The sequence below is a fragment of the Lithobates pipiens genome, unplaced genomic scaffold (assembly GCF_037356315.1).
Source record: "Lithobates pipiens isolate NorthernLeopardFrog02 unplaced genomic scaffold, aLitPip1_a1.2 Scaffold_16, whole genome shotgun sequence".
NCBI classification, from domain to species: Eukaryota; Metazoa; Chordata; class Amphibia; order Anura; family Ranidae; genus Lithobates; species Lithobates pipiens.
In genome coordinates, this window is record NW_027507748.1 from 603,561,103 (window position 1) to 603,705,281 (window position 144,179).

General features: G+C 41.2%; 2 protein-coding genes across 2 annotated transcripts; both read right to left on the bottom strand.

Annotated features, from left to right (window-relative positions):
* Positions 1–7,742: 7,742 nt before the first annotated feature.
* On the bottom strand, positions 7,743–66,913 carry GJA3 (gap junction protein alpha 3). Its single transcript, XM_077483997.1, has 2 exons — positions 66,422–66,913; positions 7,743–14,562 (listed from the first exon to the last, which is right to left on the bottom strand). The coding sequence occupies exon 2, from the start codon at positions 14,543–14,545 to the stop codon at positions 13,289–13,291; it is 1,257 nt and encodes a 418-aa protein (XP_077340123.1). The 5' UTR covers positions 14,546–14,562; positions 66,422–66,913; the 3' UTR covers positions 7,743–13,288.
* A 15,355-nt stretch (positions 66,914–82,268) lies between these two features.
* LOC143983880 (gap junction beta-2 protein-like) lies at positions 82,269–102,210 on the bottom strand. The gene is made up of 2 exons (XM_077483998.1): positions 102,050–102,210; positions 82,269–88,386 (listed from the first exon to the last, which is right to left on the bottom strand). The coding sequence occupies exon 2, from the start codon at positions 88,366–88,368 to the stop codon at positions 87,604–87,606; it is 765 nt and encodes a 254-aa protein (XP_077340124.1). The 5' UTR covers positions 88,369–88,386; positions 102,050–102,210; the 3' UTR covers positions 82,269–87,603.
* Between the last annotated feature and the right edge of the window lie 41,969 nt (positions 102,211–144,179).

The window sequence follows — 144,179 nt, forward strand, 5'->3', positions numbered from 1 at the left end:
CTGTTTTGTTTTTTTTTTATTCATGAAAGTGTCCCTTTTCCCAAAAAGTTGCGTTTAAAACACCACTGCGCAAATACCGTGTGACATAAAATATTGCAACAATCACCGTTTTATTCTCTAGAGCCTCTGCTAAAAATATATATATAATGTTTGGGGGTTCCAAGTAATTTCCTAGCAAAAAATATGGATTTTAACTTGTAAACACCAAATTCCAAAAATAGGCTTAGTCATGAAAGGGTTAATATTGTTTAATATTGTATATACTATATTTAAAATTGAACCTAAAGTATGGTACTAAGTGCCCAACCCATAAGGATTTTATTTCTCTCAATATTAACTTTTATTTCTGTAATTGATTTTGAATATGAAACTGCTTGTTAAGATGTTAATATGCTTACAAACATTTATCTTTGTAGTATAATTACATGTTATCTGTTTTAATTCATATAAATAAAAACAGCATTTATACTTTTGGGGCTCTTTAAATGCTCAAGCAATAAAACTGTGGTGAAATGTGATTATTAACCACATCTTGCCTTTTGTTTTATGCACAGAGGGGAATGAACATCTTTGGTGTGACTATTCAGGAGTATTCTCAGGAAAGTGTTTAGTTGTAGGAAATAACATATAGTTATGGCTGTCCAGGTAATCATGGACTCATGGTCTGTTTCCATGCATGCTGTCATTTTTAATTGATAAAATGTATCTGTATATAATTTTATGGTTTAATACATTTATATTTTTATTTTTAACCACTTCAATACAGGGCATGTCCCCCCTCTTCCTGCCCAAGCCAATTTTCAGCTTTCATCGCTGTCGTTGTTTAAATGACAATTCATGCTATCCTGTGCCCAAACAAACTTTTTATAATTTTCTTCCCACAAAATAGAGCTTTCCTTTGTTGGTATTTGATCACCTCTGCTGTTTTTATTTTTTGCTAAACAGATAAAAAAAGACAGAAAATTTTGAAAAAGTAAGTTTTCTCCTTCACTGATGGGCACTGATGAGGCTGCGCTGCTGGGCACTAATAAGGTGGCACTGATGAGCATGGATAAGGTGGCACCAAGGAGTTGGCACTGATGGGCACTGATAGGTTGCACTGATAGGTGGCACTGATATGCAGCACTGATGAGCACTCATAGGGGGCACAGATGGGCACTAAATCAATAGTAATCAATGGAAATAAAGTCTTCTATATTTTTTTAAGCGACCCCCCAGACCATTAATTAAACAAAAATATTCATTTAAGATTAATATCTGCATTTACACATTTAATGTATGTTATTTGTCCATAAAAGCCTTCTACATGCTCTGAGACTGCTGCTGGATGCAGCCTTCTTGGATATGATGTTGGCAACCCCCACAGAATCAGAGCTATCAATCAAATTACACTCTATAGCAGCATTTCCCAGCTTGTCAAGCATGAAGGAGCCCTTGAAATAATGTACAGATCATGGGAACCCTTGGACAGAAATAAAACTAGATGGTTTAAATTGTTGTGTTCCTTTAAACGGTCGGCAAAAAAAAGCTCTCTTACATTGGTGGATGGTGTAAAATGTCCCTTGTCGTTGGGGGTCCACGGGAAAAGGCTCCAGTTATATTGGTGGCCAATAGAAATATTGGTGGTCATTGTGGTGTCCCCTTTTAACGATAATCACTGGTCCCAAGTCTTTGGCTCTGCCAAGCGATTTTGGCCCTGGAACTACACAAGCACTGTGAAATACTGTTCACTCCTCAAGAAACACCTAGCAACCTCTAGAGGAACCCTAGGTTTCTACAGAACCTTTGTTGAGAAAGGCTGCTTTATAGTACTCTACTGCTCTCCTCTACTGGCAGCTGCTTAAAAATGTTATGTAATATTTAATAGAACTGAAGGACCTGTCAAGGCACTCATCAAGTGCTGACTATGTTCACCCGCCCCAGTCCTCCATTCATAGAAGCTGTACTGTAGCTTCCTACAAATAAGAAGCAATCTATGATTGGAAGGCAGATAAATGAAAGCTCTGCCCCCTACATTTATAGATTGTTTTTTTGATTCATATAAGCTATAGTAGGGTGGGTATAGCCAGCACTCTTAATGAGTGACTGTGACAGGACCCTTGTCTCTATTAACACATGTAGCACTAGAAGATTACCACTGCAAGGTTAGGGGGAATCAGAGAATGAAAGATTTTAACTAAATCTGCTGCCATCAGCACAAAGGACACTCATTCTTTGTGCAGATTTAAAAAAAAGTGGATCTTCACTGTATCTGAGCAACACAAACCAAAAACACTATTTAATTCATTTTTAATATTCAAAGCAAACTCCCTATCCATCCATGTCTTCATGATTTATTTAGTGGAGAAATCGCTTTGAAAAACATCCCCTAGTGGCCATCATGAGTAAGGGAAAATGATTCATGTTGCATTTACTTCCTGGAATCCATCAGCACTTAGCTCAAGCATGCAATCAGGATAGTGTGCTGAGCTAAGAAAACCCCTCCTCCTCTCCTGAAGACTTCTGGGATGTATGATATAATTTGCCTAAGCAACCAGGAAGTTAATGAAGAAATGTAAAAGAAAGTTTAAAACAAGTAAATTTGATATAACTTTCTATCTATTAATGCTAGCAGCACGATGATTCAAAATAATCAATGTTGATTTGGAGAGCTTTAAGCAGTTTAAGCCTTAAGCAACAACGTTCAGCGTGTATAAATAAGAACTATATGCTTGCAGTAGCATAGAACAAGTGTTTGGAATAACTTTAAGTAAAAGTCTAAAGCTTTTTTGGTACAAAAAAAGTTTATTTAGTAACAGGTTTGTAAACATTTGAGGTAAATTAACATTTACATCAACTTGTCCTTACAGAATTTAATACACAAGGCACTTCTTTAAAGACAGCACTTATAACAATGTTGCTGCTTTCTTCATGATTACAAATCCCTGACTGCCCAGAAAACCATTTCCTTTTAATATGAGGTTTTGTAATGAAAAGACAAACATCTTTTAAGCAACGATAAACCTCTTTGAAAGCTTTTAGCTGCAACACAAACCTTTATTTGTGAATCAAGTTATATTCTCGAAAATACAGTCGTCTTCATAATGATGCAGATGGGCTGAAGAAAATAATATACCATAACATATTCTTAAACATAGAAAAATTAATAATATTGCAATACATTTTAAATGTGTGCTTTTTTTTCAGAGATAACAGGCCCCATTATGAGATTGCCAGAAAGAAGAGTTGTCTTTGCTACCCCATAGCTCCCGGTCAATTTCTCCCTTTCGTGGTTAGGGTAGATAAAGATATGAGATAAGGATGATCATAACTATGAGAAAATAAAGGCAACTAATCCATCACAAACCTATAACTAAGGCCACATAATCTTGACTGCAGTAGGTGGTTGGCACAGAATATAAAATGATATATTTGAAACAATTTGCAAAGAAAAATAGTCTATCTGAGGTGAGAGAAAATACAGATGTTATGATTTGGACTGTCACGCATGGATAACAAGTTGGTATCCTTCTAGTTTTATCCATCATGCAACTGAAACCCTAGTTTGAAGGGGTGATTATTTATGTCATGGGTTAGAACAGTGGTCATCAACCCTGTCCTCAGGGCCCACTAACAGGCCAGGCTTTATGTATTATCTTGGGGGGATGCAGACTAGAACACTACAATCACAGAGCAGCAAATTATATCACCTGTGATGTATTTCAGTTATCTTGCAAACCTGGCCTGTTAGTGGGCCCTGAGGACAGGGTAGATGACCACTGGGTTAGCAGACAGGACTGAAACTTCCTAAACTAAGTAAGATCACAGGTACATCCTTTTGACAAAAGCCTAATTTTGTCTACAAGGAGTTGATTTAAGAGAGATTTATGTCTTTATAAAGGAGTGAAAGACCCAGTCTGAGTAAATCCACATATACCAGTGTGGCATACCATTAAAGTTGAAAGAACAGTTCAGATGTTTTAAAATGTGTTTTTACATGCAGCATGTGGTGGCAGAGCGCAATCAAACATTCAAAGGCACACTAGTACACATGGGCCCAATCTCAGGAGACATCGGCAGTTCAATAAAAAAAAGCCCGATATTTGGCCCGTGTGTATGTCAGCAGGTCCAATTGAAGCTGGCCGTTTGGATGGCTTCTGTCAGACGAGCATGCTGAAAAACTAGCAGCTGATTGGCTCCCGATCAGCACTGGCAGCCAATGGCTGAGAGCGCTGACTGAAATTGACTGACTCTAGCGGTGGGCCGTCCCCCTGTCAGGACACAACAGCTCAGTGTGTACTAGGCTTTAGAGTGCCTTAACAGTGCAGTGACATCCTTCTAAAACAGAGCCTAGATCCAAGTTTCCAGTGCATAGCAGAACATACTCTACCTGGGTTGGTTGTAATCACCCAGTCAACTTAAGGTGGCCATACATGGATCAGTCTTTTTCCATCAGCCAGTGGACTGGTCAAAAAAGTAAATGAATTCCCCCACACAAGTGAATCCTCTCCGTTGTGTTATTGTATTCTGACAGTGGGGTCTCATCCACTCTCAGAATATACTGATCAGCTCTGCAGTCAACTGGCTGCAGTGCTACTCAAACAAAAAAATTTCAACATGCTAATTTGTGAGAAGTCAACCATTAGATAGATTTTTCACAAATGGGATTGGCCATAGATGGATCAAAATGTGGCTATTCCCTGCCGAACTGGTTGAATGCTGATCCATCTATGGCCAATTTAAAAGCTTAAGAAATAAGTAAATATTGTCTAAATACAGCAGGCATGTGTATTCTTACTTTATGCAGTTTTTATATTTCTTCCAGATCTGTGCAGTAATGCAGCAATAAAACGTTTCCTTTGTGCAGGAACCTTCTGCAATAAAGACATTTACTGCTGCCCTTTTGTACAGGGTGACTGGTCTTCTATCATCCCATGTTGTTTTTTGCAGGCAGCCTGTAGTTGGAGGACCTGCTGCATATCACCCACAACTCTACTCTCTTAGCATGCTACATACAGTACAGCATTGCTCTCCATACCCTTTTTGCAATTTAATTCTGACTTTGCAAAGACATTTGGTACACTCAAAGTGGATTTCTGTCCTTTGTGGCTTTTCAGGAATCTATTTAAAATGAAGGGTTTTGTGCCTGGAGTTCAACTTAAAGTGATACTAAAGTTATGTTTTTTTAAAGTTAAAAATAACAAACATGTTATAATTACCTACTCTGCGCAGTGGTTTTGCACAGAGCAGCCCTTATCCTCTTCTTCTCAGGTCCCTCTTTAATGCTCCTGTCGAGTGCCCCCACAGCAAGCATCTTGCTATGGGGGTAACTGAACCGAGCCACAGCTCCCTGTGTCCATTCATACATGGAGCCATGGCCTGGCCCCATCCCACCCCATTTATCTCCTCATTGGCTGACTGACTTTGATTAACAGCAGCAGGAGCCAATGGTGCCATGCTGCTTTCCGAGCCAATGAGGAGGCAGCCAAGACACTCCTACACACTCCTACAACATTTCTGGATCTAGATGGGGCTCAGGCAAGTATTAGAGGGGCTGAGGGAGGCTGTTGCTTGCACACAGAAGGCTTTTTATCTTAATGTATAAAATGCATTAAGATAAAAACCTTCTGTCTTTACAATCACTTTAAAAGCTCACCACACACATTATAATCTGACTGCTTTAAATCTACCAACAACTATGTAGTACAAAGATTTCCCTGATTAGATTCAAATTAATTGAATAGTTTAGGTGAACATTTACCAAACATTTAGAGTTTTGGTCAATTTAAAGGGTATTGTACAGTGATATTTTAAATTGTATGGTGAGCTTAAGGGCCTCTTCCCACCTATGCATTCATCACATGTCAACAGATGTACACATATTTACCATTGATTTGACTAGTGCTAGTTCAGATCTGTGCGGTCTGTTGTTTGTGGTTTCCATGTTTGGATGTATCAATAAGTAGTAGAAGGCTTATTGATGACAAGGGCAATACATGAAAATGCATGTTTGTTGATAATATCAGTATAATATCAATATCTGTCCATAACTGCAGCTATCCACTCTCTGTGTAGCTACCTGCAAACAGCGGCAACAGCTGCCAGCCTGTTATTAGTTAAAGCGGAATTCCACCCAAAAGTACAACTTCTGCTTTAAGGACTCCTGACCCCCTGACATATTACATTTGGTATGTAATGTTTTTGGGGGGGAGCGGGTACATAGTTTTGACAGGTACCCAGCTCCCACTTCCCCTCATGGTGCCGTAGTACCAAGTGGAAGTTCTCCTCTCCCCTCCCTCCCTGAAATCTTCTGGGACAGGTCACATGTCCCAGAAGATTTCTGGCAATTCAGAACGCACAGTGCGACTCGCACATGTGCAGTCTGTACCTGGCTGTGAAGCCGCAAGCTGTCACAGCCGGGTGCTCACACTTGTAATGCCGGCACTGGGGAGTGGAGAAGAAGACAAGGGAGGCTGCGGGTGGCCACATGACTGGACCGTGGGATAGGTTAGTGTCTGTTTATTAAAAGTCAGCAACTACACTTTTTGTAGCTGCTGACTTTTAATAAACACAAAAATGGGTGGAACTCTGCTTTAAAATAGGCTGAGCGGCCACTGCTATCACATACCCCAGTCATGTCAGCTGCAAGAATCTGCTGATTCTTGCCGCTGGAATCCACAGGCTGCATGTAACTGGTCATGTGAATGATGAATAAAAGGCCTGAATGTTTCAAATCTGCATGCTTGCTTCAGGTTATAGAATCAAAATTTTGGAGCTAGTGACAGTCAGGCAACTAGAATTATCAGAAAAAGGTCACAGGATTCATTTAGGGGTGGTTAAAACAGCAGAATATCACCCAAACACAATTGGGGGATTGAAGTTCTGCTGGGCCAACATAAAAATCTGTCTGTTTCCATCTGATGCAATAGGATCACCACCTGTATGTTTTTGACAGATCGGATGGCGGCGGGTGTCGGCAGACAAGTGTCCGCTGACCTCCACTGCTCCATAGAAGAGACTGGAGGGTCCAATCAGGTCCGCCTGAAAAACTGACGGGAGGATCGGATAGCCCATGCGAAAGGTGCCTTACTGTTTAGCGACCTTGAAGCAGACAATGAGAAGGTTTGCCAATACCTAATTCCTTCCATCTGTAAAAATCTAATCAAAAAGTAATAATTCACAGCTGAAACCTGGTTATTTAGTAACAGCTGAATATTTTAGTGATTGCATTTTTATAACCTGTTTATTTCTTCTAGAAATCCCTAGAGAGAGCTTTAAATTCAGTGAAACGTCTAGGTCAGTGATGGCGAACCTCGGCACCCCAGATGTTTTGGAACTATATTTCCCATGATGCTCGACTACACTGCAGAGCGTATGAGCATCATGGGAAATGCCGTTCCAAAACATCTGGGTTGCCAAGGTTCGCCATCACTGATTTACGTAATATGTTTCTTTGAAAACTATTTTAAGGTGCAATCAACATAATAAAAATACATAGAACTGAAGTGAAATACATGCAATAATATTGTTGGAGGACTATAGTTTGAGGACTTGATCTGATAAATAATTTATGGGTATAGTGCAATCTTATAGTATTTTTTTATGCTTTATAAGCTAAACATATACTGGATCAAGGGCAATGTTAATTCTATCATATCTACTAAATAGTTGTCAAGCAAAATTAGGAATATTATATTTATACTATATATATATATATATATATATATATATATATATATATATATAAAGAAACATTGCCAGTAGACACAGTCCCCAAAATATAATCCACTGAACCAATTACTACTTTGATATATATTGGGTGCATTTGATAATGTACCTAGAAAAATAAAACTACAGGAAACTAAAACATATAGCAAAAAAAAAATTTAACTTACGATGCAATAAATTTGTTTTGGTTGTTTCGTGTGCTTAAAGTACTGTCTAAATTGGAAGAGGTCTGTTTTAAGGCATTTAATTTTAGCATTGACACATTTTAAAAGAAATAATTTTCATTTATCTTACCAATGTAAACAGCAAAATCTGTACCTTTTTTCAGATGTGCAAATTTAAAATCAATTAAATATAAACTTTTAAACATATCACAATATTACTGGTGCAAATAAAGCTTAAACATTTTAAAAATGAAATCTTAAGTTCAGAAGTGAATAAACAAAAAATAGTATATTTTATTTTATACAGGACCAATATTTTTCTTTCCTCCTAATCAGGTGTCTAGTCCTGTTAGTGATTTCTTCTTAGAAAATCAAATAAAATATGTATTATGTTAATTTGTGTAAGTCTGTATGCGCACATAGTAAAAAAATATAAATTTGTTAAAAGTGATTTTAATGTTTTACTATTATTGAATATGTTTGCTTGACTGTAGTGAAGATAAGTGTTCCTTGTAAACGTACTCCTTAATTAAGGAAAATTACTGAATATTAATTACATTGGAAATTAATTATACAGGAGCACATTTTTGCAAATATATCCTTATGAAATAATTGTTTGCAAAATGTATATAACAGAACTGACCTGACCTGATTAAAAATAGTCAGGAACAAAAATATGCTTATTGGAAATAAGTTAAACATGTGCATATTTTTGGTAAATGTATATTTGCAAAATAATTTGATTTGTAGAAAAAAGTATTAAACAAAATTAAACTGACCGGAAATTTTTAAATAGTTGGGAATATAAATGTGATGTCTTTAATTTTATAAGTGCAACTCTTTCTATGATTTAATTTAATAAAAACATTTTATCATTTGGTAAGTGATTTCTGAAAGGCCTGACAGATCAGCAAATCTGTGTTTTCTTCAAATAGTTAATCTACTCAGAGGGAAATGTAGAAAAAAGCGTATTTTTATACAAACACAAGTACATAGGTCTGACAAGCCTTTAGTAAATCACCCCTTTGGTAAAATAAGGTAGATATGGTTAAACAGCCCACCTATACACACAGCCTGAAGGATATTTTTTTTAAATGTTTGAGAGTCTTATCTAAAAGTAACATCAGCCTCCATTGTGTATTAAAGACAACTGATTTAAAAAAAAAAAAAAAAACTTGCCAGTAATTTCTATCCAGGGCCAGAAATCTACCTTAAAATTGATACATTATTTGTTTCTTTATTTAGAAGACATCCATTTTCAGTATAGCAATGTATATATGAATATAAATGTTGTCTTCAGTTGCTACAAGCTCTATATATTAATACTAGCAGCATTGGAAGCTATGTCTTCTGAACAGTATTCTGCCACAAAGATCATTCAAATTCTATAAGACATCTCAATGGCACTAAGATATAATAAAAAAAAAAAAATCTGATTGATGGAGGGTGTACTGTGGCAGATTATGTAATTTCATTGTAACCAAAAGCATTGTTTAGAATTATGCCTTACACTTTCTGTATCGTACTGCTGTTACTGTATCATACCAAACTATTAACATAAAGCTGTGAGTTGTAGATCTTCCTTTTTATGATATCTATAAAAACAATGCAATAAGATGACAGACTGTTTGACAGAACACCCTGGACTCATTTAAAAACATATAACCAAGTCTGTTTTAAATCTATTCATTGAGAGTGCTTGTAGTTCTTTCCTTCTGTTACATACTTGTACTTATTAGTTCAATAAACTAATTAGCACTATGCTTAGATTTTTTTTAGAATTATTCAATTTGCTTTTTTTATATGTACTTTATTTTGTTTTGTATTTTTAAAATGTTCATTTTCAAAATTAGTCTTTTAGCCTCCCAATTTTAATACATATCAAAATGCTTATCAAGTACTTGTTGCTAGAGTACAGTTAATGAAAAAAAATTGAGTACACTTTTGAACAAAATGACACATGAAATTTACTGTTGTATACATTAAATGATATTGCAAAATTAAAAAAAAGCATTATCATAGGATGTGCATATCTTGTATGTAAACATGTTGATGTATTAGGTCAATCAATACATTCAAGTTAACAAAAATAATAAACATCCCTATAAGATTAGCTTTTTTGTGTACTCAAGAAAGTCAGGATCGATATCTATTTATCATAAGAGGATGATTTTCATACAATTCATTTTCTCAGTATCATGACACGTTTTGGTTCTTTTTAACCAGATTTACATTACCAATCTATGAACCTTATATATCCTGATTCAAATGAATAAAGTTAATAGGTGACAGCATACAAGATCTATGCCAGTTGTAATTCACAATTATGTTTTAAAGATAATAAATCTATATTGGATGAGTACATTAAAATAGTATATGATTATTGTTCTTATATGCTCCTTTTGCAAAAAAAAATTTAAATTTGTATTCAATGTAGCTTTGCAATACAAACTTAATTGCAGTATTAATTAAAATACTTAGGGCTGAATTACTAAAAGTTTACCAGGTGTCTTTAATTTTCATTTTAACCTTAGTAAAACAGCCAAGGAAAAGCTTACCTGGTAATATTTCATAAATTTACAACTGAGGAGTAACAGGAAATGTGACAAATGACTCCAAGTTTTATGTGTTTGCGGAAATTTACTGCTCATATTTCCATTTGTGCTTTAAAATACATACAGCCAACAAAGTGTTAACTTTACATCTTGGACATGGAATAAAGTGAAAAATTATGTACAGCTGTTAAACTATGTAAACTATGTTGTATTAAGAGTGGCAGAGTTTCCCTGAAATGTTGCAGATTGTCCTGCTGACTTAAAATATGTGTTAGTCCAACTCAAACAGAAAAAAAAGCAAAGTTCACATCCTATTGTTAATTCAGCAACACTAACACAAGACAACCTAATAAAACTGTTTTCTTCCTAATCTTGGTGTTTGAATAATGAAGATATGTTTATGTTCAATATTTGAAAAAAAAAAAAAACCCAACTGAATATCAGTTAAGCATATATAATTACTTTTAGTTTTGTCTGTGCCCCTTTTAAATGCCATTTAAGTGCTATGAAAGTTAAAGGAGAAAATAGTTGCCCTCAGTATTATTTTATTAATTATATTCCATGTTTAGCTGTACAGCAGAATTAATGGTAAACCTTTTTTCCCTGCTCATTTATACTTTTCACCCTGTTCCCTATTTTATAAGTTTGAAGGCATCTGCGCAATATGTCAAATATCATACCCACATTATTAGCGCTTATAGTCTAGTGTATGGAGGACACTGAACTGGGGAAAAGTTAAATCTAGTTGCTATAGGTTACTAAACATCATTACTAATGGCAGGGCTCTAAGTTTAAAAAATATTAAAATGTCTTCTTATGATTAATCATGTTTACCCTTTAATTCCACAACTATTCTGTGTTTATTAAATTGACTGTGAATTTTTAAGTATATTTAAAGTTGATGTAAACCCTGACTGAAGGGCATTTATTTTTGCTCTGTGCACTGCGAATCATAAACTATTGTCATATTGATTTAATGAAATACATTTCTTCAAAATTTTCCAGCCTCTGTTTCATCTCAATGCTGCTGAATTTTGGATTGACAGTGTTTCTTCAGGATTCACGAGCTAAGAAATTGCAGCAGAAAACTTAGCAGGATCACCTTCAGAAATAAGGAACAACCTATAATTCTGTGCCCCTGCCCATGGTCAGCAGAGTCACAAGAGCCAATAATATGAACAAATGGATAACCTTGCCCCCATTCTATAAATGGATGGACTCAAATAAGCTGTAATATAAGTATAGACCCATTCACACCCATGTGATGTGGCAATGTGCACATCTACCGGTATGTTCCCAATGGAGATACAATGCTTCCTACACCTTGTTTTTTGACATTAGCCTGCTTATTAGCCCTACAAATAGCCACTTTTGAAAACATGGTTTCCCCCACTTTGATTTTCTGAGTTCGTGAACTTTAAGCTAGCAAGCTTTGTGAAATTGTTCACTAACCAAAGTCAAGCAGATTCATTCATCCTCACTGTTTCTTTGCTGCAACTTCCTGTCTAAATACAATCCAACGATAGTTTCATATCATTTCTCAGGATGTGTTTTCTAATGGTGACAACAGTGGACCTTGCCCACATAATGTTTGTTGAAACAGACACTTGTCTCCTTTGGAAGCTCATATGGTAGGATGACAATACTTGGAAAACAGGGACAGAGCGACCCTATAACAAGATGTGGCTGAACAAAAACCTTCAAGTAGGTTCTAGTATAGTGGCCCGTGCAGAGGTGCAGAGGTAAAAATACAAAAAAAAGATTTTTGAATTTTATTAACATGTTAACCATACGATTAACATATACCTGATGTAACATGGTTTTAAGTAGTAACATTTTTATGGTAGTCTGTTAATTAAAAAAAGGGGGGCTTTTAAATCAGTCATTTTCATAATAACTTTTGTTCACAATACTCACATGGGGGCAATAAAAAAAATCAGAAGTTGATTGGTTACATGATAAAATCTACCACTAGGTTATTATTATGGGTTTAGCTAAGCTAATTTTCAAATTATGAAGAGAGCATTACCTATTCTTATGGCATTTAAAAGACGGCAAACAAGACAGCATTATCTTATACACAAACAGAAATGAGTGGGCTCGGCATGTTTTTAGATTTCATCTTATACACAGATAAATGACATTACTGTGAAGACATGTTCACAAAGCACACTATCACCTAATGAATTAAAAATCACTTTGTTATGCTGTGTGTCTTTTAAACATTAAGGTATAAGCCAACTTAGTACTGACTGTACATTGCATTTACCATGTAGCCAGTGAAAGGGCTACTTATATAGCAAAGTTGTGCCTTAACTGATGTAGAATGGAACAAAAACATAATTGTTAAGCCCTCCTATACAACACATGACTTGTTGCACTCATTTATATCCATCTCACTGTTTACTCTTCAGGTATTTTAATTTTCTCTCCTCGACCTCGAGGCCTAATATTTGCTGTTCATTTTGATTTTTTTCTGTGAATTGTTTTGCTGCAGTTAAGAAAGGCAAATGATCAGCTATCCACTTGAAAATTCTAACGCCTAATTTCTAAAACAACAAAATGCTACCTACAACTCACAGTGTGCAATAACAGCAAACTTCGGTCTAAGGATAACAAGATTAAGAACTGCCTTTGCCACCTTAATTGTTGTTGTTTCTTTAGTTCTTGTTTAATTTTCATGTGATAGTTTTTGAGACTCATTCAGTGGCAAAGGGGGCTAAAAAACCACCAGTGACACTCAAGTAGTCATCATAATATTGTTCTTGCTTCATGGTTCTCTTTCATACTTCTTTCTTATCATATATCCAGTGAATTCCTCCACTGTTAGCTTTGGTTCTCTTTTTGTTGGTAGCTCCATTGCTACACAGCTAAGTCATCTGACCTAGCTCTGCTGCTACTTGATTTGCTTGCCCTGCTGAGCCTCCTCGTGTCTATCAACACGGGAGGCTGGTGCATCTCTACAGTGGTTGTGGCTGGTATGTCATCCACTTCTGCTCTTGAATTTGTTCCACTTCCTGACACCACTGGTGCCTCGCATGCCTCTTCATTTCTTACACTGCTTGGAGTAGAAGTTGTTCCACTGCATGCACTGGCAATACTGGATCCAGGCTTTCTTTCTCTCTCCACTGCCAGGTTGGCCCAGTTCTGTTCATTAGCTAATGTATGATGATCAAGATGGCCACTGAAGTAGGATGGGTCAAGAGGCTCTTCTGTTAGTGATGTCATCTTAAAATCAGACATGGGTGACCTAGCGTATACATGTTGCATGGTCGGAGGGGCAGCAGCTGCGTCAGTATAATACGGCGGGAAAGCCATATTTGGCGGAGCAGTTCGTGGCAGTGGACTAGGAGGATCTGCTTTATTGCAAGCAGGGTCCGGAATATATCTGTTAGTCATACCTTGCTTGAGTTTCTTCCACCCCAGATGATATATCTCTAACATATTCAGCAAAAGAGACACGCAAGCCACTACAAGCATAAATATAATGAAAATGGTCTTTTCTGTCGGTCTGGAAATGAAACAGTCCACAGTGTTGGGGCAGGGCCAACGGTTACAACGGTAGAGGGGCTTCAGCTCAAAACCATACAGGAAATACTGCCCTACAATAAAGCCAATTTCAAACAGAGTTTTGAAAATAATGTTGAAGACATAAGTGCGGAGGAGTGCACCTCCTATTCTTATCTTACCCCTTTCATCTCTGATTGGGGGTTTCTCCTTCTTCTCAACACCCTTTTTGAGGAGTAGTTCCTTCTCATCATTATCTTTAATGCACTTCTTTAGCTCTTCTTCCTTCTCTTTTTTCTTTTCTTCCATCCGCACAATGTGCAGGACATGGCCCAGGTAAATGAGGGTGGGCGTAGAGACAAAAATAATTTGGAGTACCCAGAACCTAATGTGAGAAATTGGAAAGGCTTTGTCATAGCAGACATTTTCACAACCTGGTTGCTGGGTGTTGCAAGTAAAGTCAGACTGTTCATCCCCCCACACTTCTTCTGCTGCTGCTCCTAAAACCAATATTCTGAAGATAAATAAAACGGTCAACCAGACCTTTCCAATAACAGTTGAGTGTTCTTGTGCATTTTCTAATAGTCTTCCCAGAAAACTCCAGTCACCCATTGTTTCTGCTTTCTATCCTGAAAAAATCAATAGGTAGATATAGAACAAGTCAGTTATATAAATGTAAAAACAATGAAATGATTTATTTGAGGAGTGAAAAAAGTGAAGACAATATATTTGAATGTCTGTTGTAGATCTAGTATCTTGACAAAGACATCCTGCCCAGCCTCATTGCTAGGGCATTGCTAAGACACTCCCAGCCATTACTGCTCACACTTGCCATTAAAGGAGTAAGCTTTCCAACTCCCATACATGCATGGTTCACTGTCTCCTCTTTCGTACTATCGCTAAGCTCAGAGCCACTGTAGTAGGGAAGTTAAAGTGCATGCAAGGGGGTCTGAATTGGCTGGGAGTGTCTTAGGAACATCCTAGCAACAAGACAGGACAGGATTATGCCATCTCTGGGGGTTTTTTTGTCAGGCTTCAGAAGATAAGTAAATGACCTATACCTATTGCAAGAGCATTATCTAACTTTGGTCAAATCTGTACAGTTTGTTTTTATCCATATCCCTTATCTGCATAGGCAGTTTTTGGTGAACTAACCCTTTAAAAGCCTTGTGCTATTCGGATAATCATTATTGTTTTAGTGTCTATTTCGGAGGCTTAAACAAACTTTAACATTTTAACTCATGAATCTAAACCATCTGAAAGAGCAATGTTAGTGTAACCAATATTAGTGACCACAAAATTCTAACAACAAATGGGCAAGGTAAAACATAATATTTGACCACTGAACCCCCTGAAATGACAGCCTTTCTTAGATATCTGCATGAAAACGTATAGAGTTTTCTGGATAGACAATTGGAAACAGAAGCTTTTTTATGAACTACTGTTACTGCTACAGATACTTGTTGATGTTAAGGGCTTGACAATTTAATCATCAATTCAAATGAACCATGATTATTGCATCCATGGATCTGGTTGTTATGCAAAACCGTTAATCGGATGTTTTATGCAAACTGCTTTTCATAAATGTTTATATATTAAATATGACAATGCATTATGCAGGCTATCAATATTATTTAAACAAAGTAATAAGTTAATAAATACCATGTTTGCCAACTGCAAATGTAGGACATACAAATCAGAAGATGAATTATATCATGCATGACCAAACATTTCAGAACAGCACTGATGGTCTCCTATATTTTACATGATATACTTATAAATTGTGTCATTTTGGAATTAATCAATCTTTTAAAGAATAGGCATGACACAGTACAGTATAATAATGGAAGTACATTATCATGAAGAGCATATGGCAGCCAATCACTAGCTGTTTTTCTAATATGCCATCAAAGATGCACTAAAATATGAAAATATGCACCCAAACGAAATAATATAAATTTTAACAAACATACAATACCCTAAATTAATAAATTAATGTAGTATTGTTAAGAAAATTTGAGACAAACTATAAATGGTTAAATTCTAAATTCCAGAAAGTCATATGAAAATGTTATCTTCTTCAGAAGTTAGGAATTGCAGCAGCTGGGTGCAAGTAATATTCACTTTAATTACCCAATCATGTGCACAGGTAGTTACAAAATCAGGATTTCTGTTTGCACATTTGAACAGTGTATTCATAGTTGTACCTTATTTACTAAAATTAAGTTATACTGTAAAGCGTTGCGCAAACTGTTGCTGCTATTTACAGTAAATTCTGTATAATCAGATAATATTAATAAACAAAATGGAATATTTACTCTGCAAAGTAGTTGTTATTTACTCTTTGGGTAAAGCAACCCTATTAACCCCTTCCCGACCGCCGCATGCTGATATACGTTGGCAGAATGGCACGGGTGGGCAAAAGAGCATACAGGTTCATCCCATTTAAGATGCGGTATTGTGGGCACTCACGCGCCCGCCACGTGCTCCGTGATCGCAGGCCCCACGACTTGATGTCTGCCGGGTGCCCATGATCGTGTCACAGAGTGGAAGAACGGGGAGATGCTTTCCCCGTTCTGCCTAGAGACATGACAGACATCACTGCGCTCTATCATTGGGAGCAGTGATCTCTGTCATGTGAGTAGTAGCCCATCCCCCCACAGTTAGAATCACTCCCTAGGACACACTTAACCCCTTGATCGCCCCTAGTGTTTAACCCCTTCCCTGCCAGTGTCATTTACACAGTAATCAGTGCATTTTTATAGCACTGATCGCTGTATGGATGACAATGGTCCCAAAATAGTGTCAAAAGTGTCTGATGTGTCTGCCATAATGTCGCAGTCATGATAAAAATTGCAGATCACCGCCATTACTAATAAAAAAATTATAATAAAAATGCCATAAAACTATCCCCTATTTTGTAGACGCTATAACTTTTGTGCAAACCAATCAATATACACTTATTGCAATTTTTTTACCAAAAATATGTAGAGGAATAATATATATCAGCTTAAACTGAGGAAAAAATTAGTTTTTTTTAAATATTTTTAGGGGGATATTTATTATAGCAAAAAGTATTGCTTTTTTTATTTATAGCACAAAAAATAAAAATTGCAGAGGTGATCACATACCACAAAAAGAAAGCTCTATGTGTGGGGGAAAAAGGATATCAGTTTTGTTTGAGTGCAATGTCGCACGATTGCGCAATTGTCAGTTAAAGCAACGCAGTGCCGAATCGCAAAAAGTGCTCTGGTCAGGAAGGGGGTAAAATCTTCCAGGGCTGAAGCAGTTCATTTATTTATTATTTATTTATTACAGGTATTTATAAAGCGCCAACAATTTACACAATGCTTTTTATATACAGTATCTCAAAAAGGTGAGTACCCCCCTCACATTTTTGTAAATATGTTATTATATCTTTTCATGTGACAACACTGAAGAAATTACACTTTGCTACAATGTAAAGTAGTGAGTGTACAGCTTGTATAAAAGTGTAAATTTGCTGTCCCCTCATAATAACTCGACACAGAGACATTCATGTCTAAACTGCTGGCAACAAAAGTGAGTACACCACTAAGTGAAAATGTCCAAATTGGGCCCAAAATGTCAATATTTTGTGTGGCCACTATTATTTTCCAGCACTGCCTTAACCCTATTAGGCATGGAGTTCACTAGAGCTTCACAGGTTGCCACTAGAGTCCTCTTCCACTCCTCCATGACAACATCACAGAGCTGGTAGATCTTAGAGACCTTGCGCTCCTCCACCTTCTGTTTGAGGATGACCCACAGATGCTCAATAGGGTTTAGGTCTGGAGACATGCTTGGCCAGTCCATCACCTTTAACCTCCGCTTCTTTAGCAAGGCAGTGGTCGTCTTGGAGGTGTATTTGGGATCGATATCATGTTGGAATACTGCCTTTCGGCCAGGTCTCTGAAGGGAGAGGATCATGCTCTGCTTCAGTATGTCACAGTACATGTTGGCATTCATGGTTCCCTCAAAGAACTGTAGCTCCCCAGTGCCGACAGTACTCATGTAGCCCCAGACCATGACACTCCCACCACCAGGCTTGACTGTAGGCAAAACACACTTGTTTTTGCACGCCTCACCTGGTTGTCACCACACACGCTTGACACAATCTGAACCAAATAAGTTTATTATCAGACCACAGGACATGGTTCCAGTAATCAATGTCCTTTTTTTTTCAAGTTTTATTTATCGATTTTGCGATAACAAGTACAAAACAGTAGCAACAAAGGCCCGATGGCCACATACTAAATAACTATATACATTTCTTCAGCATTTGGCTCCTTGCAACGACCCCAGAACCCTTACCTAGTGATGAAGTAACAAGATATAAGACCTCCATTTACATAATATAGAAGTTGAATGAGGGAGTGAATATCTCTTTGGCTCCAGCAATATCTATCCCCTTCTTGTGATATACTTGCACCAGTGACATGCATGTAAATTAATGGGCCCCCTGATCTTCCAATGTTGAAAAACAAGCAAATTATTTATGTCTCCAGTTCAGTATCAACTCCTATAATAGGTCTTACTATATATCCATCCCAAGAAAAAACACTTAATCAGACACTGTAGTTGTGTTAGGCATCCAACTACCCCACACCTTATAACATTTCTGTGGTATGCCCCTGCTAGTGTAAGTAGCCTTGTATAAGGGGGCTGCCTTGTTAGCCAAAGCTTTCCATTCTGGAATAGATGGAGGAGTAGACTTTTTCAATGAGAGTACTATTCGTTTCCTAGCATAATAAATTAGGATTGTCAGCCAAGTATGTGTCATTCTTTTGAAGCTAGGGTGTGAACCAGTCCCAAGAGACACACCTCCACCATTGGCTGTATATCTGCAGTGGGGGAAGTACACCACCAGCAACAAGGCGACTGGGTAGGGAACATTTTAGCCAATATAGCTGGAGTAAGGTATATGCAATGAAAAAATTAAAATTGGATGAACTGATCCCTGGCTGACACCAATCTTGTAAAATTAATATCTCATATATCATCTCAGTCGTTCACATCCGTCTGGGGGAACACTGCCTCCCATGCCCCTCTACATCATGAGAGGAGCTCGCCAGCCACTGTAAACAACTGTTTGTATACAGTAGACAGGACCTTATCTAAACTGTCTTCTCAGAGTAAAGATTCCAGATCACTCATTTGCAGTCTAATACTGGTGTCTCCAAATTGGGCGGTGTACACATGTCTAAGCTGCAAATAATGAAACAAGTGAGTGTTAGGAAGACTACATTTTGTTTTCAGAGTATCAAACTGTAGGAGTTTCCCGTCACCCACTATATCTTTCAATGTCTTAATACCATATTTAATCCAAATGATTGGATCGGGGTACTCTAAGAACTGTGTCAGGTTAGGATTCTTCCATTGCGGTGTGTGAAGGGAAATTGCTGAATCACTACTCATTAGCCACTACCCATGCCCTACCAGTTGTACGCATGGATACTGTAACATTACACTGAGCCCTATTTCCATGTAGAAATAGGTGTGTCAGTGCTTCATACGAGCCGTCAATAGCCACCTGCTGTGTATTAGCGGTATAATCCTCAGGAAGACTAAATCACCTATGGACGAAGACCAGTTGACCTAGAAAGTACCTGTAGAAATCAGGGACCACTAGACCCCCTTGTTTCCACTGCAGTTGCAACACCCAGAGTTTGATCCGAGGGTGTTGCCACTGCCACAGGAAAGTCATCACAAGCTGATCAATTCTCTTGAATATATATTTCGGTATCCAGACAGGTAAGTTCAGAAATATATATAGAAATAAAGGTAAAAATTTAAACTTCAATAAATTCACCCTGCCAATGAGTGTTAAAGGTAAATTCTGCCATACCTGTAGCCTAGATTTAAGTTTTAACAAAAGTGGACTGATATTCAATGAAATAAAATCTGACACAGAACTGGAATTGTGCAGCCCCAAATATTTGATCACCTCCAACTGTTGCAAAGGGCTGTCGGCGGGAACCCGACGGTGTTAGTGTCGGTGTCTTGAGTGGGAGAATCTAGGGTTTCCCCCAAGTGACTTTCAGGCCCGAGAATTGTGTAAAGGGATTTAAGATGTCCAAAGCCACTGACAGGGAATTATCAGAGTCACGCAGAAAAATAGCCATGTCATCTGCATATAGAGCCGTTTTTTCATTCAAGCTACCTACAGTTATTCCCATGTAATTCCTGTCCTTAGTCTGCTTGTCTTCAGCAAACTGTTTGCAGGCTTTCTTGTGCATCATCTTTAGAAGAGGCTTCCTTCTGGGACGACATGCAGACCAATATGATGCAGTGTGCGGCATATGGTCTGAGCACTGACGGGCTGACCCCCCCCACCCCTTCAACCTCTGAAGCAATGCTGGAAGCACTCATATGTCTATTTCCTAAAGACAATCTCTGGATATGACTCTGAGCATGTGCACTCAACTTCTTTGGTCGACCATGGCGAGGCCTGTTCTCAGTGAAACCTGTCCCACTGTATGGTCTTGGCCACCATGCTGCAGCTCAGTTTCAGGGTTTTGGCAATCTTCTTATAGCCTAGGCCATCTTTATGTAGACCAACAATTTTTTTTTCAGATCCTTAGAGAGTTCTTTGCCATGAGGTGCCATGTTGAACTTTCAGAGACCAGTATGAGAGTGAGAGCGATAACACCAAATTTAACATACCTGTTCCCTATTTACACCTGAGATCTTGTAACACTAATGAGTCACATGACACATGACACTGGGAGGGAAAATGGTTTAGATATTAATGGCTGTGTGTTGAGTTAATTTGAGGGGACAGCAAATGTACACTTTTATACAAGCTGCAAACTCACTACTTTACATTGTAGCAAAGTGTAATATCTTCAGTGTCATCACATGAAAAGATATAATAAAATATTTTCAAAAATGTAAGGGGTATAGTCACTTTTGTGAGATACTGTAAATATTGTACATTCACAACCCTATGATTTGGCCTAATTCTCTGACAGCTTTGTTTTTGGCCATGCCACTATATCATGACAATATGAAACTTTGTATGCACATGTAGTTGTTTTTCCACAAATTGAGCAGGCCTTTGTTAAAATTAATACAATATTCAGATTATCTTCCTTTTAGTCAGTTGGGAAGGATGCCTAAAGCCTGATAAATACTATCAGTTCTTTTTTTCGTTCAATCCAGCAGGCTGAAAGAAAAAGCCTGACAGATAGCTGTACTAACACAACTGATGTTGGTACAACGTTCTCCGTCAAAATGTACTATTGTGTTCTTACAGGAGGTCGTCACAGCCCCCTGCCAGAACACACTGGTCAGTGCTGACTTGATGCTGATCAGATGCTGATTTTCCAAGATGGCCCTTTGACAGAAGCTGGTTGTGAGACCAGCTTCTGTCGGACAGGGAGCTGTAGACATGGGCTGAAAGTCGGCCAGTTCCTGCCAAACCAACCATTTATGGGCGATTTTCGATCCGTGTGTCCCCGGCATTATAGAAGAACTAGGATGTGGCAAACTCTGCCTTTAAATTATTTTTCTAAGCCAGTGACTGTGATTTTTAAGTAAACCGTGTAGTCTTTGTAAACTTTTTTAAATTAAAAGTTTTGTTTAAGAGCAGGTACTACCAGAGAAACCTGTTCTATGAACTTCTCTGATTAATTTTACTTTGTACTTAACTTTGGACATGACTTCTGAGCTAAGCTCTACTTACCTGTGTACACCCTGTCCAATAAGAGTGTCAGGTAAAGCCACTGAGGTGATCTCACTGGTCAGACAGATGAGAGGTGGTAGGGTTTAGTCGTTAAAGTAAAGTAACAAAGTAAGAAGTCCACAAAAAAAAGAATTTCTGGATATTAAAGGAGATATCAGCCACCTCGTGGTATGAGCTCTTGGATAATACTTTTAGTTTCAAATTGATTTAAATATAGTTTTTTAATAATTTATTTAAATCAATTTTAAATGGTGAGATCATTCCCCAGTGACAGCAGTATTAAAAATGAGAGAACGTAAGGTACAGAGGTTGTGGAAAGTGAACCCGCTATGGTTAGAACTGATAAAAAAAGAGACAGAAGAACGCCCTGAGAGAATTCAGTGGGAATTAAAAGAATTTCTAAAAACTAATCGGGGTACAGTAACATCAGGGATCCTGTGGGACACTCTGAAAGCTTTCCTGAGGGGTCTCCTGATCCAATCAATAGCAAAAATAAATAGAAAGTCTAGGGAACAGGAGGTACAAATAGGGAGAGAAGTGATAGAGGCTGAAAGAGATTTTATTAGCGATCCCACTCAGGGCAAAGAAAAAATCTGGCTAGATAAACAAGAAGAACTTAGGCTATTAACTCTGAAGAAAGCAGAGATTCAACATATGTTCCAACGCCAAGCCTCCTTTGTTGAAGGGGAAAGCGTGGGAAAAATGTTGGCACAACTGGTGAAGAATAACTCGGGTCCTTCCTCAATTTCGGCGATTAGGATAGGTGAGGGAAAGGTCACAACAGAAACTGGGAGTATATGCCAAGCATTTGAAGGATATTATAAAAACCTATATACTGCACAGAAAGTGGGGATGGATGAGCAAATGGAAACATTTTTAGGTCAATTAGAGGTACCATGTTTGAAACAAGAAGAAAGAGAGGAACTGGAAGCCCCAATAACTTTGAAAGAACTTCAGGAAGCAGTTGCGAGTATGCCAAACCAGAAATCGCCTGGTCCGGATGGACTACCGATTGAAGTCTATAAAAATTTTGGCGAGATACTGATTCCTGAACTCCTGGAGATGTTAAGAGGAGCATATGGGGAGGGTAAATTGCCTCCATCAATGATGGAGGCGGTTATAACCCTGTTGTACAAAGAAGGGAAGGACGCCTTAGATGTTGCAGCGTATAGGCCAATTTCTCTCCTGTGTACCGATACAAAGATACTGGCCAAGGTATTAGCGACTAGGCTTAATCGAGTTATAGCAAGATTAGTCCATATGGACCAAACAGGGTTTATAGCCAACAGATCAACGAGTATAAATATTAGAAGAGCCTTTTTGAATTTGCAGGTCCCAATGGATAACGATACTCCGGGTGCAGTAGTGGCATTGGATGTAAGGAAAGCATTTGATAGCGTAGAATGGGGATATATATGGAAAGTTCTGGAGAAATTTGGCCTGGGTCCTTCCTTCATAGGATGGATTAGGATGCTATATGACAAACCTAGTGCAAGACTAAAAATTAATAATGAGTTATCCGGGAAAATAGAACTGGGGAGAGGGACGAGGCAGGGGTGTCCATTATCACCCCTGCTCTTTGCATTGGCCATAGAGCCCTTGGCATGTGCAATTAGAGCAAACCGGGAGATAGTCGGTTTCGTAAGAAAAACTGGAGAGGAAAAAATCTCACTTTATGCAGACGATATCCTATTGTTTTTGGGGGATATGAGGTACTCATTACCAAGGGCAGTGGGACTGGTGCAAGGGTTTGGAGGCTTCACAGGGCTGGAGATAAATTGGGAAAAATCGGAATGTCTTCCTTTGGACCCAATGGGTCAGCAAACGGCCCTGGGAACCCCCCAAATGCCAATAGTGGATAAGTTGAAATATCTGGGAGTTACCTTATCAAGGGATCCTAAGCAATATATAAGTCATAACTTAGTCCCATTATTGACTAGGTTTAAACAAAAAATTGCTATATGGAAACGAATGCCTCTCTCGGTGGCTGGCAGATGCAATCTGATAAAAATGATATGGATGCCCCAACTTTTATATATATTACATAATGCCCCAATATGGATTAACAGAAGTTGGTTTAATAAAATCGAGATGTTGTTTAGGGAGTTAATATGGAGGGGAGGACAGGCCAGATTGAGATTGCGGATGCTCCAGCTACCGGGAGAGGAAGGAGGATTCGCGGTCCCTTATCCGGAGTGCTATTTTTGGGCGTCCCAATTACAACAGCTAGGGGGGATTGATGAGATGAACGGAGGAACCCCAAATGGGAGATTAGTATTAACAGGCTCCCCACATAGCACGCTGATTGAGACCTTGGAAGCGGACTCATTCCAGTGTAGATGCCCTACAGTAAAAATGATGTTAAAACTATGGGATATAGTTAAAAAAAAAATGGGATATAGTGAAATAACAAAGTATACGCCTCTCTGGAACAATAAGAAGCTACAGGAAATATGGCGGGTTGGAAAAATTGTAGAATGGGAAAAATGTGGCATTGTAAGGATCAGCCATTTATATGGCGGCAGGGGTATTAAATCTTTTGATCAACTGCAAAAAGAATTTAAGATATCACAAAACTCATTTTATGCCTATATACAAGTGAGGCATGCTTTAAAGACCCAGTTTGGAAACTTGTTATTAACATGGGAAGAACTGCCCTTGCTATACCCAGTAGCACAAGCAGGACCAACAAAAGGATTAATATCTAAATTCTATGCCCAGTTGGGTGAACAGATTTATAGTGAGAGGAAAGGAAGGGTCGAGAAGGAGAAATGGGAGCAAGACTTAGGTAATATAACTCGAGTACAGTGGAAAAATATCCTAGCGGCATGCCCAAAGGTCTCGGTCTCTCCTCCCCAGAGGATTTCCCACTTGATGCTAATTAATAGAGCATACTATACTCCCCAGAAATTATTCAAATTTGGTAAGAGAACAGATGACTGTTGCCCCAGGTGTGGGGGGTCAGGGAATTTAATGCACATGTTCTGGAAATGTCCCAAATTATTTAGATACTGGGAAGGAGTGGTAAAGATAATAAGTAGGGCCTTTGGGACGGCAATAGAATTAAATCCCATAGTGTGTATCTTAGGTTATAGAAAGGAGGAAGTAGAGAGAAAAGGAGAAACAACAGTAATCCTAAGATGTTTATTTCAAGCCAGAAGGATGATAGCTAGGAGATGGCAATCAAAGCTAGCCCCCACAGTTGAGGATTGGATAAGTGCGGTAAATGAATATCTATGTAAGGAGAGAGCAGTATATGCAAAACGAAATAACCTAAAAGAGTTTAATAGGAACTGGCGAGAGTGGATAGAAGAGATGCATACCCCAGTTTAAACCATGACAGGAAAGGGAAGAGGGGAGGGGGAGGGGGGAGTGTATATTAAAGGTATGGGAATCATCATAACACATTTATGATACACCGTGAAATAAAAGCACAAATATATATATAGGAGGGGAGGGGAGGGGGGGGTGGTGTTGATAGAAAGGGAGGGAGGGAGGGGAGGGGTTATATTAGTAGGAAAAAAGTAGGAAGTGCAAAAATAGTTGAGGAAGGATAAGGGGGGTTATGGTATGGTCTAGATACTGTTTTTTTTTCTTGTCTGTTAATTATATGTGATGTATGGATGTATTTTCATATCCCCCGTCCCTTCCTAGAACTTTAAAACTCAGACTCCGGAATGGAAGGAAGATGTATTTGAATCCTGGCAATGTAATTTTAAAATGTGGTCTGTATAATGTGAAAATTTAATAAAGATTAATAATAAAAAAAAAAATTTTTAAATGGTGGGCACATTTTAAGTAGAACAAAAGAATTATGATGGCTGCCATTACTGGTCCGCTTCTGCAAATTAGTCCTCATTATACCTGGCTTTGGTGAGTGACATACCCAAAAAAGCTGCAGCAAATGAAAGGTGGCAAAAAGTCAGAATTCTTTTTTCAAAAACATTTTTTGTGAGAAAAAAAAGACATGTTGCAAAAGTTACACCCCATAAAATCCATAAAAGTTATAAAAAGAAGATGCAACATTAAGATGACAATGGGACACATTCACATTAAACAAATACCAAACATACCGGACTTGGTCACTTTTCCCTACTTCCACCTAGACCCAAGTAATGAGGCCGACCAAGTGGTAGCTTGAGCCTGATGCATATGGATGTTCTTACTGTATTTTTGTACATGTATTTGTTTCATATCCATGATGTTTCATATCCGTGATTACCTGTGGACGATAGTTACTTTCGTCTATTGAAATGCCTTTATTGTAGTACTATGTATATTACTGTCCTTGTGACATGTTTTCAATCAAAATGTATTCTTTAAAAAGAAACAAAAACAAAAAACAAAAACAAATATTTTGCCCATTGGTAGCCAGCCAAAAACTCAAGCATTAAAAAGGACAACTCAGTATCTGTCAGGGCTGGCTTAGCCCTTCCTTCTCTGGGCTGGCTGCTCAGCTGTCGGCTAATTGCCAACTCTCATCTCTCTCCACAATAAGGCAGCTGTTCCTGATCCAGCTCGTCTGACCTGCCTACTTAAGGCTGTCCAGCTCACTTCATCTCTGCCTTCGCCTTGGTCACATCACAAGAAACCATCTCCTGCATTTCTGTTTAAAGACTGGTTGGCTGACATCCCTTCTGGCTCCTTATCCTGCTTGCTGTTGCTCCACTTGGATCCCTGACTTTTGGCCTGGCTGATTATCCAATCTGGTTATTAAACTCTGGCATGGCTGACTACTCGATCCACTTACTGGACTCTGGCTAAGCTTTGACTACGCTTACTCTATTTACCTTTTTATTTTTTATTAATAAAGAAGTGTGATTTATTTGTACTTCTGCCTCGGTCTGGTTCATGGTTTCTGACAGGATCCCCTCTAGCAGTCAAAGGCACCTGCTGGGGAGAGGAAGGATGGCAACAACAGATGGGCCATAGGAGCCTATGGGTGTAGCCACCATTCCCAGGCTTTACTGGCCTTTGTTAAGTCATCTCTCCTCTCCTGTAGCCGATGCTGGCTGACACGGGGGAGATTAAGTAACCGGACTGGAGCTGCCAGAAAATAGATAAGTATGCAGATAATTCTTACACAGGTTAGGTTTTTCCTGAAATTCCACTTTAAAGAAATATGGAAAACAACATAGAATATGTCTTAGCATCATTTTGATAATAACAAAACAATTTTGGCTTAAATTTTAAATAAGTAGTATAGTGTATTTTTTGTAAGTACATATTTTGAGTTATTTCAGTGTTTAACGCAAGGCCAAAATGTAGACTGCAAGACGAGTCACTAGAGGTCGGGTAGATTAACTACTACACATGATCTGCCTATAGGCTTAAAGTGAATGTAAAGATAAAAAAATATTTAAAAAACTAACAAACTTGTTATACTTGCCTGCTCTGTGCAGTGGTTTTGCACAGAGCAGCCCAGATCCTGCTCTTCTCTGGTCTTTTGACGGCGCACATGGCCCCTCCACCTTGCTGAGGGGCTTGCTATGGGGGCACTCGTGCATGCTCCCTCCTGAGCCGGCTCTCTGCGTCTATAAGACACACAGAGCGGGGCTCAGCCCCCCAATCCCGCCATACACTGGCTGTGATTGACAGTACATCGCTGGATTGAGATTGGGCTTAGGTAAGTATTAGAGGGAGCTACACACTGAAGGTTTTTTACCATCATGCATAGAATGCACGAAGGTAAGAAACCTTCAGCCTTTACAACCACTTTAACAGCTTTTGAGATCAGAATCAGACACAAAGGAGTACATTGTTTTCAATAAGTTAGCCGACACATAGACTTTCATTGTGAATAGTGCATCAAAGTACAACCATTGTGGAGCATTGCAAAGCAAGGGGGTAGGACCTGCATATGCATGAGCAAATATGGCTGACCCCATGTACACTATACATAAAAATAAATGTTAAACAAGAAATATTACCACAAATAGTGTAGATATGATTATATGATCATGTCGATACCTCCTAATTATATATCTAAAGAATCATTGAAAACACTATACTTTCTTTTTATTGTTTTTCTAGAAATCAAATCAAAACATCCATCATCTGCCTGTTCTTACTAGGACAAGATGATATCTAAAATGTTGTAAGATTACCAAATGCAAACGACCAAATTAAGATTACCAAATACAAGATTTTGACTGCACAACCCAACTGATTGTCATACAGTATGTTAGATTGTGTACAATACAATGCCTGATTCCAATGATATCTAATAAAAATTTCCACCTCAAGAAAACACTTCCAATAATAAAATAAAATCCCAAACTCTATATTTTGTTCTATATAAAATGAGGCTTACTAGACATATTCTTAAAACTTAACATATTATATATGACATAATTCACACGACCACTGTATGTACAGTGAATCAGTAAACTCACTTTCTGTTTACCCCCATCCAGAATTTTTGTAAAGACTAAATATGTTGACATGTGGATGGGCATAAACAAGGAGTGAGTTTACTGATTCACTGTACATACGGCAGTCGTGTGAATTATGTCATATGTGATATGCTAAGTTTCAATAATTTGTCTGCTGAGTCTCATTTTATTTGGAATAAAATATAGAGTTTTGGATTTTATTACACTTTTTTCCTTGCATGTCATAAGCCTATTATAACAATGAAAGAAGAGTTCAGAATGAGAAGTGTTTGTTGAGGAGAAGCAAAACTGGTCCGGATGCTTTTGTAAAGCACATCTGAAATATGAGCAGCAATATGATTTGGTTAGTTACACTGGATTGGATAAAATTTTATTTTATAAATGTTTTTTTCATATAAATTATTTTAGTTTATTTGTTTATGTTTTTCACAGCGCTACTAGTGTTTCAAACAATATATTGTTCGATTACTTTATGATATGTGGATATATGAAGTAATATATGAGTTATGTAGATATATGAATTTGTGTTATGTGGAACAGGAGCTGTTCCCACAAAGTTGGGAGCATGTCATTGTCCAAAATGTCTTGGTATGCTGACACCTTAAGAGTTCCCTTCACTGGAACTAAGGGGCCAGGTCCAACCCCTGATGAACAACCGAACAACCCTAAAACATAATCCCCCCTCCACCAAATGATTTGGACCAGTGCATAAAGCAAGGTCCATAGAGACATGGATGAGTGACTTTGGGGTGGAGGATCTTGACTGGCCTGCAACCATCATGTCATGACCTCAACTCAATAGAACATCTTTGGGATGAAATTAAAGTGAAGACTGCAAGCAAGGCCTTCTTGTTCACATCAGTGCCTGACCTCACAAATGCGCTTCTGGAAGAATGGTCAAACATTCCCATAAGCACACTCCTAAACTCCTAAACCTTGTGGACACCCTTCACAGAAGAGTTGAAGCTGTTATCGCTGCAAAGGGTGGATCAACTCAATATTGAACCCTACGGACTAAGACTGTGATGCCATTAAAGTTCATGTGCGTGTATAGGCAGACGTTCCAATACTTTTTGTAATATAGTGTAGTTTCCTCTCACTTGTCCCTGTTTCTGGTCTGATATATATAAAGACCTATGTACTGTTTAGTTGTCAGAAGTGTTCTTCTGCAATAAACCTTATATACAACCTCTAAATTATGAATTTGTTCGTTTGAAGAGGCAGTATGAAGAAAAAGTAGTGGTGAAAAAAAATCACATGTGGGTTCAACCAATCGTTTTTTGTATTTTTCTTCATGGTCCACATAACTTGATGCAGCGCAGGGGTATAACCTTTGTCTACATACCTTTTACTAAAAGGGATGCCACTTTCTCATCTCAGGGAGTTGGAAGGTATGCATGAGAGAGATAAGAAATGAAAATGATAACAAAAAAGCTGAATTATTAGTGTAAAGTAAAACATATCTCAGATTACACATAACAGAAATAACAGAATGATGGCAATAGTACTAGGTATATTCAGCTGTAAGTAAGCTATTTCTGTTGACCTAAAGATCAGATTATGTAATAAATTATTAGCCAGATACATTTTGTTTGTTTTTTTTTCTGCCATAAATTACCCTACTATCTTTTTTGTGGTTCTTGCCCAGTCTGATAGGTTATGTTAAAATGTATCTCAACCTAAAATGTAAATGTATTAATTTACAGCATACCAATTTAACAGATTAGGTAATCCACTAAGTGACCTGACAGGGAATAATGGTAATTTTCAGTTTTCTTAACCAATGCAAAATTAGAAGGATTAATGCAACATAAGTTCAGGATGGCAAAGAGCATACATACGCTGAGGAATAATACAAAACAAATTATGAAAGCTGCACAAACATGGACTCTTCACAACAATGTCTCTGAGGCTCAATCAGGGTAAAGTGACTGCATAGTATAATCACTATAGCTATAACAACAGAGAGTCTAGCTGAGAATGACTTAAGTAAAACAGTTTAGAACACAAACAACTACTTGTGATTTACCCAATAAACAGTAATCCCTGTCAGTGAGGTCCAGGGGAGCCTATGGTAACAAAGACGAACAGCTGGAGGGATCCAAAGCACAAGGGTAAAGAGCTACTGCATTGGAAACAGAGTACTTTGGTAGCACATGGGGGAGAGCCTCCCCTGTGTATCTAGGTCTTCCAAGAAGCTGTATTAGGCTCCCACTTGGCTGCCTGAATGCCCATTAAGGCAGTAGAGAGCCACTAACCTGATCACTTGCCTAGCTACTATTGCCTCATCAAGTGTGGCTTCTCTGAGTTACTGCCACAACAAATTTGGTAGGGTGGTCCGCCATCACTAGAATGTGATGGCATGCAACGTCTGACATGTTGAGTGTAAGAAAGTCAATGGTCAGTATTTCCAGTGGAGCAGATTTTTACCAAGTTAGAGATGGAATTCGGTCCCCAGAACCTTTCCACAGAGAACAGATCGCACATTCTCTACAGACTTGTTCACCTAGCTGGAACAAACCCACACAGACGGCTTGTCTCTTGAGCCAGGTATGCTCTGTGGACATTCTAGTCTTCCATTTCAATGTGGAATCTCCTGCCACAAAGAGGGCCCAGGCCCTTGATAATATGACCTGTCAGGTCACTGACGAGTCATGGGGGAACATTATTCTGTGGTACATGTATATCAGTCCAGGATTAAGACATCTGTCTGGGCTCCCTTTGCTGGCATTCCATCTGTGCGTCACAGGGTCAAATGTGTCGTAAGGGTAGGCTTGGTGCTTTCCCCCTTTGAGTGCACCATTCAAGAGGATGAAGAGGTGACGTCAGACTTTCGCATGGGTCACTTTCCGGTGCATTTGGCAGCAGGTACACATTGTGGATGGATGGGGGGCCATGTGGGGAATTTTTTGTTTATGTGTGGGGGGGTGTCTCCCCCTCCACTCCTGTGGACCTTTGGCTTTTTGCCACACTCTCCTGTAAGAGTTGTGGATGGTTCACCGGGAGATCCAGGGGTATGTTAGGCTGGACGGTGGTGGAAACGGATGTGCATAGCTGGGACAGCACCCATGGAGGGAATGTGCATGTAAAGAGATTCTCTGTAAGTAGGTTGCTATTCAGGAACATGGAGCCTTGGATTTTATGAACAATCTAGGCCTTGTGGGTCCTGATGCTGTTTCTTTTTTTAATAATACAGTACTTTTACATCCTTCCATTTAAGGGCTGTTGGTATATAATTTCTTTATACCCTCCTACCTGGGGTGCAATTGGGAAACATCTTTTCATGTGAATTTGACTGGATTGATCTGTCTTTTATAAGAACAACTCTAATCTAATCGGTTTTGTTAGATATGATATATTATATATAACCCATTTTGGTCACATCATTAGAGGAATGTTTTTTAATATCTGTACATGCTTCTTTCATCCTATAGCAGTGATGGTGAACCTTGGCACCCCAGATGTTTTGGAACTACATTTCCCATGATGCTCGTGCACTCTGCAGTGTAGTGGAGAATCATGGTAAATGTAGTTCCAAAACATCTGGGGTGCCAAGGTTCGCCATCACTGTCCTATAGTCTCCCCACAAGCAAGTGCATCTTGTTTGGCCCCTCCTGTCGGTACAGATCCAAGGGCTACATCTTGATGGGAGTAGATGTAGATGTAGACTTTTTTAGGTCTTATTACCAACTTTTATGGGTCTGAGTAACTGCCCCTGCTACTTCCATCTGAGATGGTCCTTGGGATTATGTTACATACATCTACATGTTGAAAATGTTTGTTTTATAACCACATTATCACATCAGTAAGTTATATTTGCGAAGTATGTATACAATGCATCTTACTGAGTTAATGGAAGTTCCTTAAAATGTATTTTATATCTTTAGAACCTGGCTATATGAGAGATTTTTCCTGGTCCTGAGTAAGCAATATATCCGTGAAACACACTGATCTCTGAGAACACATGTCCAAAATTGTTTATCCATTTAATTGTGTTTATTTTTTATTATTACTTCTATATTACAAAACTAAAGGTATTGTTAACATTTAATATGTAACAATAAATATTTATTTTTAACCTTTAAATAGTGCTATAGCTTCTTCAGTAGCACATTATAAAGTTATATATTGGGACCCACCATTTTGGAATTTTAAAAATAAAAAATGTTTGGTGGCAAACATCCACACAGGTGGGAGCACAAGGTGATAATGGTGGTAGAGTAACAAAGTTAACTTGGCTGGACAACACAGTATTTGAACAAAAACACTCTCTAAAACACAGACGCATTTTTTATTGATCAGTCAAAACTCACCCACTCAAGACAAACATGGAGCTAAAAGCCTCAGGACACAAGAAAGAGGAAAGTATTGGCTACTATGTGACACAACACACTTAACAGGAAGATCATTTTCAGATTATTTATCTCATTCCTCACTTTCTGCTGAGGAGATGGATTTAGTTAACTTTGGAGTTAACTACCCAGATAGCAACCAATTGTGCTGCAAGTTTGAAAGTGACTTGCTAAGCTATTGCTAGACTTGCCAAGCTTCACAAGTCCGTTGCACAATTGCAGCAAGTCCACATTGCATGACTCCAGATATAGGCGTGCCCAGCCTATTGAATTAGGGTGTGCACCCTAAAGCTCAAACACAGGTATGTGTGTCTACATATATATGACCTATATATAATGCATCTGGTCATTCAGACATTTTATTCATTACCGAAAAGGCACAAAAATATACATGACTCTTCACATAGACCTAGAGGCTATTCAGTTCGCATTGTGCGCTATATAAGTATTTAATTCATTCATTATTGAATCAGGAATAAATAGTCTTACACAGAACTCTAGTAAACCGATTGATGACTAGTAAACCGATTGATGACTATTTAAGGGAACCCATTGAAGATTTACATTCTTACCTTTAAGACACTATAAATCTACTTACCATTTGAATTACCACTATTCTAGCTTCTATTAACATTGAGACACTATACTCAAGTATACCACACAATAAAGGTTTAGATATCACTGCAGGATTTTTAAGGGAAAAAACGTGTAGCAATTGATATTGTCATTGACCTTTTATGTTTTCTTTTGACACACAATTTTTACATTTTTTTTATTTGATGGTTGCCACTACCTCCAGGTACAGGGCGTGCTGATGTGAACAACATGTGCCCCATTATATGCCAATCTTTACCCGTGGGGGTAAAAGCAAACACTTTTCTCCTGAGAAGGATCAGGAGTGCGTTGCGCTAAGAATGCAGGGATCAGGAAGTGGATTATGCTCAGAATTCAGGGATCAGGAGTGCGTTGCGTACAGAATGCAGGGATCAGGAGTGGGTTGCTCTGAGAATGCAGGGATCAGAAGTGCATTGCGCTGAGAATGCAGTGATCAGCATTTTTTCCCTCAGTTTAGGCCGATACGTATTCTTCTACATATTTTTGGTAAAAAATTGCAATAAGCGATTATTGATTGGTTTGCGCAAAAGTTATAGCGTTTACAAAATAGGGGATAGTTTTATGGCATTTTTATTAATTTTTTTTTTTTACTAGTAATGGCGGCGATCAGCGATTTTTATTGTGACTGCGACATTATGGCGGACACATCGAACATTTTTTTACACATTTTTGGGACCGTTGTCATTTATACAGCAATCACTGCTATATAAATGCACTGATTCCTGTGTAAATGACACTGGCAGTGAAGGGGTTAACCAGTGGGTGGCAGTGTAGGGGTTAAGTGTTCCTAGGGGTGTGTTACTAACTGTGGGGGGCTGGGCTTTCATTTAGTGAACACTGATCTCTGCTCCAATCACATGGAGCAGAGATCAGTGTCACTAGTTGATAGGCAGAATGGAGAAATGCTATTTACAATGGCATTTCTCCATTCAGCCTCCCCGTGATACGATTGCGCGTATGCCCACGGCGATCGAGTCCGCGGGACCCGCGCCTGGACTCACGGGGGTCCCGACCAGCACACAAGCACGCCCCCGGTGGCGCGTTCGTGATAGCAGGGCGGTATTGAAGATTGGATGTACCTGTATGCCAATATGCCTGCCCGTGCCATTCTGCCGACGTACATCGGCATGCGCTGGTCGGGAACTGGTTAAAGCCGGCGGCGCGCTCGCGATGGCAGGGCGGCATTGAAGATTGGACATACCTGTACACCAATATGCCTGCCCGTGCCATTCTGCCGACGTACATCGGCGTTCGCTGGTCGGGAATTGGTTAAAGCCATCCTCACTGGACAATACTTACAGTATCTCACAAAAGTCAGTACACTCCTCACATTTTTGTAAATATTTTATTAATCTTTTCATGTGACAACACTGAAGATGACACTGCTACAATATAAAGTAGTGAGTGTACAGCTAAGTGTAAATTTGCTGTCCCCTCAAGATAACACATAGCCATTAATGTCTAAAGTGCTGGAAACAAAAATGAGTAAACTCCTAAGTGAAAATGTCCAAATTGGGCCCAAAGTATCAATATTTTCTGTGGCCACCATTATTTTCCAGCACCGCCTTAACCCTAATGGGCATTGATTTCACCAGACCTTCACAGGTTGCCACTGGAGTCTTCTTCCACTCCTCCATGACAACATCACAGGGCTGGTGGATGTTAGAGACCTTGCACTCCTCCACCTCCTGTTTGAGGATGCTCTACAGAGGATGGGTTTAGGTCTGGAGACATGCTTGGCCATTCCATCATCTTTACCCTCAGCTTCTTTAGCAAGGCAGAGGTCATCTTGGAGGTGTGTTTGGGGTCATTATGTTGGAATGCTGCCCTGCAGCCCAGTCTCCAAAGGAAGGGGATCATGCTCTGCTCCAGTATGTCACAGTACATGTTGGCATTCATTATTCTCTCAATGAACTGTAGCTCCTCAGTGGCGGCATCACTCATGCAGCCCCAGACCATAACACTCCCACCACCATGCTTGACTGTAGGCAAGACACACTTGTCTTTGTACTCCTCACCTGGTTGCCGCCACACACACTTGACACCATCTGAACCAAATAAGTTTATCTTGGTCTCATTAGCCACAGGACATGGTTCCAATAATGCATGTCCTTAGTCTGCTTGTCTTCAGCAAACTGTTTGCAGGCTTTCTTGTGCATCATCTTTAGAAGAGGCTTCCTTCTGGGATGACAGCCATACAGACCAATTTCATGCAGTGTGCAGCAAATGGTCTGAGCACTGACAGGCTGACCCCCCCACCCCTTCAAGCTCTGCAGCAATACTGGCAGCACTCATACGTCTATTTCCCAAAGACAACTACTGGATATGATGCTGAGCATGTGCACTCAACTTCTTTGGTCGACCATAGTGAGGCCTGTTCTGAGTGGAACCTGTCCAGTTAAACCGCTGTATGGTCTTGGCCACCGTGCTGCAGCTCAGTTTCAGGGTCTTGGCAATCTTCTTATAGCCTAGGTTGGGTGTCAATAAGCCATCGATTGTGGCCCACCTGTTGACTGCAGGTAGGTGATAGGTAGACCATGAACAGGTTCCTGCATCATAGACCCCTGCCTTCTATGTGCCGGTCCTTTCTCGCTCCCAGTCTCAAGCCTTCTGTGTGACTCTGCTACGCCTTCTGTGTACTGCTCCTTCTCTGTCCCTCCCGCCCCAGCCTCCTCCGCTAATGTGATCAGTGAACAATGAAGATCAGGAGGAAGTGCAGCTCAGGATGGAGGGCGGGAGGAGGAGCTGGCCATATAAACTTTTTATGTTTAACCGCAGGTGACTGGTTGCTAGGACAAAGTGTGATCTTAAGCAACCAATCACCAGCTTGCTAATGTGAAAAGTCACCCTGCCAGCTCTGCCCCTCTGTCCAGAACTGTGCTGCCTCCCAGTCTCCGCTTTGGAAACAGGTAGGAGACTGCTATGCGAGGCAGAGATTACTGCTATAGGGGAAAGGGGGCAGAAGACACCACTGTGTGTGTGTGTGGGGGGGGTGATGTGAAGGGGCAGAGGATACTGTTATGGGCAGGGTTACATCCATTGCAGTGTCCTCTACCACCTTTCACATCACCCTCCAACACCCCCTAAACCCTGCATTCTGAGGCTAACATACTTCTAATCCCTGCATTCTGAGCCTAACATACCATATACCATTTCATACTGAGACTAACTTATTCCTGATCTCTGCAATCTGAGTTCAACAGGCTCCTGATCCCTGCATTCTCAGAGCAATGCACTCCTGATCCTTGCATTCTAAGAGCAATACACTCCTGATCCCTGCATTCTGAGCACAATGTACTCCCGATCCCTGCATTCTGAGCACAATGCACTCCTGAACCCTATATTCTGAGTGCAACGCACTCCCGAACCCTATATTCTGAGCGCAACAAACTCCTGAACCCTGCATTGTGAATTCAATGCACTCTCGAACCCTGCATTCTGAGCGCAATGCACTCCTGAACCCTGCATTCTGAGAGCAACGCACTTCTGAACCCTGCATTCTTAGTGCAGCCCACTCCTGAGCACAACGTATACACAGAAAAGTCAGTGCTACTACCCATAGATAGCAGAGCTCCCAGGTACTCGATCCACAGTCGCTGGCTGAGTAGAGTAATGTAGAAAAGATGATCCGCACTCCGGTTGTTGCTCTTAAAATTTCTTCATTTTATTGAATAGCCACAGTGAACAAAGTGATTTAATCAGATGATGTGTTTCAGCCTATAAAGCCTTAGTCATAACTAAATATTTGACCAGACCCTCCCTGCTGATCCCTGCATTCTCAGCGCAACGCACTCCTAATCCCAGCATTCTGAGCAACACGCACTCCTAATCCTTGCATTCCGAACGCAATGCACTCCTGAACCTTGCATTCTGAGTGTAACGCTCTCCTGACCCCTGCATTCTGAGCATAACGCACTCTCGAACCCTGCATTCTAAGCGCAACGAACTTCTGAACCCTGCATTCTGAGCGCAGACCACTCCTGATCCATGCATTCCCTGCACTCCTAAACCCTGCACTGTCTAGTAATACTTATTTTTGGTAAAAAAAACTCATAAAAAAAAAGGGAGTCAGTCTAACTGTCTTTTTTTTTTTTTGGGGGTGGGGGACACTATGCCTGGTGATCTTTGACTTCATCAGTGTTGTTCAGTTTCAGGGTTTTGGCAATCTTCTTATAGCCTAGGCCAGTGATGGCGAACCTTGGCACCCCAGATGTTTTGGAACTACATTTCCCATGATGCTCCACTACACTGCAGAGTGCATGAGCATCATGGGAAATGTAGTTCCAAAACATCTGGAGTGCCAAGGTTCGCCATCACTGGCCTAGGCCATCTTTATGTAGAGCAACAATTCTTTTTTCAGATCCTCTGAGAGTTCTTTGCCATGAGGTGCCATAGTTACGTAGTAGTAACGTAGTTAGCAAATTTGAATAAAGACACCAGTCCATCCAATTCAACCTTAGTGAGGTGTCTACACAATTGTACCTATTCCTGTACATTGCACACTCACATAGGTTCCTACCCTCAAGGAGCCCACAATTCAAGGTCCCCATTCATATACTAGGGTCAATTTTTGGACAGAAGCCAATTAGCCTACCCGCATGTCTTTGGAGTGTGGGAGGAAACCCACAAAGGCACAGGGAGAACATGCAAACTCCAGGCAGGTAGTGTCATGGTTGGGATTTGAACCAGCGACCCTTCTTACTGCTAGGTGAGAGTGCTACTCACTACACCACTGTGCCGCCCAGTGCCATGTTGAACTTCCAGTGACCAATATGAGAGAGGGAGAGCAATAATACCAAATTTAACACACCTGCTCCCCATTCACACCTGAGACCTTGTAATGCTAATGAGTCACATGACACTGGGGTGGAAAATGGCTAATGGGCCCAATTTGCACATGTTCACTTTGGGGTGTACTCACTTTTGTTGCCAGTGGTTTAGACATTAATAACTTTGTGTTGAGTTATTTTGAGGGGCCAGCAAATTTACACAATTTTATATACGCAAATTTATACAAGCTGTACACTCACTACTTTACATTGTAGCAAAGTGTCATTTCTTCAGTGCTGTCACATGAAAAGATATAATAAAATATCTACAAAAATGTGAGGGGTTTACTCACTTTTGTGAGATACTGTATGTATAAAGAGAAATTGGACAGATAAAGAGGAATTTGAGTGTGAAGCAAGGTTAATTTGTAACCACTTAATTAGTAAACAATATAGTAATAGTTCCTTAAGAAGTGCTTATCAAAGGGCCAAAAATATCCCTAGAGATTTATTGCTCTATCAGGGAGAAGACAATAAAGAGGACAATAAGATACGTCTGATTACTAAATACACCAATTAAGCAGATATGATCCATAAAGCATTCAAGAAACACTGGCATCCAATTATTCGATACTTTGTTGAAGAAAAACCTTGTTTTACATTTCGTAAAAAACAAAACAAAAAAAAAACATATGGGATATGCTATAGTCTAGTCACTATGAGAGAGGGGGCCTCCGGACCTCTGCAAATTCTTTATTTTTGGGACAAAGAAAAGGTTATTGCCAATAACTTACTATGATATAACGCTGACATTTTGAATATATAGAAAAACACAGCGTTCATTTATTTGCTGACTCACCATTCAAGGTGTGATCCAGGTAATCATAAATGAAGATACTAATAGCAGGCAAGGTGAGGATAGACCCCACCCTAAAGCCTCATACACACGATAGGACTTTGTACAAACTTTCCCTTGGATTTTTGTACAAAGGGCGTCGGCCCTGAACTTGTATTGCATACACACAGCAGGACTTTTTCAGCCAACTTTCACCAAATCACGTGGTTTTTCTGCTCTTTACCGCCACCTTTGGTCAACTTCTGTAATGTTGTCTGATCTTTTGCATTGGTTCTGAGCATGCCTGTTTGTACTTTGTACAAAAGTCCTATGGTTTTCTGTACACACGATCAGACTTTGCTCCATCGGACTTTTGTTGCCAGAAAGTTTGTCCGTTCGCACAGCCAACAAAAGTCCGATGAAAACCAAAAAAGTTTGTCCGATGGAGCGTACACACGGTCGGACGTTGCTCCAAAACAGCTACTTTGCATGTTTGTTGTCAAAAAGTCTGATCGTGTGTATGGGCCTGAAGAGTAATTACCGCGGACCAAGCAGCTTAAATGTAGGATCTTTAATACAAATGTCTAAATTATAGAAGGAAAACTAGGTTAAAATTCCACCACCAATACCCCAGCTATAGAATTAAAAGAGACAACGTTGTCTATAGTCAATGGAGTTGCTTCATTCAAACGGCTCATTCATACACATTTCACATACATAGTCCCTTGGCTGGTATATTAACCTTGGTAAGTGTGATGAGAGGACCACTAGGTGTGTGAGACCATCAGGGATTGTGAAAAACTTCCAAATGAAGATCATAAAGCTGTTGCCCAGGTCCCAAGATGACACAGGTACTAGTGTAAAGCCTCATACACACGATAGGACTTTGTACAAACTTTCCCTTGGATTTTTGTACAAAGGGCGTCGGCCCTGAACGTGTATTGCATACACACAGCAGGACTTTTTCAGCCAACTTTCACCAAATCATGTGTTTTTTCTGCTCTTTACCGCCACCTTTGGTCAACTTCTGTATTGTTGTCTGATCTTTTGCATTGGTTCTGAGCATGCCTGTTTGTACTTTGTACAAAAGTCCTATGGTTTTCTGTACACACAATCAGACTTTGCTCCATCGGACTTTTGTTGCCAGAAAGTTTGTCCGTTCGCACAGCCAACAAAAGTCTGATGAAAACCAAAAATGTTTGTCTGATGGAGCGTACACACGGTCGGATGTTGCTCCAAAACAGCTAATTTGCATGTTTGTTGTCAAAAAGTCTAAAGGCCCATACACACGATCAGACTTTTTGACAACAAACATGCAAATTAGCTGTTTTGGAGCAACATCCGACCGTGTGTACGCTCCATCGGACAAACTTTTTTGGTTTTCATCTGACTTTTGTTGGCTGTGCGAACGGACAAACTTTCTGGCAACAAAAGTCCGATGGAGCAAAGTCTGATCGTGTGTACGGAAAACCATAGGACTTTTGTACAAAGTACAAACAGGCATGCTCAGAACCAATGCAAAAGATCAGACAATAATACAGAAGTTGACCAAAGGTGGCGGTAAAGAGCAGAAAAACCACGTGATTTGGTGAAAGTTGACTGAAAAAGTCCTGCTGTGTGTATGCAATACAAGTTCAGGGCCGACGCCCTTTGTACAAAAATCCAAGGGAAAGTTTGTACAAAGTCCTATCGTGTGCATGAGGCTTAATCGTGTGTATTGGCCTTAAAGTGGGGTACCCCCTAAAAAAAAAAATTAAAAGTCAGCAGCTACAAATACTGCAGCTGCTGGCTTTTAATAATCGGACACTTACCTGCCCCAGGGTCCAGCGATGCGGGGGAACGAAGCCCCCCCCCTCGCTCCCCGCTCCGCTCGCGGCGCCGTCATGCATACTGTGGGCACCCGGCTGTGGCTTCACAGCCGGGCACCCACTGCGCATGCGCGAGCGGCGCAGGGCGCCGTGATACGCCGTACAGTCACCTGGGACACATGACAGGTCCCAGGTGAATGTGCGGCGCGAGGGGAAGTGATGTCACCAGCCTGGGCAATGAGGAAGGCAGATTACGAGGGACCCCCTAGCAACCGGTATTTAGAGGTGAGTAAAAATTATTTTTTGCCAATTATTTTTATTTATTTTTTTTACGAATTTTAAGCACTTTTAATTTTTTGGTGGCAACACCACTTTAAGTGTATGTTTCCAAGAGTGATACTTGCAAGAGGAAATATAAAGGACACTTTATTGCATACAGCGTTAAACCAAAGTTACTGTTCAGTAATCTCCATGATCTAGGATCCCACTATGCAAAGCATGGCTAACAAGGCAAACACTGAATAAAGAAATTGTGATGATATCCTAATAGGTGTTTATAACACAGTTCTCAGTAGTGCCAATGGTTGCCACAGGACAAGGTATGCCTGTTGTGCATAACCATCAAAGTTCGCTGAAAGCTAAGAAAATAAAGTTGTAAATGGATCAAAGATCTGCTGGTCCGCTCGCCGAACCTGGGACGATCCAATCCAGCCCTCATGATTTACTTTCTCCATCAGTGCAACTCTCACAGTTAATGCCTTTTGTTTCACTTGCCTCTCTCTTCAGATTGTAAGTTCCCACAAGTAGGGCATCCTATCGATCCTGTATTGAATTTTATTTCAACTATACTGTTTCATGCAACATTGGCTCTATAAAAATCTTGTATAATATTTTTATTATTACTATTATTAAATGTTTGCAGTAATGTTTTTTCTAGCAGCTCTCAGAACTGAAAAAAAGCAAGTTTGCCCAGGGTTTGATTTGGTAAGGTTTTAGCAAATCTTGTTCAAATTTGTAAATCCAACTTAGAGGAAAATTGAAGTCTATGAGAGACAAATCTAATAGGGCTAATAGGCAAATCACTGACAAAAAAGGAATGGGAAGCTGGGCACAGCAATGGGAAACATGTACTAATGCAAAGACAAAAGAAAAAAAGAAAAGAAAAATACCACACAATGGGGAGAAAGTTTTTTTGTGCAGCTTCAGGGACAATTTTGAAGATACATAAATGCTTTAAATAACATGGGGGGGAGGCTGTGCCCTAAAACTGCGCGCGAGGTTATGAAACAGCACCATTTTCACGGATCATCTCAGCAACAGCTTACATATTTGGCTGTGGAATTGATTTTTTTTCCTTTTACAATTAGCTGGGCTTACATACAGCATTAGTACACCGATCTGGTTCATTTTAGTTTGAAAAAAAAGCCTTTTTATTATGTAGATTTGCCGCAACACATGCTTTTTCAAGCAATCATAAGAGACCTGCTTTGACTAGAAGATTTGTTTGCTGTGGCTGTCCCTGTACTTGCTAATGCAAAATTGTCCTACTGCTGGCCAAATCTCTTTCAATCTGAAGAGACTTAGTGCAATTGGTGCTATATATTATAGATGGTTTTGGTGCCTTATTAGGCATTAGTATTCATTGGAGCAAATCCCTGCTATTCCTGTAAGGCCCCTCGACTATGCCAACTTCTATTGACGCCCTGCTCAAATACTTGATTGAGATACATGGTAGATTGAGTTACATGGTAACCTCTACCAGCACATTAGCAACAATTTACCAATCCAAAAGTGCACAGCCTGGAAAGCCCTTCCGCTAACCCCGGTTGGGAGAATTAACCTAATCAATTGCTATTTCTATCCAAATTCCTGTATTTCTTCTGGAATACCTCCATCCCCATCCCTATTTTTCTGAACTAATGGTAAAACTGGGCTGAATGTCTTGACCATTATCTTCCTCTTATTATCTTATTGCCTCTCGGGGATCAGGAAGGATTTTTTTCCCCCTGCTTTAGCAAATTGATCATATTCTGCTGGGGTTTTTTGCCTTCCTCTGGATCAACTGTGAGTATAGAATTGGGTATATGGGATTGTATGATATTATTATTATTTTTTTTGTGGTTGAACTGGATGGACTTGTGTCTTTTTTCAACCTGATTAACTATGTAACTATGTAACTATCTCTTCTAAACCCCATCACCAATGACTCTCTCACTAATAATTCTCTTTTTATTACTAGAGCTGAGTGTTATAGATGTGAAATGGGGCCTGGATCCTTTAGTCAACTGGTGTGGAATTGTGCTCCCCTCCAAACTTTTAGGCAAGGGGTAATAAATACTATCAATGAAGTAGGGGGGTCTGAGGATGGGAATTAACCCTTTAGTCATGCTTTTAGGAATTGTGAGATTTTACTTGGATGAAAACTCCCCACTCCCTCCACTGTAAAAACATGGCAAACTGCTATCCCAACCCCCTCCCTCTTTATAAGCTTGCCTACACTGATCAGAATTGACAACTCAAATTTGACAGGATTTGTTTAACTGTGTAAGTTACAGTTTCTCTGATCTTGCCTCTCTCTCTGCACCCATCTCCCCCCCCCCCCCCCTCCTTATTTGCCTGTCAAGTCCTAGAACCGCAAACTCCAGTAACTAAACCCCTCTCATTTATTGTATACCTGAGACTACATTCTTTTCTTTTTAATTTCCACTCCCCTCTTCTCTCCCTCTCCCTCAGATGCATGCACATCTAAGCATACATTCTTGGCATGGTGCCAGTTTGCCAGGATTAATGATTCCTGTGCGCATGTGCAGGGGTCACCTGTCAATCAAGAGGCCAAAAAACTTGGGACGTGAAAGAAATAAAGAAAATATCAACGGCTGGCGAGAGCTTCAATAGCTGCATTGCTGGAACAGAGGTGAGGATTCTGCATACTTTAGTTCCACTTTAAAATATGCCCATATCAACATAAACTACAACTTGAAAAACACAAAAAAAAAGTACCCCAAATACCACCCCTGAAACAAAAGCCAGCTTTTTTCAAAGGTAAACCTTGCCAATAAAAACTAAAAAATGCCCTATTAACATAGAATAAAAATCAAAACCAAAATACCCCCCCCCCCAAATAAATGAGAACCCCAAAATATTACTCCCTGAAGCTAAAGACAACTTTTTTTTCAAGCATATCCCTTAAACAAAAGCCAACAAGTTTTTCAAATATATTAATAGTAAAGAAGTGAGGTCAGGACCCTTACAAAATGACCAGGGAAGTTGGTCACAAGTGATATTCTTCTCCTCAGGATATATAAAGGAAAAGGAGGGGTATAATAAACAAGACAGTAATGCTAATAACAGTATATTAAATGCCCCCTTGTAAGTGACAGAGACCAGTGTTAAAAAAAGACTAGAAATATTTGATATGAACAAATTTCCAGGATAATTTGATTTACAGCTGAGAGTCCTCAAAAGAGTCCTCAAAAAACTTAGCTATGCTATAGCCAGACAATTATTCCTATTTTTTAAGGAAAGTTGATTGACTTGAACGGTACCAGCTGATTGGTGAAAAGCCAACATAATATTCAAAAAAGGGCCAAGATATATACCTTGGAATTACAGACCAGTCAGCCTAACATAAATAGAATGTAAACTATTGGATGGAATGATAAGTGACCATAATCCAAGAATTTACTGATGAAAATAGCATTATTAGTATCACTATTAAAGAGGAAGTAAACCCTGATGGGTTTACTTCCTCTTTAATTCCCTGCAAAGGTAAAGCATAATGGACTACTATGCATCGCATAGTAGTGCATTATGTGTCACTTACCTGACACAGGAGCCAGCGAAGTCACCGCTGTCCCCTGTAGTACGGCGCATCCATCTTCTCGGTGGGTTTCGCTGCTCCGCCACTGTCATTCGGCGAAGCCGCGATGACGTCACTCCTACGCATGCGCACGGGAGCCGCCACTCACGGCATATCGCCGTTGACCACGGCGTGTTCAGTGCACCGTAGACAGCGGCACCTGTCTTTTGGCAAATATCTCCTAAACCGCGTAGGTTTAGGAGATATGTCTTGGACCTACAGGTAAGCCTTAATCTAGGCTTATCTGTAGGTCAAAGTTGGTTGTAAGGGTTTACAACCACTTTAACCGAGAGTAAACAGCCTTTTAACATTCTTTGAGGAGGTAAGTTGTCATTTAGTTAGAGAAAGGCTGGTGGACACAGCTAAGGCATTTGATAGTTTGATACAGTACCCAATAAATGCTTAATTGCAAATGAAGATTTTTTTTGGCTTTGATGATACTGTATGTACCTGGACAGAAAACTTCTTAGCCCTTGTACACACGATCGGAGATTCCGACAACCAAATCCGTCGGATTTTGTCGGACAAAGTTGTCGGAAAATCCGATCTTTCAGAACGGGATGACGTAATTTCGTTACGATGGGACTACGTTCAGGCTAGTAGCCAATAGCTTTGATGTAGGAATTTGATCTGAGCATGCGTGGCACTTTGTCCGATCGGAATTCTCTACACATGATCAGAGTATGTCCGATCAGAGCATTTTGTCAGAAAATATTTCCGGCAAGTTGGAAAATTTGGTCCGACGGATATTCCGATGGAAACAGTCTGATGCAGACCACACACAGTCGGAATATCCGACAAAATGCTCCGATCGGACACATTCCGTCGGAATCTCCGACCGTGTGTACAAGGGCTTACACAAGTGTGTGCAGAGGGTGATGATAAATGCCATACTTTCTGATTGATCTGGAATTATAAGCAGGGTACCCGGGGGCTCTGTTCTGGGACCAATTCTTTTGATATGTTAATAAATAATATACAGTGGAGAAAATAATTATTTGATCCTTGCAGATTTTGAAAGTTTGCACACTTACAAAGAAATTAAGGGTCTATAATTTTTTTTTATCATAGGTGTGTTTCAAATGATAGAGACAGAATATCAACCAAAAATCTGGAAAAAAAAACACATAATACAAATGTTAGAAAATATATGGAGGGAGCTAAAACTTTGAGTTGCCAAGAGACAGCCAAGAAACCTTAAGGATTTAGAGAAGATCTGTGAAGAAGAGTGGACCAAAATCCCTCCTGAGATTTGTGCAAACCTGTTTACTGACTACAAGAAATGTCTTACCTCTGTGCTTGACAACAAGAGTTTCTCTACCAAATACTAAGTCATGTTTTGCTTGGGTAAAATACTTATTTTACTCACTAAACTGCAACTCAATTTATAGCATTTGTTTTATGTGTTTTTTTTCTGGATTTTTGGGTTTTGTCTCTATCATTTAAAATACGCCTATGATAAAAATTACAGACTGCTCATTTCTTTGTAAGTGGTCAAACTTACAAAATATGCAGGGGATCAAATAATTATTTTCCCCACTGCAGAGGTTGGAATACATAGTTTAATCTCAGCAATTGCTGATGATACAAAACTAAGTAGGGCAATAAATTCAAAAGAGGATATAGCAATTTTACAAAAAGTCCAAGATAAAATAGAGGGATGGGTGGCTCAATGGCAGATAAGGATTAATGTAGAAAAAAGTAATGCACTTGGGAGCTAAACATATGAATGCAAGCTACTCACCAGAGGGAGAACCTCTGGGGGAATCAAGGAAAGAAAAGGATATGGGGTCCTAGCAGATCACAGACTCAGCAACAGAGTGCAATGCCTAACTTCAGCAAACAAGGCTAGTAGACTATTAGCTTACATTAAAAATTATATTTACTGAAGAGATAAAACTAAAACTATAATTCTACCACTTTACTAAACTCTGGTTAGGCCACATCCTGCCATCCAGTTCTGGTCACTAGTCCTCAGGAACTATGTCCTTGAACTGGAGAGAGTCCACAGAAGTGTAACAAAGCTAATAAGGTGGCTGGAGGTCATCAGCTATGAGGTATAACTGCAAATGTTGAACTTATTCTCCCTGGAGAAGAGGCGGTTAAGAGAGGATATGATCGCAATATTTTTTTTTAAAGTATAATTTTATTTATTTACATACACAACAAACAATACAGAAATTAAACTGTATATAAAGTGAACATCGCCTAAACCATTACATAATCTGGTAAACTGGCATACATTTAGTGAATATGTGACAACCTAAAGGTCCAATGTCCATTCTGCTTAATTGGAGCCAAGTAATGAGCAAGGGGCTTCATTTAGTCTTACACGGAGTAGGTGGTATGGTACTTTCGGAGCTGACCCAAGAGCCCCAAATCTTAAGGAATTTTTTTGGGCATCCTCTGGCCTCATACGTCAACTTATATAATGGTATTGCTTGATGAATGGTAGTGATCCAAAAGGCTATAGTGGGTGAGAATTGAGACTTCCAGGCATAGAACAATACTATGCGCAGGAAGGTTTGTACATTTTTAGATATACCTTCATCATCAATATATCCCTGTAAGCACCATAGAGGGTTGCAGATATTGGGTATCTGGGTCAAGGAGCTGATGAAGGCCGTGACCTCCGACCAGAACTTCCTAATCGGGGTGCACTCCCACAGCAGATGGAAGAATGTGCCATCTGTCGTACCGCATCGAGGGCATACTGCAGAGGGCAATCTGTTTAATTTGTATAGTAAACATGGTGTAAAGTAGGATCTGTATAACAACTTTGTCTGTATCACCTTGTCACGAGAAGAAATGACTGAGGGGACCTGGAGGGGAAGAACTTCCTGCCAGATGTCCTCGGTCAGTTCAGGGATGTCAACACTCCATTTATCGGCCATACTGCTAAGCCTATGAGTTGTAGAATGTAGGAGGGATCTATAATATAATGAAACTAGTTTAGTGTGCGAAGAATTGGTCAGTAATCGTTCTAGTGGAGTGAGTTGAACAACTATGTTATGAAGGCCAAACTGCGTTACAGCAGTGTGACGTATCTGCAAATATAGAAAATAGGCCGTATTGGGTAGGTTATATTCCCGACGAAATTCCTCAAAAGGGCAGAACACATTATTTGAAAATAGGTGCATGATCGTTTAGACCAAAACCCCCTATCAGTTCTACGGTTGTATTCCTGCAAATTCGTATTTCCCCATAGTGGGGTATTTGGTGAGTAGGTATTGCATTCGTTGAATGACAGCATTTTAATGAGCCTAAAAATCCATAGGGTCATCGCTAGTATAGCCGTGCCTTCTCTCCCTCTAAGGGACATACGATGAATCAAGTTTTGAAGGGACTCATAGAAGGTGAGTACAGCTGCCTGCCTCCAGGGCAGTGGCCGCATTGTTGGTTTCAGGATAAAACCACCAGTGCGCGTGGGCCAACTTTGAGGCGATATAATAGGTTTGAAGGCAAGGTAAAGCTAGTCTGCCCTCCATTACTGGCAACTGTAGGGTGTTTCTCGCGATCCTCACTGCTCCCCCCCTCCAAATTAAAGTGGTGACAATTGAGTCCATTTCCTTAAATTTGACCTTATTGACATACAGTGGTGTGAAAAAGTGTTTGCCCCCTTCCTCATTTCCTGTTCCTTTGCATGTTTGTCACACTTAAGTGTTTCGGAACATCAAACCAATTTAAACAATAGTCAAGGACAACACAAGTAAACACAAAATGCAATTTGTAAATGAAGTTGTTTATTATTAAAGGTGAAAAAAAATCCAAACCATCATGGCCCTGTGGGAAAAAGTGATTGCCCCCCTTGTTAAAACATACTATAACTGTGGTTGTCCACACCTGAGTTCAATTTCTCTAGCCACACCCAGGCCTGATTATTGCCACACCTGTTCACAATCAAGGCATCACTTAAATAGGAGCTGCTTGACACAGTAAGGTCCACCAGAAGATCCTTAAAAGCTACACATCATGCCGAGACCCAAAGAAATTCAGGAACAATTGAGAAAGAAAGTAATTGAGATCTATCAGTCTGGAAAGGGTTATAAAGTCATTTCCAAAGCTTTGGGAATCCAGCAAACCACAGTGAGAGCCATTATCCACAAATGGCGAAGACATGGAACAGTGGTGAACCTTCCCAGGAGTGGCCGGCCGCCCAAAATTACCCCAAGAGCGCAGCGACGACTCATCCAAGAGGTCACAAAAGACCCCACAACAAAGTCCAAGGAACTGCAGGCCTCACTTGCCTCAGTTAAGGTCAGCGTTCATGCCTCCACCATCAGGAAAAGACTGGGCAAAAATGGCCTGCATGGCAGAGTTCCAAGGAGAAAACCACTGCTGAGCAAAAAGAACATCAAAGCTCGTCTCAATTTCTCCACAACAAATCTTGATGATCCCCAAGACTTTTGGGACAACATTCTGTGGACCGATGAGACAAAAGTGGAACTCTTTGGAAGGTGTGTGTCCAAGTATATCTGGCGTAGAAGGAACACTGCATTTCATAAAAAGAACATTATACCAACAGTAAAATATGGTGGTGGTAGTGTGATGGTCTGGGGCTGTTTTGCTGCTTCAGGACCTGGAAGACTTGCCGTGATAAAAGGAACTATGAATTCTGCTGTCTACCAAGAGATCCTGAAGGAGAATGTCCGACCATCTGTTCGTGTACTCAAGCTGAAACGAACTTGGGTTCTGCAGCAGGACAATGATCCTAAACACACCAGCAAGTCCACCACTGAATGGCTGAAGAAAAACAAAATTAAGACTTTGGAGTGGCCTAGCCAAAGTCCTGACCTGAATCCTATTGAGATGTTGTGGTATGACCTTAAAAAGCATGCTCGAAAACCCTCTAATGTAACTGAATTAGGACAATTCTGCAAAGATGAGTGGGCCAAAATTCCTCCAGGACGCTGTAAAAGCCTCATTGCACGTTATCGCAAACGCTTGGTTGCAGTTGTTGCTGCTAAGGGTGGCCCAACCAGTTATTAGGTTTAGGGGGCAATCACTTTTTCACACAGGGCCATGATGGTTTGGATTTTTTTTCACCTTTAATAATAAACACCTTCATTTACAAATTGCATTTTGTGTTTACTTGTGTTGTCCTTGACTATTGTTTAAATTGGTTTGATGTTCCGAAACACTTAAGTGTGACAAACATGCAAAGGAACAGGAAATGAGGAAGGAGGCAAACACTTTTTCACACCACTGTATACTGGCGAATTACCCAGGATGTACAGAAATCGAGGCAAAAAGATCATTTTAAAAATGTTTATCCTACCTAGCAGTGTTAGAGGGAGGTTGGTCCACGTCTTTAATGTGGTTGTTAGTCTTCCGATAAGAGGATCTAGGTTCATTTTGATGTAGGAGGAGATTGGTTGTTGTATCATAACCCCCAGATATCGGAAGGAGCTGACTATTTGTAAGGGACAGGAGGGAGGTAACACTATTGATGTTGCTTGGTCTATCATCAACATAAGGGATTTGTCCCAGTTGACCTGGAACCTAGAAAAGTGTCCAAACCTCCTAATAATTTCCAGCAGGGCCGGGAGAGACGTTTCATCAGCTTATAAAGATACCTTTTCTTCCAGACTCCCGATTGTCAAGCCCACTACCTCCCCACTGGATCTTGTTAGCGCTGCCAGAGGTTCTATCGCCAATGCAAATAGCAGCGGCGACAGTGGATATCCCTGTCTAGTGCCTCTCTTTATCAGAAAGGGATCAGACATGGCTGCATTTACTCTTAGTCTAGTGGTGGGTAGAGTTCGAATAGAGTAGCTGCACCCACCTGATAAAGGTGCCTCCAAAATCAAATTTTGCCAATACGGCCCGAGATCCCACATTATCATGAGCAACTTGCAGATTAGTAAAGAGCCTACACAAATTGATGGAGGACGATCGCCCAGGGATGTACCCAGTTTGGTCTGCTCCAATGATAGTAGTGATGACTGACGCCGGGCGAGCACCTTGGCCAGAATCTTGATATCTGAATTAATGACCGAAATCGGTCGATGCGATTCACAGAGCAGGTGATCTTTATGGGGTTTGGGAATGAGGACAATCAGCGCCTCTGACATAGAGGGCGGCAACTGTCCCGTTTTCATAGCAAAATTATATACCCTCAGTAGGTGAGGTATCAGTAGTTCTCTGAAGTGCATGTACCACTCGATGGGGAATCCATCCAACCCTGGCGTTTTATTTCTGGCAAAGGATTGTATGGCTTCCCCAATTTCTTCAGTCATTAGAGGGGCATCAAGAAATGAAGCCTGATGATCCTGAAGTCTTGGTAGCAAGATATCAGATAGGTAATCATCCAGTTCCACAATCGTGTAATGAGCTCTGGTAGTGTACAATGAGGAATAAAATGCAACAAATGCATCCATTATCTCTTTGTTTTTTTCTACCACTACTCCCTCTGAGTTTCTAATTCTCGGGATGCTATATGGCTGATAGTTGGGTCTGGAGAGATAGGCCAGTAAACGGCTGTTTTTGTCACAGCAACTTTGTGCTCCAAAAGTACCAAGTCTAGTTCCCTGGCCCTGTGCTTCCAGGTAATGTGTGTCTCAGGGGTGGGGACCGCAGAATATGCAGCCTCCGCCTCCCTGAGATCCATTTCGGCATCCACCAGTCTGGACTGAGATGCCCTGTGGGCTTGCCCAATTGCTGCAGCAAAAGAGCCGTATGTGGTGGCCTTAAAAGCATCCCAGACCACCGTGGTGGAAGCGCTCTGCTTGTTAGTTATCCAATATGATTTAATTTCGGCCATACTTTGGTCCACGGCGGCCTGGTCAGCTAGCCACAAAGGACTTAGTCTCCACACCAGATAGGAGAAGGGGAAGTCCAGGGCAAGGTCTACCATTAAAGGAGAGTAATCAGATACCTCCTTAAGGAGATACTTGACCTCAATCTTCATATTGAGCAAATCTGATGAGACTAGACAGAGATCAATACGAGATAAGGTACCATGTGATTCTGACTGACACAAATACTCTCTCTTATCCGCACGCTTCCATCTCCAGGCCTCCACTAAATCAAATTGAGTCAGACAAGAACCCAAGGGTGTGGGGGGCAATGTAGAGCACCAAAACCTATCAATAGTTATCAAGTACTGTATTAAAATCCCCCGCTATTAATAAAGGGCCCTCTGCTATTGCCAGTATGGAGCTCATTACCCGGTCAAAAAACTGTTTAGTGAAGGTTGCATATATACTAGTCACTTACCCAGGAGTTCAAGCACGACAATTACAAAGCAGCCATTAGGATCGAGTTTGATATGTTTAATAATGATGGGTGCTGATTTCGCTATGAGGATGGATGTACCCCTAGCATACGTGGAGTACGTGGAGCAGATGGCATATGCAATTTTCGCTCTCTTAAGGGCCATGACCCTAGATCCATGGGGGTGGGTTTCCTGGAGAAGGATCACATGCGGATTATGTCTCGCCAGATATTCAAACATAAGGGATTGTTTCACTTTAGAATTAAGCCCCCGAACATTCCAGGAAACTATACGTAGTCTAGACATGAGCAGAAATAAAGTATGACTAGTGAAACCCAGTTCTCAAAGCCTGCTGGGGGTAACCATAGCCTAAGGTTCCAGCGTGCCACAGGAAGTGCAGAAAAGCGTGGGTGAGTCAAACATGGGAAACCACAGCATACCTTGTGTAGTTGCAATATTCAAATCTTTGGTGACTCTTGCATTGAGAGGAAACTGTTTAACCTAAGGCAGGGGTGCCCAACCTTTTGAAGAGCGAGGGCCACTTAAGCGACTTGGTAACTGGTCACAATGAGCAGAGCAGGCAGATGACAGGTCCATGCAGAGTGGACACGGACACAGCCCACTCTACTCTATGGGTCCTCCGATCCAACCCTTACGGAAGGGGATTGATCCCCTTCTGTTTTTTGTTTGTTTTGTTTTTTTGCGAATCAGATTGGAAGTAGGCGGGTGTAAAAGGACACAAATCTGTTTACATCTGCCGTTTCATAGAGGTGAATGGAGGGCTTGAGTTGGACCGATTGTGTGAAAGGGGCCTTTCACACTAATGCAGCGCAGTGCACCGGTGTCTTTCCTATGGTATAGCTACACTTTGCCGTAGACTTCTATTATATCCTGCAGGTGTGGTGCACTTTCTGAAAGCTCACCAAACCCGCAGGTAATAACAGAAGTCTATGCCTCAGTGCAGGTAACTAGCCCAGTAACCACTTCACAGATATGCCCATATATACATTGCAATTTTAGTAATAAACTGACCTTTAATAACAGTCTTCCATTCAGGTATTGCCTGCTGTTGCTGTTCCTGGCAGAGTGCATTTGGCATCACTCTGCCTGTGGCAATAGACGGCAATATATAGGAAGCATCAGCTTATACAGCTCTGCTCCACAGTTGCTTGCTTTGCCGGCTTCATTAACAACACAGATGCTCTAGGATGGCGGGTCTGCAACCTACGATCTGGGCTTGCTAATCTGCCATCCCACAGAAGGTCGCGGGCCACATCAGAGGGCTCCGTGGGCCACATGTGGCCCCCAGGCCACTGGTTGGGCACCCTTGACCTAAGTTCTCTAAAGTAGACACGCAGCCAGTCAATGAAGCTGGTCGAGAATCGGTTCTGTCTTAAAGTGAAAGGTTGAACTGGATGGACTGGTGTCTTTATTCAACCTTAGTACTTTACCAATCATGTAACTACCTATGTAACTATTTATTAAAGGGAAACCTTGCAGCAAAAACAAAATTGTATGGACTGGACAGAAGCTAAAAGTGACCACTAAACTCAAATCCACCACAAAATTAAATGGAAGGTGAAAAAGCTCCCATTAATAGGAACAATAAGTAAGCAAATTAAGCTAGCAAGTTTTCCCATTCTCTACTTTATTCATGACAATAAAAAAACATGTCCTTCAGCAAAAATCACTTAAAATTACAGGTTTTTCCATTATCTGTCAATATTTTCACAACCAGCAGCCAGTCACAACAAACGTACATGGTTGTAGCTACAGGGGTTGCACTTGCGACCAGCCCCCATGCTCCAGGGCCCCTGTGTACAGCTGAATAGAGGCATACAGCGCAATAAATCCACACCTCCTGCAGCCGCTGAATACCCGCTTCTCCTCCTTTCCCTACCGCAGGCATTCAGCAGCTGCAGGAGGCAGGAATCGATTCCTCTATATGTTACCGCCCCATTGCCCCTCTTATCCAGCTTCTCTCTGCTGCTCCTGGGCACCTCTCTTCCAGCTCTATGAAGGGGGATAGGCTGCCATAGCATCCTGCCACTGTAGGGGGGCCCAGCGGGGTTGCTTGCTGCAGGAATTTGATTTGAGAGCGTATCTCTCATATGGCTCAGAGCCTGCACAGACAGTCCCCCCCCCCCCCCTCGCACGGACAGGACAGGAGAGAGCAGATCTGCTCCTTCTCCTTCCACCCCTCTCCACCTGTGTGCACCACAGAAACTGTAAATCTAAGCAGCTGAGTTTGATCATTCAGCTGCTTAGCTTAACACTTTCCATAGGGCACACAGGAGGAGAGAGGCGGGAGGAGAAGGAGCAGATCAGCTCTCTCCTGTCCTGTCTGTGGGAGGGAGGAGGGAGTGGGAACTGTCAGTGCAGGCTCTGAGCTGTATGAGAGAGATGCTCTCAGCTCAGAGTCCTGCTGATGGGTACTGATAGGCAGCACTGATGAGCACTGATAAGTGGCACTGACGTGCAGGGATAGGGGGCATTGATGAGCACTGATCCATGACAATATAAAAATATGTCCTACAGCAAAAATCATTTAAAATTACAGGTTTTTCCATTATCTGTCAATATTTTCAAAACCAGCAGCCAGTCACAACAAAGGTACAGGGTTGTAGCTACAGGGATCGCAAGGGTCGCACTTGCGACCCAGCCCCATGCTCCAGATGGCCCATGAGGCCTCCCTGTACAGCTGAATAGCATATAGTGGAATTGATCCCCGCCTCCTGCAGCCACCGAATGCCCACTTCTCCTCCTTTCTCTCCCGTGGGCATTCAGCAGCTTCAGGAGGCAGGAATCGATTCCTCTATATGTTACCACCCAATTTCTCCTCCTATTTAGCTTCCCTCTGCTGCTCCTGTGCCTCTCTCTTCCAGCTCCACATTGAGCTGCTTGGGAACACACCTTGACATCACGGAACACCAAGCAACCTGCTGCTCCCAAGATTGAGAGATCCCTGAGCTGCCGGGATCCGGGTCGCCGAGCGGGTGACCTTGCCAGAACTGGAAGCCCAGGGCTTGGATGGAAAAGGGGGGATGTTAGGGGGGCCCTTCATGGTTTCTTGCACCGGGGCCCTGAAGGATATAATTACGCCTCTACATAGGTTATTATACACATTTTGAAAATAGAGACACCAAGCCTGAAGGTAAATAAAAATCCAATGTTGTCACTGGAACAGAAATGGAGGGGGCAACTTTTCCACTAACAACCTTATGAAAAAGGATTTCCTTCATTTGAGAGATTTCCTTTCACTTCTTGTGCCTCTGAGACAGAGACAAGAAGCAAGGAATATCTCCCCATAGCAACACAGTCCGGAAAAATAAAAATAAAAGACATTTTACCCATTAACTATTCTATCTAAAACTAAAAAAAAAGTATCTGGATATTTATCAAACTAAAATGTGTTAATTCCAGTGGACAAGTGGCCCATGAACTGGTGTCAATTTGAAGAAATAGGAAAATGTTTGCTATTAGATTTTTTTTTATCAAAGGTACAGATTTTGTTTGTTTGTTAGTATTATTACATTTAGGATAATATTGGAGATTTTGATTAATGCATTCTATGCATTAAGATCCTCCTCGGCCCCCCTAATACTTACTTTAGCCCATCTCTACGCTGCAGAAGAGACTTGGTTGCTCAGGACTCTTCTCCCCATTTGCTGAGACAGCAGAGGAGTGCCACTGACTCCCACTGCTGAAAATTAAAGTTAGTGAGCCCATGAGGAAAGATAGGGGCTGGGCCTAGTTACAGCTCCTTCTCTGAATGGATAGATGGAGCTTCAGCTTGGTTTGGGTGCCCCCATAGCAAGCTGCTTGCTGTGGGGGCACTCATCAGGAGGGAGGGACCAGGAGAGCTGAAGAGGGGTCTGCGAAAAGGAGGATCTGGGCTGCTCTGTGTAAAACCATTTCACAGAGCAGGTAAGTATAAAATGTTTGGTATTTTTAAGCAGAAAAGAACAAGATTTTAGTATCACTTTGAGTTTTGACAAAGAAAACTAGAAGCTGATTGGTTTCTATGCAGAGCTGCACCAGATTTTGCACTCTCCAGTTTTAGTAAATCAATGGCTGTTCTGTGCCACTCCTGATATAGTGAGGGAGGTTGGCTTAACCAACAGCCCCATTATTGACCCTTCATAGCCTGATGGCAATAATTCAAATGTTGTGCAGTGCATTGAGGTTTGCATTGAAAACATTTTCCTGGGTGAATCTGCACATAAATAGCCAGAATGGCCAATCGTGTGCTCCCAGGATTTGCTTTGAACCCATGGTAGTGGCAAACCCGAACCCCCTATTTACTCAGCACATGTCTTCCTGGGCAATTTTGTGAGGTGTAATGGGAGGCATTTACTTACATAAGGACTATTTTTTTATGTTGGCTCAGCAAGCTATGTTTTTTTTTTACTCTACACATACCCAATCAAGCTCATGTATACTGTAGATGTATTTTTTCTGTAATTTTATTTTCTATATTTTACTTAAACGTGGCTTTCCTGGACCAGCATTAAAATTGCATTGAGTCACAAAATAATTTGTATTCTGTGTTGATTCTTAACTTGTAACATGTCAAATGTCCAGCCTTCTAAACATTCCCCTGGGGTAAAAACCCTAGCACAGTATAAGACCATCTTAACAATAAAAACGAGATTACCAGTTACAAAAAATCAATTATTGTCCTGCTTTATAATACTGAAAAAGATTAATTCGGTTTTCTATATGTATAATTATGTAGATACAACTCAAGTACAAGTGAACTCTTTTACCATTAGATGCCTTCCAGACATAATTACCACTTCACAATCATGAAATGTAAACACTATTTTTTTTTTAAATCATCTGAATCACCAACAGAGAATCTCTCAAAGTACATTGTGGAATCCCAAAAGTCCATCTTTTGACCAACATGAAAGTCTGTTTTCAGTGCCCCAGAATGCACTAGATTTCATATTGAAGGTGCAGATTGTGTTTGTTAGTAGTATTATTATATAGTATAATGTTGATATTTTCGAATAAATACATATTGATATCAACATTTCATTTACAAGAAAATTTTAGAATTTGGACTTATAAATAATACCGATTTCAGTTAAGTGGGTAACTGCAACTGAACAAGCATCAGTAATTGGGAGCTTTCATCAAAGTCATTACTGTAAGCCCTTGTACACACGGTCGGACATTCCGACAACAAAATCCATCAAATTTTGGATTTTGTCCGAAACTGGTGTTGCATACACACGGTCGGACAAAGTTGTCGGAAAATCCAATTGTTCAGGACGTGATGACGTTATTTCCTTATGACGGAACTACGTTCAGGCTAGTAGCCACTAAGCTTTGGTCTAGGAATTTGATCTGAGCATCCATGGCACTTTGTCCAATTGGAATTCTCTACAAACGATCGGACAAAGTCCGATCGGATCATGTTGTCGGAAAATTTTATAGCCCAGCTCTAAAACTTTGTCGGTCGGATATTCCAGCGGAAACAGTCAGATGGAGCCCACACACGGTCAGATTATCCGACAATACGGTCAGATCAGACATTTTCCATCGGAATGTCCGACCGTGTGTACAAGGGCTAACACTTTTTTTTGTAACAGACAACGCTACTGAAAACTACAGGCCAAAAAACGAGAGCTTTTCAAACTGCAATGTGAGTTTGATGAATACCATAATGCCGCGTACACACGACTGGTTTTCCCGTCGGAATAAACTCTGAAGGTTTTTCAGACGGAGTTTTGACGGAATTCCACTGAAACTGTCGTGCGTATACCCCAAAGTTCAATCGTCAAGAACTCGGTGACGTACAACACGTACGACGGGACTAGAAAAAGGAAGTTCAATAGCCAGTAGCCAATACCTTCCGTCTCATACTTGCTTCAGAGTATGCGTTGTTTTTGGTCCGTCGGAACAGCATACAGACAAGCAGTTTTCTTGATAGGACTTGGTCCTGTCGGAAATATTTAAAACATGTTCTATTTCTAGGTCCGTCAGAATTTTCGTAAAACAAACTCAGATGAGGCATACACACGATCTGCATATATGATGAAAAGCTTCCGTCTGACTTTTTCTGTCGGACATTCCTCTCATACGTACGTGGAATTAGACTCCTATCAATGTAGCTATATAAAACCCACTCAAACTGCTGCATGCTTTGGATGTGCTCCCTCAAAGTGCAGCAAATGTAATGCAGATACAGTAAAACCTTGGATTGAGAGCATAATTAGTTCCATAAACATGCTTGTAATCCAAAGCACTTGTATTTCAACAAATTTCCCCATAAGAAATAATGGAATAATAGTGATTCTCTTACTGCTGTCAGTGTGCAATCGTGATCGGCAAGTAAGTGAGGCTTCAAGCGCTCGTGGAGTACAGCGTGGAAGGGATGAGGTCGATGGTGGTGCGGAGGACGGTCCATGTGGACATCTTTACCCCAGATGCCTGCTTACGTATATGTGCCTGTTTTAATCATCAACCATGTAAGTTGCTAAATGTTGTACCTTCATTAAATGTAACCATATTGCTACACTTAGAGGCACCTCTCTTCTCTTTTATACTCAGTTGTGACATAATGCTACTTGTATCTCGAGACATCACTTGTATATCAAAAATTGTATATTTAAAAATGTTGCTTGTCTTACAAAATGCTCTCAAACCAAGTTACTCTCAAACCAAGGATTTACTGTATGTCAATTGTACCAGTGGCTTCAATGGTGAGCAGCAAAGCAATCATGTTTGTATCTCTACATATTCAAAGAATGTAGGCTGCAGTATGAGTGTGGATCAACCCTGCAACCTGTATCAAGTATATGAAGATACAGAGAGAGGTGAGCATCCACTCCTTTGACATTTGTAAATGTAAATTCTTAGTATAATCATACTTACACAAAGAAAATATGCAGTGACACAGAATTAAACATAATTTGCCATAAATAAACGCTGTAGAGATACATAACAAGTGCGTAAAATTGTTATAACAAGATTTTTTTCCAACATTTAGAAAATCTAAAGATTCTTAGCATATACTAGTGCTAGGCAAAGCTTGTAAAATTATTGTACCAGCACTGGGACATATAAAACCTATCTGAGGATAGGCAGATATCCTACAGCCCAACATTCTGAAGGTGATATCTCATCATGGATACCCTTAGGCTCCATTCACACCATTTTGAGATTCTGGCAGAATAGCTGCGATTCTGCCCGCAATCTCAAAATGCACTACAATCCCAAAACACAGGTTCAGGTGCCATTTTTTTCAAAACTGCATGGCATGAAGCTTATCACCCAAAAGAAGCTCCTTTTTGGGCGACAAGCTTCAAGGGATGCAATTTGTCAAGATTTCCGCACAATAAATCGCACGACAACTGCAGCAAAACTGCAATGCATTTTAGCTGCCATTGAAAAGAATGGCACCTGAACCTGTGTTGTTTTTTATTGTAGTACTGTTTGAGATCACAGGCTGCTGCGATCCCAAAATGCCAAGGTGTGAAAGGAGCCTTAAGCCTATTACACACTAGTAGTTTTTTTTTCATTCAACCCAGCAGGGCTGAATGAAAAAAATCTGACAGCTCCGCAGGAGCCACTGTACTAACTATACAATGTTAGTACAGCAATCTCCCCTGCTGTGCCATTGTGTTCTGACAGAGGGACAGCCCCCGCCACAACACTCCGGTCAACGCTTTCAGCCATTGGCTGAGAGCGCTGATCGGGAGCTAGTCGGCATACATTTTTGGTCATACACCATCAACAGAAGCTGGCCGAACTGCGGGCTTCTGTCAGTCCGGCTGCAGTACACACGGGCCGAATGTGAGTCTGTTTCTATTGAACCGACTTTGAGTGTGTACTCAACTCACATATGTACTGCAGACCTAACTGAGGCCCAGTTATTCTGCATTAGTTATAACTATATGTTGTGCAGTTTTTCAGTTGATATTTGTCTCATCTCTTGTGCAAAATGGATAGTTCATTTAACTGCAAGGAAACCAAAATCACAAGAGCTTTGGGTAGAGTAGAGGTAAATTCCCTAAATATTTATTTGGCTGGGGAGATTTCCCTCTACTTCCTGCCTTGGAGACGCAACAGGAAGTGAGAACACATTGCTGACAACTGAGGGGAATTGTTATCTTAGTTGTCACCAGAACATTTGTCCCATTTGGATAATTTCCTCTTACCTCTTGCTCTCATGACAACTCTGAAATGTAGGATTTCCCCTTACTTTCTGCCTTGGGTTTTAGTGAGCACCAGGATAAATGAAAGGACAATTTTATCCAGGGTGGCCCCAGACCCTATCCTATCCAAAACTAAGAAAAAAAAAGTGCCTTAATTCTTTCTCTGACACCGATGTATGTTATATGTTGGCATCAATGCAGGCTTCTACATACACCTCCATCTGCAGTAGCAGCAATGTATGTAAATCTGACATTCCTCCCTCTGTTTTCACCTGGTGATCTGGCCAGTAACACAATCCCTGTATTAGAGTGCCCCCATGGGACACAGTAGACAGCCGCTTTGTCAGTCTGGGGGAGGATTAAATATATTAGCAGATGTAAATACATTAACAAATTAAAGCCAAGCCCCGTCTCTATCTTTATAATCAGTTACAGCAAACTGTTTTTTTTTCCTTTTTGCATATGGGTTTTACATAAAAAAAATACAATTTGATCATTTTAAGCACCCCTGGCAGTGTTAAATGGCATGCCTCATCTCTGTAACTGTTGGAGAGCTTGTGCTTTTGAAAAACAATAGACTTGCTGGCTGGATCACCAGTTGAAACTATAAGAAATCAAGCCTAAAAAAGAAAATTAATGCAGCCATCAGCCTAAGAATTTGTAAGCTGCAAAATAATAAATGTTTGCTTTTGGGTTTAACACCCCTTTGAAGAATATCTAAATCCAAACGTATTATGATCAGGTCTGTGGGAGCTGCCCAATCTATCTGTCTAATCCTAAATGTAAACTTGAACTAAGGACCTCTGCTTTTTTTTTTTTTTTTTTTTTTTGCCTCTTAATATTTTTGGGTTGGAAGGGAGTTGCATTTTGCTTACTATTTGGCATCATTGGAACTTTGATAGCTGACTCATATTGCCTTTAAAACTCACACATCTAATGGCTAATTGACAAACCCCTTTAGGGGTAAAGCTTAGTGAATAAGGCCAACATGTGTTTACTTTTAATACCCAGACGTGCAAGAAAAATGAAAAAATATATATACATTGCTTGCTTCAATAAGATTGGATGTTTGATGTGAACATCCACTCACATCCACTTGCTGAGCTGAGTGAACATTCACTTTTCTAAGTGAAAATTCTCACCTGCCATAAATGAACTCTATTTAGGTCCTTTATGATAAAGCTGACATATTCTTTATTTGAAGTTGTATTTGGCAGTGTGATTAACTGATGTTTCTGCTGTTTCTGTAATTTTGTGCAGACATTTAAGTACCACAATTGAAAAAAAAAAAATGTGAATTTGCTGAGAACCCTAAAAAGAAATAATATTTGATTTGATGGCGAAGATTTGATGACAGATTGTATGTACTCTGACATTAAAACTACAATTTTGTATATACCTCAAAACTGGGAAAGAAGGAGATGCCATGATTGACAAGAGGGACTGACACATTGCAGAACACATTATTCTGGACAGAACTCAAATCTCCATCAAGTCTCATGGTATCTCCAATCATTTCAGAAACAAAAAGAAATTAGAAACAAAAATGTCAATTTGTGAGCAAAAGACATATTTCTGCTTGTACAGTCACCAGCACAAGATTAACACAAGCCATTGAAAATAGTACTACTTCTAATACCCAAATGTTACACAAAGAGACTCAATTATTGCTGAGGATAACCCCACTTTGTATTAGTAACAGTAACAGAATCATTTTCAGTAGCCTAATATTACCACCATTTAAAAGTTTTTGGTAGCTGTGTAGTATATCTATGAATATAAAAAATATAAAAGTTTATATCAAACTTACAAAACAGACAGATGCAGAGAAGGACAGGGGGATCTAGGCAGGAGGGACAGTTGGCAGCTGCAGAGTAATGCTAGGAATAGCTCCAAAGACCTGACAGTTTGGGTTCTACAATTCGGAAATTTGACATTTGACAAGAAAAAAATGTACGTAGTAGATGTACATTATTATTATTATTATTAATATTATTACTACTACTGCTACTATTAATTATTATTATTAATTGGTATTCTTATAATTACAAGATGATAATAATAGTAATAATCATGTATGCCCACCAGAGTTCTGGGCATTATCTTCTTTAAAACTATCAGGATATTTTAGGTATATGTGTTTCTTTTGCATTCATAGTACCTATAAATGCATATGACTTTGGTGCAGAATGTCACCTATTATGCAACTTTTCTGTATGTCTCTGCTTTGTACCACTATCTCTTACCTCATTATGTGTATGTAGCATTTTTGATATGCATGGTTTACATAACATTAATAATAATATTTACTATATTTATATAGGCAGCCCTCGGAATTGTTTTCAATCGTGTTTCTTGTTTGGGTATATTGTTGTTGTTAATTATTTAGATTTTTTAGTCAGACAAAAATATATTTATATTATATATATATATATATATATATATATATATATATATATATATATATATATATATATATATATATATATATATATATATATATATGTTGTCAATTATTTTAATTTTCTAGTCAGACAAAACTATATTTATATTTATATATATATATATATATATATATATATATATATATATATATATATATATATATATATTATAAATATATTTTTGTCGGACTAAAACATCAAAATAATTAACAACAACAATATACCCAAACAAGAAACACTGTTGAAAACAATTCTTAGGGCTGCCTATATAAGTAAATATAAAAGACCTGAATATTTGACAGCCAATCACAACAGAGTATATTAGATACAATCATTATAATAATAAAAAAATTAAAATAAATAGATTTTTTTTATATACTTTTTCGTTGATGGTGAATTTTACACAATTAAATCTCACATGAACATAGCAAACTATTGTCGAATTCCACATCCAGAGACAATTCATTCTTTGACTATATGGAAACAATGTAAATGTTATAATAAACCTCTCCTGATTATTTATAAATGTAGTTTAAATGTATCATTCCGATCACTGGAATTTCTCATATGACATTTTTTTTTTTATAAATGAGAGGCTGATCCCTACAGACTATTAATCCCTGCTCCTCAATGTATTATTACAATAATAAAGTGAGTGTCATTTGGGAATATGTGAAGGACTTTGCTCCTCTTTGGAAGCAATGTAATGACAGGTTAGCACTAGGAGTGTGACCTAGAGGCTGACACTTACCTATGGCACAATGCAGGAGGTCGGGGCTGCTGTGGGGAGAATGGAGCATTAATAGAGCAGACTGTCAGATGCTCACATTGCAGCAGACACCTCACTTTCTCTACAGCACAGACACACACTGTTTTCATAAGGCTCTCCACTTTTGTTATCACAGTGATCAGAGTTTTAAAGAAGAAGTTTACACATGTACAATATGTGGTGTGCTCAATCCCTTAATTAACTAATTCAATTATTAAAGATGCAAACTTTCCCAACCCCTTTCTGGAGTATTAGAATTCAGAACATAGTTCTAAAGTCCAGAGAAACCACAAAATAGAAAACAATAAAAAATTTAAATTTTAAAGAAACTGTTATTTTTTTCCGACACACTTGAGTAGTAAAGTTGATTGTACAATTGTAAGATCTATAGAGGGGTTTAGGAGTGTTATTGGATTAAATTACATTTTTAAAATGTTAAAATTTTAAAGAAACAATTATTTTTTCCTAACACACTTGAGAAGTAAATTCGATTGTACAATTTTAGGATCTATAGAGGGGTTTAGGAGTGTTATTGGATTAAATACATTTTTTAACAATTTTAAATTTTAAAGAAACAATTATTTTTTTGTCCTGATGCTTGAGTAGTAAAGTCGATTGTACAATTGTAGGATCTATAGAGGGGTTTAGGAGTGTTATTGGATTAAATACATTTTTTAACAATTTTAAATTTTAAAGAAACAATTTTTTTTTCCTGATGCTTGAGTAGTAAAGTCGATTGTACAAGTGTAGGATCTATTGAGGGGTTTAGGAGCGTTATTGGATTAAATAAAACATTTTAAATTTTTAAATTTTAAAGAAACAATTATTTTTTCCTGACACACTTGAGTAGTAAAGTCGGTTGTACAATTGTAGGATCTATAGAGGGGTTTAGGAGTGTTATTGGAAGCACAGGGCTTGGCTTTTGAACCCTTTGGAAAAGTTACATGGGTGAAAACAATGAAATAATAATATTATAAAAATCACTGGAGTCCAGTACCTCCTAATCACCCATCAGGTCGGATCTGACTGCTGTGTACATACACAGATATAAGAGGTTATTTACTAATGATTGGCCATTCTAGCCTGTATTCACTCCTAATATTCAAAAAAAAAAATGATATTTCTATTTCTACTAAATCAAATTAGGTGCTTGAAGTGTGCTAGTATCGCCTAGGATAGGGAGAGAATTGCTAATTTCATTTCTACACGCCCCAATGTATAGATATGATACTTTATTGTTTATAATGGAAATTCGATGAGAACATTGCACAAACCCTGTATTTACTTAGTTAGTATAAATATATAGATCCCTAGGTTAAATTGATTACATATATTATTTAAAGGTATGAAACAAAATAAAAATATAACATTTAAGTACAGTTATTTTTTTTTAGCTCATTAGCCACTTCTATTTTTCTTTTTTCATATCCCTGAATGGTGAATCAACAACGAGCTTAGAAAAGGTTGGAGAGCAGTGAACACACACTGATCGATTTGTAACAAATCATTTCTTTCCATAACATGGAGCACACAATTGTGTTATATGATTTTATGGTCATTTTATTGGAGTTTTCCCATATTCTGAGAAAATTGTTAACATCTCCTGGTTTACCCATCATTCTATGTTCCTCTAATACAGGAATGTTCTCTGATCACAGTCACATATCATCCTACAAAGAGAGGGGTACAGTGCAGCACCCAGCCCCATTATTGTGGGATTATTATTGCCCAGGGGAGATATAGGAATATTTGGGTGCTCTCAGGCTAGCAGCAGCCCATGAAATATATGAATGCGGTTGCATCAACAACAAATGTATGTAGCAAATCCCCCCTGCTTTACATGTCTGTGTGCCACCTCTGGGACATGCTTATCTCAGCAAGTCTAGAAGTGCTGAACCAGGAGAAATAGTGCCAGGTCAACGGATGCCTACAGAGCTGGGGGCAAATCAGACATCGGAGCACAATTACTCATTTGTACTCTTCATGTTGCTTTTTATTTATTCCTGCTGTAGATATACTACTTTGCTATCTATAGGTGCCTGTCCACAGGGAGTATGAAGTACATACTTTACACTAGTGGATTATTTTATTGGCATAATAGTGCAAATGTAATGCAACAGGTCTGACCAACAACCCATAATAATTGTATTCGATTTTTGATGTAAATACACTTGTGTGCATAATGTAATATACCTAATAACTGAACATGTACATATATGCATATCTGTCTAACTACCTGTCAGTCTATCTATGTATCTATCTATCCATCCATCTATCTATCTATCTATCTATCTATCTATCTATCTATCTATCTATCTATCTATCTATCTATCTATCTAAATATCTATCTATCTATCTATCTATCTATCTATCTATCTATCTATCTATTTATTTATATCCCTTTGCATCTATCATGTATTTTTAGAATGTATAACTATGAGTATGTTCTGTTTATGTGGATCTGTCACTCAATCTATCTATCTATCTATCTATCTATCTATCTATCTATCTATCTATCTATCTATCTATTTATATCTCTTTGCATCTATCATGTATTTTTAGAATGTATAACTATGAGTATGTTCTGTTTATGTGGATCTGTCAATCTATCTATCTATCTATCTATCTATCTATCTATCTATCTATCTATCTATCTATCTATCTATCTATCTATTTTTATCTATCTATCTATCTATCTATCTATCTATCTATCTATCTATCTATCTATCTATCCATCTGTCTGTGTCTGTCTGTCTATCTATATATTTACATCCCTTGTCTATACGCATGTTCTATTTTTTTATATTTGTTTGCATATACCGTGTCTTTTTGAATGTATAGCTATGGGCTGTCCATACATACAATTTTCTTGTACAATTTTCCTTTACTTTATTTACCAAAAAAAAACCCATATAATATGAGGTCAGACCTCAACACTTTCAATTTTTATGCAATCAGGCAGGCCCTTGCACTACATAATAAATGTAACTCTAAAGCAGACTGAACAAGAAAATTGTATAATGTTTGTGTTATATGTAATATACATATGTGCATTATGCGTATGTATATATATATATATATATATATATATATATATACATATATATATATATATATATATATATATATATATATATATATATATATATATACATATATATACATATATATATATATATACTGAAATAAAGATCAAGGCATCCAATGTATTCCTATGTGGTGTACTGGGGTTACAATGTGTCCCCAGCTGTCACTATAGAGTGAGGCTCACATGTCTATAGAAGTGGCTGGAAGTCCAGCAGCAGACAACACAGTCTGTACACTTTGGATCCCCTGCCTGCAGCCCCATGCCAGCCCAGCAAGCTCTGCAAAGTGGATGGCATGGATTGTGCCATGATCGGATCTCTGTTATGTAGTGCCTGTCTAGTCCAGCCATTGCATCTGGAGCAAGGTGCCGGAGATTTGCGCTCCTCGGAGGTCTGCTCAGCTCTGATCTCAGGTAGACATATGAAGAACACAGCCCTCCCACTCGCTCTTCTCCCAGCCAGCTTACCAAACAGTCCTGACCGCAGCCAGCCAACTCTACTCATAGATCTCCTCCTCTGAGCATTTGGCAGCAGCCAAGATGGGGGGAAAGACGGGGCAGAGAAGTGCTTCTAGATGGCAGACGTGTCTTAATGTTGACCATGGGATTCCATAGAGTCCAGGGTCTCCTCTTCATCCATCTCTGCTGTCACATTCTGTGAGCATGCATGGCTGAACCCATCAAGTTAGCGGCAGGCTGGGCTGGGCCACGCCCCTCTGTGCCACTTGGTAAACCTCGTCCCTGTCCCAGTTGGGTGCAGCCAGACTGATGTATGTGATGTGTGTGTGTGTGTGAGATGTGGGTGATGTGTGTGGGTGTGATGTGTGTGTGTGATGTGTGTGTGATGTGTGTATGTGTGATGTGTGTGTGATGTGTGTGTGTATGTGTGTGTGATGTGTGTGTGATGTGTGTATGTGTGATGTGTGTGTGATGTGTGTATGTGTGTGTGTATGTGTGTGTGATGTGTGTGTGTGTGTGTGTGTGTGTGATGTGTGTGTGTGATGTGTGCGTGTGCATGTGTGTGTGTGTGTGTGTGTGTGTGTGTTTGATGTGTGTGTGATGTGTGTGTGTGTGTGTGTGTGATGTGTGTGTGTGTGTGTGATGTGTGTGGGTGGGTGGTGTGTGTGTGATGTGTGTGTATGTGTGATGTGTGTGTGATGTGTGTGTGTGTGATGTGTGTATGTGTGATGTGTGATGTGTGTGTGATGTGTGTGATGTGTGTGTGTGTGTGTGTGTGTGTGTGATGTGTGATGTGTGTGTGTGTGTGTGCATGTGTGTGATGTGTGTGTGTGTGCGTGTGATGTGTGTGTGTGATGTGTGTGTGTGTGTGTGTGTGTGTGTGTGTGAGTGTGTGTGAGTGTGGGTGATGTGTGTGTGTGAGATGTGTGTGTGTGTGTTTGATGTGTGTGATGTGTGTGATGTGTGTGTGTGTGTGATGTGTGTGTGTGATGTGTGTTATCTGTGTGTGATGTGTGTGTGTGTTATCTGTGTGTGATCTGTGTGATGTGTGTGATATGTGTGTGTGATGTGTGTGTGTTATCTGTGTGTGATCTGTGTGATGTGTGTGATATGTGTGTGTGATGTGTGTGTGATGTGTGTGTGTTATCTGTGTGTGATGTGTGTTATCTGTATGTGATCTGTGTGTGTTATCTGTGTATGATGTGTGTTATCTGTATGTGATCTGTGTGATGTGTATGATCTGTGTGATATGTGTTATCTGTTTGTGATGTGTGTTATCCGTGTGTGATCTGTGTGATATGTGTTATCTGTGTGATGTGTGTGTGTGTGTTGTGTGTTCTGTGTGATATATGTGTGTGATCTGTGCGTGATCTATGTGATGTGTGTGTTCTGTGTGATATCTGATCTGTGTGATGTGCGTGTGATCTATGTGATGTGTGTGATCTGTGTGATATGTGATCTGTGTGTGTGATCTATGTGATGTATGTGATCTGTGTGATGTGTGTGATGTGTGTGATGTGTGTGATATGTGATCTGTGTGATGTGTGTGTGATCTATGTAATGTGTGTGATGTGTGTAATCTGTGTGATGTGTGTAATCTGTGTGATGTGTGTGATCTGTGTGATCTATGTGATGTGTGTGTGATCTATGTGATGTGTGTGTGTGATCTATGTGATGTGTGTGTGATGTGTGTGTGATCTGTGTGATCTATGTTCACATCACACCGACCGTCTATTCTCCCATTCATGGGAAATCATCAGGCCATATAATTGCAGCCAGGTCTGATGACACGTAATCCTTGCATCAACATATGATGGGGTGTAGTCTACACATGGCTCTATTATGGATGCTTTACTAGTAAACTGTAAGTATTAAAGTGAAATCAGTGTAGAAGAATTGATGTGCTACGGGGCTGCCTTATGGTGGTCATACACGCTTTGATAAATTATCGTTTCCCTTTAAAATTCAGTTTTGAGTTATAGTTGCAAGATACAGTTCTAGATTATTAATCTCATCTGCATTTACACCATGCAATCCCATATTCAGATCTATCAAAAATACAATGGTATTCCTGAACAAAGTGCACCGATCAATTCAAGAGAATCAATCATTTTATACCCTGCCCAATCGACTCAGTTTTATCAAATCCAATCCAAATAGATGGGAAGGAAAATTATGGCTATTTGATTGTTTGCAGATTGAATCAATCTAAAATACAATGGTATTCATGAACAAAGTTTTTTTTTTTTTATTGAAAAAGCCTATGGCGTGCAAAACACACCCAAACTATCACCCGGTGCCAAAAAAAGTGCACACACATCAAGAGTGAACACAAAAACGTGCAACGGGTGTACCACTGTCCTCCACTAGGAAGGACCTTACCCTGATCCCCCGAGGCGTTAGGCTCCAGACGGGGACTGAGGTACCAATACATGGCCCATCTGGCCGAAACCAGACGACCGCCTTTCTCCGGAACGTCTGCCGAAACAGACCCACCCAGGTACTTGGGTAGGGGCTCCCCCGAAGGAAGACCCCCCAAAGAGAGGGCGAACCAAGCCAGAAGGCCTATGTCCACCCTCCCACACAACTTTCAGGGTTGGCCCGAGGATCAACACCCTACTCGTCAAACGTGCAGTGACAACATAAAACGTGACACACAACACACACATAAAATAAATAAATAAAGTGGGGAAGGGATAGTGAAGAAGGAGAGTGAAAAAGTGGCCATTCTGCAATACAATGACCAGGCCCTCCGGCCAGGAATCAAAAATTCCTCTGGTCTTAGCCAAAAGGCCCGGTCCTAGAGGCAGGTGTAAAAAGATGTGTTATAGTGACGTGACCAAGGTGCCAAACATCAAAGTGATTAAATCACAGTGAACGTAGGGCACCCCTGAACTGCCACTTCAGGGGCACATCACCATAGGCTTTTCAACAAAAGCATCCCCGACCCCCAGACCACAGCAGCCCTCACCCCAGCCAGAAAGGCATGGAGATCCAGGAGCTTAGTTAGAGCCCTTTGCCATCAGGCCTCACCCTCGCTCCTATCACTCCTACCTAATTATATTCGGGAAGTACTGGCCGTTCCCCCGGTGGGAGAAAGGGGAACCAACGCTCCCTCCCGAAAAACTGACCGGAGCTAAAGCTGCCCCAATCCAGGCCAGAAGGCCAGGGTCCCCTCCCCTGGTGCTGACCAGTGGTTCTCCATCCTCATCAGAAGGCTTCCCTTTCGGCTACAAACCGCTCCGGGTTACCTTCACACCAGCAGGTTTTGCATAGCAACTGCCACCCCTGCTTCATCTCGCTGTAGAACAGGGACGGAAGCAAGCACCACCTCCTGGTAACTGATAAGAACAGATACTACACTTGATCTTAGCCAAAAGCAATAGAATCAATAATTTTACACCCTGCTCAATCAACTCAGTTTGATCAAATCCAATCCAAATAAATTGGCTGGAAAGTTATGGCTATTCAATTGTTTGCAGATTGTATTGATCAAAAATACAATGAACAAGGCATCTTGGTGCAGCAATCAATACAATACAATACAATCAATCATTTTCATCCTTACCCAATCGACTCAGTTTGCTCAAATCCAATCTAAATCGATTGGAAGGGAAGTTATGATATTTGATTGTTTGCAGATTGAATCGTTTTGATCAAGTTGCACATCTATTGATTAATAAAATCAAAGCATGGCATGCATGGCCACTGGGGATGAGACAAACATACCTGGCTTTGGTTCAAGGATTAGTTGGCGAACATTACTAAAGTTCAGGTACTTAACCCATTGAAGTCAAATGTTAAAGAGGAGCTCCAGTCTCCCCCAAAAAAATTAAAAGTCAGCAGCTACAAATACTGTAGCTGCTGACTTTTTTTATAAGGACTCTTACCTTTGCAGACAAGCAGAGCTTACCCTTTTGGGTGGAGCTACACTGTACAAAACAGTAATGGCCAGGAATTACATGGGGGGCTGGACAACCCTGTATCTTGGCCTAGGCCAACAAGGCCCAGGCCTAGGACGGCACTTTGCAGGGGGGGGGGTGTAAAAAAATCTGCCCCCACACAAAAAAAATATTCTCCTCGCAGGGTCCAGGAGGCAAATTGATCTGGCGCCCACATAAAGCAGCCAAATTGCTGCCGGTATGATAATATCAGCCGGCAGCCGGTGACTGGCCTGCTGTTCGAACAGACCAGCAGCCGCACTTAATACAACTGGCGGCTGTCAATACTAGTAAGTGTGGCAGTGGCAGCAGGTCTTAGCAACCTAATGCTCCAACTACCCTCCTCTGCGGCATTCTTGGGAGGAAGTTACAATATGTAATGTAGCTTTCTCCCAGGACTGTCTGCGTCAATAGCATGGAGAAGAGAGGAGGGAAGCCCCCAGGTATGGCAGCAGAGGGTTTTTTTTCTTTGCATTTTCACTGATAACCCAGAAGAGGGCATTTAGGTGGTTTCCTTCCTGCTTGATGTCACTTGACCACCATCAAGTTCCTCCTGAGATAAGCGGTACCGACAGCCAAGAGTGGCACCTGTGTGGTCAGATCAGCATTGTATGTCCAATAATTCACAAATATGGATTCAGCCCAACCCTATCTGCTGGCCCAATGTGATGTAATTTAGGGGTATTTTGGCAGGGGAATATGAACAGTTCCACCACTGGAAGTGCCTTTGTTATCACTTAGCACTGGCATTTGTTCTGACATCAGTTTGAGGTGTTTCAGCGATCATTTAGAATTCATTGACGGGTGCACTTGACCTCCTTCTGACCTGTGTTTACCTGTGCTTCATGCACATTTTGCATTCCCATAGACTAGAAATGAAAAGTAGGCACTTAGTATCCACTTTTAATGTACAGAGAGGAAGAGGTGGAGCTATAAGAGGTCCAGATAGCAGACGTGTGAGCGCGCCCGCTGCACAGCGGGGTGCTGCTGCTGATGGCCAACGGTCGCATTGACTCGGCCGTGACCAGGAGAGACAGAACAGGGACCAGTGTGTGTAAACACACTGGTCCCTGTTCTGTTCTGACAGGAGTGCCAGATCTTGTGTTCCTATTAGCTGGGAACCACAATCTGTCACTTCCTGTAGTTAGTCCCTCCCCCTTCAGTTAGAATGACCTCCCAGGGAATATAGTTAATCCCTTCACCACCCCCTAGTGTTAACCCCTTCACTGCCAGTGACATTTTTACAGTAATCAATGCATTTTTAATCGCACTGATCGCTGTATTAATGCCAAGGGTTCCAAAAATGTGTCAAAATTGTCGATGTGTCTGCCATAATGTCGCAGTCATGATAAAAATCGCAGATTGCCACCATTACTAGTAAAAATAAATAAATAATTAAAAATGCTATAATTCTATCCCCTATATTGTAGACACTACAACTTTTGCACAAACCAATCAATTTATGCTTATTGCGATTTTTTTTTTACCAAAAATATGTAGAAGAATACATATCGGCCTAAACTGAGGAGAAAAAATAAATAATAATTAAAAATGCTATAAATCTATCCCCTATATTGTAGACGCTATAACTTTAGCACAAACCAATCAATATACCGTAAGCTTATTGTGATTTTTTTTACCAAAAATATGTAGAAGAATACGTATCGGCCTAAACTGAGGGAAATATTTTTTTTTATATATATATATTTTTGGGGGATATTTATTATAGCCAAAAGTAAACAATAATGCGTTTTTTTCTAAATTGACGCTCTTTTCTTGTTTATAGCACAAAAAATAAAAACTGCAGAGGCGATCAGATACCACAGAAAGAAAGCTCTATTTGTGGGGAAAAAAAAGGACATCAATTTTGTTTGGATACGTCGCACGAACGCGCAGTTGTCAGTTAAAGCGATGCAGTGCCGAATCGCAAAAAGTGCTCTGGTCAGGAAGGGGGTAAATTCTTCCGGGGCTGAAGTGGTTAAGGTTAAATGGCTTCTCATCTAATTTTAGTGACTGGCCATGTGTCTTTTTAAATTCCCTTTCACTGTGCTAGGGTCACCAGTACGGTGTTTGTAAATCGAATTTCATATCACCTCTCAAGCGCCTCCTCTAAAGAGAGAATAAGTTCAGTGCTTGCAGCCTTTCCTCATAGCTGAGGTCCTCCAGTCCCTTTATTAGCTTTGTTGCCCTTCTTTGGACTCTCTCCATTTCCAGCACATCCCTCCTGAGGACTGGTGCCCAGAACTGGATTGCATACTCCATGTGCGGCTGGACCACTGAGTGTCCACTGGGGCTGGATACTGCCCTGGGTACCAAAGCAAAATCATTTTTAAAATGTTTAGTTTGGAGGGGTGCATCGGCCCAGATACCACCCACCGTGTGAATGAGTAAAAGGGACATTAGTATCATTCCCAAAAAAAAGGTAAATAGTAAATAAAGACACTTAACTCCTTCATGAAGGAGGGTAAAAGAAATCTTAAAGCATTAAACCGCAAACAAAACCTCCCCCACAAAAATCTTCTCCCTGCAAAGTAAGATCATAATGTGCTAGTGTGCATCACATACTAGCACATTATGAAAGACCTTAAGAAGAAGCCCTACAGCTGTGCGCTTTCACCGCTGTCAAGGCTTCTACCTTCACCCAGTCTTTTTTCTGAGTTTGCGACCACTGGCCATTTAAATGGCCAGGCCATGATGACATCACTCCTGTGCATGCACTCGGGAGTCATGACAGCATGCCATCCATTGAGAGTGATGTGATGTCACCTCAGCTGCTAAAGTAAATATTTGCTAAACAGTGTGAGTTTAGGAGATATTTACTGAACTTACAGGTAGGCCTTATTATAGGCTTACCTTATAGACTTACCTGTGGGTGTAAATCAGTAAAAGGACTTTACTACCGCTTTAATGCCTGCACCCAGTTTTGCAACTACGGCATTTTTTTGAAACCGGTACATATCAACTGTACATCTGTAAAGAAAGGCTTACCTATAGATAAGATTACTCCTCTTGATGGACTTCTATGCACAGGCTAATACATGCTCCCTTTCGTGTTCGCATAAATTGGGCACTGGCTAATGCATATGCACATGCATATTAACATGCACACGTGCCCTCGCACATAGTAGTGCGCAGCGGCGCTCGCGTGCACCTGTGACAGATGTTGACATCAAACGCACTATTTAAACTCGGCCAGAGCTTAGGGACTAATGCTGCTTTGTCTTCAGCCTCCTGTGTATCCTGTGACCTGTGATTCTGTAGCTAGATCCTAGTTGCTGAAGCAGCTTGTCTGACCACCCTCTAAACTCCACCTGCACCAACTTTGGCTTGTCTCTTGACCTCTGCTTCTGTCTGCTCCATTGGCTTCTGCTTTACTGATCGCTTCCAGACTCGGCTTGTTTCCTGACCACGCTCCTGCCTGTGCCCTGTACCCGATCCATCCTGTCTGTGTATGACCTGGTCTGCCTGCTGTTGCCAGTACCAGCTGCCCATCTGCTCACTTGCTTGCTGGAGCCATTTGATGAGTTCTCCCGCCCAGCGTGGACATCTGCCCACCAATGGGAAAAACAGCTCGGGTGAGCACATTGCTGGAATCTGGGACAGGTGAGTGCCTGTTTATATAAAGTCAGTAGCTACAGATTTTGTACCTGCTGACTTTTAATTTTCAGAAATATGACTGGAGCTCCTCTTTAAAGGTGGCCATGCCAAGATTGAAATTTGGCTGCTTCACCAGAGACCTGCAAAGTTTTGATGAATGTGTGGCTATTCCCAATCAAGAAAGTCAATCAAACGTTGAATATTTTTTCTCAGTCAGTGTACTGCTCTATTCACTGTGCTGGCTGAATGAAACAGCTGTTGCATACAGTATGAGTGCATATACCATGTGTTGTACCTTATGCTGTATAAGCTAAGCCAGTCTAACATGTAAAAATCTGCACTATACAGGTAAAAACAGTCTATGGCTAGCTTCACTGGCAGGATCACCAGGTGAAAATAAAGGAATAAAGCCTGATAAAGAAATTAGTGCAGTCGCCACATCTAAAGGTGGTTCCTGCTGAACTGATCACATTTTCGATCATGTGTGGCTGTTCCTATACTATTGATCGACTTTTCATGATCAGACTTGTTAGAAAATGTTGTTTTGATTAGCGCATGCGGCCTGCAGCAAGGATCAGTGTATTCTGGCAGTAGAGTAGTCCCGCTGTCAAAATACAGTGACACAGCGGAAAGGAATCCCTCATCCACCTCATATGTGTGGATGGGGGAATCGGTTCCCGTTTTTTCATTCAACCAGCTGTATGGGCAAATTAAGAGCTGGCAAATTGCAATATATTAAACATTTTTTCTTGAGTATAGATGTGCTTTAAAGTTAACTAAATGCAAAACTTTCTGGATAGAGTGGAGAGGAATTAGAACATCTGTTAGATTATTATTGCTGTCTGTGGCTCCATTATGGAGATTCACCCTCTGTATTTTTCTTGTTTACTATTATCATTGAAAGTGAAAGTAAAAGGAAAACCCAACATTTTGTTTGGGCCCACAAAAGTAATAGAGGGGAAATCTTCCAATAGGCACACTAGTTCTGGTGACTGGGGGGTGGCAAGGGATTCCCTTAATTTGCAGGGATTTAGTCTTGCTTCCTTTTTTTGGGGGTTTTGGGACGTGAAGGAAAATCTCCCCAACGGGACATAGATAGCAAAAAATAAACTGTCAGGGGTTATAACCCTCCTATAACCCTTACTGTATTCAAAATGGAAAAAAAGGTTTTGCCTTTAGTTCTACTTTAAGCCGCATGGATCTCTCAGATACCCTATTGATGAGTTTTCTGTGCTGAGTTCCTGGGTCTGCGCATTTGTTGTGGCCATTAGAAGGTCCTACTTTTCCTGTTGCACTTTGTATTTATTTCAAATTATGACGTATGCAACAGGAAGTGCTAGAATACAGATAAGTGGGTGTTAGTAGGGTTGGGAAATATAATAGACTCAATAGGGACAGAGGCTTTTGGAGGTGACTGAATGCAAGCATCTTACCCACTGACTATGGGCCCTGGTATTTAAGGGAATACTACTCTTTGGAAGGTGTATACCTGGGGGATCCATGGAGTGGCCTAGTTCTTGGGGTAACTATAGCCAGATTCACTGGCCTCATGTTCCAGAGCTTGGGATGAAGCTTCTTAGCGGAGATACCCAGTCAGGGTGTCCAGTGTCCATCACATATGGTTGACAGCAGTGGGCTGCTATCTGAAGTCTCGGACATCCACTGTGATCTAAGATCGGGATAGCAGTATTCAATAATCCCAGCGGAGATATGGACCTGGCATCAGAGTTCTCGGAGCTGCTACGGATCCTTTTAGCATACTCCAGGACTGTGTCTGCAGATGAATACCTGGAGCTCAGGCAGCAGATTCGGGTAGGGTTCTGGATTGGAGACCTCCAGGTCACTGGTATACATCAGAGCAAGTGCTTTCCAACCCCAGAACAACAGGTCAGTGACCAATGGGAGCTGCGGATGGCATTCCTGGGAGAGAGGCCCCTGGATCAATGGGAGACTGAGTTAGACAGGCTGATCCAGCAGGAGATAGAGCTCTGCCCCACACCTACTGATGACAACTATTTCTTGCAGCTAAGAATGGAGATCGTGCGGACTGGCTATGTGAGTTCACTTTGCCCGACTAACGCATGTCCAGACCAGGTGGAGGTCTGGGACCTTTTTAGTTGACTTTTGATGGGGGAGAAATGTGATAGACTCACCCAGGACAGAGGCATTTGGAAGCGACTGAATGCAAGCCTCTTACCCACTGACTATGGGCCCTGGTATTTAAGGGAACACTACTCTTTGGAAGATGTATACCTAGGGGACCTGTGGAGTTCTCTTGTTTGGATTCACGTCCATGTCTCCCCAAAACACACAGTCTCTGGGACTCTAGGTCCCTGTTTAAGGCCTAATTGCCTCATTAAAAATAGTGACTGCTTCACACTGTGAGATTCATAGCAGATGCTGATGTCATCAGCAAGCCACCTGTCTGGGGCCCCCTACCATAATGTGTTTATTGTAAGTAGATCTCCTGCTATTGTCTGAAGGTGTATTGTGTTTATAATTCTGATAATGTGTATTGTACCTTGTGACAATTTAGAAAAAAAAAAAAAGCAATATTTTTTACTTTTTGCTATAATAAATATCCCCCAAAAATATATTTAAAATTTTTTTTTTTCTCAGTTTAGGCCGATATGTATTCTTCATCATATTTTTGGTAAAAAAAACTCAATAAGCATATATTGATTGTTTTTTTTTTTATTAGTAATGGCGGCGATCTGCAATTTTTATCAAGACTGGGGCATTATGGCGGACACATCAGACACTTTAAACACTATTTTGGGACCATCGTCATTTATACAGCGATCAGTGCTTTAAAAATGCACTGATTACTGTGTAAATGACACTGGCAGTGAATGGGTTAACCACTAGGGGCCGATGAACGGGTTAACTGTTTCCTAAGGCTTGATTCTTACTGTGGGGGTGAGGGGCTACCTAGGATATGACAGTGATCACTGCTCCCGATCACGGGGAGCAGTAGAGCTCTGTCATTACACAAGGCAGAACGGGGAAATGCCTTGTTTAAAAAGGCCTCTCTCCGATCTACCTCTCCACATCGCAATTGCGGGCCGCTAACATTGAGTTCCCGGGATCCACGGGCACGCACGCCCGAAATGCGGCAAATTTAAAGGGATGTAAACATCCCTTGTAATAGAAAAAAAGCATGACAGGACCTCTTAAATATGAGATCTGGGGTCAAAAATGCGGTACTATTGTAATTTGGAAATTCAAAAAAAAAAGTTGTGCAATTTTCAATTTGTACCAAAACTAACTGCAAATGTCTATCATCTACCCGGGCCAGTTTAGTAACTCCTGGCAGTGTAGGTGGCTCGGCCCCTCTCTCTCATTTATAGGAAGATCATTGGTTGAAATCTGTGTAATCGGCCAGAGATGAGGATCACAGTGCAGCTTACCATGTGATGCCCCATTCCACAATGCACCTGTCATCTGAATCTTCCTTGTCCCTGCCATTAATGCAGAGTAGGCATGAATCTGTGAGAGTTTCCACTATGTTCCAGCTGAAAAAAATCCCTGGGTGCAAGGTAGGGTTGGCACCTTTTCTTAAAGCCTAAGGCCCCATACACACTATTAGATTTTCTGAAGATTTTTGTCTTCAGATTTACCAAAACCATGTAGTGCAAGGGCCTGCCCGATTGCATACAAATTGACCTCATATTTTATGGTTGTGGTAAATCTGAAGACAAAAGTCTGCAGAAATCTGATAGTGTGTATGGGGCCTAACCCAAACATTTTAGCGGCATGCAACAATTTTATTGTTGTAGTACAGTATACAAAACAAATGAAAAACAAAATGACAGATAGATGTACATCCTGTATAACCTTTTTGAAAATTGTGGTGCACCAAAATGTATGCTATTTTATTACCATACATTTTACTGCAGGTGAATGAGCGCATAAGCAAGGTGCATGGTTGTGCCATTAAGACTTAATGGCACCACTGTACACCTGCAAAAGGTCTGTGTGTGTTTGTGCATTGCAGGAATGTACAAAATTCAGCACACATTCCTGCAACGCAAAAATGTAGAGTCCCTCTTACATCAGGTGCCCCCATCAGAGTCCCTCTTACATCAGATGCCTCCATTAGAGTCCCTCTTACATCAAGAGCCCCCATCAGAGTCCCTTTTAGATCAGGTGCCCCCATCAGAGTCCCCCCTCACATTAGGTGTCCCCATCAGAGTCCCCCCTTACATTAGGTGTCCCCATCAGAGTCCCCCCTTACATTAGGTGCCCCCATCAGAGTTCCTCTTACATCAGTTGCCCCCATCAGAGCCCCCCTTACATAAGGTGCCCCCTTTAAAGTCCCCCTTACATCAGGTGCCCCATCAGTGTCCCTTTACACATCACAGTCCCATTACATCAGGTACTCCCAGGTGTTCCTCCACACATCAAAGTCCGTCCCCCCCATAGAGACTTCTATTAGAGATAGAGACAGAGAGACCCCCTTTAAAGCGGCCCATACAGGTGGCAACCCTAGTGCAAGGACCACATAAAATGTCCTGGAAGGCCAGATTCGGCCCTCGTGCCTTGTGTTTGACACATGTGGTGTATACCATGAGCAGGATCAGATTCTATTGCCCACACCCACTGTTCGGCATGTAGTGGCCATGCACATCTTCCAATGTGGTGCACATGTATGTCACAGATATTTCTCTTGTGTGTGTATGCACAGTGTCTGTCATCTGATATTGGAAGCTTGCTGACAGAAAGACAGTGCAGAGTGCCTCTCTGGTCAGTGTGATGATGTAATTTCATTATGTAGTTGGTGTGTGTGTGACAGGAAGCATGGGGAATATTCTCAAGGAGAACACAGGCAGCAATAAATATCTGACGTAGGTTTTAACTCGTCCTTACACTATCCAGAACCAAAAACATACCTTGGGATTGTCCCTCTTTTGGAACAAAATCCCTTTGTTCTCCTTTCCTTCTCAGTTGTCCCTTATTTTAGACAGATGTGTAGACCTCTTTAATAAATGCAATATTTAACTACCACCACTAAACTAATCCTTTCACAAACTTTTTTATTATCGCATTATTGCCTTAACCTTAACCTGGAGCTATGCTTCCAGACATCTTATAATAATCTGATAAAGGTATCCCTATTAAGCAGGTTTTCAACTAATACTACATGTAACCCACTGGGTACAACTTTTGTGTTCAGGGAGCTATTGTTCAGCTTTGCCAGTAGAGAGAACTGTATTGTGAGTGAGGAAAGCACTTCTTCACTAAGAGAAAGGCATTTCCATGATTGAATTACCATATATACTTGAGTATAGGCCAACCCGAATATAAGCCGAGGCACCTAATTTTACCACAAAAACCTGGAAAACTTATTAACTAGCTTATCAGTGCCCATGAAATGCAGCCTGCCAGTGCCCATCATGTACAGGCTATCAGTGTCCATGACATGCAGCCTGCCAGTGCCCATCATGTACAGCCTATCAGTGCCCATGACATGCAGCCTGCCAGTGCCCATCATGTACAGCCTATCAGTGCCCATGAAATGCAGCCTGCCAGTGCCCATCATGTACAACAGAACAGCAGGAGGGAGGGGAAACTGACAGGGGCGCCGGGCGGATACATATGCGGCACCCAGCGGGATGGCCCCGTCCCTTTTTTGGCTCCATTTTCAGGACTTTTTTCTTAAGTGGGAGCCTCACTCGAGTATAAGACGAGGGGGGGGGGGGGGGGGGTTCAGCCGAAAAAATGTTCTGAAAAACTTGGCTTAGATATATATGGTAAGTGGAAGGGAAGTTATCTGTCTCCTTATCATTCAGGGTCATTCTGTTTTCAGTGACACCATCACAAGTATAAACAAATAAATGTATTTTTACGTAATTGTTCATACTGTTTAATAATATGAATTGCCCTGTTAGGTTTTCATGAACACCAGACTACAGACCCCCCCCCCCCCCCCCCACCCCCAGTATTTCCCTTGGAGGAAATTCAGTTCCAAGAAACCTATATTACTATTAGCCTAATTCACAATGGATGCTTTCTGCCTTACAAAAATATGTCAATGCCGCGTTTTTTATCAAAAACAGTGAAAATGAAATATATATACCAAAGTGCATATATAGCAAAATTCACAGTAGCGAAACAATTACATCTAATTAATTCAGTGTTCAATACAAAAATGTAATGATCGAATATATATAATATTCCATGGGCAAAAAAAATAATATAAAAAATATAAAAGATAATAAAATTGAAAAGGGAATAAAAAGAAAAACAAAACAAAAAGTCCAATAGCAGTCCTGTTTAAAACAACGAAAAAAAATTGATATTCCCAGTGATGTCCTAATTAAGAAAAAACTCTGTAAGGTATCCACCACCGTATGTGTCGCATCAGACCCGCTCCCATCAGGTGGAAACTCACCAAATGAATTTACTTACCACTCTCATGGTTAGGCTAGTAAGCCATAAGTATCATTCGTTCAAAGATTTCTTAATAACCCAATCCACTTCTCCAGAGTTCCTTGTGGAAAAGGTGTATATCCATGGGTACATGAAAAATAAAGGCTTCACTAGTGTAATATTGTAAAGCTCAATCTTTTATCTAAAAGATAAACAGTACATGCACAATTGTACTGTATCGCAAAAAATGCTCTGGTCATTAAGCAGCCAAATCTTCCGAGCTGACATGGTTAAAGAGGACTGCTATTGGACTCTTGTTTTGTTTTTCTTTTTATGCCATTTTAATTTTATTATCTTTTATATTTTTTATATTTTCTTTGTGCATGGAATATTATATATATATATATATATATATATATATATATATATATATATATATATATATATTCGATCATTAAATTTTTGTCTTGAACACTGAATGAATTAGGTGTTTTTGTTGCGCTACTGTGAATTTTGCTATAAATGCACTTTTGTATATATATTTAATTTTCACTGGTTTTGATATTTATGGTTGTAAGTAGCAGCATTGCTTCCAATTTTTATTTATTATTTATTATTTGGAGCACGGGAGATCACTAGTATATACATGCAGCATTTTTGGTCAGTTGAACAGCGAGCGAAATGCAGTATTTTACGCAGTCCCAAAATGCACCTAAATGTAAAACACTTTATGCATAGATGTTGTGATAACATAACCTTAGCTTTATACCACTCGGAGACATGGCAGTGATCTCAGTTTTTCTTTTCTCCAAGTATTTACACGCACCCTAAAATACAGTAACCAAGTGTTCAGAATTTTCAAATGACAGGTACAGTTTAAATACTTTTGGAGTCATTGACCTGGAGCAAGTATTCAGGAGTTCTAAATTCACCCTGATTTCAGTTGTGTTTGCATTTGTACTTACATTTAAACAATCTAATTAAAAAGAGAATCAAGTGTTTAAAATGGTGTGCAAATAAAAGCCTATGTAAAATATTATTATTCGTAGAGTTGTAGAAGAGGTAACTGAAGGATACTAATCATGCTAGATTTGCCCTGGGCACGGGGCTGGTGTAAGGATTTTTGACACCCTAGGCAAAACCCCATTTTGCCACCCCCCTGGCACCACCCCTGAGCCCATCCCTTTTCCCCTGCCCATGTAAACCCCACTTTTTAAATGAGGTGCCTATTAAATGCAGCCACGCTAGCGCCCATCAAATGCAGCCTCACCAGCGCCCATCAAACGCAGCTTCACCAGTGCCCATGAATGCAGCCTACTAGCACCCATCAATGAATGTTTGCTTGCTTCCATTCGTTCGGTAGATGGGATACAGACACAGTCCCTGCCACTAGTGTGCCTCTGACACTATGTGCGAACGGAGCTGCGGCTGCCAGCTGATGCCGAGACTTAGTTGTTTGCTGCAGAGAGAATAGAGTAGCCGGGTGCCCTAAGCAGTGGGGGAGCCCTAGGCGGCTGCCTAGTTTGCCTAGTGGTAGCTCTGGCCCTGCTTGGGCATCTAAGCTTCAATAACCTCTGGTGAAAAAATAATTTTGGAATGAAAAGAAATAAATGATGAGAAATATGAGTTTATGTATGCTATCCACCAATCTGCAATGAATTCTTCTGTTCTATATGTATGCCAAAATCTCTTTACCACTGTGCCCTGTACTAACTTACTTGAATAAATGAATTCTACCATTGGAAAAATATTTTATTTTATAATAGGGAGAGGAAAGCCTATTGAATAAAAAAGTTATTTTTATAATCAACTCCTAAAAATAGATCATTTACACGTTTATGTTAAAATCACAATGAAGTCAGTCTGGTTAGACTCTAGAAAAGTTAAAGTGTTTGATACATGTAATATTTTCAATGATTTTCAGTGAATAACAGAGAAAGAAAATATAAAGTATTAAAAATATTTATTGAAACTAAAACATACAACAAAAAAATGTAGTTTTATGTTTTGACATTTGCACTTGCAGTGCTCCCTCTAGTGACCTATTGCTGAAAAAACAGCTGATTGCATTTTCTAACTGGATTACAATTCAGAAGCACCTTTAAAAAAAAAAAAACAGATATGAGAGACCAAGCGCTGTAGTGTGGTCATTGTTGTTTTAGAGTTTATCCAACAAAAGAAATATTTAAACTGTGCAGGCCAACTCTAAGCATCCACGTCCCGCAGGCACAAATCCATGGTCTGTTGAGCACATAATTGCAAAAGAAGCATATCCCATAACTTCCTTCTCCCCTTTTTACAAAATGAAATAAAAAATAAAGACATTTCACACTCTGGATGCAAAGTTTCAAGTTCAGTCTATTGTAAAGAAGTATTATCTCCTTTACGGGTCAGTTTCCTCTATAGCAGCAAACATTTGCAAGGTTGCAAGGCAGCATTTTTAGTTCATGTCCACTGCTACTCCTTAGAAACGTAATATTAGGCAGCTTTCATCTAATTCTCTTCATCCTGCCAATTTAAGATTAGTGCAAGTCATTTCAAATACACAAGAACATATATGGACTAATTACTGGTTTGTATAGGAAATACAGAATACTAAGTCAATGAAAAAACTATTTCATAGTGAACACTGCTATTTTTTTTCAGTGTGTCGCTTGTCTCGCATCATCGTGCATCTACCTTTTAATTTTTTATTTCGTGGCAGTGCTTTTATTAGCAAACAAAAATTCCCCACCTTAACACACATAGAGAACTGTGCTAGATGAAATTTAAAGAGTTATGCCCCATACACACGGTCAGATTTTCTGACGGAAAATGTGCAATTGGATCATGTTGTCGGAAAATTCCGACAGTGTGTGGGTTCCATCAGACTTTTTCCGTTGGATTTTCCATCAGATTTTCCGACACACAAAGAGAACAGGATCTGATGCCCCATACACACGGTCGAACTTTCTGACAACAAAATCCGTCGTTTTTTTTATGTTGGCCCAAACTTGTCTTGCATACACACGGTCACACAAAGGTGTCTGAAAATCCGATTGTTCAGAACACGGTGACATATAACATGTACGACGGGACTATAAAGAGACCAGTAGCCAATAGCTTTCATCTCTTAGTCTATTCTGAGCATGCGTGGCATTTTGTCCTTCGGAATTGTCTACACACTGCTCTCAAACTTTGTGCATCGGAAAATCCAATGGAAAAAGTCTGATGGAGCCCACACATGATCGGATTTTCCAACAACATGATCCAATCACACATTTTCCGGTGGAAAATCCGACCGGGTGTAAGGGGCATACAATTTTTTCCGATAACAAAATCCAATTGCGTCAATTCCGATCGTGTGTAGCCTAGTCCGATGCACAAAGTGCCATGCATAAATTACGAGACAAACGCTATTGGCTACTGCCCTCTTTATAGTCCCATCGTACGTGTTGTACGTCACCGTGTTCTTGACGATCGGAAATTCCAACAACTTTGTGCGACCTTGCATAGACAGGTTTCAGCCAACATTCGTCAGAAAAAAACGATGGATTTTGTTGTCGCAATGTCCGACCGTCTGTATGGGGCATTAAAGTATTCCAAGTTCATCAGCCTTCAGCTAATCATATACATGATGTGATTTCCATCTATTATGGATACATAATGGATTATGGACACATCCCCTACCTGACTGATCTTGGGAAGGATGAGAACAATTTTCCAAAATTAATTTTGATTCAAGGTGTTTTATTTTTTCTTGAGCTTAAAGTGGTTGTAAACCCTTACAAACCACTTTGACCTACAGGTAAGCCTAGATTAAGGCTTACCTGTAGGTCCAAGAAATATCTCCCAAACCTATACGGTTTAGGATATATTTGCCCAAAGACGGGCACCGCAGGCGCACTGAGCGGGGCATCGTCGATGACGGCAATGCCGTGAGTCTCGGCTCCCGTGTTCATGCGCAGGAGTGACGTCATCGCTGCTCCGGCGAATCACAGCGCCGGAGCAGCGAGACCCACGGAGACCCACCAAGAAGATGGACGCTCGGAACTACAGGGGACAGCGGTGACTTCGCTGGCTCCTGTGTCAGGTAAGTGACACATAATGGACTACTATATGATGCATAGTAGTCCATTATGCTTTGCCTTTACAGGGAATGAAAGAGGAAGTAAACTCATCAGGGTTTACTTCCTCTTTAAGTCAGCAACAGGGAATGTCGTAAAAAGTCAGCTGAAACAATTCAACGTCCTTAAAAGACATCTATTACAAAAAATACTGTATTCTGAAAACTTTAAGACATTAATGTTAGCATTTAATATATTAGTTCCTTTTTTCATTTTCTATGTTTATTTTCATGTTTTTATCCACCATTACACAGAGACCAAGTTGTACCAACAAATGGGTCAGTGAGGGGGGTGGACACAGCGGTCGTGGGAGTGGTACGCTGCACGCCCCCAAGGGGCGACGAACCTGGAAGAGGCAGGATGACGTACATGCACGTGATCCTGCCTGCCCGTGCCGCTGCATTAAATGGACTGTGGCTGGGCAGCAAGCGGCTAAACAGCTGCAGCAGCTTTTTCTTTATATACTATGAGTATCTCTTTAATGATCAGGTCAAAAATTTTGCAGCATCAGCTAACTTAACAATAATGCCAAGGAACATTCTGTATTTATAAATAAACAAATGTTACATTCTCCAAACATTCACATGTGTTTAACCATTCGCTAATTTAAAACATATTCACCAGGAAGATTCACTGGCAGTGAATATTTGACGAATGTCATATTTACTGCTTCATAAATATGCCCCTAGGATTATTTTGCATACCTAAATTATTTTTTCATTATATAAGAGTATATAAGGATTCAATTTTGGTATGCTGTTAAAAAAAAAAAAATTAAAAAAAAAAAAACTGTTTTTTTAAATTATTATAATCAGAGAAATGTACAAAAATTTCATAAATTGTTTTTTTTTTTCTTCTTTATATATTTAAAAAAATCTAATTCTTAATTAATATTTTTTTTATACCACTGCAAATTCTGCTGCAGCCTGAAGGTGGCAGTGTCAGTCATCTGCAGGCTAAAGGCTTTTTTTTAAGAACAAGAAGCTTTTGAGCCTGCATTTAATCATATTCACATTATCGGAAACCAACCACTCCGATGGTTATTGAGGGCCTGAGATGTCGGTGACAGCAAGGATTGATAGCTGGCAGATACACAATGTGTCAGCTGCTGGCACTTTCCCTGGGTAGTTGGGATATTTATTCACAGATTTTGGGTGGGAAAGGGTTATACTAAGTTAATAAAAGGTGACCTTTGTCAGCACTTTATCAGTGTTGTAGTTTATAGTTTTCTACAGCTTTATAACCTTACTATTATTACCAATCTGCATTTATCAGAATACAATATTGTTTGTGCTAGTGGTCATTTATGGAACATCTTCCCAACCATGATCTCATGTCTATGGAGAGTCTAAAGCCCCATACACACTATCAGATTTTCTGCTGAGTTTTTCCTTCAGATTTACCAAAACCATATAATACGAGGTCAAACTTTAGGAGTTTCAATGTGTATGCAATCAGGCAGGCCCTTCTACTACATGGTTTTGGTAAATCTGAAGGAAAAACTCAGCAGAAAATCTGATAGTGTGTATGGGGCTTTAGACATTCCATATTGTAAGACAGGACAGAGGAAAACTTACGTTTGTTATTTAAAAAAAAGCAAAAAAAAACTACTGTCTCTTTTGCTTGCACAGGCTCTTTGAAGACCTATTGCACTAATGCCGCGTACACACGATCAGACTTTCTGGCAGACAATTTGATCGTGTGTGGGCTCCAGTGGACTTTTTTTCCCCAAAAGTCAGATGGACCTAGAAATAAAACATATTTCAAATCTATCCGACCGACTAAAAATTGGGAAAACCGTTCGTCTGTGTGCTAGTCCAACGGACCAGATACGACGCAAGGACAGCTATTGGCTACTGGCTATTGAACTTCCTTGTTTAGTCCCATTTACGTCATCACATTCAAAATGAACGCACTTAGTTCGGTCGTGTGTGGCTAAGTCCGTTCGTTCAGAAAGTCCATCGGACCTCCGCCGAAAGTCCATCCGGAAGACTGTCGGACCTAGTCTGTCGAAAAGTCTGGTCGTGTGTACGCGGCATAACACAGCATGTCCAAATGTAGACACAGCATTTGTGTAGCCACACCAGGCCTTACAAGGAACCAGTGAAGACAGAAAGGCCATTACTGAGCTGTTTTTCTAAAGTTGTGGGCTCTGGGTCTGTTATTCCAATTCTGATCTTTCTACTTAGTGAAGTCTGAAAATCAGACTTTTTAGACTTCACTGGCTACATGTTAGCTCCACATTTGTGAATAACTAGATGGGGTAACCGCAATCACAATGACACCCCCAAAATCTGCAACAGTAAAAATCAGTAAGTCAAAAATGACAGCTGCCTTATTTCAATGCTCACAGTTTCCCTTTAAAAGCCTTAATCAGGTTAAATGTTTTCACTAAAGGAAACCTTTCTTCACAGAAGCATGAAGACTACCATGGTTAAACCCCTTCTGAAATGCTAGTTGCCTGGCTGTTATGGCTGTCTGGCATTCTAAGTCCCAGATTTGGAACAAGTATACAGCTCAGAAAATTCCGAGCAAAGTCAGCTGTCCTTATCTGCATGCACATTCCAATTAAATGACTCGCAGCATTGGAACCAGTGGGTCAGCTTGACAGCCAGGCAGCCAGCATTTTCAGAATAAGAAGTCAATAAAGGCAATATTCTCCTGGGAAAGGTCTCCTTTAATGTGACAGTTATGTCCAGCCAAGTAAAAAAAATGAAATTTGGATTTCAAGTTAAAAGTGGAGTTATTCTTCCAAATACATTCAATAAGTGTACAAAATCAGTCAGAATTTGGTTTCATTGTTAACATACAATGACAAATCTTGTAACATAAATAGCAAAAAAAAAATGATAACATAAAATAAACAAACACCAAAACATAAAGACATAATATAAAACACTACTGAATTTTAGTCAAAGATGTGCTACTTTAAATTATTCAGAATTCCACCAATGTGTAAACCAATATTTCTAAATTTTCAAAGATACTTTGTAAATTTGCAAAAGCCATCCACCTTACACAGATATCTTAGGATGTTTCTGTGTTGAATTTCTGTCATTCCTAAATATTCAGATCTAGGATACAATTCAATGTATTGTATATAGCAATCCTTCGTCCTTAGGTTTGAAAAAGGGCAGTTAAGGCTGAAGGGTAAACGAATCATTCAATCACTCGATTATTGTTCCTTCTGCTCATTTAGCATATTCTGCTTCTCTTCTTTACCACTTATGTGGTTGGCGTGTTTCCTGGCATTCTTCCTGGCTCTTCTCATGGATGCCTGAATGATGAGATAGGACAACTCTGCCACATTTAGGACCATACAAATGCCAGACACGATAATCATGAAGATGGTAAATACAGTCTTTTCAGTAGGCCTCGAAATAAAACAATCGACCACATTCGGGCAAGGCCAGTTTTCACACTTGACAAGACGTTGCATATGGAAGCCAGTGTAGAGGTAATAGAAGAGATACATGAAAGCAGCCTCAAAGAGCATCCTAAACATGATGCTAACGGTGTAGGTCCACCAAAGTGTACCTTCTATCCGAAATTTCTGCTCTCTTAACTCCTCCAAATCCTTCTCATCAGATTTATCAGACTGACCACACTGCATCTTTTTTTGCAGTTTTCTTTTTTTCCCATGTCTCAAGTAAGCCACATGCATGGCAACCAACAGTGCTGGGGTAGCCACAAAGATGAGTTGAAGGCACCAGAGCCTGATGTGAGACACTGGAAAGTAGTGGTCATAGCACACATTTTTGCACCCAGGTTGTAATGTATTGCAGGTGAAATCTGACTGCTCGTCACCCCAGACACTCTCCGCAGCCACCACCAGAATCATAATTCGGAATATGAACAGGACAGAGAGCCATATCTTGCCAATGCTTGTAGAATGTTTGTTGACCCCTCCAATCACTTCATAAAGAGTTCCCCAATCCATGCCGTCCGATGAACGTTTCTGGAAGACACAATGCCAACATTTAAAAAAAAAAAACATAATGATATTGGGCAAACTATCATAAAACAAACACTCTTCACCAATAATGAAGTAGAAAAGATAGGAAATGGATCTTTTCTTGAAATCATGCTAACAATCAAACTACAAACATATTTTGAAATCACACTAAAAGTCTAACATATTTTGTTATTTCAAAAAAAGTGCAAACAGATAAAGTCACATTACCAACTTTCAGCTACCTAGCAGGAAAACTGTACTTGGTGTATTGTAACAACTTGGCCAACTTAGCAAGACGATTGGTTACATATGTATATAATCCCTATTGATAGATGTAAAATTAAATATATAGAGAGCCCTCTAGTGGTGATATGATGTACATAAAATTGTGAATCCTACTGTTATCTACTTGAATATTCTCAGACAATAGTAAAATCAATTACTACTACTTATTATTTCTAGATTGATGATTTTATGAGGAAAGACGTTAACAATTAAAAACAGAGGGACTAGAAGCAAGTGGGGGAAATGGACGGAATAACTGGTAATACATATATTACAATCAAGCCAAAAAATTGCTTCTTTTTTTTTATATATATAATATATGTATATCAGAAAGTTCCTCTCATTTTGTTGTTCACAAAAAAAAAAAATCTATGTTTTTATTAGCTCTTTTTATTCTCTTAAAATTTTTTGCTGATTTTTTTATTATTATGGATTCATTCAATGGACACATTTCTCCATCACAGGTGGTAAGAGTGCATACATCTTCCACACTCACCTAATACTGAATGAAAGGAACTTTGGAGTTTTTTTCATATGAAAAGATGTATCCTAACCTATGCCTCTCACACTAATTATGACATGAAAGTGCCTTGTAAAAATGGAAGGTTGTGCTGATGCAAATGAGGGGAAAAAATGTATAAGCATTCTAAAGCACTATAATCGTTGATGTTAGGAATTGATTGGACATGTGGGCAAAATGTGATCATAAAAACACCTTTCCAGTGAAAGATCATTACATTACACAATTGATTTGATTGCTCAAGCGTGCATATTTAGGAGGAAGAACTGGAGTAAATAGTAGAGTAACCTGATATAGCTCAGCAATCAGCTAAAAAAAGAACACTTGATTGCTGTTTGCCCTAAAGATTAGAGTGAAAAACTGCTTGTTCCCATTGGGGTCATCACCTGACCTGAATTGGCTACACTATAAAGCCAGCCCTAGATGGTTCGTATCTCGGCTAGTTCAGCAGGGACCAGCCGAGATTCGAACCAAGTATAGGCAGGCTGAATGTGCCCAAGTTGATCAATCGATCAACTTGGGTACAACCAGTCTGTCGGATTTTACATGTGGTTATTGCTAGCAACTATTATAGCCGCTAGCAATAATCACTGTGTTCTCCCAGCGGGGATGGCTTCCCCCACCAGGAGAACACAATGGCTCCACGGAATGGATTCCCCCATCAACACTGACTGTGTTGATGGTGGAATCGAGCGATTTTCTTTCATGCAACTCGTGGTTGCAGGAAAGAAAAACGCTCTGTCTATGGTCGACTTAAAAGATACCTATACATATCTTGAGTTAGCCCTGTTACCACCACCAATCTCAACAAACATCGACTGGAAAGTTGAAGGAGCCAAGTGGAAAATTTGGCAGCCAAACAGGGAATGCATACTATCAGATACAGGCGATATTTCAATATCCTAAGGCTGGTCATACATGGCTTGAATCTGGGCCGGTTTAGCAAGAACCGGCCGAGATTCGAACCGTTAATGGGCAGGCTGAATGTACCAAGTTGATTGAGCTATCAACTTGGGTACAACCAACTTACCGGATTCTCTTGAGATTACCGCTAGTGGCTGCTATATAATCACAGTCTACTCCCGGGGGAATGGCTTTCCCTGCTGGGAGAACACAATGGCTCGGCAGGAGAAATTCCCATCAGCACTGTCTGTGTTAATGGGGGAATCCTGCAAAAAAATTTCCTGCAACCCATGGTTGCAGGAAAGAAATTTGCACCATGTATGGCCAACAGGGGAGATGCCTCCATCCACCCTATATAGCATAGTGGAGGAATCTATTCCACTCATTACTATTCTCTCATTCAGCCCACTGAGTACCTCAACAAACGCCTGGAACACAGATGTGTCATTTTCAAACCACTGGTCACATCCATCTGCCAAAGCTAATATATACTTTATCAAAGGTTATCTCAGTGTTTTTCATTAACCAAAGTATACTTTGTAACTGTATTTTATCAGCAAAAAGGAATAGTGTTCATTTCTCTGGAGAAATGCCAGATATTGATACATACAGGATAACAGAAATGACCTATCTTGAATCTCAGGAAATATATCTTTGACTAAAAAAGCCTTTCATTTTGGGTATTGAGGAACAATTAAAACTCCTATCTGTTCTTTACTGATATCCAGGGTGCCATTAAAGAGACTTCCCCTTTACTTCCTGCCCTGGCAACAATGGTTTCAGCGGACAGGAAGTGGGGAAAAATCTGCAACAGAGACACAGGCAGAAATAAAATTCTGTCAGGGGTTCTAGCCTCCCCTTATGCTACTAAAGAAAAGCATTTTTTTCTCTGTGTTGCTATCTGTGTTGCTATTGGAGATTCCCTCACTTCCTGGTTGGTGAACCTGTTGTAAGCAGGACAGGAAGTGAGGGGAAATCACTCTATTTCAAGGATAAGTTCATGTGTGGGACATGTTACACCCATATTTAGCATCTAACATGTCACATGCTTGAGCACCTCCACCCCCTAATCCCCCCTCCCTGTGACAGCGAGCGAGGGACCTTCTCCCCCGCAGCTGCTGTCCCATTTTAACATCTGTGAATGAAGAAACTACAAGTCCCATCTTCACTGTGGCAGACAGCTTGTAGTTTTTTTTTTTGTCTACGCTTGTTGCCTACCTTAGAAGTTCTGCAAAATATGTCTGGTGTGAATGATCCTGAACTCGTGACAGAACCAACTGAAATGCAATACAGTTTCAGTTTTTCATTTAACTATTAAAAATGTAAATAACTAGTCACACCGAGCCTTTCCTGCGGTATAGACAGAAAAGTCTGTCAATGAATGTCTGAGTATGGTGGGCACATAGTGCTGGGTTGGCAAGTCCAAGGGTCAGGTAAGAGCTTTCCTACACAAATAACTAGACGAGCTTCACATCTCCCAGGTTTACTATAGACTGCTGAACTTTGCTGTGTGTACATTTTATTCTCTTGTATAGGCTGAAAAGTAAATTTATGAGTCACTGGAGATTGTCACTCTTATCATCTTGGAACTTTCTCTTTTTTACAAGGTAATGTTTGTGAATTTAAGTCACTGAGTCAACATAGAGTACAAAAACTGTGCACTTAAAAGAAAGACTCTCAATTCTTTGTTTCCAAAATATTAAGAGATACAAAACTTGGCCTATTGGGATTGATTTACCAAAGGCAAGTAGGCTGTTCATTTCGCAAAGGATTTTTCCCTTAGGTTGGTGAGTAAGGTGAAAATTCCTTTTGCATAGGATACCCAATTTTGTGCAAGGAAATTAAAAGAAAGCAGCGGGTTTGAGTTAGGCACTTGAAAACTGGCTATAAAAAGGCTAGCTCTTTTGCGCGGCCCGTGTCCCAGTGTAAAAGGACTCCTAAACTTTGACGGTTAAACCTAGAAGCTGATTTTGCAATCTCCAGCTTTAGTAAATCAAACCCTATATGTCTGCTTGCACATGACTGGATGATAGAAGCCAGCTGGACTTCATCTCAGCTTCACTAAGCTAAGGGAAAATTCTCTTGTAAGGTAAAAATACCCTTAAAAAATTAACAGCTATTTTACTTTTAATAAATAAACCAAAATGTCTCACAGTGCCAGTATTGCTTATGACCACAAATCAGATTAAAACCTGCAATGGAAAAATGATGGCAGGGGGTGGAGCTTTTAATCGGATTGGTGGCTATAGTGCAATCCTGATATATACACCTCTATGGACAATATGGCTTATTTAAAGTCCATTTGCACCCATCATTTCATGATGCTCATATTTTATATCCATGGGAGGAATTTTAACCCACTGCTGTTGTCAGTGGAAGGAATGGTGACTCGTAGTTGGTGTCAGTGGGCAGTATAGTGTCTCATTTCAGTGGGAGGAAAAGTGCCCAAAGGGCTGGATAAAGACAAGCCAAAGGCTGCATACAGCCCATGTGCCACATTTTAGAAGCCACTAGCATAGAACATTGTGCGTCGCTGTACACTAAAATCTGTACCTCATTTGTGTATCATACAAGTCCAGGGTGATGTAAAGAGTGTGGACTACTTAACCTACACTGTGCTTAGTTAAATATGCCTAAATATGTAACATATAACACAAAGTCATACATGGAAACAAAGAGTATAGTATGTAGTAAACAAAACTGTTAACTAAGCTTGAATATGTAATTATAAGTACTACAAGGTAATATGTAGGATGAAAAGGAAACAAAAAGTATAGCAAACAAAACTGTAACATAAGCCTGAATATGTGAAATATAAGTAACACAAAGTAATATGTAGAATGCAAAGAATGCAAGAGAAACAGAAAGTACAGTAAACAAAGCTTTTAAAAAGCACGAATAAGTAACATATATCACAAAGTAATACTGTATGTAGGATGCAAATGAAAAACGTATTTTAAACAAAACTGTAAAATATGCCTGAATAAGTAATATATAAGATGCAAAAGAAACAAAAAAAAATAATATACAAAGCTTTAAAAAGCTTGAATATGTGAATCATATGACACAAAGTAACATGTAGCATGCAAATGGAAAAGCATATAGCAAACAGAAAACAAAAGTGTGGTGTACTAACGCAGGTGATTGTGTCCTGTGTTATATAACAGCACTCTGTAGAACATTACTAAACATAATGTACTAGAGACCAAAACGTAATATATAGTATACAAGAAAAGTCATCTATACAATCTAAAATTCATAGATGTGTTTCATGTTTAATGAAGGTGACACCCGGTGAGTAACAGTAACTGGTCACAGCCAGGTAAGACTTAGAACCAGCTTTTCATCCTACATAAAGAGGGTGTAATTAATGTCATACAGGAGACATCACTCTGTATTCCTTTGTAGCAATAGCGTAGCACTTTTATATATATGAGGTGTGACGACAAACATCCAATAAACAATTTATCCAGGAAGTGGATATAAAGACTTGCTAATGAAGAGCTGGCTTTACTAGTTGTTTTATTAAAGGTGTTTACAAAGCTGCATCCCCAAAACAGTGGGACACCTCACCTACCATAGTGTGCCTGGTGTGAAACCATCAAAAAAAAGTTCTGTGTGATGCCGAGGCTGGATTATGACAACAAGACAAATTATCTTCCACCCATCAATCAGTATTTCATTTTTACTCCTTAATCTGCAGCAGGAAATTGAGCCATGGACTATTTCTGGTTACTAAGGACAATGCCTCCACTTAGTTTGCCATACATTTCTTAAATAACCCTTTGATTGATCCTGCTTAAGTTATTACTATTGCTTTAGCAAGAAATAAAGTTACAAAGGTGATATTAACATGGTTTTATAGCAACACTACAACATCCTTTGTGATTGCACTGGTGAAAAGTCAATGGGAACAAGGTTGTGACCAGTGGTACAAGTCAGAAATCACCCAACTACTGGGCAATGTTTGGCTCCCGGAGGACCTTTAGCTAGCCAAAGCTTGATACCACTGCCAAGTTCATGACTGCTTTGGCGGAGAGCACCCTTCACACTAGGACATTCTAGATCTGTCTTTCTCAAACTTTTCAACACAGAGGAAACCCTTAAAATAGCTTTCTGGTCTCAGTGAACCCCTGCTAAAATGTACTATATCTACAACTATATCTACATAATACATTAGTGTGATATTCAGTGGGAAGAATGCTTCTTATATTTGTCATCATTGGGAAGAATTACCCCTTAACAGATCTAACATACAGATCAAACTTATCTAAGAGGCAGAAATTGGTTGTTGCTCAAGGAACCCCTTGCAACCTCTAGATGAACCCTAGGGTTCCATTGAGCCCTGGCTGAAAAACCTGTTCTAGTTGCGGTGTAGTTATAGTACAATATTATGGTTTTGCTTAACTGAAGCCCAAATGTTTCTTTTCATTTTGGATAGAGTTGGGGAGTGTTAGAACCTCATAATTTTTTTACCATCTTTGATTTATCAGGGAGATTTCCCCTCACTTCCTGTCCTATAGCCCCAACAAGGCAGTAAGAAGAAATCGCTCCAAATTGTGGTAAATCTCTCATTGTCAACAGGGTCACCAGAACTAGTGTCTCCATTGGAAAATCCAATTCTGGTGACAACTCAAAATTTGGGATTTTATTTTGCTTTGATAATGGTCATCTGGAGAAAAAGAGAGGGAGAAAGGGTGAATATCCCTAAAGGCGATAAAGACATCTATTAAACCTAGAAGAAGTTCTGACTTCTCTCCACGTTATCCAAAACAAAAAAAAACAAAAAAAGGCTTTGCCTTTAGTTAAACATTAAATTAGAGTGTCTCTATAATTGTCAACCACATCATGTCCTATTTCTAACTAACTGCTCAGGGATTTGCATTGGGTGTGTGTAGTAATGCTAATACTTGTACCTCCAAGACAGCTGGAAAGCCACACATTGTCTAACATCTACACAGGTTGTGTAATGATGGTGACTACCACTGATTTCACCAACACTCTGCCACACTGACCATATACGTAACAATAGCTGAACACAGACTTCATTCTTTCATTAAAAGGTGATCATTCATCTCAACAAAGGAAGAGATTGTTCAGTTGAATGTAGTGTGATTTCCAGCTTTCTAAGCTGGCTGTATTCAGACTGGGGAGCAAGGATCTTTACTCTATGACCGGCTTTGTGCTATCTATGTGAGACAGTCTTCTTCTTCTTATTATTATTATATAAAATATACCTATCATGACAGAATTATGAAGGTGCCATTGCCGACCTTCTTCTGAAGATGTTTCTTTTCTAGCAGTTATGCTGACCTCCATTCTTCAATCAGCCCTGAGTCACTGACTTGGAACAACTATGCAGAGAAAGTCAGAGAAAAGTTCTTATCTATATACTTGTTCTGGGGCATTAACTTAGAAATTATTACTGTAAATCTGGCCATACAATGAGCAAATTTCAGTTGGTTCCTGATGAACCAGCAAATTTGGTTCAGTGAGTGGCCCTAATCATTTAGACAAATGTCGATCGTTCAATTGACGTTTGTCAGAGGAGCCTGTCGGAAAAATATCATCCAAACAGCAGCTGCATCCAGTCAGATACAGCCGCTGTGCAGGTATTCTGACAACTTCTATCAGAATACACTAGCCCAGCCAGGGGTTTCATCTACGCACACTGTTTAGTGTGAATGGGGAAATCTATGATTTCTTTTGTTCAGCCTATATATCTAACAGTGTTGGGCCAAATTTAGAAGGTCAACACGACAACTGTCATTTTCACTCAGGAGGGATAAGCAGCCTCCATGTTTCCTCTTCTGAAAGACTGAGTGCTAATGCCAATACACAGAGTGTACAAACTTTTGCACACTAACATCTTTAAAGAATCACAAAATACGTATAAAGCTTCTAATCCTACAAATCCATTGAATGCTTTAAATCTCTTAATAAAGAAACTTCCATCAAATAACAATACACATGCTACAACTCATCTGTATGTAACTAAAACATGTTCTCATTCACCAGTCTTATACATTAGGAATTTATATTTACAGTATGTTCGAATTCTGTTCCCTGACAAAAAAATAACAATTTTATACAATCAAACCTAAATGTAGTAATCTATTGTATATGAAGGAACTATCGGATGGCCATGCAATGCACAAGACTGCCATACAGTGCAATAATAAGTATGGAATTTTAATGATTACACTAGATGGCTTTGGAAGATGGGCACGTCATAACTTATTTTTTTTCATTCTCTGTGTCTCTCTGCTGATGAAGCAGAGATGAATATATGATAACCCATTTCTTCTCTGTGGGCACCAATAAGGAGCTTACAAAACAAGAACCAGAAGAGTACATGCAACAGTTCCGCCTTGTCATGCATGTCCAACACAACAAGAAAGGTCCCCAGAATATAGCCTATAGATTTGAGATCCCCCCAAGGAAAATAAAGGACTGATTAAAAAAAATGAGATCTCACTATCCTGGAATCGGTAGATCCATGTGACCTGAATAAGCTGGCACATTATAATCAAGGTGTGTCGACATCCACCCTAATGAGAGCTATAGTTTTTTAATGAGTGTTTCTGCTGTGTTGAAACATGTATTAGGATCAGCACTCCAACAGAATCGCGCTGTAGAGACGTATGCTCTTTACGTCCATGGTCTTTATCTGCTATTACATGGGTTTTTGGCTGTTGGTAAATCCCAGACTGGCTTTCTCTATCTCAGAGTCAATATTTTCCCATTGGGAACCCCTTTGCTGCCCAAACATTTCTTATATTACAGAGCTAAATGGTGGTTCCATGTTCTCCAAAGGATTCTGCACTACTTAAAATAAGTTCACTTGGCATCCGGGTGTCAGAGGGTATCATTTTTGTTGTGGCCTTGTTAGAGGGGTGAAGATCCATACTATTGTGCAGAAATCTTGCCGATAGAGTTCTGGTAAATTGAAGAAGATGGCCGCTAATTCAAAGCACCACTGTCTAAAACTGAATTATCAGTATCAGTTTTGGGTGGACTTGGCCTTTAATGACACTCTAGCCCAGTCAGATAACCTAACTACGTATGGTCATCATTTGTTTAGATTGGGCAGATTTGGGCAGAAAAACTTGGTTAGAGTCATGAAAATTATCATCAGAATACCAGAACATTACTGTCATTAACATTATATGATATTGTCTGAAGGGAAATAAAGACAGGCCAAGTGCAAGAGTAAAGTCTTGTTCATGCAGTTCAAAATTGGTCAGTTCAGCAGAACTGACCAAGGGGCATGGAGAAAGAATCGGCCAGCGCTGGATGATGACAATAGAGATTTCCGGTGACCAGAAGGTCACCAGTCATCTCTATGACCGTTGGAGGCCCGGGCGCGACGCCATAACATCGCTCCCAGGTACCCAGAAAAAAACGAAGACGCAATCGTGGCTGTCAGCATGAGATCAGTGAATTTTTTTTCCAGATCTCATGCTTTCCAGCCTGGAGGAGAGATGTGGGGTCTTATTGACCCCGCATCTCTCCATAAAGAGGACCGGTCACAATACATTCCTATTACAAGGGATGTTTAGTCCCGCCCACATATGTAAACGCCGCTCAAACCACACATGTGAGGTATCGCCACGTGCGATAGAAAAATATAATTTTTGGGGGTTTTGAGTAATTTTCTAGCAAAAAATGATGATTTTTACATGAAGGAGAGAAGTGCCAGAATAGGCCTGGTATTGAATAGGCCCGGTATTGGTATCAACATACACTTAATCATGACAATCTCCCTTCTGTAGGTGACTGCAGACATGGCTAGCCAACAATTATTAAGGAAACCAGATATTTGAAAGGTTAGAGGTCCAATTGTTATTATTTTCCCTCAAGTTTAACTACCCTAGGCTGAGTGTTCAGGTTCATAAACTTGTCAGCCAAATATTCTTTCTAAAGCTGGATACACGTTATACAATTGTTGCTGTTCAATTTCCTTTAGATTTACCTTCAACTATATAGTGCAAGGGCCTGCCCGAATGCATACAATTTGAAAAATGTATATAGTGTAAGTAGCCAGCTTTAGGCAGGCCATGCATTATGCAAATGTATTTTCTTTCAACCCCCCTGCAGTGCTATTGTGTTCTGCTCACGGGAAGCTCAGAGTGCCTTCCCCACTGCAGAATACAATGATCACTGATGGTGGCTATATATGCATTGACTTCAGTACAACCAGCCTGCCCATAGACAGATCAATGATTCTGCCAGTTCCTGCTGGACCAGCCAAATTTCGATCTGTCTATGACCAGCTTAAAGGTGGTTGTATTCGGTTCACATATCCAACAGCCTTCTTAAGTTTTTGGCCAACTTCAAAGTACCTATAAACATGCAAGATAGAGAGGAGAAACCACCATGGGGAAGCTATGTCTCCAATATATGTTGCCAACATCCCTTAATTTAATGTATAAAGAAAAAAGTACCCGCCGAAGGTTGCTGTATGAGAAGCAACCTTCGTGTCCTTCATTAGCTCTCCATGAGCTTGGTATCATAACTTGTATCATGTATCCTATATTCTTATGGTGATGTTTGCACCAACATGTTTTTTAATACTTTAACAAAATCTTTTTTTATGTTTTAACATAAATGTCCATTATAGTTTGCCCTTAAAGTCCAATAGTACCTGGGGGGGGGGTGTTACTTTTTTCTTTATACTATAAACATGCAATGCTTTCTAGATGCTGCTGACCGCAGTCAGAGTAGGCAAAGATCCTCATGTGTATGTTTTATGCGTGTGCAGGAAACATCCCCAGCTGACCATTTTTTGGTAGATATGGCGGTTTGCTGTGTTGGATTTTTTTGTCCAAACACTGTTGATTCGGCCAAGATTAGCTGACAGTTTTCAGGAGATATTGCAGATTGCTGTGCTGTATATTTTTGACCAAGCACTTTTGATTCCCCCAAGATACGCCAAAATAGGTAATCACAAATTTACTAAACCTGGTGCACACAGAATCTGGTGCAGCTGTGCATAGTAACCAATCAGCTTCTAACTTCAGCTTGTTCAATTAAGTTTTGACAATAAGGCCCCTTTCACACGAGGTGGAATTCGTCCAAGCGGATCCGCCTGCTCACCGCGGGATCTCTCCGCTGATCCCTGCTGAGCAGGCGGATGACAAGTCCATGTCTGCCGCGCTATGCAGAGCGGACACGGACACAGCCCACTGTTCTCTATGGGGTGGTTGGATTGAAAGAGATTGCATGTCTGTGAACATGTCTATCCCCATTGTCTGTTTTTAGTGTTTTTAGTGAACTGGATCAAATAAGATACTGGCGGGTGACAGTGGACACATCTGCCGTCCACTGACTTCCACCTCCCCATACAGAAAAAAAAGGTGGTTTGATTGGGTCCGAATGAACAGGCAGACCTTATCAGTCTGTTGGTGTGAAAGAGCCTAAGACAAAGAAGCTGATTGGTTACTATGCGCAGCTGCACCAGATTGGAGTGCTTTCGTAAAGCTCCGCCATTGTGCCTGCATGTCTGACATTGCTTGGGTGACTAGGGTCAGTTTACTCTATATATAAAATGCTTTTATCTTAATAACTTGTTTTTCCAGATCAAAGCACTATGGTTTGTTATTCATAGTTAATATTTCCATGTTAACATACAACCATTAGAACTACTTCAATAGATTGGTCAAATTAACTGTCCTGATGTAAAAATAAACAGCTTGTTCGCACCCAGATAACCACCTTCACCAATTACCTGGGTGCAACACACATCAATTTGCTCTGCACGTGAGCTAAAACAAAGTGCTGTATAATGGTGCCTATAGACAACTTTAGTTGGTATAGACTATAGATTACATTTATGCACCCCCAGGCATCTACAACCTCTAGGGAGGACCTAAACATGGTTGGTCAACCATACAAGTTTGGCCCAAACACAAGGGATAAGGAAAACCCACTGCAGCCACCTCCATGTAATGGTTTACCAAGTGATAAACAATGTTTTCCAACATATCCAACCCTGAATGAGCCTCAGCCTGTAGTGTCTACAAATGAATCAAAGATATTAGATTCCACTTGATGTGGCGTCTATATTTACTACAAAGATAAAACATCAGTTCAAAGATTAAACATCTCTATCTGAAAAAAGAAGCCAAATCCTATTAGGTTTCATTTATAAAAACATCTGCAATAATGTCCGTCTGTATTATATAACGGCTACAAATCAGAATCACACATACACTAAGAAGACCAGTTGAGGGTGAGATTCACACTGTCTCTTTGTCCAAGACTGTACATTAGCAGAAATTGACAATTTTGAGTTCTCAATGAAATAGAAATTGAGGAGAAATCTTCCAATGGGGGCACTTGTTCTGGTGACAACTATCTGAGAAAAGATTCCCTTCATTTTGTAGTGATTTCTCGCACTTCCTGTTTTGTCTCTAACACAGTAACTAAAGGAAACTCTCCAATGGCACAGAGACAGGAAAAACGTAACAGCTTACGCCATACTCTATCCAAAATCAGAAACCAGTTTTGGCTTTGGATATATCTTAAAAGTTAGCTTGCTTTGCCTTCAAATATCCATTCAGGTTCAAGGGAATGTAAAAAAATACAGAAATTTCTGATGAACCTGTTTGGGTATTTCACAAAAAACACACTAGGACACCTCTTCTCAATCTGTTTACCCGAAGGAACACTTAAATTAATTTCTCAAGCAAGCTTTCTAAAATGATTCCACCTAAAACTCATGGCATAACAACATGATCAGAAATAAACTGCCCCATACATTGACCGTCAATGTCAATGGCAAATCGCCTAGTTCAGTGATGGCGAACCTTGGCACCCCAGATGTTTTGGAACTACATTTCCCATGATGCTCATGCACTCTGCAGTGTAGTTGAGCATCATGGGAAATGTAGTTCCAAAACATCTGGGGTGCCAAGGTTTGCCATCACTGCCCTAGTTTAATTAGATGTCAATATAGACCGATCAGTCCACCAATACCCCCTTGTCAGGGAACGCCTTACAAGGTACCCTGGGGTCCTACATAACCCTGGTTGAGAAAGGATGGACTAGGATGACATTCACTCCTTAAATTTCTGTAAAGATTAACAAAACTGGGTACATATGGATCGAAATTCCTGTTAAACCGTCCGAATATCATCTGCGAGTAACGCTCAGTTCACACTGCCGCAACTTAGGATCGGACTTGTGAGACTCCAAGTTGCACAACATATGAAATCCCATGTTAGTAAATGAGTAAATGACTATCAGTCCCTCTGACTTTAGAAAAGGTCCCTGTACTACTTCAAGGCGACTTCTATCCAACGTGTGCCTATAGACATCAGTGGAAGTCGCCTTCAAGTCACATCCTCATCCCTATTAATGTGATTTGGATCTGACATTAGAGGAAGATTACCCAGGTATTCCCTGAAAGTCGCTTCAAAGTCACATCAAAGTAGTACTCCTGCCTGGCAAAGTCGCACCGTAACTCGGGCGACTTTCAGATCGTTAGAATGTGACCCTACAGCAGTAAAGACAGAACTCATTCTAAACACCTACAAATAAGACCCAACCAGCATATGTGCTGCCAATGCGATAGGAATAATAGTCTGTTACCTGTCTAGAGTCCATGCCCTGTGGTAGAATCACGGCGAGTGACCACACATTACAGATTTGGTCCTGATCCCTCTCTTTCTTTTAAATGAATCGGCACATGTGTAGTATAATTATAAGCTTACATCATGTAGTTATAAATCGTTACATTCTGCTCACTTCCCTTGTTTTGAACATTGGATAATATTTTTCAGCTGAGGAAACATTGTTTGTTTCCATTCTTCAGTGATTCAATATATAGATATGTACAGCAATGGATTATTCACTCACACCTGGACTCAGGTACAGAACATTTATATATGTCACCAATGTCATAAGACATCTACATACACTGCAATGGAATGAGGAAGACAGGAGGACACTTACCTGATCTCAGAGCCTACAGGTAGGTGATGTGAGGTCCCCAGGGAAGTGGGCACCTCCAGTCCTGATTCTCCACCTGTGTGTCAGTGCAGATGCCAGATCACAGATGCCAGATCACAGATCCCAGATCCCAGATCCCAGATCACACCTCCACCACCTCCTCCTTCTCTCTATAGGACGTTCTGCACACTCAGGCACACAGCTACTATTTATCATTGCCTGGCTCCGCCCACAACCCCCTCCCGATCTCTGCCCTCCTATACACCCGACAATACTTTCTATTCTTTTCACCGGAGAAAGACATGGAATCGAATGTTGTACACATTGTCCGAGGGAGAGAGAATGTCAGAAGAGGCACATACCGGAGTCCTGGAGCCGGAGCGGCGCTATGGGCAGAGTGATAGGGGGGCGCCCGACTATAGGGGGCGCGTTCTTATAGCCGCCACTGGGGGGCGCTCAGCGGATTAGGTCATTCCAGAGATCATTTCTCTAGGGGAGTCATCAGATAGTAAATGAGCACAGACCCCCCCCCCCCAAAATAAGGGTTTCAGATATAAATCTGATCTCTAACTCGAAGTAAGGAAATAAATATAGAATGATGTGTCTGCTGAACAGCTATTTTATTCCGACTTGTTTTTGCAAAAAAATATTGAATTGGTATTTGTTGGTGCAGATTTTATATTTTATTTATATAGAGAGAATAAATAGCATACTGTATATTGCTGTGCCTATAGCAGGAGATTGAAATATACAAAGCTCTCACATCACATCCCCATCATTAGTCCATTTTATCAGTCCAGTTTTATTTCTCACAATTTTCAGTAAAAAAAAAATATATATATATATATATATATATATATATATATATATATATATACACACACACATATATATATATATATATATATATATATATATATATATATATATATATATATATACATACATATATATATATATATATATATATATACACACACACACACATATATATATATATATATATATATATATATACATATATATATATATATATACATATATATATATATATATACATATATATATATATATATATACATATATATATATATATATATATATATATATATATATATATATATACATATATATACACGTGTGTGGTCTTTATGCAGGTAGCTTGTGATTGCATATCATGTAATGATAACATAAAGATGGTGGTGATGTTGCACACTGTTACATTTATTTTATTTTCTTACCCCAGAAATATAATATTTAGTTGCTTTAGGACACAGCTTTTTCGCTATTTTAACAGTCAGGGGAGACAAGAACTTAGGTCATGATTTAGGGGGTTGCTGGGGTGAGCTGTGTGCCTCCGATTTTGGTTGTGCACCCCCAGGTCTCTAAGCCCACGTACACACGGTCGGAGATTTCCACAACCAAATCCGTCGGATTTTGTCCGTCGGATTTAGTCTGACTGATTGTGTCCAAAACTGTTGCATACACACGGTCGGACTAAGTTGTCGAAAAATCCGATCTTTCAGAACGTGATGACGTAATTTCGTTACGATGGGACTAGATTCAGGCTAGAATGCGTGGCACTTGGTCCGATCTAAATTCTCTACACATGATCGGATTACGTCCGACCGGCCCAGTTGGTCGGGAAATATTTCCAACATGTTGGAAAATTGGGTTCCGATGGAGATTCGGACGGAATCAGTCCGATGCATACCACACACAGTCGGATTATCTGACGACACGGTCTGATAAGATGCATTCCGATGGATTCTCCGACCGTGTGTACGCGGCATAAGAGTGCACCCACTGATTCATGAGACTTTGTGATGGGTACAATTGACATAAGAGGACCTTCTGGTGGGGAAGATTGATGTAATGTAAGGGGGGACTCTGATGAGGTAAATTGGTGACAAGGTGTACTCTGATGATGGCAGATGATACACAGGGGCATTCTGATATAGACACCTGATGCAAAAGGGCACTCTGATGGGGGCACCTAATGCAAAGGGGCACTATGATGGGGACAAATAAAGCAAAGGGGCACTTTGATGGTGGACACTTGATTTAAAGTGGTTGTAAACCCTTACAACACACTTTGACCTACAGGTAAGCCTAGATTAAGGCTTACTTGTAGGTCCTGTAGGTGACGAAAAATAGGCACCGCTGTCTACGGCGAATGCGCAGGCGCACTGAGCGCGGCACTGTCAACGACTAAGACAAAGCGCGTGATGGCTCCTGTGCGTATGCGCGGGAGTGACATCATCGCGGCTTCACCGAATGACAGCGGCGGAGCAGCGAGACCCACTGAGAAGATGGATGCGCCGGACTACAGGGGACAGCGGTGACTTCGCTGGCTCCTGTGTCAGGTAAGTGACACATAATGAGCTACTATGCGATGCATAGTAATCCATTATGCTTTGCCTTTGCAGGAAATGAAAGAGGAAGTAAACCCATCAGGGTTTACTTCCTCTTTAAAGGGGCACGATGGTGGGGACACCTGTTGCAAAGGGACACTGTTGCAAAGGGACACTCTGATGGGGTTACCTGATGCAAAGGGGCACTTTGATGGGTGCACCTTATTTAAAGGGGCACTCTGATGGGGACACCTGATTTAAATGGGCACTCTGATGGGGACACCTGATGCAAAGGGGCACTTAGATGGGGATACCTGATTTAAAGGGGCATGATGGTGGGGACACCTGATGCAAGGGGGCACACTGATTGGGACACTGAATGCAAAGGGGCACACTGATTGGGACACTGGATGCCAGGGGGCACGCTGATGGGGACACATGATGTAAAGAGGGACTCTAACGAGGACCCATGATATAAGGGGTTACTCTGATGGGGACACTTTAAAAAGTGTGTTCTGTTTAACCACTTAAGCCCCGGACCATTTGGCTGGCCTAAGACCAAATCGTTTTTTGCGATTGGGCACTGCGTCCCTTTAACTGACAATTGCGTGATCGTGCGACATGGCTCCCAAACAAAATTGATGTCCTTTTTTTCCCACAAATAGAGCTTTCTTTTGGTGGTATTTGATCACATTTGCGGTTTTTATTTTTTGCACTATAAACAAAAAAATAGCAACAATTTTGAAAAAAAAATATTTTTTACTTTTTGCTATAATGAATTTCCCCCAAAAATATATAAAAAAAAGTATTTTTTTCCTCAATTTAGGCCAATATGTATTCTTCGACATATTTTTGGCAAAAAAAATTGCAATAAGCGTTTATTGATTGGTTTACGCAAAAGTTATAGCGCTTACAAAATAGGGGATAGTTTTATGGCATTTTTATTAATATTTTTTTTATTAGTAATGGCAGGGATCAGTGATTTTTATTGTGACTGCGACATTATGGTGGACAGATCAGACACTTTTGGCGCAATTTTGAGACCATTCACATTTATACAGGGATCAGTGCAATTAAAAATGCATCGATTACTGTGTAAATGTGATTGTCAGTGAAGGGGTTAACCACTAGGTGGCACTGTAGGGATTAAGTGTGTCCTAGGGAGCGATTCTAACTGTGGGGGGAGGGGCTGTGTGTGACACAACACTGATCACCGCTCCCAAATACAGGGAGCTGTGATCAGTGACAGTAGGCAGAACGGGGAAATTCTTGTTTACATTAGCATTTCCCCATTCTTCCTCTCCGTGAGACGATCGTGGGTATCCCCGTGGACATGGAGTCCACAGGACTGGTGATTACGCTCACGAAGCACCCGCAACCCGCCTCTTAACTAGCTGCTGACCGCTGGCTGTCAAATGACGGCCAGGCGGCGCACCTATTGTGGCAGGAGGCCGTCATATGACGGCCTCCTGTTTAAACAGGGAATGCGCACGATCGTGCGCGCGCATCCCTGTTTCTTCGGTACCGGCGTGTCACGGAGACACCGCTCGCCACCGAAGGGGGTGAACAGCCATTGGTTATGGCTGTTTACCACGTGATCGGCCGTGACTTCATCACGGCCGATGACAGATGGTCACACCCCGACTGTGCACGGCGCATGCGCGCGATCGTGAGCGCGCTGCGCGTGCACGTCGGTGGCGGCGTGTTCCCCGGGAACACTGCTTGTCACCGACGTTGGTAAACAGCCATTGGCCGGCTGTTTACCCACGTGATCAGCTGTGATCCTTTCACAGTCGATCACTAAAATGTAAACAAACCGCGGTAACGAGATGTTACCGGTTCTCCTCCTCACACACCGATCGTGTGTGAGGAGGAGATTGCGGTAACATCTCGTTACTGCCTACAGTACACATCAAGCACACTGATTGCCCCCCCCCCCCCCAATAAAGAGGACCTGTCACCACCACCCCTCATAGTACCTGTCAATTACAGTCCATCAGAGTACCTGTCACAGCCCATCAGAGTATTTGAGTACCTGTCACAGCCCATCAGAGTACCCGAGTACCTGTCACAGTCCATCTGAGTACCCAAGTACCTGTCCCAGTCCATCAGAGTACCCGAGTACCTGTCCCAGCCCATCTGAGTACCCGAGTACCTGTCCCAGCCCATCTGAGTACCCGACTACCTGTCACAGTTCATCTGAGTACCCGAGTACCTGTCCCAGCCCATCAGAGTACCCGAGTACCTTCCCCGGCCCATCAGAGTACCCGAGTACCTGTCCCGGCCCATCAGAGTACCCGAGTACCTGTCACGGCCCATCAGAGTACCCGAGTACCTGTCACGGCACATCAGAGTACCCGAGTACCTGCCACGGCACATCAGAGTACCCGAGTACCTGTCACGGCCCATCAGAGTACCCGAGTACCTGTCACAGCCCATCAGAGTACCCGAGTACCTGTCACGGCCCATCAGAGTACCCGAGTATCTGTCACGGCCCATCAGGGTACCCGAGTACCTGTCATGGTCCATCAGGGTACCCGAGTACCTGTCACGGTCCATCAGGGTACCCGAGTACCTGTCACAGTCCATCAGGGTACCCGAGTACCTGTCACAGTCCATTAGAGTACCCGAGTACCTGTCACAGTCCATCAGTGTACCCGAGTATCTGTCACGGTCCATCAGAGTACCCGAGTATCTTTCACAGTCCATCAGAGTACCCGAGTACCTGTCACAGCCCATCAAAGTACCTGAGTAGCTGTCACAGCCCATCAAAGTACCCGAGTACCTGTCACGGTTCATCTGAGTACCCGAGTACCTGTCACAGCCCATCTGAGTACCCGAGTACCTGTCCCAGCCCATCAGAGTACCCGAGTACCTGTCACAGCCCATCTGAGTACCTGAGTACCTGTTCCAGTCCATCTGAGTACCCGAGTACCTGTCACAGTCCGAGTACCCGAGTACCTGTCACAGTCCGAGTACCCGAGTACCTGTCACAGTTCATCTGAGTACCCGAGTACCTGTCACAGTTCATCTGAGTACCCGAGGACCTTCAAAAGTGTGATGGGTAGGAATGAAATGAGATGTGTCATTTATGCTCCTAGAACGCCTGAACGTACTACTTCAATGTTCGGCCTCTCTATGTGGCCAGGCTGTGTAAAAGTCCTACACATGTGGTATCGCCATACTCGGGAGGAGTAGCAGAATGTGTTTTGGGGTGTAATTTTTGCTATATACATGCTATGTGTTAGAAATATCTTATAAATTGACAATTTTGTGTAAAAAAAAATGCGTTTTAATTTTTTTCCACATATTCCAAAAACTTCTGGAAAAAAATTAACCATTCAAAAGACTCATTATGCCTCGCAGATTATACGTTGGGGTGTTTGCTTCCCAAAATGGGGTCATTTTATGGGAAATTCCATTGTTCTGGTACTCCAGGGCCTTCAAAAGTGTAATAGGTGGTTGAGAAATGAGATGCGTCATTTTTGCTCGTAGAACTGTATGTGGCCAGGCTGTGTAAAAGTCTCACACATGTGGTATTGCCGTACTCGGGAAGAGTAGCAGAATGTATTTTGGGGTGTAATTTGTTGTATGCATATGCTGTGTGTGAGAAATAACCTGATAATATGACAATTTTGTAAAAAATAATAATAATAAAAACAAATCTTCATTTTGCAAAGAATTGTGGGGAAAAAAAAGACAACTTAAAAAAACTCACCATGCTACTTACTTAAAGTGGTGTTGCCACCAAAAAATTAAAAGTAATTAAAATTCATAAAAAAAAAAAAAAAAAAAAAAATAATTGACAAAAAAAAAAACTTACTTACTTACTTACTCACCTCTAAATACCGGTTGCTAGGGGGTCCCTCGTAATCTGCCTTCCTCATTGCCCAGGCTGGTGACATCACTTCCCCTCGCGCCGCACATTCACCTGGGACCTGTCATGTGTCCCAGGTGACTGTACGGCGTATCACGGCGCCCTGCGCCGCTCGCGCATGCGCAGTGGGTGCCCGGCTGTGAAGCCACAGCCGGGTGCCCACAGTATGCATGACGGCGCCGCGAGCGGAGCGGGGAGCGAGGGGGGGCTTCGTTCCCCCGCATCGCTGGACCCTGGGGCAGGTAAGTGTCCGATTATTAAAAGCCAGCAGCTGCAGTATTTGTAGCTGCTGACTTTTAATTTTTTTTTTTTAGGGGGTACCCCACTTTAATACCTTGAAATGTCTACTTTGTAAAAAGGGGTCATTTGGGGGGTATTTGTACTTTCCTGACTTGTCTCAAGAAATGAGATACACCTGATGTACTGAAGGCCTGATCAGAAGTGATCAATTTTCAGTGATTGGCACCATAGTTTGTAGACTCTATAACTTTCACAAAGACCAAATAATATATACTAATGTGGGTTATTTTTACCAAAGATATGTAGCAGTATAAATTTTGGCCAAAATTTATGAAGAAAAATTACTAATTAGCAAAAATTTATGACAGAAACAAAGAAAAAGGCATTTTTTTCACAAAATTTAAGTTTTATTTTATTTATAGCACAAAAAATAAAAAACCCACTAGTGATTAAATACCACTAAAAGAAAGCTCTATTTGTGTGGAAAAAAGGACGCAAGTTTCATATGGATACAGTGTTGGATGACTGAGTAATTGTCATTCAAACTGTGAGAGCTCTGAAAGCTGAAAATTGGTCTGGTCAGGAAGGGGGTGTAACTGCACTGTATTGAGGTGGTTAAAGGGCAGCGTACAGGTACGTGATTCTGCCTGTTCCTACCCTTCTGCCATCGTATATCTGAGTGAGGCAGTCGGGAAGCGGTTAATCATCCTAATCTAATAACAGCCTAATACATACTAGCATTTCCTGTTCATCGCTGCACTGCCTCTGCACTACCTGTCAGATGTTATGTCTGGGTTGTGACTTATGGTACAGAAGTACGCTCAGTTAAAAGGGAATACTGGCTGCCTGTATCTCTGTCACACTGTAACATTATACCCCCTGAGTTTTTTTAGACTGCACCCCCATAACAGATAGGCTAGGTCAAATGTCACGTCGCATTCGGCTACCCATCACATTTTGCCACCCGCTGGAGTGCGCATGTGCAACGCTGCCATATGCGTTCCAACACTGTTGTAAGACCACTTTGCCACAGGATCCCTCACGGGCTCGCCACACTTCGGGCACAGCCTCCCTTCACTCACCACGCTTCTAACTCTATGTCCACTTGGATGGTGGGGCTATGCCACTCTCTTTCACCTTTTCTCCTAACGTATTCCAATCTTCTCTGCACTTGTCAGTGCTGCCAGATTTACTGTATACAATTCTTCTGATTTATCTTACAGATTTACTTGCCATTACTGGCACAATACTCAATATACTACATTTGCTCACTGGTTGGGGACTTTTCAGTGTGGGCATGTTATTACGGGCATACCTTTACACCTTAGGTCCCGGGGAGGCTTGATGTGGTGACTCCTGCATACCAGGATCTTTCGAGTTTGGCATTCCAATGGGATGGAAGTGTGTGGACTTGACCATCTCTTTTTTTTCTATATAAACCTCTTTACTTATAATACTTTCCATATCATGGGCTTTTTTTGATTGAGAACATCTACCATTACTTACAGATATTCAGCATCTGCTCCTGATGAGTCAGCTTATTTCCCATTTCGATTTCATATTTTACATCCTTTTTATATGTATGCTATGTACTGTCCAAGATGTCTGCATATGCATTGAGCAATTATTTGTCATATACAACGTTACGCAATTTGACATTCATGTGCAATAAAAATGTTTTACTTTTACATTGTGTTTGAGCCTGCCTCATCTAAAGTCCCATACTCTTTTATTATTTTTTTAATTTAGATTAGGGATGGAGGCGCACTTCCCCCTTTCCTTGTGCGCTTCCTGCAGTTCACACCATAGAATCACAGTCTGGATGCGTTCCAGATGCTTTTCTGTATGCACGTTTTTGACGCGTTCCAGTGTGTTTTTAATTGCATTTTCGATTCAGTCCACTGCATTTTTCTCCCTCTTTTTCTTAACCTTAAATAAGGATATGTGTGTCCCAGTACATTTTTGATGCTTTTTACAGCATTCCAGTACAGTCCAGTGCAGGAAAAATGCAGCATGTTCTAAATTTTTTCTGGAATGGAACGCACTGAAACTGCAAGCACTGGTGGGAACTATGCCATTGGAAACCATATAACCTACTTTCCATGTGTTTTTGATGCCAAAAATAAATAAAAACTGGACTGCATGTGGTGTCTTTATAGTGTATGTGAACCCTTACCTTGTAAAACAACCCATTCAGTTTAACCATTTGTTGCCTAAGCCAATTCTGACACGTCTCACTTACATGTAATCTGCATTTTTTACTAGCTAATTATTTAGAACCCCCCCAAACATTATATATTGTCTGAAAGCCAAGGCCTTGGAGAAAAAAAATGGTCATTGTTGCAATTTTTTATGTCACACTATTTTTGCGTAGTGGTTTGTGAAACACACATTTTCCAGAAAAAATACTCTTTAATGAATTTTAGTGCACACAAGCACAATATAATACCCATGAAGATAGAAGTAGCAGCACTCCAAAGTACAAAGGCTTACTGAATGAATAAGCACTGATGCGCAAAACGCGTTTACTAGCTGTCCTGGAGCTGTGTTTTTGTATTTTTACCTGTAGGGATTTAATGAATAAAGAAGCGTGGTTTTGCACTTCAGAGTGTCGTTACTACTATCTTCTTTCTTCATTCATTGCAGTTGCGGACTGAGCTGGCACCTAGTTACCTTCAGTGATTGTGGATCTCAGGTGGTATGTACCCTATGTGCTCTTTACCTGGACAATATAATACCCAATTGTTTTGTAAGATATAAAATATGATGTTATATGGAGTAAGTAGATGCCATGTCATGCTTTAAAATTGTGCATGCCTGTGGAATGGCAACAAACTACTATACCTAAAAATCTTGATAGGCAATGCTTTTAAACTCTGTACTGGTTACCAGTTTAGACCCCTTTCACACCACACCACTAACAGCGTGGGCGGTAAAACGCTATTTTTAGCGGCGTTTTACCGCCGGATTTGCGGCGCATTCCGACCACTAGCGGGGTGCTTTTACCCCCGCTAGCGGCCGAGAAAGGGTTAAAACTGCCGGCAATACGCCGCAATAGCGGCGTTTTGCCAGCGGTATTACAGCGCTGCCCCATTGATTTCAATGGGGAGCAGCGGTGGAGGAGCAGTAAACACTCCGCTCCTTCACCGCTCCAAAGAAGCTGCTGGCAGGACTTTTCCCTGACGTCCTGCCAGCGCACCGCTGTAGTGTGAAAGCCCTCGGGCTTTCACACTACATACAATGGTGCAGCTTCTTTAGGGCGGATTTCAGGCGCTATTTCTAACGCTATAGCGCCTGCAAAACGCCCTGGTGTGAAATGGGTCTTAGGGTTAGGTCTGGCACTAGAATTATTCCAGCAATATTTCACATGTGCAAGACCTACATCTGCGTTTGCATTTGCTCATGAGCATAGGGGGACAAGGACGCTTAAATATATATATATATATATATATATATCTATATATATATAGATATATATATATATATATATAGATATATATATCTATATATATATATAGATAGATAGAGCGCTGTGTAAAATGACGGCGCTATATAAATCTTGTATAATAATAATAATATGTATATTTTTTTTATTTCATTTACATTTTCTTGGTACTGTCTCTTAAAAAATAAATTTGATCAACTTATCACAATGGTTAAATAACATCCCTTGTGATAGCATGGGCAGTGATAGGTACTCTTTACTATTAGACCCCAGATCTCTCCTCTACCCTCAAAAGCATCTGATCCAACTGGGATCGATTTGATCAGATGCTTTACAAGATGGTAACAGCTTGTAAACAACAAACTAAAACAGGAAGGCCCCATTCACACCTGAGCGTAGTGTTTTTCCAGCGTTTTGACGCATGTAATTGCGCGTTTCCATGCAGAGTTTTCTGGCGTTTTTGAGCTTTGGCATTTTTTTTATTAGCCAATAGGAAAAATTATCATCTGTTTCATCATTTGTTGCTATGTTTTTAGATTTTGTCATCTGCTTCCTGCTCCAAAAATGCTCAAATCTGCCCGATTCGAGCGACAAAAAAGGGTCCAGAACTTGTTTGAGATTCAGGCGTAGGGCTACAGGCGACTTGGAGTAGAGATGTGAAATATCTCCATAGAGAATAATGTATTTTTTCCCCTCAAGTGTTTTGTAGTTTCAGGCTTCAAGCTACAAAACGCTCATGTGTGAATGGGGCCTAAGTGACAAAATCTTCATTGCTTCCAGTTTCATAAACCATAGAGATGATCGGTGGAACAGAAGTTCCTCCTTCATCTCTATAGTGTGTTGATCTGCGAGTCAGGGCCTTTCACACTGATCAGTTTTTTTTAACAGTTTTTGAGTTAAAAAAATGCAGAAGAAAAATGCATGAAAACTGCATCCCTTTAAGTCCTATGAAACTCTTTACACCAGTCAGTTTTTTTTTAAACTGAAAAATGGATTTAAAGGGATGAATTATGCATTTTTACGACGACACAGTGTAGAGTAACAAAGGGATGCATTTTTCATGCATTTTTTCTATTTATTTTTTTACTGAAAAGTCGATCAAAAAATGAACACTGTGAAAGGGCCCTAAAGGTGGTTAGTCAGGAATGGACTTAATTGCTATCATAATTAAATATGTATATGAGTGCTGCCTAATTTTTAAGGACCGTTATCAACTGTCAATGCCAACGCCTTCTTATGGTGGAAGAGTATTGTAAGTCGTATAACAATTTAACTTCTCTTGACTTACCATTTGAAAGTGGCCTTAAAGCGGAACTTCACCCAAAAGGGGAAGTTCCACTGTTCCTGTTGCCCCTCTCAATATTTGGCACTTTTTTTGTGGGGGGGGGGGGGGGGGCAGGTAACCAGTTTTGAGAGGTACCATTCCCCCTCTTATTTAGATTGTCTAGGCCAGGGGTCTCCAAACTACGGCCCTCCAGTTGTTCAGGAACTACAATTTCCATCATGCCTAGTCATGTGTGTGAATGTCAGAGTTTTACAATGCCTCATGGAATGTGTAGTCCCGCAACAGGTGGAGGGCCGTAGTTTGGAGATCCCTGGTCTAGGCGATCCGAGTGGAAGTTCACCCCCCCCTCCCCACAGTCTTCTGGGATACGTCACAGGTCCCAGAAGACTGCGGGACCATTAACAAAGAGCAGCGTGACTCACACATGTGCAGCGGGCGGCCGGCTGTGAAGTCACAGCTGGGTGCCCACAGTTGAGATGGCAGCACCGGGAACTGAAGACCAGTGGGAAAAAGGGCTCAGGATAGCACAGCTCTGGATTGTGGGACAGGTGAATGTCTGTTTATTAAAAGTCAGCAGCTACAGTTTTTGTAACTGCTGACTTTGAATTTTCAGTAATATGACCTGAGCTCCTCTTTAAAAGGCAGCATTTTTAAGTGGTAAATGGAAAGGTAAATATTGCATCAGTGAATGAGCCCCATCTTACCAAGAATTCAAAAGCTGCTGTATTATTGATGGAGAAAAGACAATCTGGTCCTGCAACAGGCTTAATACTTGTGCATAATAATTGGAATATTTCCCAGTCTGGCTACTGTGACAACTCCCACAGCTGGTGAGTATTGCAATGACTAAATTTATGGGGAAGATTTTATTACATCAGACGGTTACAACCAGCGTGTAAGTGGCAGAAAGGCTGCAGGCAGCAGGCCTCATAACGCCCCTCTCATGCCATTATTTCATATTTTCTAGATGATTTTAAAGTAATTAAAGCAATAAAACTTTCACATTACTTTTCACTTGCATATTTGTCCCATTATTTCACCCGAGGCAATAGGAGACGTGAGAGGAGGAAGTCTGATCCACAATAACACATATACCTTTCTGCCTATCTCTGAAAACCTTTTGTTTTCTATTCAGCATAATTTTATTGAGCCTGAATAATACCGGGAAGCTCATCAAATGGACTCACATCTAATGCACACATTATATGGTAATTCCTCACACTACGTGCAGACATCCAAGTATGCAACAGGACAATAGGATGTACTGGTGGAAGATAGCACGTTTCAGTCACAAACCATGTCTCATGGGTGTATATCTAAAATTTACTTAAAAGGAATTATAGTTTCTTTGTTTTTGGTTCCTTTTAATTGGTTTAGTAAAAGTAACCTTAAAGACTAATTAACTCCATCTGAACTGCCACTGAAGGATGTTGGAAATCTTATATATAGACTTTGTGACAGTTATCTAGTTATGCCGCCCCCTCTCCATTGTCAGCTTTCAGGCCTAGTGACAAAGCCACTCAGTGAGTAGACACTGAATCATAAAAGGAAAGTTGCGTGTCATGTGTACTCCATACTCAGAAGTAGCAGGTTTTCTGCAGGGCTGGGGTTCTTGGTTAAAGTTCAACACTGAGCAAATAAAAAAAATTTGCGGCTGTGCCTGCACTGCAAGGCTTAACCACTTATGCCGTTTTCACACACGGCAGGACTTTTCGACTGCAAAAGTCAGACGGACCGCATCCGTAGGACAATTCGACCATGTGTGGGCTTCATCAGACCTTTGCTGTCGAAAAATGAGACGGACTTTAGATTTAGAACATGTTTCAAATCTTTCCGACGGACTTGAGTCCAGTCGAAAAATCAGTTCGTCTGTATGCTAGTCCGATGGACAAAAACCAACGCTAGGGCAGCTATAGGCTACTGGCTATTAACTTCCTTAGTCCGGTCGTACGTCATCATGTTCAAATTCTTCAGACTTTGGTGTGATTGTGTGTGGCCAAGTCCGTTCGTTTGGAAAGTCCGTCGGAAGTCCACCGAAAGTCCGTCGGGAAGACCTTCAGGCCTAGTCTGCCGGAAAGTCCGGTCGTGTGTACGCGGCCTTAAAGACCGAGCCTCTTTCTGAGATTTGTTCTTTACAAGTTAATAACAGTTTTTTTTGCTAAAAAAAATTACTTAAAACCCCCAAACATTATATATTTTTTTCTAACACCCTAGAGAATAAAATGGCAGTTGTTTCAATACTTTCTGTCATACCGTATTCCCGCAGCGGTCTAATGCCGCGTACACACAATCGCAATTCTCGTCAGAAAAAGCTCTGATGGTTTTCCCGACGGAATTCCGCTCAAGCTTTCTTGCCTACACACGGTCACACCAAATTCCGATCATTTAGAACGCAGTGACCTACAACGGGACTAAAAAAAGGAAGTTCAATAGCCAGTAGCCAGTAGCTTCCGTCTCGTAGTTGAATCTGAGCATGCGTTATTTTTGGCGGAACGGAAAAACATTCTATCAATTTTGGGCTGGCGGAAATTCGGACAGCTAAATTCCGATGGAGCATACACACGGTCGCATTTTCCGATGAAAAGCTCTCATATTATGCCTCCCTGAATGGTCGCCCTCCATCAGCACCCCTCTCTTATATGACTCAATGGGAAAAGGACCTTCAGGCCCCAGTAGACCCAGAGGACAGGAGCAGGGCCTGGAAAAGGGTCGCCAAATGCTCGTTCAACACAAATACCCTGGAGGCTGCATATAAAGTAATGTTCCGATGGTATTGGGTACGTGCCCGCACAGCTCTGGCTTTCCCTGGGAGTACTGACAGATGCTTCCGCAACTGTGGACAGCGAGCTGATGTTATGCACACATGGTGGGCTTGCCCAAGGCTGGTGGGGTTCTGGTCTAGGGTTTTTGGTTTGCTGCAGACACTCTTCCACCTAACGATCAGAAGGGATGCTAAGCTAGCTCTCCTACATTGCCCGGTGCCTGGTTTGCGAGGGCCTCAACAGAAGCTGGTTACCTATTTATTTATAGCGGCCAAGCGGACCATTGCCCAAGCCTGGAAGTCCCAAAGGGTAGATTTTCAAGGGGTTAAAACCCGCATGACTGCTATGTTACTTCAGGAACGTATGTCCAGTATTGCTAAATTTCTAAAAATCTGGGAGCCGTGGATCTCCTATGAGTTCCCCGCGCTCCAAGCTGCATGCCTGGGCTTGGTCTAACTCGTCTTGGCGAGGCGTCCACACCCAAACTTTCCCCCTCCTTTCTCCCCCCTCTCTTCATTCTACCTTTCCTTCTTTTGTTCCCTATCTCTCTTCACTCTTCTTTGTAATCTATCCCATTGTTAACAAATACTGCTGCCCCCCGTGGAAGGGGGTAGTAGGAGAAGGGCTTACCCTCCGGAAATAACAAGGGAACAAGTTGTTTGGTACTGGAGCCAGTCTCAAAACCATCCCCTACTCATTTTCCTTCCTTTTCTTGTGTTTATAATAAGTATAATGTGATGGTTTGCTCTTTGGTTTCATATTCATGCTTTGTAGCCCCTGTGAGGGCGCTCAAGGAGCAGATTGTAGTCTCTTGTTTATTCCTGTTTATTCAAATTTTCAATAAACATATTGAAACAGAAAAGCTCTCATATGTCTTTTTGTGGCTGGCTTTTCCAATTGTGTGTACACAGTAATACAAGCACACTTTTTTGGGGAAAAAATACACTTTTATGAATTAAAAAAAATAGACAACAATAAAGTTAGCCCAATTTTTTTTATTTTGTGAAATATAATGTTACGTCAAGTAAATTGATACCCAACATGTCACGTTTCAAAATTGCACCCGCTCATGGAATGGCGACAAACTTTTACCCCTAAAAATTTCCATAGGCGATGTTTAAAAAATTCTACAGGTTGCATGTTTTGAGTTACAGAGGAGGTCTAGGGCTAGAATTATTGCTCTTGCTCTGCCAATCGTGGTGATACCTCACATGTGTGGTTTGAACACTGTTTTCATATGCAGGCGCTACTCACGTATGCGTTCGCTTCTGCACGTGAGCTCGTCGGGACGGGGCGCATTTAAAAAAAAAATGTTCTTATTTATTTTACCTTTTATTTTTACACTGTTCTTTTAAAAAAAAAAAAATTATGTCACTTTTATTCTTATTACAAGGAATCCCTTGTAATAGAAAAAAAGCATGAAAGGACTTCTTAAATATGAGATCTGGGGTCAAAAAGAACTCAGATCTCATATTTACACTAAAATGCAATAAAAAAAAAAATAAATAAATAAATTGTCATTTAATAAAATTATTTTTTAAAAAAATGGCCTTGGAGCTGTGGGTGGAAGTGACGTTTTGACATTGCTCCAATCCTGCATTATGGAGACGGGTGGGGGCCATCTTCCCCTCACTTGTCTCCATGCCCAGCAAGGGTAAAGATTCGATCGCCAGTGGCTCCGGTAAGCAGTGGAGGGAACCGAAGTGCGGTGGGAGGGGGGGCCCTATCCCGCCACTGATAAAAGTGTTCTTGCGGCAAATCCACTGCAGAGACCAATTTTATTGGAAACCGGAGCGCTCACTGAAGAAGAGGATACCAGGGTTGTGGCAGCTAGCTGCTGCCATAACAACGATATCCCTCTTCGAACAGCCGACGTAAAACAACGATGGGCAGTCCGGATGTGGTAATTTTTTTTTTAATAACAAACATGTTATACTTACCTACTCTGTGCAATAGTTTTGCACAGAGCAGTCCTGATCCTGCTCTTCTTGGGTACACCACCAGCACTTTTGGCTCCCTCACTCGCTGAGTGCCCACCATAGTAAGCTGCTTGATTTTGGACCACTTCTGCAGGCTCCTGAGCTGGCTCTGTGTGTCCATAGAGACACAGAGCATGGCTTGGCCCCTCCCCTCCCTCATCAGTGGCTGGGATTGACAACAGTGGAACCCAATGACTCCCATTGCTATCCCTGAGCCCATGAGGAGGGAGAGAGAGGAGAGAGCCAGTGCTCTCATGCACATCGCTGGATCGAGATCGGGCTCAGGTAAGTTTAAGAGGGGGCTGGGGGGGAGCTGTACTCTGGATGTTTTTTTACCTTCATGCAGAGACTGCATAAAGGTAAAAAAAAACTTCAGCCTGTAGAACCACTTTAATTTCTTGTTTATATCCTGGGGAACAATTTAAGGAGATTTAATTAGCCCTGCACTGGACATCAAGGGATATTTCACCAGCAAATCATGGAAGAGTGCCACCTGACAGAGGAGAGGATGACCAGGTAAGTAAAACTATTTCTATTTTCCTCTAGATCAGATGTCTCCAAACTATGGCCCTCCAGTTGTTCAGGAACTACAATTCCCATAATGCCTAGTCATGTCTGTACAGTGGTGTGAAAAAGTGTTTGCCCCCTTCCTCATTTCCTGTTCCTTTGCATGTTTGTCACACTTAAGTGTTTTGGAACATCAAACCAATTTAAACAATAGTCAAGGACAACACAAGTAAACACAAAATGCAATTTGTAAATGAAGGTGTTTATTATTAAAGGTGAAAAAAAATCCAAACCATCATGGCCCTGTGTGAAAAAGTGATTGCCCCCTAAACCTAATAACTGGTTGGGCCACCCTTAGCAGCAACAACTGCAACCAAGCGTTTGCGATAACGTGCAATGAGGCTTTTACAGCGTCCTGGAGGAATTTTGGCCCACTCATCTTTGCAGAATTGTCCTAATTCAGTTACATTAGAGGGTTTTCGAGCATGAACAGCCTTTTTAAGGTCATACCACAACATCTCAATAGGATTCAGGTCAGGACTTTGGCTAGGCCACTCCAAAGTCTTCATTTTGTTTTTCTTCAGCCATTCGGTGGTGGACTTGCTGGTGTGTTTAGGATCATTGTCCTGCTGCAGAACCCAAGTTCGTTTCAGCTTGAGTACACGAACAGATGGTCGGACATTCTCCTTCAGGATCTCTTGGTAGACAGCAGAATTCATAGTTCCTTTTATCAAGGCAAGTCTTCCAGGTCCTGAAGCAGCAAAACAGCCCCAGACCATCACACTACCACCACCATATTTTACTGTTGGTATAATGTTCTTTTTATGAAATGCAGTGTTCCTTCTACGCCAGATACACTTGGACACACACCTTCCAAAGAGTTCCACTTTTGTCTCATCGGTCCACAGAATGTTGTCCCAAAAGTCTTAGGGATCATCAAGATGTGTTGTGGAGAAATTGAGACGAGCTTTGATGTTCTTTTTGCTCAGCAGTGGTTTTCTCCTTGGAACTCTGCATGCAGGCCATTTTTGCCCAGTCTTTTCCTGATGGTGGAGGCATGAACGCTGACCTTAACTGAGGCAAGGGAGGCCTGCAGTTCCTTGGACGTTGTTGTGGGGTCTTTTGTGACCTCTTGGATGAGTCGTCGCTGCGCTCTTGGGGTAATTTTGGGCGGCCGGCCACTCCTGGGAAGGTTCACCACTGTTCCATGTCTTCGCCATTTGTGGATAATGGCTCTCACTGTGGTTCGCTGGATTCCCAAAGCTTTGGAAATGGCTTTATAACCCTTTCCAGACTGATAGATCTCAATTACTTTCTTTCTCAATTGTTCCTGAATTTCTTTGGGTCTCGACATGATGTGTAGCTTTTAAGGATCTTCTGGTGGACCTTACTGTGTCAAGCAGCTCCTATTTAAGTGATGCCTTGATTGTGAACAGGTGTGGCAATAATCAGGCCTGGGTGTGGCTAGAGAAATTGAACTCAGGTGTGGACAACCACAGTTATAGTATGTTTTAACACGGGGGGCAATCACTTTTTCACACAGGGCCATGATGGTTTGGATTTTTTTTCACCTTTAATAATAAACACCTTCATTTACAAATTGCATTTTGTGTTTACTTGTGTTGTCCTTGACTATTGTTTAAATTGGTTTGATGTTCCGAAACACTTAAGTGTGACAAACATGCAAAGGAACAGGAAATGAGGAAGGGGGCAAACAGTTTTTCACACCACTGTAAATGTCAGAGTTTTACAATGGCTTATGGGACGCGTAGTTACGCAACAGCTGGAGGGCCGTAGTTTGGATATTTCTGCTCTAGATAAAAGAAGGTATTAACCCTTGAAGTATGGGCACAGCCCCATGACAAGGTATTATTTTTAGTTGGGGTTTAGGCTTGGTTCACACTAGTGGGACTTGTGACTTTATGTGTGCAAGAAGTATGACAAGTCACACTAGTGTGAAAACCCATTCATTTCAATTGCACCTCTTCCAATCTACAAACCTAAAGTCACAGCATCTTTAAAAAAAAGTTTCCTGTGACTTTCTTTAGACTTGAATGCCATAGAGTGTAATAAGTCGCACTGCAAAGTCGTACTGGAAATTGCACAACTCAATGGGAGTAGCACTAGTGTCAACTGATCCTTAAAGAATGAGTCCATCCGAAAAAAAAATATTAAAAGCCAGAAGCTACAAATACTGCAGCTGCTGACTTTTAATAAATGGACACTTACCTTTCCTGGAGTCCAGCGTTGTCGGAAGCGGAGACCGATCAGTCGCTCAGCTCTCGGCTGCTACCGCCGACAATTCTCGGTGAGGGAATCAGGAAGTGAAGCATTGCGACTTCATCTCCTGGTTCCCTACTGCGCATGCGCGAGTCACGCAGTGCAATGAGAATGCTCCGCGCTGTCTCTGGGACCCATGTGTGTCCCAGCAGGAAGAGACAGGAAGAGGCATAGACTCCCACGGATATTTGCAACGGGAGGGTTCCGATGAGTGGAAGTTCCACTTTAGGGTGGAACTGCGCTTTAAGGTAGGTGCTGATATTTTAGGCTGCCTGCCTCGAAACTTAAAAGTTACTTTACTAAACCTGGGGCAATCTGCACTCAATAATTCATCCACAATGAAATGGGCTATGCTCATGCTATGTATATAAATACAAAGCATATCTCTGCTGATGTATAAAAAAGGCACAGTTCATTGCAAACAGGTCAATGTATATCTTATTAATATCAAACTCTAAGTTAAAAGGACACTAAACTATATCCTTTTTCTCTAAATATGATTCATACACATCCACAAGTTAGTGAACTTAATGTAATCTATTTTTCATGAAACTTTTTATTACTATGATGCACAGTTCAGTTGTTTCCACAGAATCCCTTACTTATGGCGCGCACACACTCATTCTTTGTGTGCAAATTGCAAGTCAAATTCCTTGAAGTTCGAAATTACGGACAGGTGCCCCTCACAGATCACTGATAATCAGGCTGTGGGCAGAAGTGTTCAACAGTGGCATCATGAGCACTGATATGATTTAGTCTATATTTTGTCATTAAACCTAAAGACACAGCTTTTACCTGCATGTTGCGGCTCTCACTCCTTTTCTTCCAATATTTTAAAACGCATAGTACAGCATTACCCTAAACCATGGATGCTGCAGGATAGACTATAACTGGTTTCTATTAATATAGTGCTATTAATACAATGCCTTAAAATTTACCAGTGGCAGGCTATGTATATATATATATATATATATATATATTTTTTTTTTTTTTTTTAAGTTAACAAGCAGTAAATAAGCTTAATAAATAATAATGTTTTAAAGAGACCCGGTCACTTTGCCCACTCAGTGTAAAATGACAGTGTCTTTGCAAAGGCACCCCCTCCGCTAGCCCACTAACACTCAACTTGACAACACTCCCCATTGTTCCATCCTTCATCACAGTTTGCATTGGCTGGTGTAGGATGTTAAAATAAGAAACAACCTACATCCCATAGCTTGTGACAATACTTGGGGCTAGCAATTGACTGCTAGACCCAAGCAATGTCACATGGAAGGAGGTTATATATAACCCCTATACCCAGGAGCACCATGTCTTATTTCCAGCTGCAACAGTATCTGAAGGGGTGGAAGGTGGGCTTTGCAAAAACACTGTGACTTTGCCCTGACAGTATCTCTTTCAAACAAGCCCTCATGGACCTCTGCAGCTTAAAGCATTATGGAGCAATTAATCCTCAAAATGTATAACAGAGGCATTAAAGATGGTTCCTAGCAATTTTTTTCAGCCCCTTTATCTCACTCTTCTCAGTCAGAAGCAGTCATTCAATGGGGTTGAGTTACTAAAGGCAAATAGACTCTGCACTTTTGAAAGTGCAAGTGCAGTTGCTCCACAGATTAGCAAATGAGGTAAAGCTTCACTTTACAATGAAAACCCAATCATTTGCAAGGAAAATAAAAAAAGCGGCATTTTTACTTACACATAATTGAATGATGGAAGTCAGCGGAGCTTCCCCTCATTTACTAAGCTCTGGATCTAACTTCGGCCCTATGCTTGCCTTTATCCAGCGCTCGGGCACTATTCCTCCCAATGACACCAACAAGGGAGTGCCATTCCTTCCACTGACACTAATGCCCTGTACACGCGGTCTAACTTTCTGAAGGAAAATGTGCGATGGGATCGAGTTGTCAGAAAATCCGATTGTGTGTAGGCTCCATCAGACTTTCTGACACACAAAGTTTGAGAGCCGGATCTAAAGTTTTCTGACAACAAAATCCGATCATTTAAATTACGATCGTGTGTAGACAATTTCCGACGGACAAAGTGCCACGCATGCTCAGAATAAATTACTAGATGAAAGCTATTGGCTACTGGCCTCTTTATAGTCCCGTCGTACTTGGTTTACGTCACCTCGTTCTGAACGATAGGATTTTCCGACAACTTTGTGCGACCGTGTGTATGCAAGACAAATTTAGGCCAAAATCCATCAGAAAAAATCAGACGGATTTTGTCGTCGGAATGTCCAATGGTGTGTACAGAGAAAGGAGATTAAGGTCTGGTGTGACCCCTCTGACACCTCCATCCCTAATAATGCACAAGAAACAAGAAAAATAGCCCTGGGACTTTAAATGAGGTGAGAGAGGTTTAGCCAATGTCCTCAGCAAACTGTGTGTACAGGGCATAACAGTGAGGACCCATTCCTCTCATTGACACCAACAATTGGGCATTTTTCCTCCCACTGACACCAGCAATGGGGCATAATTCCTCCCACTGATATGAACAAATAGACACTATTCCTCCCACTGATACCAAAGATGGGGCACTATTCCTCCTTGTACTAACTACAGGCGCCATGTATTTTTGTTACTCCCACTGACTCTGGGGCATTTTTTCTTTCCACTGGCCACTTCACTCCCCCCCCCCCTCCCAAAGTCTGAAGGACAGAAAACCGTCCCTTTGTTTAGAAGGTTTGGAGACTACACGTGCATATGCTTTTAGTAAATGAACCCCAATGTCTCTAGCTATGATGTTAGAAAGGAAATGAAGGGAACCTTCCTCACAAGGCTTCTTCTCCTTAGCCTTCTACACTCAGACAAGGAAGTTGTAAAGCTCCAAAAATGCATCTGAATGGCATAGGCAACTGAGGACCAGGAACTATGGGAAACCAGTTACTTAATATTTATCTTCAAAATTATAATTATTTTTTGCAATTTGTTGCATTTGTAGCTATGTTGTGAACCATCTAAAGGACTGTGAATGTTTATTTTGAGATTTTAACTTTTCGCTCAGCCCATCACATAAACCGCTTTGTCTGAATTAGGCCTCATTCCCACGATGCAGATCTGCTAAGCAGAGTCCGCCAGCTCCCTCCGTTGCTCACTGAGCGGGGAGGGGCCTGTCAGAGCGCCGCCGATTCCTATGGAGGGATCGGACGAAACCAGACAGCATGTCCATTTTCATCAGGTCTCATCCGATCGGATGTCAATGATCATGGTAACCGTTGACATCTGTCGCTCCATAGACCTGCATAGAGCATCCGTTCAGGTCCTCCTAAAAAACTGACAGGTGAACCTGAACGGTCCGTTCGTGTAAAAGGGGCCCAAAACTTCATTGTTAGAATTTACAAACACTTTCAATTAGAATATACTGATCGAAAAAGAAAACAAATACAGCATCTAAGGTAGTAATATTAGCAAAAAAAATTATTTTCTTTATATGCAGTTTGAAAATGTGTGGTGTATATAAGCCCTAACACAGAAAAGCAGTGTTTTGGTTAAGGACACAAATCTGGTGCCATTGTAGCCTACAATTACAGCACTATAATTGTATTCTGAGTGGAATATAAAGACCTGTCTGCTAGTGAGAACATTTTAACTCAGGTTGGCAGTGCCCATCTTCTAATAGGTCTTATTATCCTGTTAAAACCCAACTCGTCTAAGTGGGCCTCTTGTCCCTTGCTGTGCAGTCCCACAACAGTGAAAGACTTTCCAGGCCATGTCCATCCATTCAATCCTTCGTTTGTCTTGTCTACAGAGAATCTCAGTAATCTGTTATGAAGCCAGGTGATCAAATGTCTCTTCCTGTGGTTCCTGGTTATTATACTGTAGCCAAAAACCTGTGATGCGGTCACAATTATCTGCTTGAACTGTTTCTCCAGCACCATTCACAAAGACCTCACTGTTTTGCTGGCTCCCTTCTTACCTAGTCGAGCCAGGGACCTTTCATGTGAAGGATATTGGTTTGCTACTGTAAAAACGAAATATCTGTGAAGATGAAAACAACCTGTATAGTCATGACACCAGATAAATACAATGTAGTCAGCACACCATACTTTGATTAAGAAAAATGATTTAGGGGATAATGGTCCATTAAGCTCTTTAAGGCTCAAAATACACTGAAGAGGGCATGAGCCAGGATATATACAATGCCCCATAAATGTAATGTGTTGTTCCTCCAACAGCAAGCCATAGATGATGCATTTGTTCCATTCAACCAGCAGGTTAAAAAAAATGATTTGATTTCCCCATCAACACACTTGAGATTTGATGGGGGAATCCCTTCCCTGGAGCTATTGTATTATGCAGTGGAGAGAGTTCCCTGCCTTTAGAATACAACCTCACCAATACAACCAGTGGCACTGATCATGTGAAAAAAAAAAACGACAGGCTGGTGGTACAAAAGTCAATCAAGAGATGAATTGCTTTACAACCAGCCGGCCCATAAATGGATTGAAATCCCACTGGTTCCTGCTGAACTGCTCGAATTTCGATCCATCTATGGCTGACTTTATAAGTATATTGCAATCATGTTTGATACACTGGTATTATTTACACTGGTAGATTTTCATACAAACTTTCGTATGAAAAATCAGTACATTCAATAATGCCATCAGAGAAGTGATGAATGGCAATTAATCTGCTTTTAACATTTGATTTTAGAATTAATGGAATTTCCCGAAAAAATGTTCCATCCTAGGCCTTTGATTTTTTCATCATTATGGATGAAACGATTATCATTTTGACGCCATTAACTATTAAAAAAATGCCCATGCATAAAACAATTTTTAGCCAAACCAGGTTTTTTTAAAGGTCTATCTAGGTTTTTTAAATCCAATTGCCTCTCTGGGATCAGGAAGGGTTTTTTCCCCTGCTGTAACAAATTGGATCTTGCTTTTCGGGTGTTTTTTTTGCTTTCCTCTGGATCAACTGTGGGTATAGGATTGGGTATATTGGATTGTATGATATCTTTTTTTAATATTTTTTTTTATGGTTGAACTAGATGGACTTGTGTCTTTTTTCAACCTGACTATGTAACTATGTCTAGCTACAGATGAATATATTCATGCTAAATTATTTGTAAATGTAAAGCTGGTCATAGATTAAACTTTTGGATAAAAAATGGACGGAATCCTCCATCCACACAAGTGAGGTGAATAAAGGGATCACGTTCATTTTTTTTCCCCTAGTGCTTGTGTAGTTCTTGGCTATGTTCTTAAATTCATGATACAGATCAACCCCTGTTTCAGCCTCTCACACTTGCTACAAAGGTACAACGTTGTTGCAGTGTGATCACTATGGAAAAGGTGACTGAGAGAATGCAGTATATTGCCTGAAGCAGACTGATGGCGTCATCTGAGCCTAGGCAATGTAATTTGGATGGAGCAAAGCTTTAAAATGATAAAAGGTAGCTATTTATGTAAAATTACGGTAAGGTCTACCTGATAACCAGGCTAATTATTATGAGCCGCTGGGCCTTTTTAGCTCAGCAGATTTGTTTGAGGTTCAACTGGCAGAAGAGATCTTAGCCCCTGTACACACGGTCGGAGATTTCGACAACCAAATCCATCGGATTTTGTCCGTCGGATTTTGTCCGTCGGATTTTGTCCATCGGATCTTGTCCGAAACTGTTGCATACACACGGTCGGACAAAGTTGTCGAAAAATCCGATCTTTCAGAACATGATGACGTAATTTCGTTACGATGGGACTACATTCAGGCTAGTAGCCAATAGCTTTGATGTAGGAATTTGATCTGAGCATGCGTGGCACTTTGTCCGATCAAAATTCTCTACACATGATCGGAGTATGTCTGATCGGACCAGTTTGTCAGAAAAGATTTCCAACAAGTTGGAAAATTGGGTCCGACGGATATTCCGACGGAATCAGTCCGATGCATACCACACACAGTCGGATTATCCGACAACGCGGTCCGATAGGACACATTTCGACGGATTCTCCGACCATGTGTACAAGGGCTTAGAGCTTTTTCAAGGTTGCTTTGGCCTATGTATGTGGACTAGGTATTGTGGTCAAATACATAATATATAAGCACCCTTATAGCGTAATGCCATCTATTTCATTGTTATATTTTAAGGCAGATAAATCAAAAGTTTGCAATTATTGTTACTTTATTATATTATTATTTTTACTTACCTGTCTGCTTAAAGCAAACTTGCATGAGCTTACAATTACAGTGTGATCAAAGATTTTGTAAATGTAGAGTAGTCTACAGATGCCCAAGGCTGAATGATACAAATCCCAGTTTTTAAAAAAAAAATTAAAAAAGTTTTAGGAAATCTTGGCTGTTAAAAACTCCCACTGTTCAACCATCCTATGGATTTTGGAATGTCCATAATTAAACCTATTTCCCCAATTTTCTTCCCATTTCATCCATCCAGATCCCTAACTCCATAAAACAAAATCTATTCTCTTAGCATGTCCTGCTCAACATATATTTCTAAAATGCAGACTGAACCTACAGAATAAGACGGGTTCCCTATATGTATTGCCAGATTAAAGCCATTGAACTTCATTAGCCCTATCATTTCTTTATTGGTTTATGTACTGTACCTTTCATTTACTAGCCTGAACAGGAAATGTTACGTGTAGCATGTATTGATTAATGAGGCACAAAGAACATGTTGCGCCTAGGTCAGGTCATTGTGTGAATGTAGTGTGCTTGGTGATTAGGAGGAGAGGCTGCATATTATTACGCATAGTTCCTGGCCAGATACAGGCACTGGCCTATTTAGTATGAAAAATAGAATATGTATATTATACATATATTATGTCCTTATAAGCAACACATAGCAATATTCATAAAGCCTATTTGTGATATACAGTGATTTCAGTTCGTGTTTCTCACTTTGGCAGGTTAGAATATTATTGCTGCCTGTTCAGACTTCGAAAGGTGGATGAAGGAGGACAAGGGCAGGTGTCAGGTCTCACACACTCAAACGTGACATTTTCAGGTGCAAATGCAGTCCCTGCATGAAACCATTGCAAATGTTATTAGAATTCATATAGCTGTGATTAATGACATTTTAACAGATTCCATCATTCATGCTAAGGAGAGTGGATGGACGAATCCCCTGCTGCGGTATTGTATTCTAACACCCAGTGCCAGTTGGTGTTCAGCCAGCAATTTTCCACCCAGCTCCTTTGATTTTAAATTGCAGGATGTCAGGTGGGAGGGTGCTCACAGGGCCACTGACTGAACAAATTTTGTCGAGTTCCTAATAAACTGGCCAAAATGCACTTAATGTATGGCCAGCTTTAAAATCCCATAAAGTCAAGCAGAGCCGGGACAAGGGGTTGGCAGGAGGGGAGGTTGCCCCTGGTGCAATGGTTTATTGCAGGGGTAGGGGGCACCCTGACCCTAACCCTAAGGGAAAGGGGGGTGCAGTTTGGCATCTTTGCCCTGGGCGCTGGATAACCTTGTCCCGGCACTGAAGTCAAGCATCTGTTGATGGTCCTTTTAGTGTTTATTAAGTTATCAACACATAGACAACTATAGTGCAGAAAACAAGTTACCCCACCCTCTTTTTTTTTACAAAGGGACAGAATAGCAAAGATTCGGCTGTAAAATGAAACTCAACAAAATCCAATGCTTCTTCTATTTGAAGACAGTTGCATACCAGAATAGCTGATTAAAAAAAGCATTGTTCTTTTTATGGCCATGATGCAGTGAAAATTAAAACTAGTTATCAAGTAACTCAAAGGAGTGATAATGGCTCCTTTCCACAATAGAACTTCATTAAACGTATACAAGAAAAGCCTTGAAATTGGGTTTAAAGTATTTAAATGTGTTGACACTGAAATCTAAGGAAATAGATAAACAAGGTCAGAAGTTGAGCCCATAGAATGTAAAAGGGTTTAAATATTCTGTGTATTTAAACGGTCTCTGAAACACAATGGAAGTCAACAGAAAATGTGACTGCGCTCAATAACAAAGGAGGTGTCCGGCGTAAGTAAGATTGGATGGTAAAGTGACAAGTCTGCCTTGTGTAATGGCTTTCTTTAATAAACACTTCCTAATTAATTGTGAAAGTGTCTTCACAGTGAGGTGTCACTTGTGTTGTAAAGATTATTTTGAATACATTCTTTCACCTTTAGCTAAAAACTGGATATCATCTATCAATAGGAAACTAAGGTATGCAGACCCCTTAATCTGCAAACACTAGATTTTTAAACACATGGTTGTGACTTAATCTTACCATTCCAAATACCTGGATACATTTCAGATAAATACATTCTGCAAGTCATTATATGAAGATGATATACCTGCCCCACATTTGAATATTCTACCAGATATTTGGTACTTTAAAAATACAGATTGCAAAAATATAGCAATTTTTTGCAAATGACATATCATTGTCATGTTGACCTGCTAATCAGAAAGCATATGGACATTTTGGGAGTATATTTCATATTGATCAGATTGTGCAGATATTCTTGGCAGGTTTAGGACCTATGGAGGGCCACACTTGGGTAGATATGTTTAGGCTGTTACAAGGCAGTGGCCCATATATAGAACATTCATCTCCTAAACACACATGATCACAGTGGTGTGGCCCAAGAACTATATTATAAGGTTGATCAGTCATTTTAAGTGAGAAGTTGTTTTATAATGACAAGAAGTGGGGGAAAAGGGAAAAGAAACGAATGTCATGGACCTGAACTCATCGGAGTTCAAAAATATAATTCAGAGCAGCTATTTGTTTCTGAAAGCATTGAATGCATCACAGTATGAGCTATAAGGTCTTCAATTATCATCATTTGGCGGGGAAAAAGTATTTTACACTTTACGGACTGGATCAGGTTCAGAAGGATACATTTTACTTTGAAAAGAACACCCACCAATTAGTGTTCTTTTATATTAGTTTTCTAAGATGGGGTCCCTTCTGCTTTTGGATGGTCACTAATTTACATTTAATACTGGATGGGTGTAAGTAGATGGGTGTGAATCTGCACTTATATAGTCTGTTATATGCAAACTAAAACTACAATGTCACAGGGAGTGTTCTTATCATAGAATACATTATGATAACACGGGACTATTTCCGTTACGGGAAATGGGACATTTTTCTTAGGTATTGCCACAATTAGGTTTTAAATTTCATAGGCAAGTATCTCAAGGGTCCAGATAACACTAAAATCTGTGACACTGATAAACAGAATTTGTTGACAAAGTCAAGGGTTGGCTTTCACCCCCTGCTTCAACTTCCCAAGGTCGCATACGCACAGGCTGAATATTGACCGAAATCATCCACCATAGTAGAAACCGGCCTACATTTGTGTGTACAGCTTGCTGACAAAAACCAATTGTGAAAACTAGCATGCTAGGAAACCAGCATCCAACTGACATCTGATCAGCAGCCACAGCCAATGGCTGCGAGCGCTGACAAGTATGTTTTGGCTGGGCAGGGGTCAGAAAAAATAGCACAGTGGGGAGATCGCTGCATTAACATTGCTTGCGTTAGTACAGTGATCTGTCAGTTTTTTTTCATTCAGCCCACTAGGTTAAACAAAAAAAAAAACTTATAGTATGTACCAGGCTTAGTGTTTGTTCCTAGGATAGTGTCAATTATGGAGTTGCAGGAGGGGATAAACTAAATTCTGGTAAAACAATTCTACCTTACATTGTTTTTAAAAAGGTGAACTTAAGCCGACTATAGACGGTTCGAATCTCAGATGGTTCAGCAAAAAACGGCCAAGATTTAAACCATGTATGGGCAGGCTGTATGTACCCAAAGTGGTTGATCGGTTTTACATACGATTATCGCCAGTGTCTGTTCTAGCTGCTAGCAATAATAACTATATTCTCCTGGTGGGGGCAGCTTCCCCCCGCCTTCTCACTGGCAGAACACAATGGCTCTGCGATAGGGGTTCCCCCATCAACATTGTCTGTGCTTGCAGGAAAGAAGTTTGCGCTATCTATGGCCCTGTTTAACTAGCATACGTCAAAGAGTAATGCTTTGCAGTAACATTAGCGGTCAACCAAAACTTGCTTAACCTCTTCAATACCAGGCACTTAAACACCTTCCTGCCCAGACCAATTTTGAGCTTTCAGCGCTGTCGCACTTTGAATGACAATTGCACGGTCATGCTGCACTTTACCCAAATAAATTTTTTATCATGTTTTTCCCACATATAGAGCTTTCTTTTGGTGGTATTTAATCACCTCTACGGTTTTTATTTTACAAATAAAAAAAGACTGAAAATTGTGAAAAAAGAAATGTATTTTTTTGTTTCAGTTTTAAAACTTTGTAAATAAGTACGTTTTCTCCTTCACTGATGGGCACTGATAAGGCGGCACTGATGGGCACTGATGAGGTGGCACCAATGAAGTGGTACTGATGAGGTGGCATTGATGGGCACTGATATGTGGCACTGATAGGCGGCACTGATGGACACTGATAGGTGGCACTAATGGGCGACACGGATGGGCACTGATAGGTGGCACAAATTGGCACTGATTGCTGGCACGGATTGGCATGGATAGGCAGCATGGATGGGCATGGATAGGCGGCACAGATGGGCATGGATAGGCAGCACAGATGAGTATGGATGGGCACTGATAGGCGGCACAGATGGGCACTGATAGGTGGCATAGATGGGCACTGATAGGCAGCATTGTATTGTATTATATTGTACTGATGGATGCCAATCAGTGCCAAACAATAATGCATGCCAATCAGTGATGTCCATTGTGGGCACTGATTGGCATCCATTGTGGGCACTGATTGGCATCCAGTGTGGGCACTGACTGGCATCCCTGGTGGTCTAGGGGGGCATACCTGGTGCTGGGCATCCCTGGTGGTCTGGTGGCGTCCCTGGTGGTCCAGTGTGGGCATCCTCGGGGGGGCTGCGCTGATAATCATTCAGCACAGACCCCCCCCGTCAGAGGAGCAGCCGATCAGCTCTCCTCTCTGACAGACACGAGTGAGGAAAAGCCGGTCAACGGCTCTTCCTATTTACACTGTGATCAACCGTGATTGGACACGGCTGATCCCGTGGTAAAGAGTCTCTGTTGGAGACTCTTTACCGAGATCATAGTTGCGGGGTGTCAGACTGACACCCCACAACAACAATCGCTGTGATGCGTGCCCCTGGGGGCGCGCATCGGCTTAATGTCCTGATTACATCATATGACGTCCGGTCAGGATATTAAAACCACTTTGCCACTGTCATTTTGCTATATGGCGGGCAGCAAGTGGTTAAACCAGACTGATCACAGTGAGATAAAGTCATTTCCGAAGTTTATCTTATTGTTTTTTTTTTAACCTATCGGAATGGTGATGTACAAGATTGCCTTCCTTCACCAACACTTGAAGTCATCATTCCAGTCTGCTCCTGAAACACATGCTGAAGAAATATGGCATGATAGAATATGGTATATGGTATGACAGAATCTCCAACCAAGCAAGTACAGTTCCATATACAGGTGTATCTCATAAAATTTGAATATCATCAAAAAGTTAATTTATTTCAGTAATTCCATTCAAAATCTGAAACTCTGTTTTTTTATATAGATGCGTTACACACAGAGAGATATATTTCAAGCATTTCTTTCTTTTTATTTTGATGATAACAGCTTACAGCTAGTGAAAATCCTAAATTCAGCCTCTCAGAAAATTTGAATATTACATAAGACCAATATAAAAAAAAGGATTTGTATTACTGCGTCGTTCCAGACATGCTTTCTTCATGAAATCTAAAAAAACAGGCAGATACCTGGCGAGGGCAATCAGATCAACAAATAACTAATTTAAACCAATTAGATTAAAACTATCTAAAAACATATATACAAGCAACCCCCTTAAAATCATTCACAAATTTCATTCTCACTTAACCACTTGCTTACTGGGCACTTAAACCCCCCTCCTATCCAGACCAATTTTCAGCTTTCAGCGCTGATGCACTTTGAATGACAATTGCGCGGTCATACAACACTGTACCCAAATTAAAGTTTTATATATTTTTTTCCCCCAAATAGAGCTTTATTTTGGTGGTATTTGATCACCTGTGCGATTTGTATTTTTTGTTCAAAAAATTTAAAAAAACGGAATAAAAAAAAAAATTATTATAACATTTTAAAACGGGTAATTTTTGTCCGTCATTGATGTACACTGATGAGGCAGCAGTGATGGGCACCGATAAGTGTCAGTGATGGGCACTGATGAAGGTACTGATCGGTTACACTGATAGGCAGCACTTCCATGTGTCACTGATTGGCACCACTGCTGGGCATTGATAGGTGGCACTTGTGGGCATAGATAGGTGGCACTTGTGGGCATTGATAGGTGGAACTTGTGGGCATTGATAGGTGGAACTTGTGGGCATTGATAGGTGGCACTTGGACATTTTCAAGTTGCAATTATGAGGCATTATTGCCTCTTCCATTGTGGGGCCGATGTCCCTTTACGGTGAGCTGTCAGCACGAGGAGAAAAAAAAACAATCACTGAGCTTTTGTTTTGATCATGTGATCAGCTTTCATTGGCTGACAGCTTATCACATGGTAAGGGGCCGGGACCGGCCCCTTACTCAGATCAGTGATCACCCGAGTCTCAGTGAGTCTCAGCAGGGCGCGCACAGGGTGCACACAGGGCGCGCACAGGGAGCATGCACAGGGGAGGCCGTCATGTGACGGCCTCCTGGGAATTCACATCCGAGCTGTGGCTGTCATTCGACCATAACGCAGATGTCAGGTGGTTAAATACACTATACACAGAATCAAATACTTTCAATTTAAACAAAGCAGATTCCTTCTTCTCACAAATTAACCTACCTGTACTACCTGTTTAGAAAAAAAAACACAACTTGAGATGTCAATCACGGCAGAGGAAGTAGAAAAGGTCATCAAAGAGTTGAAAATTAATAAAAGACCAGGACCAGATGGGTATCCTGCATTATACTACCGCACCTTTTCAGACTCTATTTCCCCTATATTGGCAGAGGCATTCGTTGATTTACTCAAAAATAAATCATTTAGACAAGAATCCTTATTGGCGATCATATGTATGATTCCCAAACCCCATTCCGATGATACTTCTTGTACTAACTACCGACCTATCTCATTGCTAAATCTTGATATCAAAATTCTCGCAAAGATCTTACCATCCCATCTAAGTAGATTCATTGGCACACTTATAAATCGTGATTAAGTTGGCTTTATGCCAACACGACAAGCAGGCGATAATGCACGCTGAGCAGTTCTTTTAGCCCAAATTGTCCAAACACGTTGCATTCCCTCCTGCTTTCTCTCACTTGATATTCAAAAGGCTATTGATTCTATATCCTGGTCCTACCTGCATTACACATTATGCCTCGTACGCACGATCAAACAATCCGGTGAAAAAGTCCGGTGGACTTAAGTACGCCGGACAATCCCCCATGTGTAGGCTCCGGCAGACTTTTTTTACCCAAAAGTCCGGCGGACTAAGAAAGTATTTTTACACTCCAATCTGTCCGCCGGCCTCGCATTTCGGCGGACAATCCGGCCGTGTGTGTGCCAGTCCGCCGTAGTTTTGAAATGAACGGACTTTTCCCACCGGGAGAAAAAGTAACAGATTTTTCGGTGTAGGGATTCCCCTTTAACTCCATACCAGGTGACGGGGCCAGCAACACCTCCTTCGCTGGCCCCGGCTACCTGAAGACGCGCTCAAAATGAGCGGACTTTCCTCCGCGTGTGTGGGCGAGTCCGTTCATTTCAAAAGTACGGTGGATAGTCCGGCGGACTTAGTACGCCGTATTAGTCCGCTGAAAAGTGCCGTGTGTGGGCAAGTAGCTCGTTCGGAAAGTCCGGCGGACAGTCCGGCGGAAAGTCCGCCAGACTAAGTCCGCCGGATAGTCTGCTACGTGTGTACGCGGCATTACAGAAGTGGGGGTTTGGCCCAAATTTTACAAACTGGATCAGGGCACTATATAATAAACCTAAAACATATGTTAAATATGCAGGTTATAAATCTGATACCTTTAATATTGCAAGGGGTACTGGGCAGGGGAGTCCGCTTTCACCCCTGTTATTTGCACTTCTTATAGAACCACTTGCCCAATGGACAAGATCAGATCCCACCATAACTGCAGGGCCGGATTAACATAGGGGCTATTGGAGCTGCAGGCAGCTCCAGGCCCCTTTCTCAAGATAGGCCCATTTGCCCAAAAAAAAAAATCAAAAAAAAAAAAAGATTGACTTCGAGGATTGTAGCTCGGCGATCAGAAGTCACAGAGACCCCATAATATGGGGCTGCTATCATCTATGGTTCCGGAGATACGGGGCTCCTTGCACAGCCTGTCAGAAGCTACATACAGAGCGGCCAGTTTAAATACAAGCTGGAACACTCTGCAGCAGACTGAGAGGATGAACTCACAGTGCTTATAATAATTATTTGTATATTACTTATAATAATTAACCCCTTCCCACCCAGGCCCATTCTGAGACTTCTCTCCTACATGTAAAAATCATAATTTTTTTTTATGCTAGAAAATTACTCAGAACCCTCAAGCATTATATATTGTTTTAGCAGACACCCTATGGAATAAAATGGTGGTGTTTGCAACTTTTTATGTTACACGATATTTGCGCGGCAATTTTTCAAACTTTTTTTTTTTGGAAAGAAACAGTTTCATTCATAAAACCACTAAAGTTAGCACGATTTTTTGTTGTGTACTAAGCGATGCTTTAAATTTTTTTACAGGTTACATGTTTAGAGTTACAGAGGAGGTCTAGTGCTAGAATAACGATTGTGGCGTATGTAACCTGTGTGTATCTGGCTTTGGTACTAACCAGTGCCTACCCAGGGACTGACTAGTATCTCTCCCCAGCCTGTCCCCACACACCCTCTCACCTGCTGACCTGTGAATGGGGCAATCACTCCCGCAGTGTTATTGTGTTCCGCCAGTGAATACAATGATTACATACTGCTCACTGTCATACCCTCCACACTTCTCTCCTATACATAGTGCCCGCTGTCATACATTTCTATCCTGTACATAGTGCCCACTGTTGTACCCTCCACACTCCTCTCCTATAAATAGTGCCCACCATCATTACCCTCCACACTCCTCTCCTGTACATACTACTCACTGTCATACCCTCCACACTTCTCTCCTATACATAGTGCCCACTGTCATACCTCCAACACTTCTCTCCTATACATAGTGCCCACTGTCATACCCTCCACACTCCTCTCCTGTACATACTACTCACTGTCATACCCTCCATACTCCTCTCCTATACATAGTGCCCACCGTCATACCCTCCACACTTCTCTCCTGTACATAGTGCCCACTGTCATACCCTCCACACGTCTCTCCTATACATAGTGCCCACTGTCATACCCTGCACATTCCTCTCCTGTACATACTACTCACTGTCATACCCTCAATACTCCTCTCCTATACATAGTGCCCACCATCATACACTCCCTCCACACTCCTCTCCTGTAATTACTGCTGACTGTCCTACTCTCCACACTTCTCTCCTGTACATAGTGCCCACTGTCATACCCTCCACACTCCTGTACATATTGCTCACTGTCATACCCTCCACACTATTCTCTTATACATAGTGCCCAATGTCATACCCTCTACACTCCTATGCTGTGCTGTGCATACTGCCCACTGTCATACCCTTCACACTCCTCTCCTGTACATAGTGCCTTCTGCCATACCCTCTGCACTCCTCTCATGTACATAGTGCCCACTGTTAGACCCTCCACATTCCTCTCCCTCACCTGCACATACTTCCCACTTTCATACCATCCATACTCCTCCCCTATGCCTCTTACCCACAAAAACTGTTCTTTAAAATTATACTGAATATCCTCAATGTTACCAGCTCTAGAATGGGCACACTTTTGTTAGTTCAACGAAAGGAAATCTCACAGTCCTCATATTTGTTCTGCCCGTTATTAGTACTTATTTAATTTTGTAATTACTATTGTGATGTATAGAGGAACATAGGGGATGTCAGCTACTCTAAATATAGCACTTGTAAAAAAGCGTCCCTGAAAATATTTTTGAAATGTTGACAACTATGCACTTAGACACTGCCCAAGGGCCACAGGGTCAGTAGGGGGCCCCATGAGAGGCTCCTGTGATATTAAAGCGGTAGTAAACTTTTCTAACATTACTACTTTTTAGAGGCCCCGGGGTAGGTTATGCCATAATGTACAAGTATGCACAGAATATTAGCACATTAGGGTACGTACACTTAAATTGTCAGACTGAGCCCTCCAGTGCTGTGATGTGATCAATCCGGTGGGGCCCGGGCACTTCCATCTTCACCCGGTCTTCCTTCTGGGTTCTGTGCCTTCGGTCACTTGCCTTGGTCAGGCTGCATTGATGTCATTCCCACACATGCTCATGTGCATCCTCTTTCTCTCATCCCCCCCCCTTTCTCTCTCATTCTCCCTCCCTTACCCCTCACACCTCCTTCATCCCCTTTCTCTCGCTCTCTCTCATCCTCCCTCTCTCTCTTTAATTTAATTTGTTATAACAAAAAATAGTTTGTATTTTTATTTGTTTATTGTTTATAAAAGGCCCCACCAAAATCCTCAGCACCAGGCCCATGATGTTCTTAATCTGGCCCTGCATAACGGGTATTGAAGTAAGGGGATTTCAACACAAAATATGACTATTCGCGGATGACATCCTCCTATTTCTTTAATCGCCACAAGTATCAGCCCCTAACCTAATGCCAATACTTGATGACTTTGCTGCCTTCTCTGGCCTTTTCATTAATCCCAAGAAATGTGTAGCACTAAATGTATCAAATTTAGAACTAAGTTCAGCTAAGGTAGGTCTCCCCTTTACCTGGGCAGATAAATCCATTCCATATCTAGGAATACACCTCACTGCATCACTCTTGGATCTTTTTTCAGCTAATTACCCTACAATGTTAAAAAATATGACAAATATGTTGAAATCTTGGAACCACCTTCCTTTATCATGGTTCGGAAGAATCAACACAATAAAAATTACAGTCTTACCCAAATTATTGTACCTTTTCAGAGTCTTACCAACTCCAATTCCTGCCTATTACCTGAGAATTATACAGAAAAAGGACAAATGCATTTATATGGGGTTCTTCTAGACCACGTACACAGCGACACACACTTTACCACCCTAAATTAAATGGAGGTCTAGGTTGTCCTAATTTCGCATCTTATTATAGAGCAGCACATATAGCATCATTAACTAGATATCATGCACTACAAGAATCCCCTCTATGGGTATCGATTCGAAGCTGCTGAATGTGATCCCTTATCAATGGCAAACCTGATTTGATCAAGAGATCATAGAGGGTTACATAATCCAATTACAAAACATTTTGTTTCCCTCTGGGACAGATACAAATTCAGAAATCAGTTGCAATCATTACATAATTCTCCACTATCTTTTTACAAAAACCGTGCATTTTACCCAGCATGGGTATCTTCTAGATCTTTCAGAGCATGGGCTAGAAGTGATATGCTACAGATGCACAAATTTGTGAATTCATCGTCCTTTATCCCTTTCCCAACCCTCTGTGTTAATTATGGAATACACAATACTACAAAATATATATACACAATATACACAAACTATTTAGGTACCTCTAGATCAAAAATGTATTTATGCCTCTTTTAACCACAGACAGTTCACTAACTAATTTAACTAACTTTGGAAAATATTGTAAAACGACCCTCATGCTAGGGGCATAATCTCGACCTTAGATGTTCAATTGTTAGCTAAACCTGAAACAGAGAAACCAGCTTATGTCCAGAAATGGGAGGTGGACTAATGCCCCGTACACACGAGCGGACTTTTCGACATCCAAACTCCGACGGACTGAGTCCGGCGGACTATCCGCTCGTGTGTGGGCTGCAACGGACTTTAGCTTCGCAAAAGTCTGACGGACTTTAGAAATGAAGCATGCTTCAAATTTTCCCGACGGAACTCCGCCGGACCCGGTCCCCTTCGAAAAATTTGCTCGTGTGTGTGCTACTCCGACGGACTAAAACCGACGCTAGGGCAGCTATTGGCTACTGTCTATGAACTTCCTACGTCGAATCCAGTCGTACGTCATCACGTTCGACTCCGTCGGAGTTTGGTGTGATGGTGTGTGGTCAAGTCCGTTCGGTCGAAAAGTCCACCAGAACTCCGGCGGAACTCCGCTAGAACTCCGTCGGAAGTCTGTCAGACTTAATCCCTCTCGTGTGTACGGGGCATTAGAACAAACACTGGAAACCACAGAATGGAATCAAGTCTGGTCAACAACCAAAACAGCCTCTCCCAACATATTAGCGGTAGAGGAGAATTATAAAGTACTAATAAGATGGTACCTTGTACTGGCTAGAATAGCGAAATATGTGTATAACTACTCATCAGATTGTTACTGTGGATACGCTGAGTTAAGAACACATTTCCATATTTGGTGGTTATGTCCCAAAGCTCAAATTTATTGGAATGAGATCTTTACTATTAGCATATAAAACGTTAGGAATATCCATTACCCAGGGCCGGCGCTAGCAATAGGCGGGTCAGGCGGCTGCCTAGGGCGCCCTGGTAGGGGGGGCGGCAAAACACGGATCCCCAGCCACTCGCTGTGATTCGGATTATTAAAATATATCCAGGATTGTAATTTTTTAAATACATGCTGCCTCATAGAGGGCGATTGCGCCTGTGAAGAGACATCCCGGACCGCTCTGTCCCCAGCCTGCAGTGCCGCCCTAGCAGTGAGAAACAGTGAGAAATGAGAAGCCGCCCTAGCAGTGAGAAGCCGCCCTAGCAGTGAGAAGATGAGGGGAGACAGCCGGCCGATCCGGAAGTACAGCATGATCGGTGGAACTGGTTGGGGCGGATGAGATGGCATGTAACTCTGGGCTTGCCGATATCCGCTCCCCCTCCTCCTGGCCGCTCGGTCATCTGTTATAGAAGAACAGGCAGGCAGCAGCACCACTCTCACCGCCGCTGGCTCAGGTATAGTGGAAGCTCAGGCAGCATGCTTAGTTCTGCAGCCTGCAAACACATGAAATAAAAAATGTACTCTGTCAAGTTTATAGTTTATTTCGCTGTGTGTGTGTGTGTGGGGGGGGGGGGGATTAGGAACAGACGTGCAGGGGGGGTATGTAGGGGGAACAGAGGTGTGTGGGGGGGGTACATAGGGGGAACAGAGGTGTGTGTGTGTGTGGGGGGGGGATACATAGGGGGAACAGAGGTGTGTGTGTGGGGGGGTACATAGGGGGAACAGAGGTGTGTGTGTGTGGGGGGGGGGGGGGGGTACATAGGGGGAACAGGTGTGTGTGTGTGTGTGTGGGGGGGGGGTACATAGGGGGAACAGAGGTGTGTGTGTGGGGGGGTACATAGGGGGAACAGGTGTGTGTGTGTGTGTGGGGGGGTACATAGGGGGAACAGAGGTGTGTGTGTGTGGGGGGGGGTACATAGGGGGAACAGAGGTGTGTGTGTGGGGGGGGGGTACATAGGGGGAACAGAGGTGTGTGTGTGTGGGGGGGTACATAGGGGGAACAGAGGTGTGTGTGTGTGTGTGGGGGGGTACGTAGGGGGAACAGAGGTGTGTGTGTGTGGGGGGGGGGGCACATAGGGGGAACAGGTGTGTGTTTATGTATGTGGGGGGGTTACAGAGGGGGAACAGATGTGTGTGTGTGTGTGTGTGTGGGGGGGGGGGGCAGACAGACGTGCAAGGGGGTATATAGGGGGAACAGGTGTGTGTGTGTGTGTGGGGGGGAGAGGAACAGACATGCAGGGAGGTATAGAGGGGGGAACAGATGTGTGTGGACACGGGACAGATGTGCAGGGGGTACAGAGGGGTAACATGTGTGTGTGTGGGGGAGGGAACAGACTTGCAGGGGGGTACAGAGGGGTAACAGATTGTGTGGGGGGGGGACAGACATGCAGGGGGTACAAAAAGACAACAGGTGTATGTCTTGGGGGGACAGACTTTCAGGGGGTACAGAGGGGTAACAGGTGTGTGCCTGGGGGGACAGACTTGCAGGGGGTACAGAGGGGTAACAGGTGTGTGTGTGGGGGGGTGGACAGACGTTCAGGGGGGTACAGAGGGGTAGATTGTGTGTGAGAGGAACTGATATGTGTGTGGGGGGTTTGAGATGAACAGAGATACAGAGGAGGGGTGCAGAGGGGAACAAGTATTCAGGGTGATAGTGATCTAGTGAAAGTGATGGAGTGATCTGACATGTGAAGATGGAAGAATTGTGGTGATCTGAAACTTGAAAATAAAGAAAGTGGGGTGATTTGAGGTGTGGAGGTTCAAGTCCACCTTTGTAAAAAAAAAATAAGAAATTAAGATCCTTTTGCATACAAAAAGGTACAAAAATGTGCATTTATTATTATTTTTAGTAGGTGTCTGTAAAGCAAGGTAAAGCAGGTGTCTGTAAAGCAAGGTAAGTAAGTGTATCTGTATACTCGTACAGACAGGCAATTATACAGTTAGCCTGTCTGTATACTGCCCTAGCTTGTGGACCACAGCTGGCTTGATTAAGCAAGCCGGTGCCATCCACTATTTGTTTTCGGGCCGGGTCCAGATGCACAGGTACAGGCCTGTGGACCACAGCTGAAGAAATGGGTGAAGAGGCGCCGCAAAAGTCTCAGTGAAGGGGCGGAGCCAAGGGGGGCGGCAAAATTAGGTTTCGCCTAGGGTGCCAAAAATCCTTGCACCAGCCCTGCCATTACCCCAGATCCCTCAATGGCTCTCATCAATCGAAAGCCAGAATTTCCAGCACACCCAATTTAAATTAATTGTTCATGGAGATCCCCTTCCTTGATTGTGGATGAGGTAGTAAATAGGATGAACAACACTATGACGCAAGCCAAAATGGCAGCTCTTGAAGCTCACACGCTTATCAAATTTGAAAAAGTATGGCATCCGTGGATAAAAAATTATTTACCATCAAATTTTAACAAAGAAGTTCTATTACCATGGTAGCTGACCCAATGGGTAAGTGATTACAGTATATGGATTCTGAGTGATATTGCGGCCCTCGACTTGAGCCTGCGGCCACGCTACAATGCTGCGCTATGTTGAAACCGGCTCTTGAAGTAGCGAGACGTCATGGCTGCATATACAGATGGGGTTACTCCCTGGCGGTTATCTTCCAGAATGACCGAAGCTCCTTCACACTGCACACACCGGCGGACCTCCCTGTCCTCTTTACTTTCCTAGGAGCAGAACCGGTCCACGTGCCGAATTGGCTACTAAGGCTCCCGCGCCCAGCGGGCCGATCAAGCCCGTACACAGGCAGACACACCCAACCAGCCCGATCCCGCGGCCCCGCACCGTTTCCGCATCTATCAATGGTTCACGTGAGTCATGAGTTCCTTTCGGTACTCCATACCTGTTTTGGCTGAAATTTCAATCCCCCGCCGGCACACTCTGCATGCAGCCGCTCGCCCCTCCACCTCTCTGCTACCTTACCTTGTAACCACCATTGCCGCCAATGCCACGCCGCAACAGCGAAAAGTGTCATGTACTAAGTGATCCTGGGGTACCCTCACATTTGCCTCACAACTTCCAGACTGTACAGACCTGTCTATGCGGCTCCTTAACAATAACACTATCACAATATGGTGGAAGACCTTGGAGTAACGAATTATCCGGATTATCCAGGTGCTGCACACCCTTCCCCCCCTCCCCCCTGCGGAGATCTATACCTGATGGGGGCTGCTAAACCACCTATATGCCCCCGGAGGGCCATAACGGCTGACATTCATGAGTAAGAACGTATTAGCCCTACCGGAGTGAGACACTATGCACAGAGGAGACCACAGGTTTTTTTTTTTCAGGAACCTCTGCGGGGGACATGTGGGTTGTTGTTATGTTGGTTGTGGAGGGGGGCCAGGGGTTGGGGGTGGGGTGGATTGCGCTGAGAATTGGTAGCGCTGCAAACCCCAGTATGATGTGACAACAGACTAACGGCTCTGTAGCCAGCAATGGGAGCTAGGAGTTGTCTCCTTATTATGTGTTAGGTGATTGAGGTTGGGATGCTCTGTGGGGGGGGTTCATGTAGGGGGAGGAGGGGTTCACAGAAACTGAGAAAGAGATGGGGTGGTCTCCTCCCCCTTACCTGGCACTGGACCCCAGGCTGCTTAGTAGCACTGGTTAGGGACACTGCCACAAACCATTACATCACCCGAGGAGGAGGGACGGGCCACACCAACCTGCAGAAGGGAATGTTTTAGTTAATATGTTATGTAACCAGCCAATGTTTCCACTTTGTTAGTAACCGTTTACTATTTTAGTTTTCAAAGTTTTATATGTTGTCAAGGTTCAACAAACCTTGAATGTCACTAATATTGTCCCCTCCCATTGTCCCTATATAAGTCGCCGCACAATGCGTCCCTGTCATTGCGGCTAGAGAGAGCGTCGAGTCAACATCTCAAGGAAGAAGAAGAGAAGAAGAGAAGGCGGTGACAGAAGACCGGGCCACCGCTAGTAAAAGAGCTGGAAGAAAAAAGCAGCGACCCGGCAAGAAGAACTGAAGAGGGGGACAAGACCCCTGAAGAGGGGAACAAGACCCCCTGAAGTCGGAAGAAGAGGCAGCGGAGACAGAAGACCGGGCCACCGCTAGTAAAAGAGCTGGGAGAAGAAAGCGGAGGCCCGGCAAGAAGAACCGAAGAGGGGGACAAGACCCCCGAAGAGGGGGACAAGACCCCCAAAGTCAAAAGAAGACCCCCGGGCGGCGGCGGCAACGAAGAAGAAGAAAGCCGGCCTCCTCCACTAATAAAAGAGCTAGCAGAAGATAGCAGTGAAGTCTGACAAGAAGACCCCCCAAGACGGAAGACCACCGGAGCTGTGCAATAAATTAGTTTAAAACCTTGTGTTGTGTTTTATTTACACTTTTTCCTACCAGGTGAATGGGTAGGGGTACATTGTACCCCATACTCATTCACATAGGGTGGTGGGCCGGTATCTGGGGGCCCCCTTATTAAAGGAGCTCCCGGATTCCGATAAGCCCCCGCCCGCAGACCCCGACAACCAACGGCCAGGGTTGTCGGGAAGAGGCCCTTGTCCTCATCAACATGGGGACAAGGTGCTTTGGGTTGGGGGCCGCAGGGCCCCCTTCCCCAAAGCACACCCCCATGTTGAGGGCACGAGGCCTGGTACGGCTCAGGAGGGGGCCGCTCGCTCATCCCCACCCCCTTTCCTGACCGGCCGGGCTGCATGCTCGCATAAGGGTTTGATATGGACCTTGGGGGGGACCCCCATGCCGTTATTTTGGAGTAGGGCTTCCCCTTTAAGTCCATACCAGGGGATGGGGCCAGCGAGGTATCAATCTTCCTTCGCTAGTCCCGTCTACCTGGAGCCGCTTTCAAAATGAACGGACTTTCCTCAGTGTGTGGGCAAGTCCGTTCATTTCAAAAGTCCGGCCATAGTCCGGTGGTTTGTC

Coding starts and splice junctions, on each gene's coding strand:
- GJA3 (XM_077483997.1), bottom strand. CDS start 14,545: ATGGGTGACTGGAGTTTTCTGGGAAGACTATTAGAAAATGCACAAGAA.
- LOC143983880 (XM_077483998.1), bottom strand. CDS start 88,368: ATGGATTGGGGAACTCTTTATGAAGTGATTGGAGGGGTCAACAAACAT.